Raw genomic sequence first — 144179 nt, 5'->3', positions numbered from 1 at the left:
TATATACAAAATACATACCCTTTAAATTATTTAAGTAGTTTAAAACTTCATATAATTATGTAAGTTATTTTGATATGTATTTTTGATAATGATTTAATATTAAGAATTATATATTTATATCAAATATACTCTAAATTTGTAATAATTAGAAAAATAATGGTGCTAAATGGAGGGACTAAATAAATCATCATTTAGTAAAAGAATGGATAGAAAGAGAAAGTTTATTTTCACTTCTTTAATTCCTAGTTTACACAATGATTATCTTTAATCAATTTCTACTAAACCTACATTCTATTACTCATCTATCCATATTCCTATTCAACTATCTTCAATGTCACTAAGTAATTTATTTTGAATCTTGGCTACATTTTAGCTCTTAATTGGTTTAAGTAAAACTTAAAGAGGGTCTACCAGAATCTTTGATCTAGGGCTGGGTTTCCTTGGATGATAAGGGAAGAGACTATTTCACTTTTTTAAAAGCCATTGCTCTTACTAGTGAAATACTATTTGGATGTTGGGTAGTCCTCTAGACCAGGATGATAATTATGATGTTAAATTAGTTAAGTCAGTATTTCAGAGGTCCCAGGCCACACAATGCAAATGTAATATTTATAACCTCGAATGATTCACATACAATACTAGGCAGCATATGGCATCTTTAAAGATTTTAATGACTGTTTTGCAGAGCCTGCTTTATGGCAGATGGAATGGAGGAGTGGAGAGACAGGTGGCTGGGAACTGTTGGAATGAGGTAGAGTCAGGTGGTTGGCAGGAATTAGGGGTCCTGTGGAAGGAACAGAGGTGAAAAAGAAATAGAGTGAGTTGGCAATATAGTTAAAGGTGCTGTATATCAGAGTCTACAACATGGAGATGTGGGGACTGTTTACATTTTATTTTGGGTCCAATCTATACGAGTTCAACATTTTTTATTGTGGCCTCTTGGAATTGTAACTAAAGTTTAATGCCAACTATTCTGAATGACTAGCCATATCAATGGCAAGGTCGATAAGGAGTAAGATTAATACCTTCAAATATCTGCTTACAGGGCCACTTTGAAAGTGCTTGACCAAACTGAACCTTCTACCCTTTCCCGAGCCCCCTGCAGCTGCCATCATTTCAGAATAGAAAGCCACCCGACGTAACAGAAAAAAACTTCAGCTTATCTTAAAATGAAGAATAACAATAGCAGATAGATTCTAAAGCTATTTTCAATTTTAAAAAATTGCCTTGTATCTGATGTTCAGTGTGTGATCTAAAGACAGGAATACACACACACACACACATACACACACACACACAAACACAGACAAACAAACAGTAGTCTAGTTTGAAAGCTACAAACTAGACTACTGAAACAGAAGCTCCTCAGTGTGGAAACTTGGCGGTCACATTAAAAAAATAAAACAAAAAAACCTTTCATACAACTATTATGAACAGGATAACTGAGAACCACTGATTTGTACACTTTGAAGACTATTCCTAAAAGTAATGGCCTCAAAAAACAAAACAAAATAAAAAGAAGTAGCACAGGTATGGGCAAATTCAGTTTATATGGCTTGAAGCCTATAAATATTGAGGCTCCCCTTATGAAATAAAATAAAAAATTATGAATACAAAATTAGATATAATAACTTCAGAGAAAATCTACTTCTGAGGTCTGAACATTGAGGATAGCTTTATTACCAGCCTGGATGTGTTTCTGGGATGTTCTAAGTTGAGAATAATGACTTCATTCCATTGCCAATTTCAAATGAGTTAAGGCCCTTCTAAAACAGTCAAACACCCACAGCTATGGGAGTATCATCCTCTTCATCTCTGACTACCTAGTGCCTATGCAGTACTGTGAAGTGAATAGAGAAAACTGGTTCAGATTTTGAGATGCTCAATAGGACAAGTATGCATGCTGGCATCTTCTACTTTGCTCCAGCTTTTCCTGAAAAATCCAACATTCTTCCACACACAAGCTTTAATGAATAGTTTTTGAATAAATAACTGAATGATGAATGAATTAATGAGTGGATGGATGAATGAAAGCTGCTATCATAAAGTATTTTGGTTGTATAGAATCTTAGAAGTGACTTACTCTTTTGAGAACTTTAAATTTACTTACTGTATGTTAGGATAAATATGATTAATTAAACTGGATGGAATTTATGGCTAAGGACCTACTAGAGGAAGTGCCTTTTACAGTGCTTTGGAAGGAAGGCATGCAAGTTTATTGGAAAGTAACAACAAGGTTTCTGACTAGAATACTGAGGGCTACAGGGACTCTATAACTTTCCAAAGTTGCAGGATCTTGGATATTACACAAGATGTTGGAAATAAGATTCGAATCTCAAACTCTTTTATTTTACCTGTGTTTTTTAATTGTATAATTTTAAGGATTAAAATACTTTTTTCTATTTTGTAAAATTATGAGTAGACAAGTAACCTCTGTATTTTAATAATTTCCCCTTTGATAATATAATTTTTAATTTTATGCATTGATTTGTAAAATGTTTTACTAAGATCAAAAACGGCTACATTTCCTGAAGTCACAAGATTGTCTAAACCCTATCCTTCCTATTCAGAGTGTGCAAAATACGAGGACCCTAAATTATGCGCATGCGCACCTAATCATGCACACATGCATGCATGCATGCATACATAAATATATATATGTACTTGTACATATACCTAATCATTTTATAAAAAGCAGAGCAATAGCTATAAAAATAGGTTTTAAGTGTCATGTTTAGATGCTTGCCTATTCTACTACTTAAACATATGCAGCCCAGTACATAAAAATTAGCTACAAATTAGGCCAGTTTGTAAAGTGAGCTGAAAACAATTGGGAACATTATGGATACATAGGTTCAATGTGCAATTTATGCCTATTTTGTTTTTGTCATGCCTTCTGATAATTTTAATTAAACATATGTCATGGTTGGGCATGGTGGCTCATGCCTATAATCCCAGCACTTTGGGAGGTCCAGACGGGCAGATCACCTGAGGTCAAGAGTGAGACCAGCCTGGCCAACATGGTGAAACCCTGTCTCTACCAAAAAAAAAATTAGCCAGCATGGTGGCACATGCCTGTAATTCCAGCCACTCAGGAGGGTGGGGCAGAAGAATTGCTGGAACTCGGGAGGTGGAGTTTGCGGTAAGCTGAGGTAATGCCACTGCACTCCAGCCTGGGCAAAAGAATAAGACTCCATCTCAAAAAACAAACAAAAATTAATTAAACATATATCAAAATAAAGAAGGATTTAGTGGAAGTTGCAGGTCAGATAAAGTTAATTTAACAAATAATTATGAGTAGCTTTTTTCCTGTTTTCTGCAGAGCTTCATTATAAACTTGCAGTCCTAAAGAATCTTGTCTTAGAGTTGCTTACATGAACAAATATGCTCTATTGTGTGTTTGTATGTTCCTAAAGGAAAAAAGATATGTCCCCTTTTCTTGACTGGAAAAATCTGAGTTTAAGCCAACCTGATTTTACTCTCTAAATATTTAAATCTCTTTTTCTTTTCTCTAGTCATTTCTGATGATTCCTCTACTTTTTACTGATAGTTTGGTAGAATCTGAAGACACATGTTGTAGATGCAGCTGGTTGGTGACTCTTGCGTGCAATTTAAATTCACAAGACCAACCCTAAATGGAGTAGGCGAGTGGCCAAATTACAAAGTTCTATGCATCTATAGGAATACACAAGATAATTAGGGATTCTAATTAGAAAAGTAATATATTGTTATGGAATGAGCTCCGAGCTTCTGGAAGCTCATTTGAAATGTTAAAATTCTTTGGAAGGTCTTTATGTTTTCTTTTCGTTTGAAGACCCAAATTCCTTTTGCAAAAATCAGTTTTAAGTTATACATTTAACCTAACTGCCCTTAATTAATTTTCAGGGCTCAAGAACTATGAATTTTGGGTTTATTCTATCAATTTAATTCCCAAATCCTGGTAGATGTCCCAAAAAGAAGAGAAGAAAAAGCATAAAACTCCATACTCAAAAGTGCCCATTAGTCAGCTTTCACCATGCCAAGTTGTCAAGCGATATGACAGTTATGATCTTTGAGGCTTTCAAAAAAAAAAAAAAACTGAAGAACTTTGTGTGAAGAACTGGATTTTATGGCTTTTGTCTGTGCCAAAGGGATTGTCCAACAGAAAGTACCCTGGTAAGCCTAATTATTACTCCACATATAGTACGTGGCATTATAAGCTATTTTGAGGTTTTTGGCAAGGGAAAGCTAAGAGTGACAACCACAGCAGGGCGTGCTGAGGAATTTAAACTTCAACTCTATCATCTCCCTGTTGGCAGAGCATAAAACACATAATGTTGTTTTAGTAATCAATCTTTCGTGTATTTATTTTAAGGGGAAATAATTTCATTAAAGCTTACAGAGTGGGAAAAGGAGTGATATAAAAGTCAACATAGTACATTTATATTCAATGAGAATTATTTTAAAAAATATTATGGCTGCAATGTACAAGGGTAGCATTCATTTCATACTTAAAATCACAGCAGCTTTTGTGAAATTTTGTTTAGGAAATAATGAAAAATCTGATTTGGCTTATGACTCAAGTTAAATATTTAAAAACTCTTTAATTCTTGTACATCTAGGTTGTGTAAACAGAATAATGTTGGGAGAATGAACTCAGAACCGTAGAAGCTATCAGTCATTTAGCAGATTTGCCTCTATGCTTCTATTCTATTTGGAAGGGTCTTCAGAAAGAGATGAGAATTTAAAGACATTAAATGAAGAGCACTATTTTATGATTGTGACTTTGATATACAAGTCCAATGAGAACTATTTCTAATTGTGGATATGTCAATATAGCTTAAAATGAAATTCAGGTGTCTCCCATCTCCATTCTGGAAGCATTTTGTACTTCAGCCTTGTCTACTGTGTAGTTACAGAATCTTGCTCAGTGGTCATTATAATGGTGGATGCCACGCCTTAATGTCTGACATGTGTAAAGGTATTTACGTATAATAACCAGTAATTTTACTTATGTTTTCTCCCAAGCTTTGTGGAATCTCAGAAGCCTTAGACTCTACATTTCAAGTCCAGAAAAACTTAGCAGATTCATGATACTATTTTTTTCCTGGCTCTCGATAAAACAAATAAGAATTTTCTTTTCTAGTAAAATAAATGAATTTGCCTCTCTGGTTTTTTTTACTCTAAATACTAAGAAAAAGGCTGGTACAGTATTGTGACTAGGTAGAATAAATAGAATCAAATAATTAATATTCCCCATAGATCTATGTCCATGACCAAGGATAAATGAAAACTATGACATTAGGATTCGAGATAGTGTTTTGTTCTTTTGTAGTTATTTTAGAGTTACTGTTTTAAAGCAAAATCAACTTATTGCCATTTTTAAAATGAGACAAATCAAATCCAGATTTTAATTCAGACTTTATTAATAGTTCCACATCATGTGATTAATAAACCTCTGGGGATATAACTTTTAAATATTATAAGAAGATTAAATGATATTTGACTTTCTGTTTTTCCCTTTGAGGGTGAGAGTTAATGATCTTTAAATCTGACCTCTTTGATGCTATTCCTATTTTTCCCAAAAGGTGGCGCTTGTGTAATCTTTTTCTTTATTAGGGTGCAAAGAACCCGGGGAGCCAGAGGGACCTGAATGAGTTTTCAGAATTGTTTTTCTTCCACAAATTCAAAGTGGCCACATCAGAAATCTGCATTTCTGTAATGGTGGTTTCTTTATGCTCAAAGAACTCTTCAAATAAGAATTAATCTGATTTTGTGAAAGAAAAACATGCTTCCTATGCTTCCCATCTTAGTTTGGTTTAAACTTTGGAGTTCTTTATGCCAAGTTTATTTTATAATGTTTTTCTTCCTTTCTGATTAAAGCTCTATTTTTTTCCTTTGACTAAAGTTCTATTTTCTTTAAGATAACCTTGATTCATGTGGCGTTGTCCTTCCTAATTACAATGCATAAGCAACATGCAAGTATGTCTGGACTCTGTCTAAACAAAGCTCTCTGACAGCACAAATGCAGAAGGATAAATCTGTCAGACAGGAGAAATCTTTTGAACTATGGGCAGATAAGAGGGAGTCAGAAGCACAGAGGGAAAGGAAAACATGTTGGAGAGATTCTGATTATGAAACAGGAATTCACAGATGAGACATAAAATCAAACATGCAGTTTTCTCCTGCAATTCATTTAAATGTGCTTCCAGACTCTAAAGAAAAATTTAAATATGATCTAACGAAGTCCAACCACTTCATTTTACAGATGAGGAAACCAAGTCCCAAAAGATGAAGCCATGCATTTAGTGGAACACAACTGAATTCTGTTTCTGTTTCTGATGAAGGAATATAAGGATCTGTCAGAGAGATGCGTTAAGTCACAAGTTGTAGAAAGCAAGACTTAATAGTTTTGAAACTTGGAGTCTTATAAATCGTGATTCTTTTTTATTTAGGCATCTATTATTTCGGTCACAATGCTGTTTTAGACACTCCTCTGCTCCATGGATGAATATGGTCATTTATTAGCCATTATGTTGTAGATCTGTGCTGTCCAATACAGTAGCCATTGGCTGCATTTTTTATTGAATTTTAAACTAAAATAAATGAAAAATTTAGTTCATCATTGCAGTAGTCATATTTCAAGTGCTTATCAGTTGCATGTAGCTAGTGGCTACTATGTAAACAGGGCACACATACAGGCATAATTGTACTTCACTTTATTGTGTTTTACAGATATTGCATTTTTTACAAATTGAAAGTTTGTGGAAACTCTGCATGGAGCAAGTCTACTGATGCCATTTTCCAACAGCATGTGCTCCCTTCATGTCTCTGTGTCTCGTTTTGGTAATTCTCACAATATTTCAAACTTCTTATTTCTGTTATAGTGAACTGTGGTCAGTGATCGTTGATGTTACTGTTGTAATTGTTTTGGAGTGCCATGAATCACACTCATATAAAACAGTGAATATTGTGTGTGTTTTGATAGCTCCACCACCTGTCCTGTTCCTCCATCTTTCTTCTTCTCCATAATTTCTCTTCCCCTCCTTGGCGCCCCGCCCCATTCTCCGAGACACTACAATATTGAAATTAGGCCAACAAATAACCCTAAGATGGCCTCTAAAGTGATCAAGTGAATGAAAGAGTCACGTCTCTCACTTTTAATCAAGAGCTAGAAATGATTAAGCTTAGTGAGGAGGGCATGTTGAAAGCCAAGACAGACTGAAAACTAGGTCTCTTGTGCTGAATAATTAGCCAAACTGTGAATGCAAAATAAAAGTTCTTAAAGAAGATTAAAAGTCTGACTCCAGTGAACACACAAATGATGAGAAAGTGAATAGCCTTACTGCTAGTACGAAAAGAATTTGAGTGGTCTGGATAGAAGATTAAACCAGCCACATCATTCCCTTAAACAAAAGCCTAATCTAGAGCAAGACCCTAACTCTCTTAGTTCTGTGAAGGCTGAGAGAGGTAAGGAAGTTGCAGAAGAAAAGACTGAGGCTAGCGAGGTTGGCTCACGAAGTTTAAGGGAAAGCCACCATCTCCATAACATAAAAGTGCAAAGTGAAGCCACATTGCTGCAGCAAGTTACCCAGAAGCTCTAACTAAAATAATCCATGAAGGTGGCTACATTAAACAATAGGTTCTTAATGAAGATGAATGTCTTCTATTGGAAGAAATGCTGTATAGGACTTGCATAGCAAGAGAAGAGAAGTCAATGCCTGGTTCAAATCTCTGTTGGACAGGCTTACAGACATTGATCGACTTACGACCTATGCAACTTACGACCACTCAACTTTACGACCACAATATCTAGCCACTACTGCTCCGCGTCTGGCAGCGCAAACGTTGCCATGTTTTGCAACTGGGAAAATGTTTCCTATGGTATTTTTTACACCTGTATTTTGTATTTTTGTATGCACCTATATTTTGTAATTTTGTATGTTTTGCAAATATTAAACCAGTTGTACTGGTAATGCAGTGTTTTACTTAAACCTGACAAATGTAAAAATAAGAAACAAAATGGTGTAGAGATGATACAAATGGCATAAAATGAACAAAGAAAATTATGATATATAACAATAATGAAAGAAAATTATGATAAAATATGACAAAGATTTTTATAACATCATTTCACAGTACTGTACATATAGCCTACTCAACTTATGACCAAATCGTGTTACGACCGGTCTGTTGGAACCAATCGTGGTTGTAAGTTGAGCACTAGCTGTACTCTCATTTGGGGCTAATGCAGCTTGTGATTTTAATTGGAAGCCAATGTTAATTTACCATTCCAAAAATCTTTGGGCCCTTAAGAATTATGTTCAATTGGCTCTGCCTGTGTTCTATAAATTGAACAACACAACCTGGATGACAGTACATCTGTTTACAGTATGGTTTACTGAATATATGTATTTTTAAAGTTAAACTACAGGTTTTATTTTTTAATCTTTTATAACAGAGTAGACTGATATTTGAAGTCTGTAAGCATCAATAATATATTAATAATAACACACATGCTACCAAGACATTAAAGAGTATCATATTTCCTGAAACTCACTTTGAAACTTGGTAATATTTGACTTTTGAATTTGGATCTTGTAGGTTAACATCTACTACACAATTGTGTTCATGTTGGCTCTCTTCAGAGCCAGCAGGCAGGAACATTTAAGTCTGCTGAAGCTGCGCCCACAGCTGCCCCTTCCCCAAGGTGTTCTGTCCCAGGGAGATAAAACTCTTATCTCTAAGCCCCTGACTGGGGCTGCTGCCTTTCTTTCAGAGGTGCTCTGCCCAGAGAGGAGTAATCTAGAGAGGCAGTCTGGTCATCCCACTGTTGAGATATATTGCTCAGTAAAAAGGGATCATTTAAAAATATGACTGTTCATTGACAATGCACCTAGTTACTCAAGAACTCTGATGAAGATGTACAAGGAGATTGATGTTGTTTCTATACCTGCTAACACAACATTCATTCTGTAACTTGTGGATCAAGGAGTAATTTTGATTTTCAAGTTTTTATTTATTTATTTATTTTACTTTAGGTTCATACTGTATCTGGCATTTCTCTCCATATTATCCCTCCCCACCCTTCCCTCCCTCCCCATCCCCCATTGTTTCTCCCCTACCCGTCCCCCCACAACTGTCCCCTGTGTGTGATGCTCCTCTCCCTGAGTCCACGTGTTCTCATTGTTCAACACCCACCTATGAATGAGAACATATGATGCTTGGCTTTCTGTTCTTAAAGAAGGACATTTTGTAAGCAATAGCTGCCATCAACTGATTCCTCTGATGGATCTGGGAAAAGAAAATTGAAAATCTTCTGGAAAGGACTCGTCATTCTAGATACCATTCAGAACATTCATGATTCAAAATGTCAAGATTAACAGGAGTTCAGTCATCCATCTGTCATAGATGACTTTGAAGAGTTCAAGATTTCAGTGGAGGAAGTAACTACAGATATGGTAGAAATAACAAGAGATTTAGGATTAGAAGTGGAGCCTAAAGGTGTGACTGCATTGCTGCATTCTCATAATAAAACTAACAAATAAGAAGTTACCTTTTGCAAATGTTCAAATAAAGTGGTTTTTTGAGATGGAATCTACTCCTGGTGAAGATGGCTATGAATGTTGTACAGACGGTTTGGAATATTACATGAACTTAATTGACAAAATAGCAGCAGGGTTTGAGAGTATTGACTCCAATTTTGAAATAAGTTTTAGTGTGGGTAAAATGCTGTCAAATTGCATCACATGCTAGATAAATCTTTTGGGACAGGAACAGTCAATCAATGGGGCAAACTTTGTTGCTGTCTTATTTTAAGAAATTTCCACAGTATGTCAACCTTCAGCACCCACCACCCTGATTAATTAGCAGCCATCAACATGGAGGCAACACCATCCACTGGCAACTAGATTATGATTGATGAAGGCTCAGATGATTAGCATTTTTCAACAATACAGTATTTTAAAATTAATGTGTATACATTTTTTAGACATAGTGTTACTTCACACTTAATAGACTATAATATAGTGTACAAATAACTTTTTTTTAGATGGAGTTTCACTCTTGTTACCCACACTGGAGTACAATGGCTCAATCTCAGCTCACAGTAACCTCCACATCCTAGGTTCAAGCGATTCTCCCAACTCAGCCTCCTGAGTAGCTGGGATTATAGGCATGTGCCACCATGCCTGGCTAATTTTGTATTTTTAGTAGAAACAGGGTTTCTCCAGGTTGGTCAGGCTGGTTTCAAACTCTTGACTTCAGGTGATCAGCCTGCCTTGGCCTCCCAAAGTGCTGGGATTACAGGCATGAGCCACCATGCCCAGCCACAAATAACCTTTATATGCACTGGAAAAAAAAAATTGTGCATCTTGCTATCCTGTAATATGTGCTTTAGAACAAAAATTACAGTATCTCCAAGGTATGCATGCTTGTAGAACTTCCCATCATTGCTGAAAATTCTCTTGAACAGCAATGTTATAGATTAACCATTAATTGTAGAAAGTACAAAGAGAGTATAACACAAGGTCAGTTATATAATATGATAGATTAATCCAGTGTGTAATAGCTAAAAATATTTGTTTCATAATTTGTTTGGGTTCATAAGAAAATTTAGAACTCCCCGTGAAAAATTATCAGGTTAATGTCTTTTTATGCCCTCTCCCACTCTGTATCTTCCTCTACTTTTGCCTTCTCTAATACTTTTCACTTTTGAGAGTTCAACAAATCTTTTGAGCATCCTATTTATTTCCTCTTGTGTATGTTATACAGTTATACATTGTATACAATTATACAGTTATACACATTTTGCAACGTGTGTGTTAAACACGTACTGTACAACAGGCATTGCACCAGGCAACTAAAAAGGAAGGCACAGAAGATGCTACATAATAATCTAGGCAGGAGCAAACGTATTTTCATAATTCAACCAAGATAGGAATGATCTCCACAGATCATTTGAAGTAGTAAAAGCAAGGTATTATTAGCTTAACTGTGTATATTATGAGATGGAAGTTTATTCTGAGGGGTGAAATGACTTGCCAAAAATAATGCAGAAGGTAGCCGAGCGCCGTGGCTCATACCTATAATCCCAGCACTTTGGGAGGCCAAGGCAGGCAGATCACCTGAGGTCAGGAGTTTGAGACCAGCGTGGCCAACATGGCGAAACCCTGTATCTACTAAAAATACAAAAATTAGCTGGGTGTGGTGGCGGGCGCCTGTAATCTCAGATACTCGGGACGCTGAGGCATGAGAATTGCTTGAACCCAGGAGGCGGAGATTGCGTGAGCCATGATTATGCCACTCACTCCAGCCTGGAGGATAGAATGAGACTTTGTCTTCAAAAACAAAACAACAATAAGAAAATACAGAAGATAAAATACTTACCTTCAAACTGGAATCCATGTTTTTAACTCCAAGTCCAATAAGTTCAGAGCACTTTCTAATCTCTCTATTTACCAACCCCATGGTAGAGATTGGCTTACGCCAAGTTTCCAATTTTTCCCAACATTGTCCAAGGAACTATCAAGTAAGTTGTGCCTTGCATATATCAACATTCTCTTTTTTGTAAGTTCAACTTTTAGAATTTTCTTGAATAAAGACAATTATATTTGTGTTTTTACCAAGATTTCTCTTTGGATCTCTAAACTAAGTTTTAAAAGCCTCCTGGGTTGAATTGATCTGTTCTTCCTGATGTTCTATCAATACATTTAAAATACTTTGAAATATTAGGGATTGTCAGAACTTAAACACAAATGAATTATCTTTCTATATAGAAAGCAATACCATATATCCATACAGAAAGGTAATTCATTTATGTTTAAGATTCATATACATACATGTATATATATATATATATATATATATATATATATATGGATCTAATTCTTGTCCATTGGCAGATGGATAGGATTACACTGTTTGCAGGCAGTCAGAGCAACATCAGTAACCTGCAACTTTTCAGTTTGAGCACTTCCCATGCCCTTCTGTATAATAGCATAACCTGTTTAGGCACACCTAAATCCAGATGTTATCCTAATTCTAGGTCTTCCCTATTTTCTCGTTACAACATACCTTGCTTGGAAATTTGGTGGCACCATTCCATCAGTCAAGTGGCTTTAACAGAACCCTATACCGTTTCTAAATCATGTTATTTGTAAATGTACAACATAAACCATATGTCACTCAGTAGGGTCTCCTAAGAAAGAGTATGGTAGAGAATTCCTCCCACAAGTACACGTCATCAGTCAAATGTTAAGTTTTATGTTTTGATGGGCTACTCTGTGCTACTTGAAATACTTTTAGTTCCAACTTGTATTAAAGTGAGATGATGCTGTATTTACTTACAAAATACACCTAGTTAGAGATTACCCTTATCTTCATCAATAGAAACTTCCAATAATACAGTCATCTTTCTTATCCTAGTCAGCAAATTCACTGTACAAGATTTAATTGACTGTAACGTTTTTGGAAAATTATTTTCAGATCTTCATGAAGCACTGCCTAACTGCATAATCTCACCATTTTTTTTTTTTTTTTTTTTTTTTTTTTTTTTTTTTTTTTTTTTTTTGAGATAGAGTCTCACTCTGTCTCCCAGACTGGAGTGCAGTGGCATGATCTCAGCGCACTGCAACCTCTACCTCCCAGGTTTGAGTGATTCTCCTGCCTTAGCCTCCTGAGTAGCTGGTACTACAGGCATGTGCCACCATTCCTGGCTAATTTTTTGTATTTTTAGTAGAGATGGGGTTTCACTGTGTTAGCCAGGATGGTTTTAATCTCCTGACCTTGTGATTCTCCCACCTCTGCCTCCCAAAGTGCTGGGATTACTAGTGTGAGCCACCATGGCCAGCCCATCATTCTTTTGACTTTGTCAAACTCTCCTGCCAAAGCAAACAATAAACAAACCAACAAAAATCTTCTCTCTTCTACTTTTAGTGACTCATACTCCTTTCCAATCTATCAATTTTGTTTTCTTTTTACTTTTAATTGACAAATAATAATTGTATTTATTTATGGGGTACAATATGATGTTTTGATACATACATTGTGAAATGATCACATGACTAATATATCTATCACCTCAAATATTTCTTTGCAATGGATGCATTTAAAATTATCTTTTAGTTATTTTGAAATACACAATATATTATTATTAATGATAGTCACCTTTGCTGTACAATAGAACACCCCAAAAAATTTATTTCTTCTATCTAACTTTGCACCTGTTGACCAACATATCCCCTTTCCCTGACCACCTCATTCCCCAGCCAGACACGGAAACAACCTAAATATTCATCAAAGGATAAATGAATTTTTTAAAAGGTGATATATATACACAATGGAATACTATTCAGCCTTACAAAAACAGGAAATTGTGTCATTTGCGACAGTATAGGTGAACCTAGAGGACATTATGTGAAATAAGCCAGGCACAAAGAGACAAATAGTGTATTATCTTATATGTAGAATCTTAAAAAGCCAAACTCATAGAAATTAAGTACAATGACTGTTACCAATTCATCAATTTTAGTTTGGAGAACTATGTTCTTTATCTCTACAATTCATTTGTTTTTCTCTTTTAAGGTTTTCCTCTTGCATCTTAGAATTCAAAGGTTCTCATAAACAGGTCTATTCATGCATTTCAAATACACTGTTCTTGTATAACAGAAGTGCATTTATGCATTCAGTTAACATATACTGCCCAGCATAGTGAAACAAATGGACTTCTCCATAGCAAAACATTTCCTAGCTGTGTGGCTTTGGGCAAATGACTTTATCATACTGGACTCTAATGTTTTCATCTGAAAATTTGGTAGAAACTTAAAAAGAAGACTATATTGTTGGTATTCTATTTTTCTCAGTTTTCTTTAAGTAGCTAGTAAGAAAAGCATAGGAGCTTGTAAATTTTTTTTCTATAGGTTATATGACAGAGCTTTGATCAAAACATTACTTGCTATAATATGGTATCACTAGTGAAAACAGTTTTGGAAAAAAAAATATTTTGGTTAAAGATGAAATTTGTCATTTTCTTGAGGATTTTTATGACTGCTAAAAAGGCTGGAGCTGGAAATTTTACAAAATAAATTCTGTTACTAGCTATAAAAATAAGGAAAAATACTTATCTGTTCAGCTGAAGAGTGAATTTATACTATTAAAATGTCTCCCAACTATGTTATATAGCATTAGAAAATACCGCAATATTCTTAAATAATCTTTGCCTGGAAATTGGATGCATAATTAGAAGGGTATTTGTAGTTATTTCAGCTGGAATTATTTGTATTTATTACGTGGCTTAAGAATCTTTCCATAGAGAGAAGGGATACAGAGCAGACTTTCTCCAGACCAAGCTTCCAACTCACAGGTCTCTCTCTCTTTCAAAGCCACATCACATACTTTTAAGTAGCCAATTTCACATTTTTTAAGAAGTATGTTGATCACACTGAGATGCATGGCTCTTGGTATTCAAAGAAAATTGTGTTTACAAGAAAAAATTCTAAATCTGAGTTTTTATTTTTTTATTTTATTTTAATTTTATTGTGTTTTAGGTTTTGGAGTACATGTGAAGAACATGCAAGATCATTGCATAGGTACACACGTGGCAGTGTGATTTGCTGCCTTCCTCCCCATCACCTATATCTGGCATTTCTCCCCATGCTATCTCTCCCCAACTCCCCACCTCCCACTATCCCTCCCCTATTTCCTGCCAACAGACCCCAGTGTGTAGTGCTCCCCTCCCTGTGTCCATGTGTTCTCATTGTTCAACACCCGCCTATGAGTGAGAACATGCGGTGTTTGATCTTCTGCTCTTCTGTCAGTTTGCTGAGAATGATGGTTTCCAGGTTCATCCATGTCCCTACAAAGGACACAAACTCATCATTTTTGATGGCTGCATAATATTCCATGGTGTATATGTGCCACATTTTCCCTGTCCAGTCTATCATCGATGGGCATTTGGGTTTGTTCCAGGTCTTTGCTATTGTAAACAGTGCTGCAATGAACATTCGTGTGCATGTGTCCTTATAATAGAACAATTTATAATCCTTTGGATATATGCCCAGTAATGGGATTGCTGGGTCAAATGGAATTTCTATTTCTAGGTCCTCAAGGAATCGCCACACTGTCTTCCACAATGGTTGAACTAACTTACACTCCCACCAACAGTGTAAAAGTGTTCCTATTTCTCCACATCCTCTCCAGCATCTGTTGTCTCTAGATTTTTTAATGATCGCTATTCTAACTGGTGTGAGATGGTGTCTCAATATAGTTTTGATTTGCATTTCTCTGATGACCAGTGATGATGAGCATTTTTTCATATGTTTGCTGGCCTCATGTATGTCTTCCTTTGTAAAGTATCTGTTCATATCCTTTGCCCACTTTTGAATGGGCTTGTTTTTTTTTTTTTTTTTTTTGTTAATCTTTTTTTTATCTTTTTTAAATTTTGATATCAGCCCTTTGTCAGATGGGTAAACTGCAAAAATTTTTTCCCATTCTGTTGGTTGCCAATTTACTCTAATGACTGTTTCTTTTGCCATGCAGAAGCTGTGAAGTTTGATTAGGTCCCATTTGTCTATTTTGGCTTTTGTTGCCAATGCTTTTGGTGTTTTGGTCATGAAGTCCTTGCCTACACCTATGTCCTGAATGGTTTTGCCTAGATTTTCTTCTAGAGTTTTTGTGGTGTTAGGTCTTATGTTTAAGTCTTTAATCCATCTGGAGTTAATTTTAGTGTAAGGTGTCAGGAAGGGGTCCAGTTTCTGCTTTCTGCACATGGCTAGCCAGTTTTCCCAACACCATTTATTAAACAGGGAATCCTTTCCCCATTGCTTGTTTTTGTCAGGTTGGTCAAAGATCAGATTGTTGTAGATATGTTGTGTTGCCTCTGAGGCCTCTGTTCTGTTCCATTGGTCTATATCTCTGTTTTGGTACCAGTACCATGCTGTTTTGATTACTGTAGCCTTGTAGTATGGTTTGAAGTCTGGTAGTGTGATGCCTCCCGCTTTGTTCTTTTTGCTTATAATTGACCTGGCTATGTGGGCTCTCTTTGGTTCCATATGAAGTTTAAGGTGTTTTTTCCAGTTCTGTGAAGAAGGTCATTTGTAGCTTGATGAGGAAAGCATTGAATCTGTAAATTACTTTGGGCAGTATGACCATGACTTGCTCTTGAATGTTGACTGGATAAACGATGAAATGAAGGCAGAAATAAAGATGTTTTTCTAAACCAACGAGAATGAAGACACAACATACCAGAATCTCTGGGACACATTTAAAGCAGTCTCTAGAGGAAAGTGTATAGCAATAACTGCCCACATGAGAAGCAAGGAGAGATCTAAAATTGACACCCTATCATCAAAATTGAAAGAGCTAGAGGAGCAAGATCAAAAAAAGTCAAAACCTAGCAGAAGACAAGAAATAGCTAAGATCAGAGCAGAACTGAAGGAGATAGAGACACAAAAAAACCCTTCAAAAAATCAATAAATCCAGGAGCTGGTTTTTTGAAAAGATCAACAAAATAGACCACTAGCCAGATTAATAAAAAAGAAAAGAGAGAATAACCAAATTGATGCAATAAAAAATGATAAAGGAGATATCACCACAGATTCCACAGAAATTCAAACCATCATCAGAGATTTTTACAAACAACTCTATGCACATAAACTAGTAAACCTGGAAGAAATGGATAAATTCCTGGACACTTGCCTCCTCCCAAGCCTAAACCAGGAAGAAGCCGAAACCCTGAACAGACCCATAACAAGGTCTGAAGTTGAGGTAGCAATTAAGAGCCTACCACCCAAAAAAAGCCCAGGTCCAGATGGGTTCACAGCCGAATTCTACCAGACATACAAAGAGGAGCTGGTACCATTCCTTCTGAAACTATTCCAAACAATCCAAAAAGAGCGAATCCTTCCCAAATCATTTTATGAGACCAACATCATCCTGATTCCAAAACCCGGCAGAGACTCAACAAGAGAAGAAAACTTCAGGCCAATATCCATGATGAACATAGACGCAAAAATCTTCAATAAAATAGTGGCAAGCCGATTGCAATGGCACATCAAAAAGCTTATCCACCATGATCAAGTAGGCTTCATCCCGGGAGTGCAAGGCTGGTTCAACATACGCAAGTCTGTAAACGTAATTCACCACATAAACAGAACCAAAGACAAAAATCACATGATTATCTCAATTGATGCAGAGAAGGCCTTTGACAAAATTCAACAGCCCTGTATGCTAAAAACCCTCAATAAGCTAGGTATTGATGTAACATATCTCAAGATAATAAAAGCTATTTATGACAAACCAACAGCCAATATCATACTGAATGGGCAAAAACTGGAAGCATTCCCTTTGAAATCTGGCACTAGACAAGGATGCCCTCTCTCACCACTCCTATTCAATATAGTACTGGAAGCTCTAGCCAGAGCAATCAGGCAAGAAAAAGAAATAAAGGGTATTCAAATCGGAAAGGAGGAAGTCAAATTGTCTCTATTTGCAGATGACATGATTGTGTATCTGGAAGACCCCATCGTCTTAGCTCAAAATCTCCTGAAACTGATAAGCAAGTTCAGCAAAGTCTCAGGATACAAAATCAATGTGCAAAAATCACATGCATTCCTATACACCAATAACAGACTTAAAGAGAGCCAAATCAAGAACGAACTGCCATTCACAATTGCCACAAAGAGAATAAAATACCTGGGAATACAACTAACAAGGAACGTAAAGGATCTCTTCAAGGATAACTGAGCTTTTACTTTAAAAATATTTTAGAAACCAAAGTAGTCAAATCATCACTTTAGAGAATTTTTTCCAAAAAATTTTTACTTATGTAGTCTGTATACTGGATAACTCAATATCACTGTGGGATCATCTGAAGTCTCAGATCCATGAAACCTTACTGATTATATGGGCTTACATTAGTTTATGTATACTTATAGCACCTGTTGTTCAGTGTTATAGTACAATTTGTCTCATCATTTATCTCTTTTAAGGTTTCACTCTCTATAGAGAAAATGTGAGATCCCAAGGTGTATGACTTTCTCGTTACATGTCTTTGACATCAGCAAAGCACCAACCAGACTATAAGAATTCTTCCTAAATATAAATGTAATCAAATTATGTTGGACAAAAACTTTGAACAAATTACTCTTGAATGACAACAACAAAATCTGATACATAGAAAATGAAGAACACCTTAACATAAATTATTTGTATTTATTAATTTTTGCCACATGATTTTGCCCTTGGCTGATATGTAATCATTATTTAATGGTGCATCATGAAAAGTATTTTCTTTCTGGCTCCATATTTGGCAAAATGTAATTAATAATTACCACCCATTCTGTGATAGTAGAATATCCATTTAGAACAAAAAACTGTGTGTAGGAATTCATCTTAATTTAAAATGACAACATAGTGTTTACTAACTTAAATTTTTCCATTTACAGATAAATTCTGTTCATCATAGTTATATTACTGAGAGAGGGAACAATCTGCTTTTCCAATATTAGTTAAATTGCAAAGATTTCTAACCTGCCCTCTCTCAAAGTTGTGAGTACAAAGTCAGTATCTTCTGAGGTTTCTTTTCAACAGAAATTGGAAATTAAAGGAGACTGGACTGGGAAACTGTAATTTTGATGTAGGTTGAACTTGTTCAGATTAGAAAAGGGACAAAGTTCTGAACAAACTCTTCTCTAGATAACGTACAGTACTACTCTATGCCAAATACCCTTTTTCTCTGTAAAGTGAGAAAAAAGTGTTGTTTTTTTTTTTAATAAAGAAAACAAAATTATTGAAAAGGATTTATGTTCATTCTGCTGTGACTGTAACCAATTTTACTAATCTCACATTTTTGGTTATCTAGATATCAGGGTTTAAAAAAATTTATTTTCATTTTTATTTTTTAAGCCTCTAATTTACTAACATGACTTATGATTAAAAAACTTCCCAACACAGTCATAAATCTATTAATGGCCAAAAGCCAAGCAAAGTATAGATGGATAAAATGATATTGGCAAATTTTAAAATTTACAAACATTAAAAAATAGAGATATTGTCTTTTATCTATCTGAATTTTTATATCTGCAATATAAAATGAAGTCATGAAGCCATGCCCATCTGTTTATTTTTTAAAATCTGTGGTGTCAACAGTTTAAAAGTTTCCAGTAAAAAGCAAGAATAAAAGCATTCTTGTGGGATGTAGTAAAATCAAGGAATTCTGTCCAGATCTTGAAAACAAACAACATTTTTGGCTTATTTTGCAGAAGAGTTTGGATCATGCTGTAATTTTAATAATGTGTAAATACTTTTACAACCGAATACATATATACCATATATCTGTATATATTTAAATTGGAAGCAAAGTGCTAAGGAGATACTATGTAGGTTAATGGCTGTAAAAATCTTGATGACATAAAGCACAGCTTAGAAGCTGGTGCTAGAAAGGCTACCAGAATGGGAGGAGTATATTGACACTGGGAGGAATCACTTTTATTTGGGTACTATATACTGGGACTTCACTATGAACATGACAGTATAGAATAGCAAAGTGTGCATGGTCTTTCTTTATTCCCTTAGTCTATGCTCCACCATGCTCTGCTCCATCTGGGTTTTGGAAAGCTAATTTCTGCAAACTGCCTCACCATAATTTCTTTGTCAGCTGGTTTCGGCTTCTAACCAGCCAGTGGTCCTAGTGCACTGAGATAGGAAGGTAAGAGGAGAGGAAGTTGTGCATTACCTTGTCCTTGGTAATAAATTTTTTCCTTTTTCCTGCTAGAAAGCAACTTTTTTTGCAATTCTAATCCTCAGTGAATGCTGGTAACACCATTTCTTTCTCATGTCTCTTTGGTCCTATGAGAGGAAGTAACTTTCGACTGTTGCTAGACTCTGCATGCTTTACCATCTCTGATTTACTCCTTTTGCTGTTCTGATACCTCAGAAAGTACAGTACATTAATATTTTGTGTTTTATTTGAACCATCTGAAGTGAGTTCTGTTTCTTGACAGGACTCCAGAAAGTAAAAATAACTGTATTCTTTACAAGTAGATATCCAAATGCAGAATAATAACATTGGATTTTTATCGCACACTAAAGACAAAAATAAACTCAAAATGGATTAGAAAAAGAAATTTAAGACCTAAAATTGTAAAACCACTAGAAGAAAAACATAGGGGAAAAGCTCCACAACATTGTTCAGGGAGATGATTTCTTTGATATTACCCCAAAAGCACAATAGACAAATGAAATTTCATCACACTAAAAAACTTCAGAGCTAAGAAAACAATTAGCAGAGTTAAAAGACAAATGACAGATTGAAAATAAATACTTGCAAAGCACACAGCTGATAAGGGGCAAATATTCAAAATATATGAAACTTAAACAACTCAATAGCAGGAAAACAAATAGCCCGATTAATTAAAACATGGGCTAAAAACTTTGCTATGGTCTGGCTATCCCCCAAAACTCATGTGCTGAAACAAACACCAATGTGATACTACTAAGTGGTGTGGCCTGTAGAAGGTGATTAGTCATGAGACCTTCTCTCTTCTGAAAGGGACTAAGGCCCTTAAAAAGAGGTTTTAAACAGCATTCAGCCCTTTTGCCTTTTCACCTTCTACTATGTGAGGACACAGCAATAACGTGCCATCTTGGAAGCAGAAGGCAGCCCTCACCAGGCACAGAACTTGTTGATTCCTCGATCTTGGACTTTCATAGCTCTAGATCTGTGAAAAACAAATTAATATTATTTATAAATGATCAAGTCTTTAGTATTTTGTTATGTCAGCACAAATGCACTAAGACAAACCTCAGTAGACATGCTTAAATGAAGAAATATAAAAGGTGAATAAATATATGAAAAAATGTTCAACATCTATAATAATAGGGAAATGAAAATCAAACCACACTGGAATATCATGTAACACTTATTAGGATGGCTATTATTAAGAAAATAAAAGATAAATGCTAGTGAGGATGTAAAGAAAAGGGAATCCTGGTAAATGGTTTGTGGGAACGTAACTCAGTACAACCATAATGAAAACCAGGATTTTGAAAATACGGAGAATTCAATTATCATATGGTCCAAGTATCCCACTTCTGGCTATATAGTCAAGGGAATATATGTCAAGAAGATATTTGTACTCCTATGTTCATTGCTACATTGTTTGCAATAGCCAAGGTAGGAAAGTAATCTCTGTGTCTATCAATAGATGAATGATTACAGAAAATATATCATATATGCACAATGGAACACTATACAGCCTTAAAAAAGAAGGAAACTGTCATTTGTTTCAGCACTGATGAACTAGAAAACATTATGCTAAGTGAAATAAGCCAGGCACAGAAAGACAAATACTACACAATCTCACTTACATGTGGGATCTAAAATAGTCAAATTCACAGAAGTAGAGTATAATGGTGGTTACCAGGGGCTGGGGAATGGGGGAGGTAGTGGGAGAATAGGGAAAGGAGAGATGTTGACCGAAAGGTACAAAGCTTCAGTTTGACAGGAGAAGGAAGTTTCAGTGATTTATTGCACAGCATGAGGTCTGTATTTAATAGTGATGTACACTTCAAAATTGCTAAACGAGTAGATTTTAAGTGTTCTCACTATAAATAAAAGATAAATAGGTGAAGTGATAGGTTAGTTAGCCTGATTTAAATGTAATATTCTACAGTATATGCATATACATCAAAATTTCTCATTGTACCCCATAAAAATATAGAATTATGTATATGTCAGTTAAGAATGTTTAAAAAGTGGGTATACATCTGTACAATGTGACAAAGAAAGAGTGGGCTTTGCTTATTATCTCACTGGCCATGGAAATATAGTTAAGTCACTCAGCCAACTAAATATTATGAAAATTGCAAAAAATTAACTTATTACTGTATATCTTCAAAAAACAAATATGAAAGGAAAGAGTAATTAGCATTATTAATTGATTGCAATGTGTTAGCCACATCCCTGTAAATTAGGCACAATCGTTGCCTCCATTTTAAAATATAGAAACTGGCTGGGCACGGTGGCTCATGCTTGTAATCCCAGCACTTTGGGAGGCCAAGGTGGGAGGATCACTTGAGGTCAGTAGTTTGAGACCAGCCTGGCCAACATGGTGAAACCTCATTTCTACTAAAAATACAAAAATTAGCCAGGCATGGTGGCATGTGCCTGTAATCCCAGCTACTCTGGAGTCTGAGACATGAGGATTATTTGAACCCAAGAGGTGGAGGTTGCAGTAAACCTAGATGGTGCCACAGTGCACTCCAACCTGGGTCATACAGGGAGACTCCAACCCACCAAAATAAAAATAAAATAAAAATAAAATATAGAAACTAAGGTACTGAGAAGTTAAATGACTTGCTTAAGGTCACACAGTTACGGAATGGCAGAGGAAGAATTTGAACTCTGGCAGACCAGCACCTATGCCTACACTCTTAACCACTAAATATTACTAACCTCTGAGAAAGAAAGTTAAGGGAAGTAACATGTATTGAATACCTGGATGCTACATGTCTGGAAGTGCATTAGATGCTTTCTCTCATACCATCTCATTTATCGCCCTTTCATGGCACTGAGGCTGATGTCCATTCCCTATTTTAGGAGGTATTTTCCTTTCTGGCTTTCTGGCTTTCTGCGACACCACTTGCCTTTCTGGCTTTCCTACTCTCTCCCAGCCACTTTCTCATTTCCTTTGTTGGCCCTTTCTTAACTTATCAACCTCTAAATGTCTGAGCATTCTGAAATTCCTCCTTGCTTTTATGCTTCCTGGTTTAGTTCAAGTAATTGAGTGGCTTTAAAAGGCCAACTATAGGCCGGGTGTGGTGGCTCACGCCTGTAATCCCATCACTTTGCGAGGCCAAGGCAGGCAGATCACCGGAGGTCAGGAGCTCGAGACCAGCCTGGCCCAACATGGCAAAACCCTGTCTCTACTAAAAGTACAAAAATTAGCTGGGCATGGTGGCAGCTACCTGTAATCCCAGCTACTCAGGAGGCTGAGGCAGGAATGTTGCTTGAACCCGGAAGGCAGCGGTTGCAGTGAGCTGAGATTGCACCACTGCACTCCAGCCTGGGCAATAAGAGCAAGACTCTGTCTCAAAACGAAAAAAAAAGAAAAAAAAAAAGAAAGAAAAAAGCCAACTATATTTGGATGACATCAGTGTTTTATTTCCAATTTGTTCCCCCTCCTAAATGTATGTTCAAGTATCTCCTTGTCAGCTTTGGGTGCCCAGTTATCATCTCAAACTTTGTAGTAATTCATTTCTTCCTCAACTTCCTTTTCTCTTTCACTTCCATTTTATTAAATAACATCATTATCTGTTCAAGTGGATCAAGCTAAAAATTCAGAAATTACCCTGGAACATGCATATATTTCTTTTCCCAGTATCGTATCACCAGTGACTTCTGTCAGCTCTGCATCCAGAACGTGTTCTAGTCTGTCTATGTCTCTTCCTGCTGACTGCCGTCATCTTTGGCCTTAGCCATTGTGGTAGTTTCCTAACTTACCTTCTTCTCTCCAGTCTTGCTGTCTTTCAAGGATTTCTACATATAGAAGCCAAAATAATTACTATAAACATACATGCCACTTGACTGCTTCGAATTTTTTATTAGTTTCTAAATAAAATGCAATCTGAACCCTCCTTTACATGGAGTCTAAACCTTACCTAAACTATTTTCTGTTAAAGGAATGAATGCTGTCATAGGAATGTTTGGTCTTTATAACCATATGCCAAAGTAGAAATAGAGGCGGTGGCGGGGGGGGCGGTGGCTGACTACTTTCTTTCCTCCCTCAGTAAGTCCTGAAATCAGAGTTTTGTGGCCTCGGCTAATGGTAATATACAGTAAGCAGCCAACATTTTCTGAAGTACTTAAAATGTGTTACACATGGTACTATAGTGGGCATTTTTTACGTATTAATAATTACTTATAATGACAATTTGAGGAAGGTGCTATTGACCGTATTTGATATTTGAGAAACAAGGCTCAAAGAATTAAAGTAACTTTCTCAAAGTCACAGTGCTCCTCAGAGGGAAAGTGTTGGCCTGATACCAGGTCAGTAAATCAAAAACCAGTGGTCAACCACATGGCTATACCACTTCCTCAAAAAGACGGTACATACCTTTTTCATTTCTCCGGGTTATACACACACACACCCACATCTATTTATCTCACATTTTTTTAAAAACATATTTTAAATTCAGACATACCTGTTCAGATTTGTTATTTAGGTAAACTCGTGTCATAGGGATTTGTTGTACAGATGATTTCACCACCCAGGTATTAAGCCTAGTACCCATTAGTTATTTTTCCTGATCCTTTCTCTCCTCCCATTTTCCATCCTCTGATAGGCCTTAGTGTGTGCTGTTCCCCTCTAAGTGTCCATGTGTTCTCATTATTTAGCTCTCACTTATAAGTAAGAACGTGGTATTTTGTTTTCTGTTCCTGCATTAGTTTGCTAAGGATAATTGGTATCCGGCACCATCCATGTTCCTGTAAAGGATGTAATCTTGTTTTATTTATGGCTGCATAGTATTCCATGATGTACATGTATCACATTTTCTATATCCAATCTATCACTGCTGATGGACATTTAGGTTGATTCCATGTCCTTGCTATTTTGAATACTGCTACAGTGAATATATGCATGCTTGTGTCTTTGTGGTAGAACAATTTATATTCCTTTGATTATATACACAGTAATGGATGGCTGGGTCAGATGGTATTTCTGCTTTTTAGGTATTTGAGGAATTGTCATACTGTTTTCCACAATGGTTGAACTAATTTACACTCCCACCAACAGTGTATAACGGTTTCTTCTTCTCTGCAATTTCACCAGCATGTATTATATTTTGACTTTTTAATAACAGCCATTCTGACTGGTATTAGATGGCATCTATCTAATTGCGGTTTTGATTTGCATTTCTCTAATGATCGGGGAGGGTTTTCTTTTTTCCATGTATTTGTTTGCCACATGTATTTCTTCTTTTAGAAAGGAAGAAGAATGTTCTTTGTCCACTTTTTAATGGGGCTGTTTGTTTTTTTCTTAAAATTTGAGTAAGTTCCTTATAGATGCTGGATATTAAACCTTTGTCAAATGCGTAATTTGCAAAAACTTTCACCCATTTAATAGGTTGTCTGTTTACTTTGTTGATCATTTATTTGTTGTGCAGAAGCTCTATAGTTTAATTAGATCTCATTTGTCAGTTTTTGCTTTTGTTGTGATTGCTTTTGGCATCTTCATCATAAAATCTTTGCCTGTTCCTATGTCCAGAATGGTATTGCCTAAGTTGTCTTCCGTGGTTTTTATAGTTTGGGTATTGAGCTCAGATATAAGGCTGCACACCTACAATTATCTTATCTTCAACAAAGGTGATAAAAACAAGCAATGGGGAGGGACTTCCTACTCAATAAAGAGTGCTGGGATAACTGGCTAGCCATATGCAGAAGACTAAAACTGGACCCCTTCCTATGCCATATACAAAAATCTACTCAAGGTGAATTAAAGACTTACGTATTTTTCTCTTCTAGGGAATGTTAACTTGTCGGGGATGAATGTTACATAGACTCTATGTTAGTAGATGAAATGCAAAGACAGCAGTTTTATTGAAAACCTAGTACTATTCCATTTCTCCTTGGCTTGTCCGAAAATCATTGCCAAAGAACTCTTAACTGGAAAATGCAAGTCAGAAGGACATCTCATATAAATATTTAAAGGGTATTTATTGAATAAACATTTTACTGACAGCTTGCTAATTTGAGTTTGTGATAATTTTTAATCAGGAAATTTGTACTTAAAGTTTTATCACAAAGACATAATCATTTACACATGAGGTTGTGATCAATGCTGCTTTTGTGAAAGAAGGTAATTTCATATCAAGTAGTTTTGATTCACACTGAGAAGAAAGAACACAAAAATATTATGTTAATAATTAACACAATGATAGATGTACAACATAATATCCAAATATTACTACATTGGGCATCAGAGTGACAAGCATATACAAAGATTTCATCTTGTTCTTGCTGCAAGGGAAGCATATTGTGATTTCTGGTTTGAACAACAACTTTTAAAATTGCCAGAAATTTAGTTTAGTATACAACTTTCTGTTTTAGCAATAGTCAGTACATTAATTAATATGTTGTTTCAAAATATTTTGCAGAATATTTCCTCTTCATACCCAAGGAAATATATTATTCTGTTTATTTCAAAGAAATCATGAATCAAGTTTATTTTTATTTTTTTCTTTTTTGCCCTGTAAAATTCTTGCAACAGACAGCATTACCAGTAAGAAGTTAAACAATTTGGTACTTAAAGCAATTCAAATTAAAAACTCTGTTCAATATTACTTAGACTTTTATTCTGACACTTCAAATTGATTCCTTCACCTTTTTTTTTTTTTACTTGGGTGCACTTTCAACAATAAGTATTTTTATTTATTTGTTTTTTAAAATAGATTGAGATGCTATGGTTAGAATACAAATATGTAGGCAGTCATAATTTTATGAGAACAATTTTTTTTTGCCTTACTTGTAAACTGATCCTACTGAAAATTTTCTGAAAGTGTTTTGAAATGTGTTGAGCACTAACATCACTGTGATATCTGCTATGACTACTGTAAAAGATACACTATTTCCATGCATACATTCTGCTAAAATTATTACTTTTAAAATTATACCCATACTTGATCATTTTGCTTTATGTTCTAAACATGACAGCCATTATAATTCTGACCTACTTTTCTGCATTACTCAAATGTTTCTTTAATGAGATACAACATAATCAGTAATGATTCCAATAGTCATTTGTTTGGATAATTTCCTCTCCCTTCTTCTGATAAACTCTGAAATAAATTTGAGAACATTGAGTAATGGCAGAATTGGATATGGACCAAATCCAATTAGACATTTAAAAATTACACTGCTGCCTATCACATAGGATTAATCTTCTTTTCAGACAGTACACACAACTGAAAATACTCTCAAAATGAAGTTATCTCCTTCATGACACTACAAACATGACTTGGTCTTTATGACTTGGAAACAAATATTACTTGGTTTTACCAACATATCTGGAAGGAATGAAATAGAAACTACTATTAAGCATTACTTTCATAACTCAAATTTAGTTATCAGATTGCTCAATCTGTGAGAACCTGGAGGAAAAGGGGAAAAGAAAAAAAATCTTATTATTCTGTTGGTAATGATGAAAAGAGAAAATGTCTTAGAGAAATGATGAAGCCACACTGGGTGTGCCATAGAGAAGTGGAGTTCTTTTCATTTTTCTCCAGATGAGTGGAGTTCTTATTTCTACATCTGCATCTTCCTTGTCCTTTGCTCTGCTCTCTGTATGATACTTTCCAACCAGGTCATTGGTCTTCACTGTTTACCCTGCCACTTTATTTTACTATGTTCATTACTTATGTTGCCACTTCTAACTTTAAAAAATAATTTATTCTTGTAATTCAATCCTTCTCTTTAGTCTTTTTTTATACTTGAAGTTCTGGGGTACATGTGCAGAATGTGCAGGTTTGTTACACAGGTATACATATGTCATGGTGGTTTGCTGCACCCATCAACCTGTCATCTACATTAGGCATTTGTCCTAATGCTATCTCTACCTCTGGCCCCCACCCACCAACAGGCTCTGGTGTGTGATGTTCCCCTCCCTGTGCCCATGTGTTCTCACTGTTCAACTCTCACTTATGAGTGAGAATATGTGGTGTTTGGTTTTCTGTTCTTGTGTTAGTTTGCTGACAATGATGGTTTCCAGCTTTATCCATGTTAATGTTTGTCCCTACAAACATTAACTCATCCATTTTTATGGCTGCATAGTATTCCATGGTGTATATGTGCCACGTTTTCTTTATCCAGTCTATCATTGATGGACATTGGGTTGGTTCCAAGTCTTTGCTATTGTGAACAGTGCCACAATAAACATATATGTGCACGTGTCTTTGTAACAGAATGATTTACAATCCTTTGGGTATATACCAAGTAATGAGATTGCTGAGTCAAATAGTATTTCTAGTTCTAGATCCTTAAGGAATTGCCACACTGTCTTCTACTCTGATTGAACTAATTTACACTCCCACCAACAATGTAAAAACGTTCCTACAAAGAACTTAAACAAATTTACAAGAAAAAAACAACCCCATCAAAAAGGATATGAACAGACACTTCTCAAAAGAAGACATTCCTGCAGCCAACAGGCGTGAAAAAAATGTGCATCATCACTGATCATTAGAGAAATGCAAAATCAAAACCACAATGAGATACCGTCTCATGCCAGTTAGAATGGCATTCATTCTTCAGTCTTTCATAGAGTGAGTTAGAATTTGTCAGAATTTCAACGGATGTCATCTTTTTCCTTCTTAATAGTGAATCATTAAAAAATCATCAACATTGTGACTTAACTTATAAAGGCACCCTTTGAATGCCATTTCTCTATCTCTTTTGACTCTCCTCTTCTTTCTCTACATTCCCCCTTTGACTCAGGATCTGTTCCTCCTCACCTTCTACATTGATTTCTCTGGTCACTTTAGTTCAAATCACACCAGGCATCTACTTATTTTCTGCAGCCTTTTCCTTAATTACTTCTCTACATAACTCCCTCCATTTCTTCTTTCCTTCCCACTGAATTCTGATAAACTTTCCTCTTCTGTTTGCTCTACTGAGCTAGAGTTCCCATTTCCAAAGAGAGAACTTGCAACCTCCATAATGACTATTTTCCTTCTCCTTTTTGTCTTGCCACCACCAGAAAAAGTCTTAATTTTACTTTTCCCTTCAGAAAGGTTTTCATCCTGTGTCCCTTCCTTTTAATAGTTTTCGGGTCTTCCTTGAATTGTACAGATGTTACATTCAGTTTTTAAAGTTCCCCTTTCATGCTGAGTCCTTGAAGGTGACCCAGCTGCATCTGTCCCTACTCATTTTGATTTATTATTGAGAAGTTTGCTCAACTTTATTCTTCTCTAAGCAAGTTTTGTGCACTGCACTCTGCCTTGGTGTTTTCATAAAAAATTGCCTCTGTGTTCTGTATCCCCTGAACTTTCATCAATTACAAATTCTCTGAAGCTTTTTCCAAACTGTTCTTGGCTATCTCTTACCAGATTTTTTTGTGGGGAACTCCCTTGTCATGTTACTACCTCAAATTATTATGTCCCTGCTATGGTATACATTTTGTGGTCCCCTAAAATTCATATGTTGCAAACCTAGCCCTCAAAGTGATGTGATTAGAAAGTGAGGCCTTTTGGAGGTGATTAGGTCACGGGTACAGAGGCCTCATGAATGAGATTAGGGTCTTTACAAAGGAGGTCCCAGAGAGGCTTCCCCTTACCCTTCCCTTCCATCATTTGAGGCAACAGCTAGGAGGCACCATCTATGAGCCAGAAATTGGGCTCTAGTCAGATGCTGAATCTGCTGGCACCTCAGTATTGGAATTCATAGCCCCCAAATCTATGAGAAATAAATTTCTATTATTTATGAGCTACTTGGTTTATGGCCTTTAAAAAAATAGCAACCTTAATGGAATAGGACACCTCCTATCCAAATTTCAAACCAGTCTCTTGTTGTAAACTCTAGTATGTCACAGTGACTCTGGACTATGTCATAGGGCTGTTCACCTTCATCATCCCTCTAATCCTGTTGGAACAAATAGCTTACCTTGCTATTCAAAGTGTGGTTCCTTGATTTGCATTATTAACATTGCTCTAGTGCTTTTAAAAAATGCACACAGTTAAGCTGAACTGCAGACTTTCTGAATTATAATCTGCATCTTAGTACAATTTCTAGGTAATATTTACACACAGTAAAGTGTAAGAGACACTGGCGAACTGCATATATGCAAACTGGAAGATACATAAAAATCACCTCAGTGAGTTCAACTGTTTTGTGATCTGTGCCTAAATTGTGTTGCCTCAAAACCTTTCAATTTCTCTTGTAGTCATGTATAGCTGTTCTTCTTGAAATACCTGTACATGAACTATTGCAGTTTCTATGTTCTTTCTCCTTATTCAGATTTAGCAAAACACTCTCCTTCTCAGTATGCATTATGGTCATGTAGGTGAATCTCTTCCTATGCCTATGGGCAAAATAAGGCACTTATTTCCCATTTTACTAACAGAAAAACTTAAAAGAGAAATTATATGATTTTCTTAGAGTTACCTAGATAATCACAAATAGAATAAAAACACATATGCAAGGTCCTGAACCCTTGGTTTAAATGTGTTTCATTACTATACTGTGGTTTGTTGAATGAATGTATAATGCTTTACAAATTTATTTGTTGAATTTCAAATATTAAAACACTTCTGAATTATTGTCAAAAAGTAATTCAAAATATAAACACACCAATAGCATTTTATGAAGTATGCTTTGAGAAAAAGTAATAAAAACTGAAGATTCATTAATCATATACAAGAAAGAGTACCATATTTCTTTATAAAGGCATAGAGGTTGATGAAAAACATTCACAAGAGAAAATACATTAGCCCAGATATCTTTTGGGGAATATGACTAGAATAACTCAGTGATACATGTCATCCTCTTTTAACCTTTATCATCTCTATTTCAACCTATCTTGACACTCTGCCCCATAACCTAACCATTAACTTGTTTGCTTTCTCTTCAAATCAATGCAAGTACAATAATTTTCCCCCCTTCCTCCTTATGTCTTAAGTATTTCTAAAATTGAAATTGGAGGAGTGGGTTTAGGAGAAGAAATGGAAGCACATTGAGGGACATTAAAAACTTTATGAAGGTTCGTAAGAATTAAGAACTACTTATTTTTATATTGAGAGTGATAGTCTAATTTTAGAGTCCTAACAACCAGTCTCTTAGTAACTAGATAAGTTTCTTTAAAAAGAAAAAACACTTTTATTTTAAGTTCAGGATATATGTGTAGGTTTGTTATGTAGATAAAGCTGTGTCATGGAGGTTTGTTATACAGAGAATTCCATCACTCAGGTATTGATCTTAGTACCCATTAGTTACTTTTCCTAATCCTTTCCCTCCTCCCACCTTCCACCCTCTGGTAGACCCCAGTGTGTGTTGCTCCCTCCCTGTGTTCATGTATTCTCATTATTTAGCTCCAATTTATAAGTAAAAACATGTGGTATTTGGTTTTCTGTTCCTGTGTTAGTTTGCTAAGGATAATTGGCCTGCAGCTCCATCCATGTCCCTGAAAAGAACATGGGATCATTCTTTTTCATGGCTGCATAGTATTCCATGGTGTATATGTAGCACTTTTTGTTCATCCAGTCTATCAGTGGTGGGTATTTATGTTGATTCCATGTCTCGGCTATTATAAATAGTGCTTCAATGAACAAGTGTATGCATATGTCTTTGTAATAGAATTATTTATATTCCTTTGGGTATAAAAATTCCAATAATGGGATTGCTTGGTCAAATGGTATTTCTGTTTTTAGATCTTTGAGGAATTGCCACCCTGTAATCCACATTGGCGGAACTAATCTATACTTCCACTGACAGTGCATAAGGGTCCTTTTTTCTCCACAGTCTCATCAGCATCTGTTATTTTTGACTTTCTAAGTTTTACAACATAGTGATTTGCAAAAATAAATCTATTAGTAATTGTGTCATGTAGTTGGAATGAAGTCTACAGTTGAAAGCAAACTGTGCAACTAATTCATAATTTAAAATATTGTTAAAATATTTCACTAGACTCTTTGTGTCTTACTCTTAAAAACTGCATTTTATGATGAATAATGTGAAAATTAATGTTACGGGCAAAATAAAAATCAAGGTGGTAGCATGTGGAATAAATATAGAATTTGGGGCATATGTAGGACTGAGTTTGACCTTAGTATCTTCTACTTATCATGTGAACATTGATAAGTAATAGAGTGACCTACTCTGCTGGAATTGCATAGGATATTTTTGGTTTTAAAAGTGAAAGTCCTGCATTTAGGAAACTCTCTTTGTGTCAGGCAAACCAGGAGGGTTGTCCACCTTAATAAGTGGCCTAGATTTTTAAGCATCAGGTCTCTTACCTGAAATTTATACATGTGAGATGAGATTCAAATATATCTCCCCTTCTCTCTCTACATATAGATATATACTCTACTCTCCTACCTATAAATGTTAATTATATAAAAGATATGCACCATGAATGTAATAGATAAATCATAGCTATAGGAGTGGAAGATATAACAAACTGGGCAGCACAATTTCCACTTTGAACACAAATTCACTCATACATGTAGTTTCTCTAAAAACTCCTGGAGTAAATGAAAATTTAAATGTAAAACAAAATGCAATTTGATTTCGTAACAGTAAAAGGAGTCAAAATTTTGAGATATTTTGCAATTTGAAAAGCAAATTTTCAGTTTTTAAGAGTAGACAGTGGTGGCAATACTTTTTGGTCCACAATTGAAATGAAGGAAATCGAGTGTCCTTTTCCACTGAATTTCCACAGAGGCTCATGGGAGGATGTTCTTTAAACAAAGTAAAAGCGGCATCTCCATGATTCATTTTCTGATCTTACATAGTCAAGTTTTAACAACAGGCTTTCAGGAATGTGAAGATTCCTTATTTCTGTAGAAGAACTCCATCGATTCAGTTGTTCTTGCAGTCCTAGAATAAAGGCACACTGAACCCTCCATGCCAGAAAATGAACCTGACATTATGGGTGTATGATTATCATCCCTGTTCTTGAGGAATTCATAACTTGAGGGGGAAGTCAGGTATGTAGTCAGATGGGTAAAGTGAAATCTGATACGTGCTAAATAGAACTCTGAACAGTGCTGTCAAGACAAAAACGAAAACAGCTATTGCCTAAAGGACTTTTCAGAGCTTGTGACACTTGAGTGGAGTCTTAAAGGATGAGTTAGGATTCACTAAGCAGAGCAGAATTAGAAAGTCTTTGCCACAAATGAAACAATGTTCAAAGGCAAAAGAGCATGAGGAAGGCTTCCTTCTTTGGGAGAGAGTAATGCTGGCAGAATGTTGGTTAGAAGATCAGAATGATGAACATAAATGCATTTGGAGAGACTTTCCTAACATTAATATTTTATAACATTAAGGCCTTTAACCTTTTTCTTGTAGGTGTTAAAGAAACATCAAAATTATTTAAAGAGGAATGTGGAAGCTTGGATTCTTATATTTGAAAAAATAACGTTGGCAGAATATGTTGAAAGGGTTAACGTCAAGAGGGAAACTACACATAAAAATCCCAGAGAGAAGTCAACTGTATTATTCGGAAGAAACATAAAAATAGCCAAAGGAAGCTAGTGACCATTGAGAAGGGGCGGAGAGTAGGGTTTAGATTGGGCATTTTTCGGTAGGAATCTTCAAATCATTGATATCATTGATTGTGGAGGAATGCTAGGAGGCAGATTCATTTGGGCAACTGGTTGGATTGAGCTTTTTAGGTGGAATTTCACTAATGTGACCAAATCTTTGTTACATCGGGAGAGTCATAAAAGGAATCTGTGTTTGAACCTTGGGACACTTTGGGGCCATTGCAACTTCAAAAGCATGTGATTTAAAATAAGATTATTTTATGACTTTCTTTGTAATTTTGATCATTTTTGGTTTATAGCTGGTTTTGTCTGAAATAAGAAGAGCAACCCCTGTTCTTTTTTGCTTGATAGATCTTTCTCTACTCTTTTACTTTAAGCCTATGGATGCCCTTGCATGTAAGATGGATCTTTTGACATCATACGGTTGCATCCAACTGTATGTTTCCTTATCCAACTTGCCACTTTGTACCTTCAAAGTGGGACGTTTAACCTATTTACATCAAAGGTTAACATCAATATCTGTGAATTTGATCTTTTCATTGTGTTTTTAGCTGGTTATTGTGTAGACTTGATTATTGTGTATTTGCTTTCTAGTGTCAATAGTCTATGTATTTAAGTGTGTTTTTGTGGTGGCGGGTACTAGTCTTTCATTTCCATGTTTAGCATACTCTAAGGCCTCTTGTAAGGCAGGTCTGATGATAATAAATTCCGTTAGTGTTTCCTTGTCTGAAAAGCATTTTATTTCTCCTTAGCTTATGTAGCTTAGTTTGGCTAGATATTAAGTTTTCAGATGAAACTTTTTTTCCTCGAGGATGCTGAATATAGGCCCCGAATCTCTTCTGGCTTATAGAGTTTCTGCTGAAAAGTCCACTGTTAGCCTAATGGAGTTCCCTTTGTAGGTGAACTTCCCTTTCTGTTTACTTGTCTTTAATATTTTTTCTTTCACATTGACCTTGGAGAATCTGATGGCTATCTGTCTTCGTGATGGTTCAATTCAAAAAGAAGACTGAACAAATCTAAATATATATGCACCAAACACTGAGCACCTGGATTTATAAAACACGTTATTAGATACCTACAAAGGGACTTATATAAGCACACAATAATTTTGGAAGTCTTCAATAACCAACTGATATTATTGAAGAAATCATCAAGGCAGAATACTAACAAAGATATATGGAACTTAAACATAACACTTGAACAAATGAACCTAACAGAAATCTACAGAACACTCGACCTAACAAAAATAGAAAATATATTTATCTCAATTGCACATGGCATATATTCTAAAATTAACTATATACTCAGCAAGAAAGTAATTCTTAACAAATTAAAAAAACCTAAAATCATATGAACCATGCTCTTGGATTACAGCACAATAAAAAAGGTCAACACCAAGAATATCTCTCAAAACCATACAATTAAATGAAAATTACACAATCTCCCCCTGAATGACTTTTGGTTAAACCATGACACTAAGGCAGACATCAATAAATTATTTGAAACTAATGAAAGCAAAGATACAACTTGCTAGAATGCTAGAGCAGTGTTAAGAAAAAAGCATTTATTTTATTTTAAATTCTGGGGTACCTGTGCAGGATGTGCAGCTTTGTCACATCGATAAATGTGTTACATGGTGGGTTGCTGCACTTAACAACCCATCACCTAGAAATTAAGCCCAGCATGTATTAGCTATTTTTTTTTCATGCTCTCCCTCCTCAACCACATGTGACAGGCCCCAGTGTGTGTTGTTCCCCTCCCTGTGTCCATATGTTCTAATTGTTCAGTTCCCACTTCTAAGTGAGAACATGTGATGTTTAGTTTTCTGTTACTGAATTAGTTTGCTGAGAATAATGGCTTCCAGCTCCATCCATGTCCATGCAGAGGACGTGATCTCATTTCTTTTTATGGCTACATAGTATTCCATGGTGTATATGTGCCACATTTTGTTTATCCAGTCTATCATTTATGGATATTTGGGTCAATTTCATGTCTTTGTTATTTTGAATAGTGTTGCAATGAACATATGCATGCATGTATCTTTATAATAGAATGGATATATTCCTTGAGTATATATCCAGAAATGGGACTGCTGGGTCAAATGGTGTTTCTGGTTCTGGATATTTGAGGATTGCCACACTATCTTCCACAATGGTCGAGCTAATTTACATCCCCAACAATAATGTAAAAGAGTTCGTATTTTTACACCACCTCTCCAGGATCTGTCATTTTGCGACTTTTTATTCGCCATTCTGACTGGCATGAGATGGCATCTTATTGTGGTTTTGATTTGTATTTTCCTAATGTTCAGTTATGTTGGCTTCTTTTCATATGTTTGCTGGCCACATGAATGTCTTCTGAGAAGTATCTGTTCATGCCCTTTTCCCACTTTTTAATGGAGTTGTTTCTTCCTTGTATATTTGTTTAAGTTCTTGGTAGATTCTGGACATTAGACCTTTGTTAGGTGAATATATTGCAAAAATTTTCTCCTATTCTGTAGGTTGTCTATTCTTTCTGATGATAGTTTCTTTTGCTGTGCAGAAGCTCTTTAGTTTAATTAGATACCATTTGTCAATTTTTGCTTTTGTTACAATTGCTTTTGGCATATTTGTCATGAAGTCTTTGCTTGTGCCTATGTCCAGAATGGTATTACCTAGGTTTTCTTTTAGAGATTTTATAGTTTTGGGTTTTACATTTAAGTCTTTAATCTATCTTGAGTTAATTTTTGTATAAAGTGTAAGGAAGTGGTCCAGTTTCAATTTACTTCATATAGCTAGCCAATCCTCCCAGAACCATTTGTTAAATAGGGATTCCTCTCCCCATTGCTGTTTTTGTCAGGTTTAAGATCAGGTGGTTGCAGATATGCAGTCTTATTTCTGAGTTCTCTATTCTGTTCCATTGGTCTCTGTGTCTGTTTTTGTATCAGTACAATGCTATTTGGTTTCTGTAGTCCTCTCATATATTTTGAAGTTGGGTAGTGTGATGCCTCCAGCTTAGCTGTTTTTGGTTAGGATATATGAGCTCCTTTGTAGTTCCATGTGAATTTTAAAATAGATTTTTTTGTTTGTTTGTTTGTTTGTTTTTTTTCTAATTCTGTGAAGAATGTCTATTGTAATTTAATGGGAATAGCATTGAATCTGCAAATTACTTTGGGTGGTATGGTCATTTTCATGTTATTGATTCTTCCTATCTATGGTCATGGAATATTTTGTGTCTTCTCTGATTTCCTTGAGCAGTGGTTTGTAGTTGTCTTTGAAGTGATCCTTTGCTTCCCTTGTTAGATGTATTCCTAGGTATTTTATTCTCTTTGTAGCAGTTGTGAATTGGAGTTGATTCATGATTTGACTCTCTGCTTCCCTATTGTTTGTGTATAGGAATGTTTGTGATTTTTGCATATTGATTTTGTATCCTGACACTTTGCCGAAGTTTTTTTTATCAGCTGAAGAAGGTTTTAAGCTGAGATGATAGGGTTTTCCAGATATACAATCATGTTATCTGCAAACAAAGATAATTTGACTTCCTCTTTTCCTTTCTAAATACTCTTATATCTTTATCTTACTCAATCGCCCTGGCTAGAACTTTCAATACTATATTGAATAGGAGTGGTGAGAGAGGGCATCCTTGTCTTGTACTGGATTTCAAGGGGAATGCGAATGCTTCCAGCTTTTGCTCATTCAGAATGATATTGTCATAAACGGCTTTTATTATTTTGAGATACGCTCCTTCAATTCCTAGTTTATTGAGTTTTTATCATGAAATGAGGTTAAATTTTATTGAAGAACTTTTCTACATCTATTGAGATAATCATGTGGTTTTTGACTTTAGTTCTGTTTATGTGATAGATTATGTTTATTTATTTCCATATGTAAACCTGCCTTGCATCTCAGGGATGAAGCCAACTTCATCATTCTGGATTAGTTTTTGATGTGCTGCTGGATTCAGTTTGTCAACATTTTATTGAGGATTTTTGCATTGATATTTATCAGGGACATTGGACTGGAGTTTTTTGTTGTGTCTCTGCTAGGTTTTGGTGTCAGAATGATGCTGGCCTCATAAAATGAGTTAGAGAAGAGTCCCATCTTTTTAATTGTTTGGAATAGTTTCAGAAGAAATGGTACCATGTTTTCTTTGTACCTCTCATAGAATTCACCTGTAAATCCTTTTGGTCTAGGGCTTTTTTTTGGTTGATAGTCTACTTATTACTGTCCCAATTTCAGAACTTGTTTTGGTCTATTCAGGAATTCAACTCTTTCCTGGTTCAGTCTTGGAAGGCTGTTTGTGTCCAGGAATTTATTCATTTCTTCTGGATTTTCTAGTTTATTTGCATAGAGATGTTTATAGTACTCTGATAATTGTTTGTATTTCTTTGGATTCAGTGGTAATATCCCCTTTATTTTTATTTTTATTTTTTTGACTCTTCTCTCTTTTCTTCTTTATTACTTTAGCTAGAAGTCTATCTATTTTATTATTTTTTTCAAAAAACCACCTCCTGGATTTATTGATCTTTTGAAGGGTTTTTCATGTCTCTGTCTCCTTTAGTTCTGCTCTGAGATTGGTCATGTCTTGTCTTCTGCTAGTTCTAGAGTTTGTTTCCTCTTGGTTCTCTAGTTCTTTCAGTTGTGATGTTGGGATGTTGAGTTGAGACCTTTCTAGATTTTGATGTGTGCAGTTAGTGCTATAAATTTCCCTCTTAACACTGCTTAGCTGCATCCTAGAGCTTCTGATACATTGTCTCTTTGTTCTCATTAGTTTCAAAGAACGTCTATTCCCACAAACTAGAAAATTTAAATGAAATGGATAAATTCTTGGAAACATTTCACCTTTTGAGATTGAATCAGGAATAAATTGAAAAGATGAACAGATGAGTAATGAGTTCTGATATTGAATCAATAATAAAAAACCTACTAATAAGAAAAAAAACTCTGGACCAGATGGATTCATAGACAAATTCTACTGGATATATAAAGAGCTGGTACCAATCCTACTGAAATGATTCAAAAACTTGAGGAGGAGAGCTTTCTCTATAACTCATTTTATGAAGCCAGCATCATTGTGATACCAAAACCTGGCACAGACACAATGAGAAAAGAAAACTTGAGACCAATATCCCTGATTAACATAGATGCAAAAATCCTCAATAAAATACTAGCAAACCAAATCAAGCAGTGCATCAAAAAGCCAATCCACCATGGTTAAGTAGGCTTTATTCCTTGGGTGCAAGGGTAGTTCAGTGTACACAATCAATAAATGTAACTCATCCCATAAATAGAACTAAAACAAAAACCACATGATAATCTCAATAGATGCAGAAGATGCTTTTGATAAAATTTAATATTGCTTCATGTTAAAAACTCTCAACAAACTAGCCATTGAAGGTATATACCTCAAAATAGTAAGAGCTATCTATGACAAGCCTGCAACCAGCATCATAGTTAATAGCCAAAGGTGAAAGTATTCTTCTTGAGAACGAGAACATGACAAAGAAGACCACTCTCACCACACCTATTCAGCATAGTACTGGAAGCACTAGCCAGAGTATCAGGCAAGAGAATAAAATAAAAGGCATCCAAATAGGAAGAGAAAAAGTAAAACTATCTGTCTTCACAGATGATATGATACTATACCTAAAAACACCCCATTGTCTCTACCCAAAGGCTCCTAGATCTCACAAACAACTTTAGCTAAGTTTCCGGATACAAAATCAGTGTATAAATAAATCAGTAGCATTTCTAACACAAATAACGTCCAAGTTGAGAGCAAAATCAAGAATGCAATTCCATTAACAAAAGCCACAGAAAATATTTATGGATACAGCTAATAAGGGAAGCGAAAGATCTATACAGTGAGAATTACAAAATACTGCTGTAAGAAATTAAGAGACAACACAAAGGGGAAAACATTCCTTGCATATGGATAGGAAGAACAGTATTGTTAAAATGGCCAAACTGCACAAAGTGATTTACAGATTCAATGCTATTCCTATCAAATTACCAATGACATTTTTCACAGAATGAGAAGAAAAAAATAGAACTCATTTGGAACCAAGAAAAGCCCAAAAAGCTAAAGCAATGCTAAGCAAAAATATAAAAACTGGAGGCATTACAGTACCCAACTTCAAACCATGCTACAGGACTACAGTAACAGACACATAGACCAATGAAAACCGATTAGAGAACCTAGAAATACAGCTGTTGATCTTTGATAAATAAAACCATCTTATCTTCAACAATGCTTACAAAAACAAGCAACAGGGAAAGGAATTCATGTTCAATAAATAGTGCTGGGATAGCTGGCTAGCCATTTGCAGAAGATTGAAACTGGACCGCTACCTTTTGCCATATACAGAAATCAACTTAAGATGGATAAAAGAGTTAAATATAAAACCTAAAACTATAAAGACCCTAGAAGAAAACCCTGGAAATACCGTTCTGGACATAGGAAGTGGCAAAGATTTCATAGTGAAGATGCCGAAAGCAATTGCAACCAAAATTGACAAGTGAGATCTAATTAAACTAAAGAGCTACTGCATAGCAAAACCAACTATCAAAGGAGCAAAACAGACAGTTTACAGAATGTGAGAAAATATTTGAAAACTATTCATCTGACAAAAGTCTAATATCTATAATCTTAAGGAATTCAAGCAGATTAACAAAAAATGAACAACCTCATTAAGATATGGGCAAGGGACATGAACAGCCACTTCTCAAAAGATAACGCACATATGGCCAATAGCATATGAAAAAATATTCAACATCACTAATCATTAGGGAAATGCAAATCAAAACTACAATGAAATACCATCTCCCACCAGTCAGAATGGCTCTTATTGAAAAGTCAAAAAATAATGGATGCTAGTGAAGTGGCATTTTTTTTTTTTTTTTGGTACTAAACAGTTTACTGTAATAAACCAAATATATTTACAATTTATACAAATGTTTAACCTTCAACAAAAATACAAAAAATATTTCACAAGATGCAAAACGAGGAAACAAGTTCATTGGAGATAATACTGCTCTACAAAGGTTGGAAAGTGAGGTGAACTGCAAGGAACAGAAAAGTAATCTCACACTTGGGCAAGGCATGACCCCCAGATCACCCAGCAAGAAAGAATGGGCTGTCACATGAGTCTACAGATTCCATTCCTCAATTCTACACCCCATGGCCCCTCTGTCTGCTTGGCCTTGGTGTTCTATTTTGTCTATGTAGACAAGTGACTTTCTGCTGATGGACTTGAAGTTATAATTTTTCTGTTTCTACAAATTCAAAACATTTTGGCCCAATTCAACTATAAATGTTAAGCCACATAATGTTTTCAGTAGATGACTTCATAGACTGTAGCTTTCTTGTTCCCTGAGCCAGTGACTATGTACTTGTCATCCACAGAGATGTCACAGCTAGGCACTGACAAGGACTCTTTGGACTGGAATATACCGACTCCATAGGGGGCCCGCCAAGCATTGAGGAGGTTATCTTTTCCAGCACTCACAAACCATTTACCACAGAAAGCAAATTTCAGGGACAACACGCAGCTCTCGTGCAGGTGCAGCTGGTACTTGTCGGGCTTGTTCACATGAAGCACCTCCACGTTGCTGCTTTTCATGCCCACCATCAGCCACTCCCCGGTGGGGCAGTACCCCAGGGAGAAGATCTGGGAAGTGAAGTTGTGCTGCTGCAGCTGCCGCCCCTCGCGCAGGTCCCAGGACCTGACCATGTTGTCCAAACCGCCCGTCCAGAGCTTGGTGCCATCATTAGAAATGTCAATACAGCTGGCTCCATCTGTGTGGCCCTGGAATTGCCTCACTAGTGTCTGGTTGTGCAGATCTCACAAAGCAATGTTGATGTCGCTGCAGCATGAGAAGCAGACCTTGGAATCGGGGCTGATGGCCAGGGTGTGGCAGGCGGGGGCCCAGGATGTCAGCTCCACCTTGATGCGCGAGGTCGGAGCTTCCAGGTCCCAAATAGGCAAAGTACTGGCTTCTCCTCCCACTCTAAGAGTGCAGCCATCAGGTAACAATTTACAGGAATGGATATCATTATCTCTATTCAGACAATCAAGCTGGGAGACAGGACTCTTATTGCCAGGGCGGCCGATGTCCCAGACCTTGTCACAGCCCTTCCCGCCCTTGTACACCTGTCTCGTGTGGTTGCTGATGGTCATGGCGCACATCAAGTCCCTGTGGTTGAGGGTGTTGATCTGGCGAGGGTGCCGGGGGATTCCAGGTCCGATGACGGTGTCGGGAGGAAAAGGGACAGGCTGCATCTGACCATCTGTAGTAACGTGGTAGGAGTATGCAGGTTTCCCCCCAGGGATTCCTGCCAGTTTTAGAGGAATGGTAGATACTCTCGTGTGAGGGGGGGATCAAACCCCACCGTGGGGAGCGCCCGTAGGCCACCACGGCAGCCACGGTGGCTGTAGCACTCATCTGGGGCAACATGTTGTGTAAACTGGCGTAGGCAGCACCTGGGCTGGTCAGCTCGCAGTTCATGCCAGCATGGGGGACCATCCCAAAAGAAGCAGGGTAGGCACTGGGCACTGCCAGGGGTGTCCTCAAGCCAGCTGCCGCTTGGTTAATGAGGGGGTCTGTGGCTGGAGGCTTGCCGAGGCCTGGACAGAGGCCTGGAGTGGCGCTGGTGCCTGGCGTTGTCATGTCACTCCGAGGCTTTGGTGTGATAGATTTCAGAACAGGCGTGCTGGCTTTTTCATGCAAAGTCATTTCTTTGGATTTCAAAGAAGTGGAACTTCACGAGGAGGCTGCGGAAGCTGGCCTGCTAGAAGCATCCTTCTTTAGCAGGCGATTTTTGTTGATTCCATTTTCCCTGGGAGAGTGGGCAGAGCTTGCTCATGGAGAAGGAGGGTCCTCATTAGACACATCCACAACTAAGTTGTGGCTTGTCTCACCACCACTGTCATGATGGCTGGAGTCCTTATCATCCACCTTCCTTTTCTTGATGTCATTAGAAAATTCAGGTCCATTTCTGCGTTTATCTGTGCCTCTTAGACTGTCTGGGACCAGGAGGGAATTACTTGTGCCCGGCTGTCTGTCTCTGTCGTGCTCTGCATCGTGGTGCTTCTGTCATCGTTCATTGCCAAGTGAGACTGCCCACTCAGAACACTAGACAGAGCAAGGAGGCTGGCCCTGCCCCCTAGGGGCGGGATTCCAGGAGGCTGCAGTCCCGAAGCGGGAGGGGTAGGGGGAACTGGGGTCCGTGGCCATGAGAAAGATGCTGAGCCTGCAGCTGCTGCTGCCCGATGATGGCAATTTATGCACTGCTGGTGGGAATGTAAATTAGTTTGGCTGCTGTGGAATGCAGTCAGTCTGGAGATTTCTCAAGGGACTTAAATTAGAACTACCATTTGACCTAGCAATGCTGTTACTGGGTATATACTCAAAGGAATATAAATTGTTCTTCCATAAAGACACATTCATGAATATCTTCATTGAAGCACTATTCACAATAGCAAAGACATGTAATTGATGTAAATGCCCATCAGTGGTGGACTAGGTAAAGAAAATGTGGTATAAACACCATGGAATATGACGTGGGTATTACCAAAAAAAAGAGATTCTGATCTTTGCAGCAACATGGATGGAGCTGGAGGGCATAATCTCAAGTGAATTAGCACAGGAACAGAAAACCAAATAGTTCATGTTCTTATAAGTGGAAGCTAAACAGTACACATGGACATAAAGAAGGGAACAATAGAAACCGGGGCCTATTTGAGGATGGAGTGTGGAAGGAAGATTAGGATTTAAAAACTACCTATTGGGAATTATGCAGACTACCTGGGTGACAAAATTATATGTACATCAAATGCCCATGACATGTAACAAATCTGTACATGTACCCCTTTAACACAAAGTAAAAGTTAGAAAGAAAAAAATAGAAAGAAAGTAAGGATATTGCTTTCAGAAAGAGAAAAATGGATGATCTCAGAGCCTGTGTTCTTCTTGAATTCCAAGAGGAAAGCATCTGATCCAGTAACAACAGGATTAGGTTGTCCAGGTGAGCCCAGGGTACGGAAATCTTATGGTGACAGAGTACACTGAAGCGGAATGTGTATTTGAAAGTTCAAACAGGCTGCTTTTAACTTGCAGGTAGGGCCACTGTTTCACAGAGCATCTAATGTTTTCCAGGACCCCAAGCAATATTCAGCATTTATCTTGGGTTAAATCTAGAGTCTTTGTAATTCAATAAAAGGACTGTCTCTTAGAGAATGAAGCCAGCAAATAGTACTATAGAAACTGGAATGCATCAAGAGAAAAGTGTGCCCTTGGGTGCTGGCAAAGCAAAAGGAACCTAGATGAAATATTTAAGTAAACAAAAGTAGAGCAATGAACTACAGCAAATTAACAGCAGTGTTGTAAGTGGAAAGGATTTACCAGAATCCCCTTTTAAACTTGGGCTGCAGAGCCATCTTAACATGTCTTAAATAGTTGTAAGAAGCAAATGCCTATTATAATAAAAGAGAAGCTGGCATGGTTAGATTGGTTTCAGCGGAAGTGAATGAAGTAGACAAGAAACAACTGGTATCAGGAGCTCTAAATCGGTGAAGCTGAAAGAATGAGGTTACATGGAAAAGAAAGGCAAGTGCCATCTATTTGATCCAGGAAGGAAATATTTTTCTTGTTAAATATTCTTAGATTTAAGAAATATAAATGCTTGCTCATTGTAACAAATGAAACAAAGAGGAGGAAAACAAGTTAAAAAAAATTCTCTCCTGCTGACTCCCAGTCTCCTCCACTCCAATACAACTGAGAAGAGATTCATGTCTTTTACAAACCATTATACAGATAAATGGGGCTGTGTGGCAATGTTTTTTACAGAACCAATATACTACCTTTTTTTTTTTTTTTATAATTTTCTATTCTCATTTTGTAATGTATCATGGACAGCCCTTCAGACAAATAGACAAAAAAAATGCTATTAATAATGGGCACTCAGATTGTTCCCAATGTTTGTCATTATAAGCAACGGTGCAGACAAACAAAAATCTTGTATGTATATTTTTCTATATAGTGCTGTCATTTCAGTAGAGTTAAGTAAAGGGCTTATGGAGCTAAAATTATACTAGATAGTGCCAGATTATTTTAAGATAAGTCTTAGCTGTATACTCTCATATGACCAATGTTTCCTCACGTAACCAGACCTGAATATTATAGGCATTTTATATAATTTTGCAAATATGATTAATAAAATATGTTTCTGTTGTTTTTAACTTAGATTTTTCCTGAGTTTTGTGACTTGGAGTGTGGGTGACAGCTTTTAAATAAATGTTTCTATCCATTTTATTGTTTCTCTTGTGAATTGCTGATTCATCTTTTTTTGCCACTTTTTACGATCTTTTTTCCTTTTTCGTTGTTATTCATCATTTGCAGGATGCCTTTATATATTCTGAAGCTTAGGTCATCTCTCAACTTATTTGGACTTTGTTTTATAGTTCATTTCAGGATGAACAGCAGTTAACCTGTGTTACCAATTTTGTCACTAGATATTGGTAATTTTTTTTGCAGTTAGTACATTTTCTTTTTAATTTAGCAGTAGAGTACACCTAAAGAAGTGTTAGAAAATGTAAATAGACAGCTCAATGAATTCGCACCAAGTATTCACCTAGTTAACCACTTCTAGATTAGAAAGTTCACCATTCCCAGCACTGTAAAAAGCCTCCTGCCACCAAAAAGCCATGCCACCTCCAACAGCTACCTCTCCATACTTCCTCAAAGTCACCACTTTCCTAACTTCAAACTCTCCATATATATTTTCTTTTTATGTGATTTTTTTTCTTTTGTTGAACAATATACAGAATGAATAAAACAATGTCTATTATATTGTGTTTAGCTGCCTGGGACGACATTTTGTGTTTTAGATTCATGTATCTCATGAATCTAGTTGCTTTGGGTAGGACTTCTAGTATTATTATGAATAGAAGTGGGGAAAGCAGGCATTCTTCCTTGTCTCTGATTTTAAAGGAAAATCTTTTCAAACTTTCGTCATGTTTGCTGTGAGTTTTTTACATATAATTTTAAATACATTGAGATAGTTTTGTTATGTTCCTATTTTGTTGCGTGTGTTTATCATGAGAGGGTGTTCGATTTTGTCAAATTATTATTTTTTGCATCAAATAAGATGATAGTTTGTCAGGTTCAAACCAGTCTAGTTGTGCTAATTCTGACCACAGGGCCAGAGGTTTTATCATGACTCTATGGCCAATTAAATGCTTTTGGATTTATGGTTTCTTATGAGATTTTCAGAAGCCAACAAACATGCAAATATATTCGACACCCATAGTAATAACAGAGAGGGAAAAACCAATCACAGGTAGTAGCTTGGAATTGCAGAGAGGCAAGTGTCCAGCAGAACTTCTAGCAGCTACTGCCCATAGAAAAGAGGCTTCACAATTCTCCCCCGACCACGGGCTTCTGCAGGCTTCTAGGCCATAGTCAATTTATTTCAAGTTCTTATGATCCTCTGCAGAAGTCATAAAAACTTCCATAGCCATTATCTCATTGCCTTGTTTTCTTGTCAAGCCTTGTGGGGGCCTGGCCACAGCAGATGTTATTTTAGAACCTCAGTCTTCCATACATGTGAATATCACTTTGAGGGGGTCAGTAATTTCACTTTAGGCTGAGTCACTTATCATAAGTGACTCCATTTTGAGAAATTTAGGATCACAAAACATTATCGTATATCAGATGATCATGTGGTTTATTTTCCTTCATTCTGCTGATGTGGTTTATTACGTTGACTGATTTGTATATGTTGAACCATTCTTGCACTAAAAAAATACCACTCGATTATGGTTTATAATCATTTTAATATACTGCTGAGCTCTATTTGCTAGTATTTTTTTGAAAATTTTTGCATCAATGTTCATAAGGTATATCTTTCTATAGTTTTACTTCTTGTATCGTCTTTGGGTTGGTATCAAGGACCATATTGGTCTCGTGAATGAGTTAGGAAGTGTTTCCTCCTCTTCAGTTTTTGATTAATTTTTGAGCAGAATTGGTGTTACTTTTATTTTAATGTTTGGTGAAATTCATATCAGTGAGGCCATGAGGTCCAGGACTTTTGTCAGGACTTTTAAAACATTACTGATTCAATCTTTTTACTAGTTATTGATCTATTTATTTCTTCGTGATTTGGTCTTGGTAGATAGTGTGATTCTAGCAAATTGTTTATTTTGTCTAGGCTGTCCAATTTGTTGGCATATAACTGTTCATAGTACTTACTCTCTTATGATCACTTTTATTTCTGACATTAATAAATTTTTTTCTTTAGTTAATCTAGTTAAAACTTTGCCAATTTTTGTTGACTCTTTTGAAGAGCTGACTTTTGCCTTCATTCATTTTATCCAATGTTTTTCTATTCTCCATTTTATTGCTGTTGTACTGTTTATCATTTCCCTCCTTCTGTTAGCTTTGGGTTTAGTTTCTCCTTTTTTTTTTTTTAATACCTTAAGTTGTCAACTTAGGTTGTTCATTTGACGTCTTTTATGTTTTGTTTTGTCACCCAGGCTAGAGTGTAGTGGTGTGATCTCAGCACACTGCAGCCTCCACCTCCCAGGCTCAAGCAATCCTCCTATCTCAGTCTCACACGTACCTGGGACTACAGGCACGTTCGCACCATCCTGCCTGGCTGATTTTTTTTTTTTTTTTTTTTTTTGTATTTTTGATAGAGACAGCGTTTTGCCATATTGTCCAGGTTGGTCTCAAACTCTTGAGCTCAAGTGATCCACCTGCCTCTTTCTTTTTTAATGTAAATGTTTATAGCTATAAATTTGCTCTTTAGGACTGCTTTTACTATGTCTCATAAATTTTGGTGTATTTTTCGTTTTATGAAATCAGATACATCTTTTTTTTTCTTTTTCTTTTTTAAATTATACTTTAAGTTCTGGGGTACATGTGCAGATGGTACAGGTTTATTACATAGGTATACATGTGCCATGGTGGTTTGCTGCATGCATCCCTCCATCATCTACATTAGATATTTCCACTAACATTATCCCTCACCAATCCCTCCACCCCCTGCTATCCCTCCCCTACCTCCTCCACTCCCTGACAGGCCCTGGTGTGTGATGTTCCCCTCCTTGTGACCATGTGTTCTCATTGTTCAACACCCACTTATGAGTGAGAACATGCAATGTTTAGTTTTCACACATCTCTTTTTAAAATTAATTTTAAATGATTGACACTTTGCAATTGTATTTATTTATGGGGTACAATTTTATGTTTCAATACATATATATGATGTATAATGATCCATTCAGGAGAATGTACCCATCACCTCATGCATGTATTATTTCTTTGTGGCAGAAACATTCAAAAACCTCTCTTCTAGCTATTTTGTAATATACAATATTTTACTGTTAACCATATTCCCTAATTTATTTTCTGATTTCTTCTTTGATATACTGGTTACTTAATTTTAAGAGTACATTTTTCCATTTCTGTGAATTTGTTAATTTTCCAGTTTCTTTGTGTTATTTATTTCTAACTGTATTTTGTTGTGTTTGGAGAAGATACTTTATATGATATCTATTTTTCTAAATATATTAAGAGGTATTTGTGACATAATATATGTTCTATCCTGAAAAATTACCCCGTGCAATTGAGAAGAATGTGTATCCTGTTGTTCTTAATTAGAATATTCTGTATATATCTGTGAGATCTAGTTGGTTTATTGTGTTGTAAAAGTCCTCTATTTTCTTATTTATTTTTTGTCTAGTTGTTTTACCCATTATTGAGAGTGAGGCACTGAAGTTTCCAAATATTACTGTAGAACTACTTCCATTTTACAATTCTGTCCATTTTTGCTTTATATATTTAACAGTCTGTTATTAGTATGTTAATGTTTATAATTGTCTTCTTGCTGTGTTAAATCTTTTATTAACTTATAATATCCTACTTATCTCTTATAGTATTTTTTGATTTCAAGTCTGTTTTGTCTGATGTTAGTTTAGCCACACTTGCTTTCTTTTGGTTACTATTTGCACAGAATTTTTTTTATACTTTCATTTTCAACCTGTTTATGTCTTTGGAAATTAAACAAAATTAATTGCAGTTTACCAAGCAAGCCTCCCCTTGTATGTTGCAAGCCTTCAATAGAATCTAGAGTTCCAAAATTATTATATCAGACAGATTCTATCTATTGACATGATGATATAATTTTTTTCATTTTCAAAGAATTGAATTATTACAAATTTTAAAATGTTAACTAATCTTGAACTTGTATCATTAACATGTTTTGATTGCGTGTTTTTAATGTATTACTGAATGCAGTTTGCTGCTTTTGTGGGAGTGGAATTTTGCTTAGATAGTTATGCATAAGATTGGTTTGTAGTATCATTTCACTTTAATGATGCTGTTAGGTTTTGTTATTATGTTTATGCTGCCCTCATAAAATAAGTTAGGAAATGTTTTTTTCTGTTCTGTGATAAAGATGTTCATTCTCGTTTTCCTTTTTCTTTTGTAGCCCATAGTAGTGTAAGTAACAGGGATTACCTAGCCTGTAAAGGTAATTGTTATGAATTGATTCATGTCCCCCCAAATTTTTACATTTATGCCATAACCCCCAATGTGAGTGTACTTGAAGATAGGCCCTTTGGTGAGACAATTAAGATTAAATGAGGTTATAATGGTGTGGTCCTAATCCAATAGGACTGATGTCCTTATAAGAAGAGGAAGGTACATCAGAGAGGTTTCACCACACATGCAAAGAGTAGAGGCCATTGAAGACAGAGCAAAAAGGTGGACATCTGCAAGCCGGGAAGGGAGGCCTCTCTAAAAACCAAACCTGATGGGATGTTGATCTTTTTTTTAACAGATAATTTTCTATTGTTTAAGGTAAACAATTTGTGTTCCTGTGCTATGGAATCCTGAGCAGACTAACACAGTTATTAAGAAATAAGATATAAAACCAACTGGACCAATAGGTGTCTTTTTGAAAAAAAAGTTTAACTCCTTTTCTGTCCTCTTCCATGTTCATTGATTTATTCAAGTTTTCCACTACCTGAATTAAAAATGGTATATTACATTTTTAGGAAATCAGCCACTTTCTCTAAATCTTAAAATTTATTTTTAGTGTAATGCAGACTTAAAATCTCAATTTTAAGTTTGTAAATTAATTTCTCCATTGATCATTAAATGATGGCACTAATGAAATATTAATTTATATAGCTTGATGATCATTTTGCTGCCCTATGTCCTATTTCAAATAGTCTATTTATTTAAAAACTTTTAGTTTTTACTTTTCACTTATTTTATGTTATTTTCTCTTTTTGACTCAAATGCAGTCAGCCACATCTCTTTTTTTTTCTCACCTCAAAATGACTGATGGTAGAAAATACATGATTTCAAATCTTTTACCTAGCTCAAAGATTGTTTTAACACCCAAATTCTGCCACTTTACTAGGTAGTTTCAATGTTCTCGTGGAAAATGTATTTAATCCCCTGGCTTCCCAGGGGTTTCTTGACCTCATTTTTCAAAGATTTTTTTTTTTCTTTATTACATCTAAGCCACCAATACCCACAATCACACATATCTGCCTACCCCCAGCCTGATCCTCCTCTTCTCTTCCCTGTCTATGGATGGGCATGTTGAGTTTGAAGTGTTTGAGTAAAATTATAATAGAGATCTACGATATGCAGTGAGATTTGAGACCGAAATTCAGAAAAGTTGTATGGAATGGAACTATAAGTTTAAGAAGCATGATTCTAGATAAGATAGCATGGGAATATTGTGTAGAGTGAGACTAGCAGAGGGCCTAGATTTCAACCATGACTAGTTTCAACATTTAAAGGCTAGGCAGAGAAGCGTGCAAGCCAAATTGGCAAAAAAGACAAGGAAAATGTGGCCACAGAGGCAAGAGAATCTAGTGCCATGAAAGTCAACAGAATAAAGTGTTCTGGAAAGAGGCAATTTAATGATGCTGTGTAGTTAAGAGTAGAAAATGTTTAGTAGTTTGAGTGTTGAGGTTTCTGAATCCATATTAAAAACCATTTTAGTAACATAGTTGAATAGAAACCATATTGAAGAGGATGAATAAGAGGAGAGGGAATTTGAAAGTACTTTAACATCCTCTGGTTGTTCTTAGCATAAAAACCAAAATTCCTTATCTAATTTGCAACACCCCCTGTGACGTGTTCCTGCTTTCTTCTCTGACTCATCTCATGACATTTCCCTATTTCGAACTCTAAGTAACACTGTGTTTATTTCAGTTCTCTGAATATGCCAATCTTGTCCACCAGACTGTAAGTTTTATGAGGGATGGAATCAGGTCTGTCTTGCTGAATGAACTTCCTCAGTGTCTAGCAGGGTGCCTTACATGAGGTAGATGTCCAATAACGATTTCTTGAATCTATTAATGACACTTCCTGTGCCTAAATGGAATGTAGGAGTGAGGGGAAGAAGAGGTAAGTGGGGAAAAAAAGAAGAGCTGAAAAGCAGAGGAGAGAATGAGAAGAGAAACAAAAGGAGGGGTAGAAAAAGAAAACATACAAACAGAGGTCGACAATGGCCATTTTTTCTAGATAAAATCCAAAGTCTTTAATTTATCTGTAGCTTACACATGCTTGAACATGCTTTACCGTGATGACACATGATTTATCTCTTGACTAAGAGGTACACATATTTATACAGCTTACACATGATTTACCCCTTGACTACGTTTGAAGCTCTCTTCTGGCCATTGGTCTACAGCCACCCCAACACATTCTTGCACTGCAGCCTACACTTGAGCCCTGAAAATTGCATGCATTAATTGCATAGGAAATAATCTGTATTATTTGTTATATTCTCTCTGACTAGTAGGCCTTTAAATTGCCATTCCTTTTGCCTGGATTATTCCTCCCTTCCCAAAGACCAAACCAGTGTTTGAATTGTTTCCTACTAAACCATGTATCTCAGCTTTTTCATACTACTCTAATGAAGACTAGCATTATAGCAATATATAAATAACATTGTTCTTGGTATATAATGTAAACTCGTTAAAAATAAATATTATTGCTATAATGGTTGTTATATTTTCATAATATTAGAGTGATGGAGGGAAATATGTTTTGTTTATGCCAAAAATTTATTATTGAGCTATGAAGGGGATTCCTGAGTATTTACCAAGTTCTTATTAGTTTTAAGCCACACCTGACTCACAATTAAGGTACACAAATAGTAATTAAGAAATCTGACATTATTTGCTATTTTCTTTTTTAAAATGTTGGCCAACGGTCGTCACACCAGGGATTTGTTATTTATTGAGAGTTTGCAATGATTAACAGGCCCTGTAGCAATACACATATCCCAAGTGCACAGAAAGAGAGAAAAGGTACTTGTGTGCTCTTTTGAGATTACATAGATGTACTGGGGAGTGGGTTACATGGACAGTGATGGTTTGATTACAGTGAGCATCTTCATCTAAGAATCCATGCTTTTCTTGATTTGAGAAGACAACTTCAAAGCAAAATCCCATTTTATGGACTTTAACAAGAAATGCAGTCTTGTGTTCAATTGAATCTGAATAAACAATATCTTAGATAGTCGCTCACACTTCCAGGCTGGAATTATTTCTATAATTATTATGCCTTTAAGTCAATTTTAAAATATTTAATTAATTAAACTATGAATATATATTATACTACACTTTTCAAAAAAGGGGAAATAATTTATTCATCTATATCTACTGTATGTCTACTATGTGGCATATATATATATGTGTATATATATATATATATATACATATACACATTGATATTTCAGTTGCCAAGGATATGGCAGTGAACAAAACAGACAAACATCTCTGTCTTTCTGCAGTTCCAGTCTAATATGGGTGGAGAAATTAATAATACACAAATCATTTGTCAGAGAGTCTTGAGTGGTATGAAAAAAAATGTAACTAAGTAGGGCAGAGGAAGGGGGTAGGAAGAGTTGCTGTTTGAAAAAGAATGTGAGGAAGGCTTGAATGAATTAGATGAGAATTGAAGTGAAGACTATCGCCATCAGATATGAGGAGGAAGAGCATTTCTAAGGGCATAACAGAGCAAGTACAAAGACCCAGAGAGGAGGTCGTGGTTAAGGTGTTCGGAAAATTGCAAAACAGCTAGCGTGAATACGATGATTATTATGGTCTGAGAGAGTGTGAAGGTCCACATGACTGGAGGAGTGCATGTCAGGGAACAAGGAGGTCAGAAAATTGGAAAGGGTGTGGATGTGGATATTGAAATCATATTCATAGGGTATATGTCATATTTGGATACATGCACAGAATATGTAATGATCAAGTCAGAGTATTTAGGATATCCATCACCTTAAGCATTTATCATTTCTTTGTGTTGGGAACATTTAAAGTCCTTTCTTCTAACTATGTTGAAATATACAATGTGTTGTTGCTAATGCTTGTTACCCTACTGTGCTGTTGAACGTCAGAAATTGTTCCTTACATCTGACTGTATGTTTTGTTAGAATGACATTCAATGGAAGGTGTTTTCATGTTGGAGAAAGGGAGTATAGCCAGAAATGAGCAGTTTTTAGAATAGCAGAGAGGACAACTGGTTGGAGAGATGGGGAGAGAAAAGAGTCAGTCTAGGGTTTTGAGGGATGTGGGGAGAAACAGTTATCACTTGAGAAGGCTGCAGGTTAAGAAGTATTCTCAGAGGTATGACCCAATTTCACTAAAGCAATACAATAAAGGCAGAGAGTCAAAGTTACAGGTAGGGGATTTTGCCGAGGACCGAGGACTGACAGTTAATTAGTTACAAAATACTCAATGATTTGTCAGTTTCAAAAAGTGTTTTGTAATTTGGCCTTTAAGATTTAATTTTAAAACCATACCCACTAATCACTTATTTTGTTCAGATTTAGAGGTAGAGACACAATCAGTGCCAAGTTTTTATAACTAGTCTAAATGTGAAATACATAGAACTCTGGCTTTGCTCCAATTATGGGAATAATTATAAATAGCATTTTAACTTCATTTTTCAGAATAGGGGACATAGCAAGCATAAAAGCAACAATTTATCAAGCTGCCTGAGGGAATGATGTGAAAAATGCTCATCAAGAATATCCATCTGGACAGGACAAAAAAATGATGCTGAGAGGAGTTTGGAGAGTTTCTACCCAATTTTCCTAAATTCCAGGAAGTTTTCTTAGTAGAAATGATGATGATTGAAAGCCACTTCATTTCTGGGATACTAGAGACTTCTGGCCTGCATATGTGACTGTAGGAAGAAATAAATAATTCATACTTTGGAAAAATTCTAATTATCTAAAGATGACTCTCATGGAGTAAGAGGGAAATGGGCATTTGTCTTGTTTTCCCAAACTCTTTCAGTATGCAGTGAATAATAATTAAGGTAACAACATGATTTTGGAAGGGCTTTTTATTTGAGCTCTCTTATCTGTGCAAACTTACACTATTGTAATGCGTGACAGGCATTTTCCTTATTTTGTCTTATGCAATGTGTGTGAATAAATTTTTTACAACTTCTTTTATTAAAGGCAGAGAATGTTTCATGCTTACCATTGTATTATCTACATTTTGGAAACAGAACAAATATTCTAGTGTTAAATTAGCTTGAAAAAATGAATATTTCTTATTTTCCAAATTTTCCATTTTTAAATACATGTGATTACCAGTACCAACAAAAGTTTCAGAAGGTAAAAAGAAAAAAAAAAAATTAACTATTTTTGTAGTTTGTCTTTGTCCTTCATTGTCACATCTTTTATTTCTTAGTTTTGCTTGATAGCCGTTATGCAAAAAACAAAAAAAAATTCCAACTCTGAAAAGCAGGCAGTTAATGTTTTTACAGATATGATAAATACCCCAATAACTCTTCCACAAAGAAAATGTCAACCCTCAAATGTAATACACATAAAAACTTATCATTTAGTGCCAATATCACTTTTAGACAATTAACAGCCTGTCATCCAAGGAGTTAAAAGTTATTTGCATCTTTAATGAAGCCTCTCTTGAAGTTACCAGGCAGGGCAAGATGAAGAGTATATTCTTAACACATAGAAAAACTTCTAATAAATAAATTTTTCTTATATGTTTTAGTTTCAAATATCTCCCACAAGTAAATGGCTATCCCAGATCTCTTTCCTCTTTTCTAAACTACGACAAACTCTCCTTTGACCTTTGGTTATGTTGATCTTACACATATTTTTTCCATTGCCATTATTCTATCCCTCGACCTGCTGCAACATCCATTTACATAAAATTGTCCACAAATCTCTTGGCGAGACAGAACCTTCTTTAGCTGAAATGGGAAAACAATGGGCTGTGAAAACTCAAGCTTTTAATATTTTAGCCCTGGCCAAATAAATTTTAGTGGGGGTTGAGCAGAAATGAATGAGAAAGAAAAATCTTTATTCGATCTTCAGTATTTCCTACGTAAAAAAAAAAAAAAAACAGTAAAAAATATTTACATTAAGTCTCTAAAGTGAAAAGATTTTGCTGGATCTCTGCTTTAGTTTAGATTTGAAATAGAAATGAAAGCTTCTCGTGGCTCTCATTCCATATATGGATTAATTTCTTATCCAAATATTCTTTTGCTTTTGCTCTGTGGCTCTTGGTGATGTTCTCACTGTCATGCCCATGGAAGAGAGAAGGGCACTCAAGGAGAAGACTGTAAGAGTGGGCTACATGGAAGGTTGAGAAAAAGGGAACTACCATCTTCCAGAAGGCCTTTTAAAGGGAAACAGAACACGAATCCTCTAATTAGCAAGAGCAGACTCAAGGCAAGCAGGCAGCCTTCTGTTTACCTCAGGACTAGGAAGGAGACCAGCTGGCATTCTCTCAAAGATAGCAAATGCTATTTATTGCTGTGTGAAAGAACCTTGCCAGATTAAGTGTATTTGGGGGGGGAAAAAAATAAAAAACAAGTTTACATGAGTGTTTTTGAAACCACTGAAGAAAATGAATTTTGTATAAGAAGATTCTCTGGAAGTCACGTTAACTCTGCAGTATTCCTTTCCTTCTTCATCTACTATTATAAGGTCAATGTACAAATCTGGCTTTTTGGAAATAAAATTAATAGGAAAGAATTTGACTGTTAGGACTCCCTGGAACATGTGAAGCAATTTAGAAAATAATTGTGCATTAAACAATTATTTAAAAGTTACTTGGATGCAGCACCAGCTTTGAAGCTTCTAGGGTATAGTTTACCTGTATATGTATTATTATAGTGTTTTCTTTAGTATTGTAATAAAAGAGGCAAACTTCTATGAAAAATTAAAAACTAATAAGGTTTACATAATATGAAAAGAAAAAAAAAGGAAGAGAAATAATCAAAACTGGTTCCACAGCATAGCAAACTGTAAGCTGAGAAATCACCAAAATAATAAAGCCATTTATAGTCTTAAAAATTACCTTTTCTATTGAATTAGAGCATAAAGAAAAATTACTTTAGATAAAAGCTTGTGGGATTTACAATTTTATTTTGAAAAGAAAAAATATGCTTTATAACTATTAGTATTGGTCAATATCACCAACAACTTTATTTTGTGAGTTCTTGTCAGTTGGAAGAGGCTATAGCGATGTTCCATTTTTTTTTTTTTTTTCCCTGTGGTAGGGGGTACTCCTGACACTTGAAGTGGGAAAATTCTTCATTGTGCTTTGGACATGTATAGCATTCCCATTCTGAGGGAAACAGACATCAGAAGGTTCTCTTAGTCACGGTGACAAACAAAATTGTCAAAATATTCCTCCAAAAATCCAGCAATTGCTCAGATGGTAGTAAATTCTATTCCACCTTTCCTGGGAAACACTTCATTTTACACATCAGGAATAAGAGTCCCAAGGAAATTAATAGATTTTCCAAAAGCCACAGAATGTTAGACCTGAGACGTACCTTTCCTTCCTGGTACTTTCCACTACCTCATTGGCCTCCTCTCCAAGTTCCCGTAAAGTGAAATTGGAATAACTCTGTAAAGTGACACAACAAAGTTTTAACAGAGATGACCTCTCTAGAGCAGTAATGAGGGCACAGAAGTGAAAGGAATTTCACTTTTCCATATTTGTGTGAATTCTTTGAATAATTCACAATATGTACACATTTGGTTTATAATGTTTAAAACAAAAAACAAAATTCTATTTGGCATCCTTTCTTGCTATTCCTAAGACAGTTTAGAGAAGAATATTTTTGAATACTCTGTGGAGCACTTCTTTCCATTTTCATGCATGGAAAGAAATGACACCAAATGCTGTTCTAGGGGTGTTACTCTTCATGTTTATAACACACCTCTGTTCGTGTTAAATATGAAGAATTATGAATAGGATGTTCCTTCCATTTGATTTTTTAAAAATTTTTACTGTTTTTGTCTTTTCTCCTCCTCCCATCTCACTAGGTAATGTCAATGAAGTATTTCCCCACGTCATATATTGGTGCCCCTACACTAAAATACATCAAAATCATAGCAAGGATAAAATGAATGGGACCATTGAAAACACATTTGACAACATACACTTTTTCTAAGTATAATATTTACAAATGTGATTTTTCAACAGAGCAAAAGGCATACCAGATTAAGTCATTTCCAGTGCTAGCAAAGAAAACACCTATTTTGAAAACAGAGTATCATTTACCAACGTGGGACCACTAGTTTTACCAAATTTGGACCCCCTCATCAATGGTGTATATATTACATTCTTTAGAGCAATATTCCTTTTTTTACATGTTTTCTTCACCAGCCTTTCATCACATGTAAATTCAGATGGGAATTAAGTTGAAATAAAAAGAGACTCAATGTTCTACCAAATCATTTCCTCCCAAACTGGGACAACTTTTCTCTTCCTCTTCCTCTGCATTCACATTTGCTTGGATTTAGCATCCCCTTTGAATTTCTTGTTGTCATAGAAACATGTGTTCCTCATTGACCTTTTGTTTTTCAAGGGGAAAGATAAACATGCCACCCACTGTGGGGGCTCAACTTCTACTGTTCCCAGAGGGCTGCACCTTCCCAGCTGCAGAGTGCAGCGTGCTCAGGAGAGTGGCCATCTCCCAGCCCTGCTGGCAGCAACAGGCAGAGGATGGACGCCAGCTGTACTAGGGCTGGAGCTTCATGAACCCTTTCCTATTAGGCCACATCCTGTCTGCCTGTTAGGAGTGAAGGAATGTTTCAGGTCAAATAAACAGCAGCCTTATGCAATATAACCCCCAGGATTAATCTTTTGAAAATAATAGCAGGCAGGTCACCTGAGGTGAAGGGTAAGAAATAAAGTAGCTCCAACTGGACATAGTGGAATTATGCTATATGTTATAGATTAGAATGCATGAAAAGAGGAAAATTCTAATGTTGATAAGTCCTAGAGACTGTAAATGGAGTTTAGGTTTGAAAAATACTTTGAATATTGAGGCAAAATTTGGACCCTAATTATGGCAGCGCTGCATCTAGCATGTCCTGAATCTTTGTGTGGTGTTTGTTTGATTGATTGATTGATTGATTGATTGATCTGAGATAGAGTTTCAATCTCTTTGCCCAGGCTGGAGTGCAGTGGCGTGATCTCGGCTCACCGCAACCTCTGCCTCCTGAGTTCAAGAGATTTTACTGCCTCAGTCTCCTGAGTAGCTGGGATTACAGGCATGCGCCACCACACTCGGCTAATTTTGTATTTTTATTAGAGACAGGGTTTCTCCATGTTAGGCTGGTCTCGAACTCCCAACCTCAGGTAATCCACCTGCCTTGGCCTCCCAAAGTGCTGGAATTACAGGTGTGAGCCCCCAGGATGATGCTGGGTGTCCCTGTGTTATGAGTTGGCTGCATGAGTATATGAGCAAGCCCTGCATGAATATCTGTCTGTATGCTTGACATCTTGAGGTAAATGTTCCAGAAACATCTTCAGGCTTGACACAGAATTCTTGCTTTCTTCTACAAACATTTTTCTCCTCCATACCTTTTCCCATTTAAGTAAATGGTAGCTATGTACATGTACTTGTTTAAGGCAAAATTCTTGTGGTTATTTTAGAGCTCTCCCCTACCCCTGGTGACCTCTTGGCCCATTTGCCCCACATAAGCTTCCAGAAAGTCTCTCACTCATCTTCAAAGTATTATACTTCTGGAATAAACCTCATTTTTCTCTGCCACTCCTAATCCAAACCACCATCACCTCTCACCGAGCCTCCAGCAGTATCCTCTAGTTAATATCCTTGTTACCATGTGTTCGGCTATCATTTCCCATTCTCTACACAGCAACCAAAGTGTTCTTTTACAAAGCCAATCATGCTAAGTCATTTCCCAACTACAATCCTTAAGTGTCTTCCAAATAATCTAAGAATTAAACTCATCCCCTTTATCAACACCCAAAAGGTCACGCGTGGTCTAACCCCTGCCTACTTCTCTATGCCCACCTTCATGCAACACCACTACCTGGGGCAGCTTTCCCTTCTCTCAAATATGCCCAAGTGTTTTCTACTCAGAGCTCTGTATTTGCCAAATCTCTGCCTGAATTGTTCTTTTCCTAGGACTTTCACATGACATGAAACTTATCTTCATTCAGCACTGTACTCTCATAGCACCTCACTGGAAAGGCTTTCCCTGACAACTCTCTTTATAATGAAGATAAAATTCTATTAGCTAAAACATTAAAAACAAGAAAACCCTTTCCTACTTACTATTGCATCACTCATTTTATTTTCTCTGTAATAGTTACCGCAGTCTAAGGTTATCTTAGTTGTTTCTCCGTTTACCAGCTTTCTCACCATACTAGAAGGTTGGGGTTTTGACTGGGACTGAAACATTGTTTGGCAACATGGTGAGAACATTAAATAAATAAACACGTACTTTTTTTTCTTTTAATTCTTTTAATTAATAAAATTGCCATGGAAAACATGGGATGCTTACTAGTCTTTGAAGAATAGATTTCTTTTCTTTTTCTTTTTATACTTTAAGTTCTGGGGTAAATGTGCAGAACATGCAGATTCGTTACATAGGTATACACAAAACAGATACTTTTTTTAAAAGTAAGAATTCTTCTAAAATAATGAGAAGACCAGTATGTTTAATCTCTGTCATCTTGGGACACATTTTTTCTTTACTATCCTATATTAGTCCCCTAATTTCTTCTAGAATTGAGCAGAAGCACAACTTAGACTTCATGCAAAGGGGGGAAATGCACAGCTAGTTTTTTTGTGTGTGGTTCTTGGGTGATAATCTAAAACCTAGATCACCATTCCACATGGATTTTTCCCAAGGAAGCACTTTGATTTGTTGCCTTAAAGGAGATTTAGAAACATCTTGCCCTCCTTGGTTTGGCACAGAAGAGCAAATAAACATGCTTGGACTCTGCATGCTTCGGGCAAATGTGTATAGATTAGGATACCACACTCCAAAAACTTATTTTTCCTAGAAAATGCACACATATCATCTAAACAGAACACACGCTTTGCTGAATCCAAATAGCTCCTGGGTGGTCTGGCACTAGAATTGTCACAATCTTTGCTCACTGTATTGTTCATAGTGTTCAAAGTGTCCTGAATCAAAAGAAATCATTATATTATTACATGGTTATCAATAAAAACTACTGTTTCTATTATAATTACCATACTTTTTATTATAAAAGAAAAATATATTTATGACTGTACTTGTAATTGTTTTTCCATAACCAATGAAAATAAACTTTCCAGAGTTCTATCTTGGTTTTTAACAATAAATAATGTCATGCCTTTTCTCATTATCTTCAGAGCAGTCCTTACCTCAATCTGAATAATTTATGTCTAAAAATGTCTTTATTCCCAAAACTATGTATTTTATGTTTTCTTCTTAGTCTCTATCTATAAAATATATATATATATATATATATATATATATATATGTGGAGAGAGAGAGAGAGAGAGAGAGAGAGAGAGACAGAGAGAGTGTATTTGCTCACCCTTTCCCCTTTATATCACAGTATAGGTGAAGTGACCTGAGAGTCCTCGATCTAGCCCGTTTAGAAAGCAAACATATATTAGTGTGATTCCTCCATCATGTCTCTTTCTAAGGCAAGCTCTCATTCTTGCTATGGTATTTCATTTTTTTCTTTATAACACAGTGTTTTATGAACTTTAGTTCTCCAAATTCTTAGAAGTTTCAAGGTAAAATGTCTAAATTTATGTATGGTGAAGAGCGGACCCAGAGGTCAAGGCTGTGAGAGTCCCTGCCCCCCTTTCCACCAGAGAAGATTCTCTTGTTCTGTTTTAAGTACTGGAATCCTTAATATGATTTATTTTGAAGAAATTATGTCCACTTCAGAAAAAGTAGAAAATAGTTATTTGACCTATGACTTGTGTATCTCTGGGCAACATGAAACAAGGACCAGGCTAAGGCAGGCTTAGCGCACCTGTTACACCTAAGAAGCTGGAGGTCTGCAAAGAATCAACAGATTTTCACTTCCCAGAGGCATTGTAATAATTTTTTCAGATCTCAAGCTGTGGGAGACACCAGGTCCTCCCATGTGTGTGCCTGTGAACTCTCTTTATTCTAAAAATAATAGGACCATTGATTGTGTTTAAAGTGGACCATGTTTGTTCGTAATTCATTAGGGTTGAGCAGTAGTCTATATTTTTGTCCTTTTAGTTTTTAGTTCCTCTTCTTCGCTTTTGATTATATTGTCCCTTAAGTCTAGCATCCCCCAGTGGAAATAAGACTTCTTTCATTCCACATTGCACTACCAAAAATCCTATTCATCCTTCCAGACTTAGTTAAAAATGTACCTTTTCCATGAAGCCCTCTATGATACCATTAGTGAAAAATGATTGTTCCTTCTTCTGTATTGCAAAGCTTGTGCTTTGATTTAGCCCTAAAATCATCCTGCTCAGTTCACAGTTGTTTTATGCTGCTTGCCCCTGGAGGACAGGCCTGTGGCTTACATTTTGGTATTCACCCCTGCCCCATCCCTTCACTCAAGCACATGGCATAGTTTCTTGCATTCAGTGAATATCAGTAGATTAAGGTTTTGGATTTGTTAGATAGGTAGATGGCTAGTCAAAGTTCTTAATTTTAAGCATCATGACCCAACCTAGGCTAATGTATGCAGGAAAGAACTGTATCCTAGAATACTTAGACAACTTGCATTTAGAGGCCACACCATCAGAAACGATCTCTAAAATGATGTCACATAATTGAGTCCATACAAATCCCTATGCGGCCACCACTGGGCACAGGCACAGCTGCTATACCCTGCAAACCATGGATGCTGGAAGTTAGCCTGGCAGAATCATCATCACTGCCTCTTCTGGAATTTGTTGCAGCTTCACTTGCTGCTCTACTCTTGCAAGAATGGATTTCCGACTAGTACGGCTTCTTTGTATTAAAGACCTTTGAGTCGAAGAGTCAGATCCTGGTGAGGTAGCATCTTACTAATAGAACCAGTGTTCCAGTTGCAAGGGAGGCCAGGAAGAAAAGAGTTTTTCACTTCTGTGGAAGTCAGTCTCTGCCCTCACCAAGACCCACAAGGTAAAGAAATAACCACAAATAGGAAGGGGTTTTAGAGCATAAGTATACAAAATAAATATTATTACAGGTGTTTTTTAAGTTTCATATTTTAAAATTTATATTCTATTATCCAAATCCTTAATTTCTGGACTTTAAGGGAAAAAAGTTCTTAATTTCTATTTGCTTATATAATATATGATTTGGTTATTTTCAGTCCTATCAAATTCTACCAAAATTCAGTTGGAATTTACTCCCAAAGGTGACACTTTTATAATACAAAATAAAAGGCCTTCCACTTAACTGGTTTTGTGTATAACCCTTTAACAATATCTATAGGATTTCTTAAGTCAGTCCCTGTTTCCACCAAAATTGTTCACTATCAGTTGATTAAAACAATAACTGGAATCTGTGTTACAGGCATCATCTTCTCCTTAGAGCAAATCTCTTCCTGTACTTTGTTTCTGGCTCAAACCCTAAATCCATCTGCAATTTTTCCTGTAGCTGTTGATATGTTGATATGTTTTTACCAGGACACTCCTTAGCCTTCATGCACTGTTACCTTACTGAAAATGAGCAACAAAGGCCTATATGATTGATCTATTTATAGCAGAAATCCTAATCCTTTTGTATAGCCTTTCATATAAATCCATGATTTCCCATCAACTGAAGCTTACATAAAGGCTTCCCTGGAAGCTTACATAAAATATTCACTGGTCCATATAGATGGTCTTTGGTTCAATTATATGACACAATAATCAAGGTCCCTGTATAAACATTTACTGGATAGTTTATTTCCTTCCTTTACTAAGTGGAGTAGATTCCTATAACCTATCTTCTTCTAAAGAAATCTTGAATGCATTGAATTGAATTGATTTCAACATATGTTACTAAGATGAAATATGGATCAAACTATTATAGGTGCTGGGAATAGAAACTAGATAAGAAATTCTCTACCTTCAAGAAGATTGTGGAGTAGCAGGGAGGAAAGACAGTGCACAAAAACTGCAATATTATGTGAAAAGTACTAGAAGTAGGTTTTAGATACAGTGATAATACAGTTAGGGGGAAGTGAACAAAGATCACATGTCTGGATGAGTTTAGCTGGGTTTTGAAAGATGCATTGAAGTTTTCTAAGGTTGAAAAGAAAAAGAAAAGGGGTTCCTATTTTGTTTTTTTTTGTTTTTTTCTAGGAGGAATTGCATGCATAAAACTCATAAGTGCTTGAAGCAGTTTCTTTAAGTGTTTGGATAATTTTCAGGAGTTTATTTAATACATTAGATGTGGCTGGACAGGTATGTAGGAACCAAAGCATGTAAGTTCTTGTATGCCTGCCAGAAATGTTAAGCAACAATGTAGTTTCAATCCTTTAGGTACAGGAAGCTGTTAGGGAATTCTGAATGGGAAATAACATGATCAGACTTACATTTTACACTCGTTAGAAAGATTTCTCTTGGCAGCTTGTGAAGGAAAGAATGGAGGAAGGTAAAACTTAAACTAAAAGACCAGTTGAATAAGAAGCTATAGCAGTAGAACATGCAAGCAATGATACACGCTTAGTAACTGAAGATAGGTAATGAGCAATAGATGCTTATTTGATTCCTAAATTTCTTGCTTGAGAGATTAAATGCTCCTCATTGAGACAGAAAATGAGAGACAGAAGTTCAGTCATGAGAGGAAACAACACACCTTCCAATGAGATATTAAAAGCAATGGCAAAAACTGCAGTTACATTTGCATCAACCTAATATTAGACTGCAATTACCTAGTAGGCATTAGGTTGTATGGGTCAGGCACTTTGCAGGAAAGTCTAAAGTGAGACACAGAGTTGAAAACTATTAGCATGTAAGTTTTTGAAATTCAAGAGATCTAGATTCAGAAACAGAAATTTAAATAGGCAAAATATTTTCAGCAAATCAGACATGTAAGAAGAAAACAGCAACAAAAAAGAAACTAAGGGCATAGAACAAAAAATTAAAAAATTAAATGTAATAATAGGCCAATTCCTTTAGAGTTAGCCATCAGATCATTTATCATCCCTGCCAATGTTGCTTCAGTAATGTTATAAGAGTGGAAGAAATAGAGGAAGACTTTTTTTTCCCGAAAAATGCTAGCTAGAAAGAAGTATAGTGTATTGGGAAAAGTTCTTAAAACTGGAGATTAAGCATATATTTAAGTTGAAGGAAAGTATCCTGTAGAAAATAAAAGTTGAAAGGAAAATGGATAAATGGAGATCTAGACATGAGGTGAAAAGAACAGATGAGGGTTTTATCCTCAAGATGTGGGGAACTTTTCTTTAGAAACTTAAGAGATGAGACACAAGATTCTCGTGGAAGGTACTATTATAATTGGAAATGTAGAATGTTGAGTCTTTGGTCTCCAGTGGTCTCACATTTCTATTAGAATAAACTATTTGCTTCAAATGGGCAACTCCTGAATTGAATGGGCTTTAAGGAGGTGGTACAGATTTGGAATATTTAATGAAAAAAATGTTGAAAAAAAAGTTTATCAGTGATGAGTAGAGAAAACATTCTTTTCAAATTCATTATAAATTTTTCTTTTTGTTATTATTTTATCCCTATGTTTCACAGAAGTATATTTAAATAACTGAGTAGTCTCTTGTTTGTCATTTTCTTTCTTAATTCGTTTCTTTGTTTTCCTCTGTTCTTTTCCACACTGCCCCAAATGTTAGGACTTCCTGCTTGCCCTCTTGTTCAAACTTCAACAGTTGACATTCAATAAGTCCTTAATTGGGGTCAAATGGGAATACTTAAGCCTGAGAATGGCCAGACAACAGTTGTAACTTCCTCTTTTGTTCTTAGTACATTTTTTCCCCTCTTCTATTACATCTGGATGACCTATATATACATTGATCATCCAGTACTCTGCCTTTTCATCTCCCTTTTTTTTTTTCTGAAATTCTGGTTTAAAATGCATAGTCATCCAATTTACACTTACACTTCTTTCCTCGTGCTTGGTCACCATAATGGAATTTTACCAGCTTAAAACAAAATACTTGAAGGAGTTAACCATGCAGACATAGGAGAGTTATGTCCCCATGCTGGCCTCTGAGGCTTTATTTACTGGCTTTTGCAAGGATTTCATGTGTAGCGTAGCAACTCTGATCAGGACAACCACTTTGTTGAGCTTTAAGTAGACCATGGTCATTCTTTTTTTTTTTTTTTTTTTTTTTTTGAGACGGAGTTTCACTCGTTACCCAGGCTGGAGTGCAATGGCGCGATCTCGGCTCACCGCAACCTCCGCCTCCTGGGTTCAGGCAATTCTCCTGCCTCAGCCTCCTGAGTAGCTGGGATTACAGGCACGCACCACCATGCCCAGCTAATTTTTTGTATTTTTAGTAGAGACGGGGTTTCACCACGTTGACCAGGATGGTCTCGATCTGTTGACCTCGTGATTCACCCGCCTCGGCCTCCCAAAGTGCTGGGATTACAGGCTTGAGCCACCACGCCCGGCCATGGTCATTCTTAAAGGCCTGTTCACCTCAGGTTTGCTTGGTAGAAAAATGGCATACAGAAGTTCCAAGCTTCACCTCCAAATACCATACCAACTAGAGAAAGGCTTTCTTTCCCAAATTAGTACTAGCTCTGAGTTTCAATCTAATTTGAACAAATGAATCTAGAAGCTGGTCTTTACCCTGTTTGGCTTAGACTTGGGTTATTGCTTATCTCACTGAGGTGATGAAGATAAGATAATATGAATTGGTTTATATCAAGTAGGATCCATTTAGATCTGAAGAAGAGGTCAATTCCACTTCAACCAAAAATGGATCCTATACAATACAGATGGGCTAGGATGAAAGCTAGGGCACCAATGAGAAGCTTGCTACCATAGGCTCAATTGTGCTCATCCTTATTTTATCTTCAGAGAAGAATCCCCCATGCAGGGCTGGTTTTATGGACATGTGATTTAGCTAGGCACATACAATTATCATAACATCACACAGGGTATATATGTTATATAATGTACAAAATACATTAAAATTATAATTAATGACATCTTTCTTCCCCAGCCCGAATCTTATGAAAAAGGGTATAATTGTATGTTTTTCTAATCTCAAGGACAGATGAAACTACACACTGTCATCCACTTTGTCAGGATAGAACATTCTTTTGTTTTCTTTCTTTATCTCTCCATGATGACATAACTTGACCTCCAGTTAACATCAGAGAAGCTGCTTTTGTGGTTCAGCATATGATCTTAAGTAATTCACTTGATTTTTAAAATGATAAATGGAAATGATAATAGTAATAATTTCTCTATGTCACTGGCATGTTTTGAAGCCTGGACCCTTTCTGTTTTTATTTATTATTGCTTGTTTAATTTTGTTTGTGTTCTGTTTGTTGAAGATTACAATAGTAATGTTTTGAAAACTCCTTATGAGTTTTAAATATTTACATCTAACAAATTAACACTTTATAGTTCATAAACGTTACAATATTGGGATATATTACCTCATCTGAATTTATCAAAATTTTAAATTTCAGACTTTAAAATGTGAGAATGAGGCAAATGTTCTCACTGTTTTCTGTATAAGAGGCTCTGACTACACCATGATTGTAGGTAACAAAATTGCAGGGCTCTTACATGTAATTGTGCAGGCAGGGCACTGCAAACCATAGGGAGTGCCAAGTACATCATGGTCCTTTTCCTGTGACTGGTGCTTCATGAAGTGGTGCAGAGCCAGAAGTGGTAGACATGAGCAAATATCCATATTTGTTAAATGAATTTATTTAAATACCTTGTCTTGATTTTTATAAATTGACTAGCATCCATACTTTTTTAATAGGAAAAAAATAAGCAATCACATAAGTGAGAAATTGATATACTTTAGGAGGATATAAACTAATATTATAAATAGAATATGCTTTTATCCTTTTAAGTTATCAAAAACTATTTTAAAAATTATTTCTTAAACTTATATGCTCTATTGACAAACTGGACAAATGTCAGAACCTCCTGGCCTTCTGTCTGTACTTTTCTCCATCGTTTTTATATAAGTTTAAGTATCTATCACAGGGCCTATTCCAAATTAGGCTCTTAGTGTTTTTTGATTTACACTGGGATAGTTATTATGCTTTTGTTTGTATGTTTTCCATTTCTTATTTGTCTGAAAAGGGAACCATGGTCATTCACCTGGGTGTCTATACATCAGTCTAAGAAAAATATCTTGAGTGGATATAATACCTGGAAATCTGGAACCTCATTGCACACCCCCCTCCCCCCATTGCAGAGGTGACATACAGAGACCAGGTAATGAAGGATGGAGTCTTGATAAACTCCAGATTTCAGTACGACCACCGGGTTTATTTTCCGGTTACTTAATGGATAATTGAGATTGCCATGCTTGACAATTAAAGTTACTTCACATTGGGTCTCAGGCTTTCCAAATAAGAGCTATGATAGCAAGCAAAGCCATGTGAAAGTCCACACAAAATTATTCAATTAAAAATATATAGATATGTCTCAGGGTAGAAATGATAAGGAGATTATGCTATCCTTGAAGATCTAAAAAGGTACAGTGGTGATGTTCCTCATTGTATATTCATTTAATTTGCTATTCTTGTCTCTGCAAAAATCTGAACAAGTCCCGAAGAACAACTGTGGTCTGCTGAAAGTCCAACAAAGTAGTTGCCCCGATCAGAGTTGCTATACTAGACATGTAATCCTTGCAAAAGCCAGTAAATAAAGACTTGGGTATATAGTACATGGTCATTTATTTGGCAAATGCATTCTTTTCTATATCAATTAATAAAGAACAACAGAGACTGTTCATAGTCATGTGAAACAAATAATGATATTCATTTACAATTTTGCCCCAGAGCTATGTTAATTCTCCCAACCTGTCATAATGTAGGCCAAAAATATTCAGACTATCTGGATATTCCACAGCACATCACACTGATTTATTATATTGATAACATTTTGCTGTTTAATTAACATGAGCAAGAGTTTATGAAGATTCTGGAGGCTTTGATAAGACCCAAGTACTCCAGAAGGAGTGAGATGAACTCTATGAAGATTCAAGAAAATTCAGTAACATTTAAAGGGACTAGTGGTCAGGGACAGGCTGATACAACTATGGAGTAAAATATAATTTTTTATATTTTGATACCTTACCACAGAGAAGGAAACAATGCTTGGAAGGGCTGTTGGGTTCCAGAGGCAACAGATTTGACCCCAAGGTTTACTTCTCTGACTGATATATCAGATGACGTGAAAGGCCACAACCTCCCAGTAGATCCAAGACAAGTAAAGGCGCTGAATTGAATTTAGTTTGCAGTGCAAATGGCTCTGCCGTTTGGGTCACGTAATCCAGCACAGTTGAATTTGAAGAGTCGTCAGAAGAGATGCAGTGTGGTCTTATGACAAGCCCCAGTGGAAGAATCATAACAGAGACCCCTGGGGTTCTGGACCATGGCATGCCATCAGCAGAGAATTACACTCATTTTGAGAAATAGCTCCTGGGAAATTACTGGGCCCTGGATGACATAGAACAATTGACCACAGGGTACCAACTGACTGTGTCTCTGCAACTCCTCATTATAGGCTGAGTTCTGCTTGACTTGCCACATATATTTTCAGAAGGGCCAAGTAGCTGTTCACTGTCTGAAGAAGATGGAATTGAGCTTGAACAGAATAAGAGGGCCTGAGTAACCTTTATGGGCAGGCAGCCCAGATCCCCATGGTATCTGCCAGAGTTGCATCAGTGACCTTCTTTCAGTTTCCATTTCACCTATGACCATGTAAGTGTCAGTGTACATCCAGAGGAAAGCAGAGGAAAAAGCATAAGCTTGTTTTATGTAGAGGTTATCATGGTTTATGGTGCAGGCGAAAAATAAATGGGGCTACAGCATGGGTACACTGAAAGGTAAAGAACCAGGAGACCAGAGATGTCTGGAGTGGAGTCATGTGAATGCGCACAGGGGAATCGGCATGAAGTGTGAAAGTTTTTGTCATGTTACTATCTATCAAAAATTATCCACGCTAGAGGAAGCACCGAGCAACTGAATAGAAAAAAATGGTTCAGCCAACCTTTGTCTTCAGCTAACTTAGAACTGGCACAATGGGCACAGGAAAAGAATAGTCATGGCAAAGGTAGAAACTCAGTGGACTACCATTTATTAAGATTACAGATAACACTAATCACCCAAACTGCCAGCCAGATTTAATGCTGAGACTTTGGTATGGCACTATTCCTTCAAGAGACCAACTGGCTACTGGCAGCTAGTCCTCTACTTTGGTCTTCCTTTATTCTAGAAAAGCCAGTGATGATTTTTACAGGAATAAAATCATTTCCTAGATATGTATTTGCATTATCTCCCAGGAGAACCTCAACCCGCATGACTATCCAGAAGCTCATGTAGCCAGATCTACAAACAGGGAATTTCACATTGAATGACATCTGACCGATAGGCTCTCTTCATAGCAAAATAGATGCAAGAGTATCTATGGGATTAACATAGTGTGCATTGTATCACATACTACTCCAATACTGTGTAGAAGCAGCTAGTCTGACAGAGCATTGAAACTGATGAGTAAAGACACAATTAAAGCACCAACTTGAAGGAAATACCCTGTGAAGACAGGGTGCCATTTTCTAGATAAGATACAATATACACACTAGAGTCTCATGTGTGGTATTACGTTTCCATTAGGAAAATATATGTTCAGGAACAAAGGGAGAAAATAGAGGAACCCCACTTAATATTCTTCCCAGTGACCAACTGGGGAACTTTGTGTACCCTGTCTTCAAAACTCTTGACTCTGCAGAGTTATAATTCTTGGTTCTCAATGGTGGCATATTTTTTATTTGTGCAAATTTATGAGGTACATGGGAAATTTTTTACATGTATATAATATGTCGTGATTAAGTCAAGGTATTTAGGGCATCCATCACCCAAGTACAATTCATTTTTTTTGAAGTATAGCCATCATATTCTGCTATCAGTCTCTGTTATCTATTTGTCCCCTCTAATTCCGTGTGTTCAAATTTTTTAGCTCCCACATATGAATGAGAACATGTGATGTTTGTCTTTTTGTGCCTATGTTATTTCACTTAACATAATGACCTTCTGATCTATCCACATTACTGCAAATGACTTGATTTCATTTTTTTATGGCTGAATAGTATTCCATTATGTATATGTGCCACATTTTCTTTATCCATTCATCTGTTGATAGGCATTTAGTTTATTCTACGTCTTTGCTACTGTGAATAATGCTGTAATAAACAAGCAAGTACAGCTATCCCCTTGATGCGTTGATTTATTTTAAGGTTCTATATTTTACCAAGGCACACAACACTTCCCCACTGAATTATAAGCCATTGCTGCCCCTTGTGCACTTTCAACTCCTTGTGTTCAGGGTCCAGTAGGTGAAAAGAGGGGGTACCATCTTGGCCAGGTAATTGATTCACAGGAGGAGTTAAGTCTGCTTTCATATAGTGAGGGCAGAGAGGAATGTGTGTGGAACTCAGATGATTTGCTTGCATACCCCTTTATGATCCATGTCTAATTGTAACTATGAATGTCCACTTGCAGTAATACTAGTTTGAGATTACCAGAGGCTCAGTCTCCTTAGGAATTAGGGTTTAGTTCACAACGCCAGGAATTCACTAAGACTTACTCAGGCAACAGCTGAGGTGGAGGGAAATTTAGAATGAAGAGTGGAGGAGGGAAATTATGATACATATAAGTTACAACCCTGAGACTGCTGCAGCAATAGATGTTGTGGTTTGAGAAAACTGAGAGCACCATGGAGGATCTACTCCCAATTACATGCAGGGAAGATTTGTGTCAAGTGAAAGTATACTGGGGCAGCTCTGTAGGTGACGAACCTGCTAAAAGTATAGTTAGTTGGTTGTTTTAGGGGCTGAACGTTAGTGATAAGTAACAAGGATCATACCAAAGTAATAGTCTACTTGGCTTATGTCAATAATAATGTCAGATGCTGGGCCATTTCTAACCCATGCAGCATTCTGCTAATGGAAAATCATTGCTTTGGGACTTCCTATCAGCATGGCTGAGACTTTCTTGGGTCCATACTCTAATCTGGAGCCCTTTCTACTCTCTCCTTTTTCAAGTGTCAGGCCTATTCTACCTGCCTACTCCTGCTCTATCTACCCTTTATCATTCTCAAGTGTTTTCCTCAAAAAATCTCTTGCACTTCTGTCTTGGCATCTTCTCCCTGGAGGACCTGAATTGACCCAAAAGGCAAATCTAAAATCTGTCCTCATCCATTGAGCAAGTGGAAATTGAATGAGTTTTGCAGGAAAGCTGAAAACTATTAACCAAATTCAGGGAATATTACAGGTACTTATTCCCATCTCATGACTCCCCATGACTCCTTGATCTTTCTCCAAATATGGGATAGAATACCAAGATACCATCCTGTAGGCATGAATTCAAACCCCCTAAGTAAACAGGCTTTCAGTTACACAATGGATCCCTTAGTTTTTAGTCTTTCCATAGAAAGCAATGCCAGATGAGTCTGATTCTGAAATCTTTTGCTGGCCTTTTCTGGACAAAAAAATAATGAATAAAAGTCAGATTTAGGAAATTAAATTCTTGAACAAAATCCTCCTTTAATTTCCTCTCAGACAAAATCTTTTGTGTAGTTTTGGCCAAAGCATAGACATGAAAATTTATATATTCACTAAAAATTGTCTCTGACAATTAAAAAATAATCTTCAACCTTTTAATGAGAATATATTTAAATCCCTACACTCAGCATTCCTTAAATTTTCTTTTCTTTTTGGGTAACTTATTAAGATGGATATCAGGAGCCAGAAGATTTGAGTATGATTTTATCTGAGTTACTAATAAAAAGGTTTAAGGCTTTGCTTAGGAAATTAATGTTTATTTTCAAATTACTGATCATTCCAACTCATCGTAATGCTGGAATATTTACAGTCCATTTCTAATGCAACATTAAAGAGTTAATCCTGATAATGAAAATATGGTTGAATATGTATTTTGTTCTTTCCTTTCCACTTGTATTCTTTTGTGGTCAGGATTTCAGTTCCTTATTCTGAGTTTATTACTAAAGATATTTTCTAGTTTAAAAAACTTCCTAATTACAAGTGGACAATTTGTTACTTCATTGTTACTCCATCAATTCTAGCTATAACTTTTCTTACCTCTGAACAGGGTTTTAGAGCAACATGGCCTTCTCACAAGTTTACCCAACATGCAACAGCTGAACTGATCAATGCTGTTACAGCTCATGATCTGCCTCTGCCCACAGCTAACAAATTAGCCAAACTGAATCACTCGGCATACCTGCAGCAAAGCCCCTGTTCCTCAGGCATGGGAAGCCTTCTTGTTAACTTTACTCTTCAGAAATCTTTTCCCTCCTCTCAGGGATTGCTCCTAAAGAGCATGTAGTAAGAAAAGAAAACCTCAGCTGTAACCAAGGGACTTGAATGTTAATTCCAGTTTCCCCATAACAATTATGCACATTTGGACAGGTTTTCACTCTCTCTGACTCAATTTTCTCATCTGCATAATGAGAAGGCATAAACCAGATCAGAAGTTTTCATAATGTGGTCCTTAACTAGCAGCATCAGCATCACTTGTGTACTTATTAGACATGCAAATTCTCAAGGCTTATGCCAGCCTTACTAAAGCAGGAATTCTGGAGATGGGACCAAGAAGTCTGTGTTTGAACAAACCTTCTCTATGGTATCTTTTTTTCTTAGTTCCTTATATGGAATTTCATACTCCTCTTACTACATACATCACCTATTTCATGTTAGAATTATTTTTGGCATGTCCTCTTCATTTCGTACTAGATCTTGTCTTGAAGATTAGAATTTTATCTTAGTTATCTTTCTATCCTGGACAATGTGTAACGCAGATCCATACACATATTAGATGGTTAGGAAATCTTTGCCAAATTAGATTCTTCATTAATTTTAATGTTCATTTAACCCCCAAAATATTAGAAAAAATCATTAAAATTAACGTAAGTAATCACAGAGTAAAAGTGAGAAAATAAGGAGAAGATTCAGACTCAAACCTTGGGTAGAGAGTAGAAAGACATAACTGCTGGGGTGAACTCACTGACCTTATACTCTCCTAGCAGGATAACACGTGGAGAAAAGAGAGCTTCAAAATTGGTTAATTGCAAACAACTGTTACACTTCCAGATATTCAACTGATAAAGATTCAACTTGGAAAGAGATGCTTATGTCCTGATAATATGCAACAAAACAGAGATTTAAGGGGTAAGCATAGTACAAGCTGACCCCAGATGTAAAGTACATGTATGCTGGGATATCTGTGAGAAAGAATCTGGAGAAGAGAAGATTGTTCAAGCTTCTCAGGACAGGATTCTAAGGAAAAGGATACATTAAAGAACATAAAGAACAGAAGGCATAGACTGTCAGAAAAACTGCTTTATTTCAGGGAATCAAAAGACAGAAAGAAATCCCTAAGGCAGCTACTGCGAAATAGCCTGATGATAGACATGATATAGGTAGAGAAGGCTGCTCTATTTATGAAGTTGGAAGCAATGCAGTATTATGTGGGTCATTTTAGGTTAAACACACCTGAAAGCAATAACGAACATACCCTTAGAACGACCCTGTATAGTAGACACATCTGAAAGTGTGTTCTGAGCTAGGGAATCTGGGAATGGCCAACTTGGAGATTTGTTCCTTGTCTGTGAGGAATATTGGAACCCCTGACTTTTCCCATGGAACATAGGCTGTACAGTGGATTGAGACCCTGAGGTTTGGGGGGGTAAATGAAGGTTACCAGGTGGAGATCGTCAAGGGGAAGGTGCTAAGCAGAAAGGCTGTATAAACTGCATGCTGTTTGAAAGTGGTTACAATTTTCCTGCTTAACTTGCTGCCACTGAATTGTAGGAAGTCTGATGTCTTGACCAGCCTGCTGCCACTGGGCCGTTTCTGTATGTAAGGCAGTTCTCCTATCTGGCCTGTCACCACTGGACTCTGTCCTGTGTGTAAATCTTTGATAAAATCCCATGTATGGTTTACTGACTCTGGGTCTCTTTTCCAGCCTGTTGAACCTGGTGCCTTTCCTATTAAGGTTTATAGGAGTTTGACACAACTGTCATTGGTCAGACTCTGAAATCGTGAGAAAATAGGGCAGGCGATGTTCTTAGCTGAAATTCCTCCTTCTCCCTTAACTGTCATTTGGAGGTCTGTATCTTTTTCTTTGGTGATTAATGACTGTAGGAAAGAATACTCATGGTTTGTAAGTGGAATAATACGAGTATAAAGTATCATCTTCTGCTCGATATTGCGTATCCTCATGCTCTTTCAAACATCTTAGCAACTAGTTTTTGTAGACTGTAAGATGTCATTCGTCTTCTCTTCACCTGCTTTATGTGGTTTCAGCTCAGCCTCTGTTGACGTCCTGAAGGTTTGGCTCTGTTCTCCTTCTTTCTTATGCTTCTTTTCAGATGAAAGGTGTTAGAAATCAACATTCAGGTCAGGGTGCTTCACCTCAAGAGGAAACACTGTCTTTCTTGCTGTGCCCCATCCTGTTACAGAGGCAATGATATTCTATACATCTGATGTCCAGTAAGGAATGTTAGCAAAAGAGCTTTTGGTAATTTCGGTCACTCATCCACCTCATCTTGCTCTAGAAATAAGATTCTTCAGAACACCAAAAAAACCTATTACAAAAGTTGGTGTTACTGAAGCATCCTTAGTCAAGGTTAATACCTGATACAGGGCTTAATTTCCTTGTCTTTTAAGTTTCTCTTCTGGGCAAAGTGGACCTATAAAATATTTTTAAATTCATATATAATAGAGTAGGGGTAGTGAAAAATTTGACTTTTTAATGATCTTGCCTCTAGTTCCTTATACATTTGCTTCCACCAATTTTATTTTTTGATTAAAGGGAACATATACTGAAAGTAAGATATATGTTTTGACTAAAATTCATAAAAAATAATGTTGTAAATCCATACTATTTTTTAACCAATTTAAAAAGCTGCTTTTAAATTTACAAACATACAATTCACCAATTTTCAGTACACAGTTCAATGAGATTGGGCAGATATCTGCATTCATGTAATGACCTCCACTGTCATGACGTAGAACGTTTGCATCTCCTCAAAAAAGTTCCCTTGTGCCCTTTGTTGGTCAATCTCCCTTCCCCACCTCTGGGCCCTAGGAACAATGACCTGCCTTCTTTCTGTAATGGTTTTGTCATTTGCAGGATTTCATATAAATAGGATAATACAGAATGTAGTCTTTTCTGGTAGACATTTATTATTTAGCATAATGCATTTGAGCTTTATCTGTTATTGCATATCTGTAGCTCATTTATTTTTATTGGTAGGTACTATTCCTTTCTATGGATATGCAACATTTTGTTTGTCTGTTTACCAGTTAGTAGATATATGGGTTGCTTCCAATTTTTGTCTGTTATAAATAAAATGCTCTAAACATTTAAGTACAAGTCACTGTAATGTCTTTTCATAACTCTTAGGTAAACTCTTAAGTGTGGACTGCTAAAAAATTGACAAATTGGACTTTATAAAAACTAGCTATCTTTTGTGCTTCAAAAGATACTCAAGGAAATGAAAAGGCACACTGCAAACTGGGAGATATGGCAAAATATACATCTGATAAAGAACTGTTTAGAATATATGAAGAACTCTTGAAATTCAGTAAAAAGCCTGATCTTTTTTAGAAAGGGCAAAATAATTTGACAGATACATAATCAAAGGAGTCATGAGGGAGGAAAATAAATTATGAATACATTATAAATAAGTTATAAAATATCATCAGGAAAATACAAATTAAAATATGATATGAAATATGACACATCTATTAGAAGGGCTAAGTTTATAAAGCTAATAGGACTAATTTTAAAAAGCTAATGATAGCAAGTGTTGGCAAGAACTTGGAATAACTGAAACTCTCATGCAGTGCTGGTGGGGATGCAAGTTGCTAGAGTCCCTGAGAAAACAAGTTTTGTGTTGTTTTGTAAAAGTGAACATAGTTTTGCTGTTTTCCTTTTTAAATTTAGGGAAATTTTCATATTCCCCAAATTCCTGTAATCAGATATATATTATTCATTCCTATTAATTATTTATAGAATGTCATAAATTCTACTATTAATACAATTAAAAACAATTATGAATACAAACATTATAAACTTGAGACTAGGGGCCCAATTCCTAATTTATAAGGCCTAATTTATAAATCTTCTAAATGAAAGAATAATAAGCAAAATTAATACTAATCCTCATAGGTACAGTTTCAAAACTTCAGAAAGCAAGTGGCTCTTGGTAACAGATCCATTTTATGTCTGATAGTTTAAAATTTTTGCTTTAAACAATATTGAGAAAATTCCTATTTAAGCTGCTGATTCATTAAAAATATTTGATGGAGGCCTATTACACAACTTTTGGCATACTAAACCAAAAGAAATTTTAAGAATTGGTACTTTTCTTCTAGAATATTCTTTCCATTCACACATATATGTTTATGTAAAATGATTTATAAGCTTTAACCTCATGAAAATAATTTAAAAAACAGGAATAAAGTTAATGTTGTAACCTGCTTTATTCAAATAACAGTATTCATTAAAAATAGAAAAAATAATTCTCATATATTACATTCATTTAGTCACATATTTCTGTAGTTTTATCTGTTGGTAATAATACACATTACAATGTTAATGCTAGACAAAATATTTTAACAGTTAGAGCCATATGATTCCAGGAAATTGGAAAAGTAAGTTAAATTTATGTAATTTATTTATATCATTAATATAAATTATACAGTTACACAATTATATTACATATATATCAAAGTATATGTGTGTATTAAATTATATGTTTAAATTATATTTTGTTTATATAATCTGTATAAATATTTTTGTCACTAAATGATGTTAGGACAATCAACAAAATATTTTCATGGGCTAAAGTGCATTAGAATTAAAATGGAAAGATAAGTTCAAGGATTAATGTGCAAAAATCACAAGCATTCCTATACACCAGTAATAGACAAACAGAGAGCCAAATCAAGAGTGAACTCCCATTCACAATTGATACAAGAAGAATAAAATGCCTAGGAATACAATTAACAAAGGAGGTAAAGGACCTCTTCAAGGAGAACTACAAACCACTACTCAAGGAAATAAGAGAAGACATGAACAGATGGAAAAACATTCCATGCTCATGGTTAAGAAGAATCAAATTTTGAAAATGGTCATGCTATCCAAAGTAATTTATAGATTTAACTCTATCCCCATTAAACTACCAATGACCTTCTTCACAGAACTGGAAAAAAAACACTTTAAACTTCATATGGAACCAAAAAAGAGCCTGCATAGCCAAGATAATCCTAAGCAAAAAGAGCAAAGTTGGCAGCATCATGCTCCTGGACTTCAAGCTATACTACAAGGCAACAGTAATCGAAACAGTATGGTACTGGTATCAAAACAGAGATACAGACCAACCGAACAGAACAGAGGCCTCTGGAGCAACACCACGCATCCACAACCATCTGATCTTTGACAAACCTGACAGAAACAAGCAATGGGGAAAGGATCCCATGTTTAATAAATAGTCTTAGGGAAATTGGCTAGCAATGTGCAGAAAGCAGAAACTGAACCCCTTCCTGACACCTTACACTAAAATTAACTCCAGATGGATTAAGGACTTAAACATAAGACCTAACACCATAAAAACCCTAGAAGAAAACCTAGGCAAAACATTCAGGATATAGGCTTAGGCAAGGACTTCATGACTAAAACACCAAAAGCAATGGCAACAAGAGCTAAAATAGACAAATGGGATCTAATCAAACTTCAGAGCTTCTGTACAGCAAAAGAAACAATCATTAGAGCAAACCAGCAACCAACAGGATGGGAAAAAAATTTTTCAATCTACCCATCTGACAAAGGCTATTAGCCAGAAAGAACTGAAACAGATTTACAGGAGAAAAACAAACAGATCCATCCAAAAGTGGGTGAAGGATATGAATAGACACTTTTCAAAAGAAGACATATATGAAGCCAACAAACATATGAAAAAATGCTCATCATCACTGGTCATTAGAGAAATGCAAATCAAAACAACATTGAGATACCGTCTCACACTAGCTAGAATGGCGATCATTAAAAAACCTGGAGACAACAGATGCTGGAGAGGATGTGGAGAAATAGAATCAGTTTTACACTGTTGGTGGGAGTGTAAATTAGTTCAACCATTGTGGAAGACAGTGTAGCAATTCCTCAAGGATCTAGAAATAGAAATTCCATTTGACCCAGCAATCCTATTACTGGGTGGATACCCAAAGGACTATAAATCATTCTATTATAAAGACACATGCACATGCATGTTCATTGCAACACTGTTTACAATAGCAAAGACCTGGAACCAACCCAAATGCCCATCAGTGATAGACTGGACAAAGAAAATGTGGCACATATACACCATGGAATACTGTGCAGCCATACAAAACAATGAGTTTGTGTTCTTTGTAGGGACATGGATGAACCTGGAAACCATCATTCTCAGCAAACTGACAGAAGAATAGAAAATCAAACACTGCATGTTCTCACTCATAGGCGGGTGTTGAACAATGAGAACACTTGGACATAAAGAGGGGAGCACTACACTCTGGGGTCTGTTGGGGGGCTATGGAAGGGATAGTGGGAGGGAGGGTGGAGGAGGAATAACGTGGGGAGAAATGTCAGGTATAGGTGATGGGGGGATGGTGCCAACAAACTGCCTTGCCATGAATGTACACATGCAACAGTCTTGCATGATCTACACATGTACCCCAGAATCTAAAGTACAAAAAAAAATGATGGGCAATTTCTGCCTTCTAAAGAAGAGCTTTTTTACATACATTTTAATAAATGATTGTGATATGGACTTGCTTTGCAGTTTAAATTCAGGGGAATATTTAAAAGAGATATACAATATTTTTATTTTTTCTTAAAGTTATCTTATGCTAAAAATGAAATCTTTTGGAACTGTACACAGTCATCCCTCAATAGCTGTGCAGGATTGTTTCCAGGACTCCCTAGGGACACCAAAATCCAAAGATGATCAAGTCTCTGGTATAAAATAATGTAGTATTTTCATATAGCCTGCACACATCTTCCTGTATGCTTTAAATCACCTCTACATTACTTATAGTTCCTAATGCTATGTAAATGCTATACAGTTTTTATTCTGTATTGTTTATGGAATAATTACAAGAAAAAGGTCTGCATGTGTTCCATAGAGATACAACTATTCATTTTTATCTTCTAAATATTTTTTTTTTTTTTTTGAGACGGAGTTTCACTCTTGTTACCCAGGCTGGAATGCAATGGCGTGATCTCGGCTCACCGCAACCTCCACCTCCTGGGTTCAGGCAATTCTCCTGCCTCAACCTCCTGAGTAGCTGGGATTACAGGCACGCGCCACCATGCCCAGCTAATGTTTTTGCATTTTTAGTAGAGACGGGGTTTCACCATGTTGACCAGGATGGTCTCAATCTCTTGACCTCGTGATCCACCCGCCTCGGCCTCCCAAAGTGCTGGGATTACAGGCTTGAGCCACCGCGCCCGGCCTCTTCTAAATATTTTACATCATTTAGTTAAACTCATGCATGCAAAACTGACTGATATGAAATGAAGACTCCATGTTACCGATAAAAAAATTACATATGAAAATTGAAATATGTGAGGTTGTACATTATTTTTAAAACATTTTTTAAAGGGCTATTAAAAAAAAAAGAATACTGAAGATTGCTTTAACCACTCAAACTGGATAAGATGTGCCCTCTTGTAGATCTTGTGATTCCCTCTATCAGAGAATTTGTTAGAAATTTTTTGTAACAGTCTGTTTACTTATTTGCATCCTCCACTAAATAGGAATCTCTTGCTGCCAGAAACTATGTTTTGTATAAGAAGTCACTATGTTTTGTGTAAGAAGTCTTGAGACTGAGATTGTTAATGAATGCTTTTCTGGCTGAAGGCACAAATAAACTGAGCTGGTTTTGGATACACATTTTTCAGTGTTTTTTGCTTTCATGTCTCAACATGTAGGCTTATATTCCTTCTTTTTAATTTTAAGATCTTCATGAAGGGAATCAACATTACTTTATAGAAAGAAAAACATGCTAAGGGTTTACACAACAAAATAATCATATAGCGGAGGCAAGTCATAACTTTTTAGGACAAAATCTCATTATTTGCAAAATCAGGGATGAATTCTTAGGTCCTTACTTCCTCAAATCTATTTTACTTTCCTTATTTCCTAAACAACTAAAAGTGCCTTATTTTATAAGTTGCTTGTTTGCTGTCTAGCCCACAAGTGAGAATGCACAGAGCTGGCTGCTGCCTCATTGCCTTAGTGGTAAAGTTCTAGACACACAGAAAAAAGATAAGTGATAGTTATGATTATTTTTCTACCATTTAGTACTGGGATGCAACATATCAAGCTGGTACTAGAAATTTTTCCTTAATACCATATATAACTGCCAAGAACAGATTCTTAAAAATTATGTCTACCTATTTAACTTTTGGTGTTGAAATTTTACTAAATATCTTGGAAATGGTATTGAAGCTTCTAATATAAAAATATCTATCTCCTTCTATCTAAGAATTAATCTATCTCTTACTTACCTATCAATCATAAAGAAAAATTTGTTGTGTATTGTGTGATAATATCTGTGGCAAGCACTGGAAATTCATACAGTAATAAATAGATCCAGTAAGTTGAGATTTTGAGTAAAAGATTCTAAGTGTATGAACCAATTTCTGCAAGAACTATACCTCGTGGAGCAACAGTACAATTAAGTAATTGCCTTTGACTTGAATAGACATTTCTCCATAAAAGACAGACAAATGGCCAACAGGTTTATGAAAAAATGCACAATGTCATTAATCCTCAGGAAAATGCAAATTAAAACCACCATGAATTATCACCTCATACCTGTTAGAATGGCTACTATATAAATTGAAAAAAACAACAGTGTTGACAAAGATGTGAAGAAATTGAAATCCTTGTAATAGGGAATGCAAAATGGTGACACCATTATGGAAAACAGTATGAAAGTTCCTAAAAAAATAAATAGCAATGATGTATGTTCCAGCAATTCCACTTCTGGGTATTTATCCAAAAGAAATGAAATCAGGATCTTGAAGAGATATTAGCACACCTATAGTCATAGCAATATTATTTGTAATAGCTAAAATGTGGATCTAAATGTCCATAGACAGATAAATGAATAAAGGAATATGTTATATGCATACAATGGAATACCATTTGGCCTTTTAAAAAAGTAAATTCTGTAATGTGCAGCAACATGTATGAACCTTTAGGACCATTATGCTAGGTGAAATAGGTCATCCACAAAAAGACAAATACTGCATGATTCTACTTATATGAGTAATCTAAAATAGTAACAGAATTAAAGAGTGGAATTGTGGTTGTAAAGGGTTGAGGGAAAGGGAAAATGGAGAGTGACTAATCAATGGTTAAAGTTTCAGTTAATCATAAAGAGTAAGTTGTAAATATCTGTTATACAATATCAACAATAATAGCCTATACAATTCAAAATTGTCAAGTGAGTAGGTCTCATGTAAGTGTTCTTACTACAATAAAAGAATTAATAAAGTTAAACAAATGCCGTTGTAACTCAAGATTCCTGTATCTCTTGTCTTTCTTTATATTAAATTGCCCTGCCTTGTATATCAAGTATGTTGTAATAAAAATCGTTATTTCAGACTTTCTCTTACATGATGAGAAAACCTTTCTACATGGAACTGAAGTTGACTTAACCCATTTAAAACAGATCTTAGAACATGTTATCTATCTGAATGGATTAAAAAGGAGATGAGAGCACAACAAGACTGAGCATGAAAGAAAATCAAAATTTCAAAGTGCACTGTGCTCAAAACAGCTCACATTTTGTAATCAGAGCTGTCCCAGATGTTCTCAAAGAGTCCCAGGACAATCATGTGAAAAATAAGGATATGAGGCAATGAGAGAACTATATTTCCTGGGGATTTGTTTCTTTATAGCGAAACTCCTTTAAAGCAATTTATCAAAGTCACCCGAGAACTGAAGACATTTACCATGGTTGTAAAACCTCAAACTTAGTGCTCTCTTTTTGGAAATTGAAATCGCTGCAGGCTTTTTTTTGATTGGTCAATTCTTTAAAAAGTCAGTTTGTCATTTACCATAAATATGGGTAAGAGAAGATGAAAAGAAAATGTTGCCGGAAGCCAACAGTGGAATGGAAGTTGGATGCTGCTAATAAAGTTTATCCTTAAGGTCATTTGTCGAAAACATAGCATAATGTGTATAAGTAAATAGTGCACTGAATATAAGAGCAAAGTCTGTGTCCATTTTTGAACAAACAGCACATTCTGTAGATTTTAGGTCCATAAACATCAGGAACTAATCTTTTACATAAGCCATTTCTATTATCTTCTCCAAAGCTGAGGTCATACACTAGGGAGAGAGGGGTGAACTTTTTATTTCACACACACCCATTACTGGCTGGCTATAGCATGTAAGAAATCTGTTACCCTACTAATTATATGAGCTGAAAACAATTCTTGTTCATATGAGTCAGAAGAATATAACTCTCTTTATAATAAGTAAAGATAGAGATTACTTTATTTTGGAGTATTTTGTAAAAACACAGTTGGGACAGAGGTTGCTGCCAACCGTACAACTGCTTTTAATTAAAACCTTGTTCAACATGCTTACAGCTGAGTTTTCTTATTTTCCTATTATATAAAGATTAACTGATTCAGCAATTATTTAACCCTGCACACGCTATAAAACTTTCTTCCGAGACTATTTAGCCAAAAAAATCAGCTGTGATTCATTAAGTAATAACACTATCAGGAAGAATGTGCTCTATGTTATCCCTTAGTAATGTTTTTTGTGGCTGTGGAACCCACAGGCCTGAACTAAAAAAAAAAAAAAAAAAAAAAAAAAAGAAAAAAGAAAAGAAAACTTCTCATTTTAAATTTAGTAGAAATATCTATAATGAAATGGTAAAGGTAGAAAGGTAGACCTATATATAAGGCCAATGGACCCATTAAACAGAATATAAAAGTTAGATAAACTGGGTTCCATTCATAACTTCGATTGCTTCACTATATGCCATAGTAAAACTACTATTACTTAATACTTAGCACATTAAGTCAAGCCAGCTTTGTCTGTTAAGGAATGTTGTGCAATTTTCACATAATATGTTCATGTTATAGAGGACTAGAGGGACTACCCAGAACTTAATTCTTCAGCATTTTCTTGGACTCCAGGAAACCTCCAAACACTCTCCCCCTCATCAAGATTTACTATTTCTTCCAACTTCAAAATTTTGCATGTGACTTTGTCACTATGTGGAATATATCAAGTTTCTGTTACTTTCTCACTCTTATTTTCTGAGAAGGACATTGCAACAGTGAAAGAAAAACTTTCAAGATCACATTCTAGTAAGTTTTCTGATTTTGAAGTAATTTAAAATAGTATCTAAGTGATCTTCATAAAATGATAAAAGCACAATGATAATTGGGAAGTTCAAAAACCTTCTATCAACCTTGATAGAACTGCTAGGTAAAAACAAAATCAGCAAAAATATAGAAGTTCTGAACAACATTATCAACTATAAAAATATAGCATCTATAGGACACTTCACTAAACAATAGCTAAATATACATTTTTTTCAAGCATGCATGGAACATTCTTCAAGATATATCAAGTCATAGCTATAAAACAAATCTCAACAACTTTAAAAAATTGAAATTATGAGGAATAATGTTCTCTAATCATAATGTGATTAAACTAAAAACTAATAGCAAGAAGAAGAAAATCTCTGTACTTTGAAAATTAAACAATACATTTCTAAGTAATCCAAGATTCAGGGGGGATATCAGAGGAAAGAAAAATGCATAGAACTGAATGAAAATAAAAAATACAACATACCAAAATATGTGAGATGTAGATAAAGCTGTTATGAAAGGGAAATTTATAGCACAAAATGCTTATTTAGGAAAAAAAAAGTAAAGGTCTTAAATTATTACCTCTGTTCTAAATTTAGGAAAATAAAAAATCAAGAGTAAATAAATACAAGGCAGGTAAAATGTAAATTAATAAGTAAACAAGCAGAAAACAATGTAATTGGAAATCAGAAAACAATAGAAAAGAATCGACAAACCAAAAATTGGTTCCTTGGAAAAAATAATAAAATTGATGAGCTTCTAGCATGACTGGCCAAAATTTAAAAAGAGAGAACACAAGGCTCAAATATCAGCCATTTAAAGACTAAGATGCAGTACTATGAACAGCTTATACTCATAAATTCAAACTAGACTGATGAATCAATTCATTGAAATCCACAAACTATAAAATCTCAACCAAAGAAAAATGTATCATTTGATTAGTTGTATAACTATGAAAGAAATTAAATTCATAATTAGAAGTCTTCCAAAGAAAATAATTACATGTCCAGATGGTTCCCGTAAAGAATTCTAACAACCATTTAAAGAATACCAATTTTATGCAAACTTTTTCAGAAAAAAAAGGAGAGAAAACTTCTTAATTTAAATTATGAGGTCAGAATTACTCTGACACCAAAATAACAAAATTATTATGTGTTGAAGAAATTCAAATTAAAATGACAATAAGACATTACTACAGGGCTATCAGAATGAATAAAATGAAAAATAATTACAACACCAAATGCTGGTCAGGAGACATACAAATTAGATAACTCATACATTGCTGCTGGGAATTTGAGATATACAATCATTCTCAGTAGCAGTTTAGCAGTTGCTTATAAAATTAAATACATATAGTTACTTTATGACCCAGCAATTGAATCCTTGGGTGTATATCCTACCAAAATGAAGAATAATGCTCACAAGAAATACGTATATGAATGTTCACAGTAGTTTTATTTATAGTCGCCTAAAAACTGGAAATAATTCAGATGTTCTTCAACTGGTGAATAGTTAAACAAGCTTGATACAATCATGGCATGAAACATGACTCAGCAATAAAAAGACAAAATAAAAAGACAAAAAATTATTGATATACACAACAACTCAGAAAAATCTCAAGGAAATTGTGCTCCATGAGAAAAGCCAATGTTGAAAGGCTACATAATATATGAATCCACTGATACAGCATTCTTGAATTGACAAAATGGTAGAGACAAAGAATAGATTAGTGGATGCCAGGTGTTGTGAATGGGGAGATGGGTAGAGGAAGGTAGATATTGCTATAAAGGTACAATCAAGTATCCTTGCAAGTGATAATTTATAAATTATAAATGTTTATAATATTAAAAATATTAAAAGAAACAAGTAAAATTGCAGTTCTTTTTTACATATTTTTAAATATACTCTAAGTTCTGGGATACATGTGCAGAACATGAAGGTTTGTTACATAGGTATATACACGCCGTGGTGATTTGCTCACCCATCAACACATCATCTACATTAGGTATTTCTCCTAATGCTATCTCTCCCCTAGCCCACCATCCACTGACAGGCCCAGGTGTGTGATGTTTCTCTCCCCGTGTCCATGTGCTCTCATTGTTCAACTCCTGCTTATGAGTGAGAACATGCAGTGTTTTGTTTTCTGTTCCTGTGTTAGTTTGCTGAGAATTATGGTTTCCAGCTTCATCCATGTCCTAAAAAGGACATGAACTCATCCATTTTTATGGCTGCATAGTATTCCATGGTGTATATGGGCCATATTTTCTTTATCCAGCCTGTCATTGATGGGCATTTGGGTTGATTCTTTGCTATTGTGAATAGTGCTGCAATAAACATATGTGTGCATGTGTCTTTATAGTAGAATGATTTATAATTCTTTGGGTATATACCCAGTAATGGGATTGCTAAGTCAAATAGCATTTCTGGTTCTAGATCCTTGAGGAGTTGCCACACTGTCTTCCACAATGGTTGAATAAATTTACACTCCTACCAACAGTGTAAAAGTGTTCCTATTTCTCCACATCCCCTCCAGTATTTGTAGTCTCCTGACTTTTTAATGATCAACATTGTAACTGTCACGAGAATGTATCTCATTGCGGTTTTGATTTGCATTTCTCTAATGACTGGTGATAATGAGCTTTTCTTTATATGTTTGTTGGCCACATAAATGTCTTCTTTTGAGAAGTGTCTGTTCATATCCTTCACCCACTTTTTGATGGTGTTTTTTTCTTGTAAATTTGTTTAAGTTCCTTGTAGATTCTGAAGATTAGCCCTTTGTCAGATGGAGATATTGCAAAAATTTTCTTCCATTCTGTAGGTTACCTGTTCACTGACCATAATTTCTTTTGCCTGGCAGAAGCTCTTTAGTGTAATTTGATGTCATTTGTCAGTTTTTGTTTTTGTTGCCATCGCTTTTGGCTTTTGGTGTTTTAGTCATGAAGTCTTTTCCCATGCCTATGTTCTAAGTTTTCTTCTAAAGCTTTTACAGTTTTAGGTCTTAAGTTAATTTTAGTTAACTAAGTTAATTAACTAAAATTAATTAGTTAATTTTTGTATAAGATGTAACAAAGGGGTCCAGTTTCAGTTTTCTGCATATAGCTAGCCAGTTTTCCCAACACCATTTATTAAATAGGGAATCGTTTCCCCATTGCTTGTTTTTGTCAGTTTTGTCAAAGATGAGATGGTTGTATATGTGTGGTGTTATTTCTGAGGCCTCTGTTCTGTTCCACTGGTCTGTATATCTGTTTTGGTACCAGTATCATGCTATTTTTGTTACTGTAGCCTTGTAGTGTAGCTAGAAGTCAGGTAAGCATTATGCCTCCAGCTTTGTTCTTTTTGCTTAGGATTGTCTTGGCTATATGGGCTCTTTTTTGGTTCCATATGAAATTTAAAGTAGTGTTTGCTAATTCTGTGAAGAAAGTCAGTGGTAGCTTGATGGGGATAGCATTGAATCTGTATATTACTTTGGGCAGTATGGCCATTTTCATGATATTGATTCTTCCTATCCATGAGCATGGAGAATTTTCCATTTGTTTGTATCCTCTCCTTTTACGTTGAGCAGTGGTTTGTAGTTCTCCTTGAAGAGGTCCTTCACATCCCCTGTAAGCTGTATTCCTAGGTATTTTATTCTCTTTGTAGCAATTGTGAATGGGAGTTCATTCATGATTTGGCTCTGTGCCTATTACTGATGTATAGGAATGCTTGCGATTTTTTTCACATTGATTTTGTATCCTAAGACTTTGCTGAAGTTGCGTATCAGCTTAAGGAGATTTGGGGCTGAAAGGCTGGGGTTTTCCAAATATATAATCATGTCAGCTGCAAGCAGACAAATTTTGGCATCCTCTCTTCCTATCTGAATACACTTTATTTCTTTCTCTTGCCTGATTGCCGTGGCCAGATCTTCCAAAACTATGTTGAATAGGAATGGTGAGAGAGGACCTCCTTGTCTTGTGCCACTTTTTTCAAAAAGAATCCTTCCAGCTTTTGCCCATTCAGTATGATATTGTCTGTGGGTTTGTCAAAATAGCTCTTATTGTTTTGAGATACATTCCATCAATACCTACTTTATTGAGAGTTTTTAGCATGAAGCATTGTTTAATTTTATCAAAGGCCTTTTCTGCATCTATTGAGATAATCATGTGGTTTTTGTCATTGGTTCTGTTTGTGTAATAGATTACATTTATGGATTTGTGTATGTTGAACCAGCCTTGCAACCCAGGGATGAAGCCAATTTGATTATGTTGGATAAACTTTTTGATGTACTGCTGAATTTGGTTTGCCAGTACTTTATTGAGGATTTCTGCATTGATGTTCATCAGGGATATTGGTCTGAAATTTTCTTTTGTTGTTGTGTCTCTGCCAGGTTTTGTTATCAGGATGATGCTGGCCTCATACAATGAGTTAGGAAAGAGTTCCTCTTTTTCTATTGTTTGGAATAGTTTCAGAAGGAATGATACCAGCTTTTCTTTGTACCTTTGGTAGAATTTGGCTGTGAATCCATCTGGTCCTGGGCTTTTTTTGTTTGGAAGGCTATTAATTACTGCCTCAATATCAGAACTTGTTATTGGTCTATTCAGGGTTTCGACTTCTTCCTGGCTTAGTCTTGGGGGGGTGTATGTGTCCAGGAATTTATCCATTTCTTCTAGATTTTCTAGTTTATTTGTGTAGTGATGTTTATGATACTCTCTGATGGTAGTTTGTATTTCTATGGTATCAGTGGTGACATCTCCTTTATCATTTTTTATTGTGTATTCGATACTTCTCTCATCTCTTCTTTATTAGGCTGGCTAGCAGTCTATTTTGTTAACCTTTTTTTAAAAAAACACCTCCTGGATCCTTTGATTTTTTTTTAAAGCTTTTTCGTGTCTCTATCTCCTTCAGTTCTACTCTGATCTTAGTTATTTCTTGTCTTCTGCTGGCTTTTAAATTTATTGGCTCTTGCTTCTCTAGTTCTGCTAATTGTGATGTTAGGGTGTCGATTTTAGATCTTTCCCCCTTTCTCCAGTGGGCATTTAGTGCTATAAATTTGCATCTAAACACTCGTTTAGCTGTGTCCCAGAGGTTATGTAATGTCCTTCTTTGTCTTTTTTGATCTTTGTTGGTTAAAAGTCTGTTTTATTATAGAAAAGGATTGCAATCCCTGCTTTTTTTTCTTTCCATTTGCTTGTTAAATATTCCCCCATCCCTTTATTTTGAGCCTATATGTGTCTTTGCATGTGAGATGGGTCTCCTGAATACAGCACACCAATGGGTCTTTACTCTTTGTCAAATTTGCCAGTCTGTGTCTTTTAATTGGGTAATTTGCCCGATTTGCATTTAAGGTTAGTATCATTATGTATAACTTTGATTCTGTCATTATGATGCTAGCTGGTTATTTTGCATGCTAGTTGATGCAGTTTCTTCATAGTGTCGATGGTCTTTACAATTTGTTATGTTTTGCAGTGGCTGGTAACAGTTTTTCCTTTCCAAATTTATTGCTTCTTTCAGGAGCTCTTGTAAGGCAGACCTGGTGGTGACAAAATCTCTCAGCATTTTCTTGTCTGAAAGGATTTTCTCCTTTGCTTATGAAACTTAGTTTGGCTGGATATGAAATTCTGGTTTGAAAGTTATTTAAGAATGTTGAGTATTGGTTTCCACTCTCATCTGGCTCGTAGGATTTCTGCAGAGAGATCCGCTGTTAGTCTGATGGGCTTCCCTTTGTGGGTAACCCGACCTTTCTCTCTGGCTGCCCTTAGCATTTTTCTTTCATCTCAACCTTGGTGAATTTATTGATTATGTGCCTTGGGGTTGCTCTCTCAAGGAGTATCTTAGAGGTGTTCTCTGTATTTTCTGAATTTGAATGTTAACCTGTCTTGCTATGTTGGGGAAGTTCTTCTGGATAATATCTTGAAGAGTGTTTTCCAACTTGGTTCCATTCTCCTCATCACTTCCAGGTACACCAATCAAACATATATTTGGTCTTTTCACATAGTCCCATAATTCTTGGAAGATTTGTTCATCCCTTTTCATTTTTTTTCTCTAATCTTGTCTTCATGCTTTACTTCATTTAAGTTGACCTTAATTCTCTGATATATTTTCTTCCACTTGATTGATTCGGCTATTCATACTTGTGTATGCTTCACTAAGTTTTTGTGCTGTGTTTTCCAGCTCCATCGGGTCATTTATGTTCTTCTCTAAACTGGTTATTCTAGTTAGCAATCGCTCCATCCTTTTTCATGGCTTTTAATGTCCTTGCATTGGGTTAGATCATGCTCCTTTAGCTCAGAGGAGTTTGTTATTACCCATCTTCTGAAGCCTACTTCTATCAATTTGTCAAGCTTATTCTTTGTCTAGTTTTGTTCCCTTGCTAGCAAGGACTTGTGGTCTTTTGGAGGAGAAGAAGTGTTCTGGTTTTTGGAATTTTCAGCCTTTTTGTGCTAGATTATCCTCATCTTCATGGATTTATCTACTTTTGGTCTTTGATGCTGGTAACCTTTAGAAGGGTTTTTGTGTGGATGTTCTTTTTGTTGAGGCTGGTGCTATTCCTTTCTGCTTGTTAGTTTTCCTTCTAACAGTGAGGCTCCTCTGCTGTAGGTCTGCTGGAGTTTGCTGGAGGTCCACTCCAGGTCCTGTTTGTCTGGATATCACCAGTGGAGGCTGCAGAACAGCAAAGATTACTGCCTGTTCCTTCTTCTGGAAACTTCACCCCAAAGGGTCACCTGCCAGATGCCAGCTGGAGCTCCTTTTTTATGAGGTGTCTGTCAACCCCTGCTGGGAGGTGCCTCATAGTCAGGAGTCACAGGGGTCAGGGACCCACTCGAGGAGGCAGTCTGCTTTTAGCTGAGCTTGAGTGCTGTGCTGGGAGATTCGCTGCTGTCTTCAGAGCTGGCAGGCTGGAATGTTTAAGTTTGCTGAAGCTGTGCTCACAGCTTTCCCCTTCCCCCAGGTGCTCAGTCCCAGGGAGATGGGAATTTATCTATAAGCCCCTAACTGGGGATGCTGCCTTTCTTTAAAATATGCCCTGCCCAGAGAGGAGGAATCTATCTGGAGAGGCAGTCTGGCTCCAACAGCTTTGCAGAGCTGTGGTGGGCTCTGCCCAGTTTGAACTTCCAGGTGGCTTTATTTACACTTTGAGGGGAAAACCACCTACTCAAATCTCAGTGATGGCAGATGTACCTCCTCCACCAAGCTCGAGTGTCCCAGGTTGACCTCAGACTGTTGTGCTGGCAGTGAGAATTTCAAGACAGTGGATCTTAGCTTGGTGGGCTCTGCGGGGGTGGGATCCACTGAACTAGATCATGTGGTTCCTTGGCTTTCCAGTGCAGTGAACAGTTCTGTCTTGCTGGTGCCACTGGGGTATGAAAAAAACTGCTGTAGCTAGCTTGGTTTCTGCTCAAACAGCTGCCCAGTTTTGTGCTTTAAACCCTGGGCCCTGGTCGTATAGGCACCTGAGAAATCTCTGGGTCTGTGGCTTGTGAAGACCATGAGAATAGCATAGTATCTGGGCTGAAATGCACCATTCCTCATGTCACAGTCCCTCACAGCTTCCCTTGGCTATGGGAGGGAGTTCTTCAACCCCTTGCACTTCCTGGGTGAAGTGACACCCCACCCTGCTTCAGCTTGCTTTACGTGGGCTGCACCCACTGTCTAACCAGTCCCAATGAGATAAGCCAGGTACCTCAGTTGGAAGTGCAGAAATTACCCGTCTTCTGCATTGATCTTGCTGAAAGCTGCAGACCAGAGCTGTTCCTATTCAGCATCTTGCCAGCCAGTCTAAATGGCAATTCTTAAGACTATTGCTGAGGCAAGTAGTTGAAGAAATGTGAAAGCAAACAGCATATCCTATAAAACATCAATAGGACTTTGAATTAATATAAAACAGTAAATACCACTACAATCATAAATAGCAAGATGGATGTTTAATAATATACAAAGCATGTTACCCCCTGGAAAGAGAAATTATCAGATATGATACTCATATTTTCAGAAAATATTAATCAGAGATTCTTACTCTGGGAATGTTTCATGTAGTTACGCAAAAACATTGAATACATGGCTACAGACTTTGTCACAAAAGTCAATCTATTCTTGGCACCATAATTTCAGAGGAATAGGTAACATTTCAGAGGATTTAAAAAAGCCTCAGATTATATTAAAGAGTTGGAGAAAAATATCTGTTTAAGTGAAAGCTGGAAGAATCAGCATGGTTTGAGAAGGAGAATGAATGAGAGGAAGAGGCTTTAAGTTTTGTCAAAAGTTGTTAGCCAAAAGTAGGAATTGGCTATTGTCTGTTTATACAGAAGACGAAACAAGGTGACACAGGTCGCAATAATAAAATGACTTCAGTGAGTACATGTTAAGAACTTAACTTTATTTAACTCTTACATTATTAGACAGGAACTTTCCTGCCGTTTACAAAGGATACATTAAGGCTCGACAAGATTTTTTACATTTTGCCTAAAACTATACAATAAATGATGGAATTTAAGTTCTAATAAAAAATGGCTAATTTCAATCTTTAGGTTTCTAACCAATGTGCCAGATCAGAGGTTGGCAAACTACAACTTAAGAAAAAATATAACCTTCGCCTTTTATTGTATGACCTATGTGCTGAGAATGATTGTAATATATTTAGGCTCTTAAAGGTTAAAAAAATTAAAAGTAATGTTTGATGACATGTGAAAGTTGCATGAAATTCAAATAGTTGACTAGTGCCAACTGAGACTGTATGAGGTAACAAACCCTGAAATACTTCTTACAGAAAAAGATTACTAATCCCTGTACTATGGTATTTTATGTGGTACCGAACTGTATAAAGATATGTTTGACCTTGTAATGTTCTTTTCTGGAAAGTAAAGGAATCTTCTATGATGAATTGTAAACCAATATATATGCTCCTGTATCAGGAACAGATGAATTTAAAGATTGCTTGAAGGTAGAAAAGCAAACTAGAGAGCTTCAGAAAAAAAATCTAAAGCAATTATTCTTTGTACTTGGAAGCACTGGAAAATATATAAGGAAATTGGAATGGAAACCTGATGTTTCTCAAAGCACAGCACAATGGAAACATCAGCCCATATCACATTTAAGCTGAGTAGAACATATGGTCTGGATCAGTGGTGCCCAAGTCATGTAGCTTACATTTTATGTTATATAATGTTAAGCTTTAAACTCATTTTGAAAAAAAAAAATCAAAGAATAATATAAATCTCATGATGATATTTCTGAAAAGATTCCAAACAAATAACTATGCTGATATGCTATGCTGTAATGCTATCTGCCCATTATTCTAAAAATAAAACTTAAAAATCGAAGGTTTCTACAAAAGAGTTGAGTGGAAAAAATAACAGTTCATATGTCTAAGCCTCTTTTTTACAGAGCACAATAATACTGCTTAGTTGAGTCTCCGTAACATCAAGAGATAATCCCTGAAAACTATTCAGCATCTCTTCAAGCAATGAAGCAGAGGATTTGTAAAGAGATGGATGGGAAAGCAATTACTCTTTGCTTTCTTTGCCCTTTCCTTCATTTCAGAGATACTGATGGTTTTCCTTCAGCGTAATCCTCTCTTCCTAGAAGGATCCTTTTTTTTTTTTTTTTTTTTTTTTTTTTTTAGTTTATATATGAGTAAATTATTTTGCATTAGCTGTTGTACAGATTATCACTTTTATTAATCAAACTGGTTTTTGAGAATCACTGTGTTAGAACAAACATTTAATCTTTGAAAAACTCCTGTGACTCTAGTAAACATAGTGCAATACTTGTCCAAACAGTTATTGCCTTTTGTCTTCATTTCAGTTTTTTTCCATTCATAAAATAAACAATCTCTAGCTCTTGCATTTTCACTCTCAAATGACCAAAAAACTTTGGAGGTTAAGAAAGATAAACACAATAAAAGACATTGGCCTTTTAAAAAAGAATTCATTCTATTCAGTCAATTAAGCATCATTCTATTTCAATATAGTTTTGGCTTAAATAGCTTAGTAGACAGAAAATAGACATTTTTAGGAGTATCAGCCATTTTATTCTGGCAACAAAACTGATTTCATGTCTTCTGTTAGGCATCCTATAAATCCAGATGTTGGCATAATATTATTTAAAGTGTGATAAGTAAAGAAAAGAAAATGAATTTTGATTGGGCAGGGACTGGGAGCGCTAGTTTATTTGTGGTTTCAATAGTTGATGTTAAAAAGGACCAAAAAGTTCTGTTTTTCTGTGACTAACAGTGGATGTCTTGAGAGGTTCAGAAAAAGTTCACATTGCCCTTGCACAAATATGTTTTCCACAGCTCATTGCCAGAATGGAGAGAAACAGAAGGGCAAGAAATTAGTAAAAAATTCTGATCTCATTTTGTGTTTCTGGACTTCCCTAGAGTGGGAAGTACCAAAAAAATCACACTGGAGAGACTAATGCTTTTTTTCCCATTGTTTTTGCCAGGAGCAAAAAGTATTTTACATAGCTCTACTCTATGCCTAAACTAACAGGCTCTAAAATTTTAAATTTCTTTAAACTCTCAATAACTGACGTGTTTTCATTTATCCAGTTTAAAGCCTCAAATATTAAAAAAGGCAAAAATTATAGTATAATTCAGATTTTATTTATATAGGGGTTAGCATAATTTCTTTTCCGTCAAGATAAATGATGACCTAAAGGTGTGTGTATATATATATGTATATATATATATGGATTTAGATTTAAAAATGTAACCCTTTCCTTGGTCATTAAACAATACTTGATTTGCTCTAACATGTGTAAATGGTTCTATTAAAAATTTTTTAAAATTGACTTACCATAGAATAAAGTTATTTGAAAATGAGACAACCCATGTGAAACTAAGCTGGAAGATGTTGAGACATTTGAACAATATCTACATTTCAGTATTTGGTTGTTCATTCATTTATTCTTTCATTATTTCATCCACTCATTTATAACAGATCATATATTTGCCAGATAATATTATTTTGAGATTGAATATCTACAGGACATTATCATTCATAGTATTTACAAGGTACATAATTTGTTACTCCATTACACTAGACATTTTTTTATGTTGTCAGGACACAAAGGAAATGGTATAATTGCTATGGTTTAAGATATAAGTACATCCAGAATCTATAAGGAACTTAAACAAATTTACAAGAAAAAATCAACCCCATCAAAAAGTGGGCAAAGGATATGAAAAGACACTTCTCAAAAGAAGACATTTATGTGACCAACAAACATATAAAAAGAGGCTGATCATAACTGATCATCAGAGAAATGCAAATCAAAACCACAAACCATCTGCCAGCAGTCAGAATGGTGATTATTAAAAAGTCAGGAAATAATAGATGCAGGCAAGGCTGTGAAGAAATAGGACCACTTGTACACTGCTGATGGGAATGTAAATTAGTTCAACTGTTGTGGAAGAGAGTGTGGGGATTCCTCAAGGATCTAGAACCAGAAATACCATTTGACCCAGCAATCCCATTATTGAGTATATAACAAAAGGAATATAAATCATTCTGCTATAAAGTCACAGGCACATGTAAATTTATTGCAGCACTATTTACAATAGCAAAGTCATGGAACCAACCCGAATGCCCATCAATGATAGACTGGATAAAGAAAATGTGCTACATATCTACCATGGAATACTGTGCAGCCATAAAAAGGAATGAGATCATGTCCTTTACAGGGACATGAATGAAGCTGGAAGCTGTCATCCTCAGCAAACTAACACAGGAACAGAAAACCAAACACCACATGTTCTTACTCATAAGTGAGAGTTGAACAGTGAGAACTCATGGACACAGGGAGGGAAACAACACATACCAGGGCTGGTCAGAGGGTGAGGGGAAAGGAGAGCTAGAGCATTAGGACAAACACCTAATGCATGCAGGGCTTAAAACCTAGATGACAGGTTGAGAGGTGCACCATGGCTCATGTATACCTATGTAACAAACCTTCACATTCTGCACATGTATCCCAGAATTTAAATTAAAAACAAAACAAAACAAAACAAAAAAACCCTGAAACAACTCCAATAGAGAAAGGCTAAGGATATTAACAAATAACTCCACTGGAAAATGTCAAAATGGCTGATAGCATATTTTAAGACTTTTCAGCTTCCTCATAAGCAAAGAGGTCCAATCAAAACAACATATTCTATTTTGCTTATTTTAATTGTAAAATAAAAATAGAAATGTAAAAAGCAAAAAAAAAAATACAAGTGAAAAAATAATACTGACTGGATTTCAAATTCTAGCTTTATCACTATAGCTGATAGATTTTGGCAAGGTACTTGTCTTCTGATCCTATTTTCTCATCATGAATATGGAATAGTTATATACATCTTCCTTAGCCATTACAGCTATTAAGTGAAATAAACTGTAAAGTACTAAGCATAGCTTCAGGCCCTAGGTATTTAATACATAAAAAGTGGTTCCCCTTTTTTTTCCCTGTTTTTTTTTTCCTTTGCTACATCACCTTTATTCTTGAGCTTTAAAACCAGTAGTAATAATCATGATTGTTCCATATGCCTATTATGCCTATATTGGAGAGTGATGTGGTTTGGATTTGTGTCCTCACTCAAATCTCATGTCAAATTGGAGGAGGGGCCTGTTGAGAGGTGATTGCATTAAAGGGGTTGATTTCTGCCTTTCTCTTGTCGAGATAGTGAATGAGTTCTCATGAAATCTGATGGTTTAAACATGTGTGGCACTTCCCCCTCCCTCTCTCTCTTCCACCCCACGTGAGGAAGGTGCTTGCTTCCCCTTTTTCCTTCTGCCATGATTGTAAGTTTCCTGAGGCCTCCCATCCATGTTTCCTGTTAAGCCTGCAGAACTTGAGTCCATTAAACCTCTCTTCTTCATAAATTACCCAGTCTCCAGTAGTTCGTTATAGCAGTGTGAGAATGGGCTAACACAGAGGAATCCTAGCTTTCATTTTCATAACAGCTACTACATTGTTAAGGTTTAGTAAAAGTTTGCAAAAAGAATGTTTAATATTTGTTATTTGTGGGGACAGCTCAAAAGTTCAATGTCCAAACAAGCATATATTGTTCTAAATACATTAGGTTCTTCTTTGCTATGTCAGTATGTCATCGTTTTTGGTTGGACTCATGGTTCTTAAATGTTCTTATGTGTGCTCAAAATTGTACTTTATTATTGATAAGCTACACGTTTTGGGTGAACTTCACAAGGTCAGAAACAATGTCTATTTTGTTCAGTAATATATCCCAAAACTTTTAATGGAGAATTGCGAAGTAGTTGTTTAATCAATGATAAAATGAATAATATTAATTAATGATTAAATGAAGAGCCAAAGTACACTATGGCTATTTGATTTTCACAGTCTATATACAGTCTGCTACATTATTTTACTAGAAGCTTTGCTTTAACTTTTGGTTACATTTTTGCCTTACTTTTTGGAGGTTACTTGAAAGTTCCCCTACTCACTACTCTCAGGAAATACATAATCTCGTAGGTTTGTGCTAAAATGCTCTCAACTGACAAAATCTTACACTGACTAATCAGTGTTCAAGTTTGCCATGTACCTCCAGTAAAACTCCAAGGCCATATCAATGGAAATATAAAAGTACTAAACATATTACCTATTGAAGGCCCATGTCTCAGTCCTGTCTAAGAGATCAGACAACTTTCTGCAATAAAGCATAAATTTTAGAAAATCCGCGATTAGCTAACGGTTATTTATCATCTACCATAAGGCAGCAACTAGCTACGTGTGTTTCTTATATTCTTTTATTCAGGCTTTTCAACAAAATGTGCAAGGTAGGCTTCCAGTCACCAATAATTATCTAACTACCATTAAAGAAAATACATATTAAATTTTGAGGCTGCAGTGTCAAGCTCTCAACCCTATGAGAACATTTTGAACTGGGTCAAATATTTTTTCTGGTTGGTAATGAAATAATGATTGGTGGTAACAGTGGTTGGTAACTATATTGTTAATTATAACCTTAGCCTGTTGGTTGGATTCTCCTTGAGCAGCCTACTATAAAATCTAATTTTCCAGCTTTATCAACAGGTGTACAAAAGAGTCTATGACCAATAAATGTGTATTTCTGATTAGGAATTTTACATACTTGTAGAAAAGGTAGAAAATAAAGGAGAAAACAAACAGAAAAATACAGTAATATGGTCACTGATGACTACTAGCTATAGGACATTCACTTTAACATTTAAAACTTTTTCTGTAATTACACACATGCCCCCACACCCACTTATATATAAAAGTAACATTGTACTGTATATGTGGCTTTGGATCTTAGTTTGCTCAATTTAACGTCATAGAGTAACAACATTTTCCTGTGTTATTAAAACTTTTATAAAATATTTTTATCAGCCATCTAATTTTTTTAACTTTTATTTTAAGTTCAGGGGTACAAGTGCAGGTTTGTTACATCCATTAACTTGTGTCAAGGAGGTTTGTTGTTGTACTGTATAGATTTATTATAATTTACCTAACCCAACCCTGCTATTGAAAATGTATGTTGTTTCCAATTTCTATCTGTTAAATATTGTAAATGGCATCATGGCTAACTTTGAATTGAACATCTTCTCTGTATTTGCATTAAGTGTTGTCTGCCTATATGAATTATGTATTTCCTAGATGACTTTTTTCAGGTTGTTTAATGATACCCACCTTCTCCTGAGATACATTTATGCCAGCAAACTTATTTTGTGGGACCCTTGATGAAACATAAAATAATACTATATAAAAGAGCTATTGGAATAGCATTTCTATTATAAATTGTACTTTATGCTACTGGTATTGATAAATAAAATGAGTAAAATATTATGCATTTTGAATTATGCAAGGTAATAAGTGATTAGTACCAAACAAATGACAATCTATAGAGTTCAGGAGAGCAAGAGACCATTGAGTGTCAGATTTTAATATTTTTTTCATTTTTATTATTTCAGTTCCCATCTCTTTAGATACATTATTATTTTTTTTCCCGTTTATTTATTTTATTGCATTTTAGGTTTTGGAGTACATGTGAAGAACATGCAAGATTGTTGCATAGGTACGAGATACATTATTTAATTATCTCTGCTGTTTATTTGATATATGATAGCAAACACACATACGAGTTTTATCATAGAACAAAAATGGATAAAGTAACTTACTTGATTTACATATTTTATTACATCATTCTATAATTGAATGCAATAATTTTGTCAGTACAAATTAAAACATCAATAATTTATTTTCAAAAATTTGACTAAGCTCCAGCCTTTCTCCAGAGTATTATGCATTTCCCTCTACAGACAAGAATGAGGCTTTCCTATAGTAATGTTTCACTGATAACATTGTTTCTTTAATGATGAGTTCACTTTGATATATTATTGCAGATATTGCTTCTTGTAGCTCACAAGTTCAACAAAACTATTAAATTATCTTCCACGTCATGAATTTTTCATTTAAAATAAATTATTAAAACATTATTATGTGGAACAGTTGAGTTTGACCAATGATAATCAACATTTTATTTCCTCATTTTACAAGTTTGTCTCAAAATGTTTTTTCATTCCATAGAGCTAATTCAAATAAAACTATGAGTTTCGACTGTGAGGACACATTTGGATCGATATTCTTTTTAACTTTATAATTGATAGTGGAAAACATTCTGAGGATAGTAGTATTTTTTTTATTCATCTTTTCAATACTCTTTGATAAAATTTTCTGGTACTTTTAATTATTTTAAGTGCTTTATTTTGTAAGACTGTTTTATAATTAAAAAAAAAAAAAATTTCCCCACCAATGATTAAAGTTTTCTTTATTTTCCCTAAGAGCTATCATTCCGGTTAAATTGGTGCATACCTATGGTTAATAGCTCTTCTATATGGTATTATTTTATGTTTCATCATTTTCACTCCTAACAATGGGAGTACAAGGTATCATTGTATCTAACACTTTTGGCACTGACATTAAAGAGTCACCCATTAATTTTGTTTGTTTAAGTAATTGAAAGTTCTGTGTTATCTGGTAAATACAAATAATGTGTACATAATCTTGTACTAATTTGTGCATAGTATCAAATGATATTTCAAGCTGTTTTCATTTTTTGTACAAAATCAGAAAATGTGCCAGGCTGAAGTTTCTCATTAATTTTTCTGTGTTCCCCTGCAGATCAGAAAATTAATTCTTATTAAACTTTAAAAGTAGGTTAAGAAATTTATAAAAACATTTTGCCTCTCTATTCTGTTTTTTTTTTTTTTTTAGTGTTTCTTTATTTTCACATTTTATTTTAGATACAGGGGATATATGTGCAGATTTGTTACATGGGAATATGGAGTAATGCTAATGCTTAGTGTGTGAATCCTGTCACCCAGGTAGTGAGCATAGCACCTCCCACCCTCTGGTATTCTGCAGTGTCTCTTGTTCCCATATTTATGTCCATGTCCATGTATGCTCAATGTTTAGCTCTCACTTGTAAGTGAGAACATGTAGTATTTGCTTTTCTGTTCCTGTGTTAGTTTGCTTAGGATTATGCCCACTAGCTCATCTGTGTTACTACAAAGGATATGATTTCATTCTTTTTTATAGCTGTGTAGTATTCCATGTGTACCAGATTTTCTTTATGCAGTCCACCATTGAAGGACATTTGGGTTGATTACACATCTTTGCTATTGTGAATAAGAGCCATCCTGATGATGTGAGATGGTATTTCATTGTGGTTTTGATTTGTATTTATCTGATGATTAGTGATGCTGAGCATTTTTTCATAGGCTTGTTAGCCACTTTTATGTCTTCTTTTGAGAGCTAAACTCATTAATAACAGATTAGTACACATTTTCTACTTAAGGAAGAGTTAGAAAATACTAACTGTAAACTATGAAGGAGTAGGAACTACTTCATATGTCCAGGGAATAATAATGAAAGAGTAACTGTTCCAAAGCCAGAATATTTCATGTGTAGGATGACCAAATCATTTATCATTCAAAGTAGGACACTCTTGAGTGTGAAAGTGGATACTATTAATAATTATTACAGGACAATTTGCATGATCAGGACTGCCTCTGGCAAAGCAGGATAGGTGTTGTATCTGCTGTAAAGAATGCACACCATAGCAGCACTGTCTACCTTTACATGGGACAAATTGGAAGATCATGGTATTTGATCTTCTTACGAAAATTCAGGATATTTAGTCTGAACTCATTAGTTAATACTAAAATTTATAATAACAATTATTCTACTCTATATTAATTAGAAATAAGTATTTTTGATTTTACCAATAAGTTCAGCATGGAGACACATACTGTTATTGTATCTGATGTGACACTTTCTCCATAAATTGAACATTAAGAAATATCATATGTCATGTTTCCCTTCAAATCACAGTAAATCTGACATTGATTCTCTATCTCTTAGAGATGGCAAAAAATTAAGTTTTAGTTATTAGCTTATTTCTCTCTTTCCACTCAGATTATTCAAGATCAAAGGGCCCTTTGTCCATGCTGAGTTACCATGTAGACTTCAATTGTCCAAGATCTCGAGGTTTCTTGCTGCCCAAAAGTTTTTCTATGTCTTCCTGAGAAAAGAGACACTTGATAGGGCTGGGACTTTCAGTGCCAACATAGAATCTTCCTTGATCTGTTTTCTGTTTATTTCTCTGGGTACTTCATAGCTTTTGATCTGCGCCACTTACAGAACCAATGAACCTCTAGCTTCTACTTTGGATTGAGGCAAAATTACAAAATTATCTCCCCTCTGTCTGGATGCCTTTTCCTCTTGTTTTGTTTTTTCTTTTCTTCTTTTTTTTTTTTTAATTTTTTATGCCCACCATATTATTTTGAAATAACTTAGATTCCAAAAAGAAAGTCAGAAAAAGAAATTTGGAACAGAATACACTACACAGCCTTTTCCTAAGTATGAAGTATCTGCCTAACTTCTTCAAATGGAGTGGATATTGAACAAGGAGAAAACACAGATTACTATCTCAGCAGGATGGATGACTCTACTATAATCCTCATGAGTAAATGAGGCCTACATAGAGTGTCCTACCAAATGCCAAACCTTTTCCTGGATTTACACACAACACACACACACACACACACACACACACACACACACACACACACACACAGAGAGTAAGCCTACAATTACTCAAACTAAAATGGATTAAATATGTGATCTTGTTACCCTCTTTATTAATAGAGTAAAATGAAAGGAGAGGGTGAGAGGGAGTCTTGAGGTACAGAACAAAGAAAGGAAAGACATTAGCAACCTCTCTAACCCACTGCCCTTGATGTGGAAGGCACTGTCACAGGAAAGGCAGAATCTTCTTTTTTCTCCCACATGTCTATAACCAAAGTGGCATTTCTACATCATTTTGAACTTAAACCTCTACTTAGCAAAGCTTAGTATATGTTGTTTGGATTGAACCAAACCCCAATAATGTATACTTATGCCAGGGTCAATAGCAACTTTATCTTCCCAAAAAAAAAAACAAAACAAAACAAAAAGAAAGACAAACAAAATGGATCAAATCTGTAGCTGGAGATAGATGTTGGCTTGTTGAGTTCCACTAACCCAGTGTTAGTGGGAAAAGTCTATTTTGGGCACAAAATTTTAATGTCTCCCTCATCCCATTGATACATTTGTATCAACAGTTTGGACATCTATAAGATACAATAAATGGATGTTATAATTAAATATTAAATCTTCAAATGGATGTTATAATTAAAACTTTATGTAGCTCTTTAGTGATATAACATTTCCATTGAAATACTAAATTATATGTTTTCATCTCATTCTGTGTATATTTATCAAATACTCCTTCAAAAATATGCTATTTTTATCAGAAAAAAATAGTATATGTTATATCAGAGACTTTTTGTATATTTATATTTATTCATTTGGATGTATAGTTTTCCTTCATAAATGTAATCCTATCTAGTCATGTTTACAGAAGAAATTGGACAAAAGTTTAGCTAGCTTAATAACTGATAAAGAGACACAAGTCTTGTACCAAGTCATGATATCATCATTTTCTCATATTTAGTTCACATCTATAAGACATTTGGATATATATGTGTGTGTGTATATATATATATATATATGTATCAGTGCTACATTATTTTAAGATAATTAAAATAGATATAATTTCTTTCCTTAAACAGGTGATACTGTGATAGATTAAAGAAGCCTATTGAGTACAAATATATCAGATATGTCTGTATGCATTTGTATCTTAGATTATATGATTAATTGCATAATACATTTGGCCTAACTGGGTCAAATTGAATGAATTCAGATGGAATGTTTGGTAGGTAGTTTTACATGTTTATACAAAATTAGGAAACACCTACTTAACCAGATAAAATTTTATTAATACTTAAGGGGAAAGAAAAAGAAGCAGTGATTTGAGACCCAATGCAGTATATACCAAAAGTAATTAAAAGAGTTTATCAGTGATGAAGGGAAATCAGTATTACAAACCGAACAAGGCGAATGCACGAGGAAAACAGTCTACAGTTATGAATCTAATATGAAAAGGCTAGTTAGGTTGGGTGAAGTCAAGGTGATAAAATAATAATAACACAAAGGATACGATAAAAATATTTGGGGTTACTCAATTCCTCAAATTAAATAGTTATGAGGTATTATGTTAAGAGACCTATTAGACATTAAACCTTAAAGTGACAAAGAAGCTTTCAGAAGAGAAAAGGGAACACAGAATCTGAGATGCCAGTGTTTTCACAGTAAATCTTAGGGAAGAGGGAATTTGAGAATGAAGATTTCACAACTCTCAGTTACCTCTGAACATTGTATATCATGAAAATGCTGGAAAAGTAACGTAGAACCTTCTCAAATGTTGAACAGAGCTTCCTACTGTGAATCTATGAGCCATTGTTTATAGAACTTGACTAAGTTTTAGTTATAACAGGTAAATTTCCCAAAAGAGAATTATTACGTAACTCTGAGTAAGTGGTTCCAGGGCCAGTTTGTAATCACTTCAGTCCAACCAATTTCCCCTTTGTCCATCTGGGCAAAGCTATGACCACAGTTTTGCAGACAGCAGGTGCCCCTGTGGTATGGCTGAGAGCCTTTCCTGGCTCCTGTGTCACTAATCCTCTTTAGAGGAATTTGGATGAAGACAAAAAAGTAAAATCTTTTAAGCTTCATGCTTTTCCCCTCAAAGACAAGAAACCGGGAAACAAGTACTGAATCATGTATTAAGCAAGTTTTTATTGACTCCCTTGCTTAGTCTAATGTTAATGGTAGCCTCCATTACATTTTTAACTTTTTTTCAAGCTAACCTTTTGACTTATAACTAACTGTCTCATTCTTCATCTTCATGACTTCAAGGATCAAGTTGACCATTGAAGGTGGCCATTCTGATCAAATCTCAGACCAATTTAAAATTCTTCCAAGATTCCCCACTAGATGTACCCTGAAGTTCAGATTGCCTAGGATATTACATGAAGCCTCCCTGACCTGGCCTCTGTGTTCTTCTCTAATCTAGTCTCTAACCACACTCTCTTTCTCCTGTAATTTCGTTTTTCCAGCATATAGAAGTAGTATAAGTGCTGATGGTTAAATGGACACTAGACTGGCTCCATTACCTTTGTTTAAGCACCCTTAAAAACTACATGTCTGCTTATAAACTTTTCAATCATTTTTCTCCATCTAGTAAAATTCTATTCAGCCCAGTGTTTATAATAGTCTGATGAATACTAACTAGTTAACATGTGTTGAATGACTAAATTTAAACTTCTCCCAAGTCAAATTCTACTTTCTTCATATGGTATGTCCTCATCTTCATCTAACAGTAATTTATCCCTTGTTGAGTCCCACAAATATTTGTTTTCAAGAAGATTTGTATGGCAACATTGTGTATCTTCTCTATATTTGTTAGCAAATATTTAAATATTTTATTTTGTTTTATTTTAATAAAAACTGTATCTTGTTTTCTCAGACTATAAGATTTAAAATTCTTCATAATATTAAGTACGTTTTTTCTTTGCCTCTTTCACAGATTGTCAGTGTTCAATAATTGTGATTTGAATGGCATTATACAGAAGATAAACAAATTCCTTCTCAAGTAATGTGACAGTGAGGGTATAAGAGGTTGAACCAAACATGACTTCGTTAAGCTATAGAACAATTATTAAGGACAAGAAGAATAAATATCAGTTAATATGTAGAAATCTGTTCATAAAGTGCTGTAGGCATGCAAAACATTGAATTTTTAGAGAAGTCATGAAGACTTAGAGTTTTCTATGAGGTATGGGTTTGAACATTCTCTTGAATCAGGATTACTGGAAAACTATGAAGAGGGAATTCCATGATGGTTTATAGCACTAAGGTACGAATTACCGGGAGAGTTATAAGGAAGAACAAGCAAAGTTGTTTGGCGTGATGAGAGGAGTCATGTTGAAAGTTAGAAAATATGGGGTCATCAAGATATAAATGAGCATTCAATAGAACATTTTTTGATGTAGGTGAGGGGGAGGAAAGCAGCAAATCACACTGCCACGTGTGTACCTATGCAACAATCTTGCATGTTCTTCACATGTACCCTAAAACCTAAAATGCAATTAAAAAAAATAAAAGTAATAGTTTCATTGCCCCCCCAAAAATGATATAAACATGCTGATAAAAAAAATTCTAGTAGAGAGAGAGAGAGAAGGAGAGAGAGAGAGTTATACTTATTTTGCAATAGAGAATTCTATTCCAGTGACTAAACCATGACTGAGGTTTCAGAAGGCTCTGGAACTTTCTTCAAGTCTGTTATAATCTTAACTGCTGCATCAGGATTTAAGTGATTGCAACACTAGGATCTTGGGTGTGGCATGGCTAATGTGATTTGGTGAGGTGGAATGAAAAAGCATGCAATCAAATAAACATAATACTTTTAAACATTGCCCTTAATCTTTTGCAAGCAGTTCCATAGTCAGGAGTCTGGAGTCTTAAGCTGTCTTTCAGTTATTGGAAGATAACAGAGAAGAGTTTTTCACTCCTCTTAGATAGATTGTTATAAACATGCTTTAGTAAATTAATCTGCACTAGTGATGTTTCTATTTGCTCTGAATCTTGTCTGATATATAAAAAATACATATAAGCAATGTGTGTCCCTCCAAAGGAGAAAAAATATATTCCATAGGATAATGATAAGAACCCAGCAAGGAAAAGATATTGCACCAAAACAATGATTGGTTTGCATAATTTCATTATTACTTTGAACAGCTACCAGAAATTAATGACTTCTATTCAAAGCACAATATAATTTTCGTGGAGTGAATATGGTACGTTAAGATGTTAACGTCTCATTCTGCTTGTGAAAGAAAAATCAGATCTTTGCCAAATAGCTTTGGTTTGGGGGACACCCATCTCAGTCCACATCTACTTGAGTAGCTATTTATATGAGATGGAAAATGAAACCTTAGCAACCTCATTTAGTGACTATGTGCACAGACTGTGAATATTCAGTGAAAGTTAAAAACCATCAGGACTGAAAAAAAATTAGGCTGACAACGTTTAACAAATGTGTGTATTTAGTAATATAAGGAGTCCACCAAAAACAACCACTTGGTGTATGTAAAAGTCAATCAAGTCTTTGTAGTATGTAAGGAGGGGAGAGATCCTGTCAACTATTTTGTGGCAATGCCCTGGAACACCCTGACTTCTTAAATTAAACTCAAAAATATCAGTCAGGAATTTTGTTCTGTATCCCAGATGTGACCAGATGTGAAGTCCCTAACTGAAAACAATGTACAAACAAAACACAAAATAAACGAAAAAAAGAAAAAGAAAGAAAGACATGAACAATTCTAAATAAATGTGTTTTACTCCCAAAACAGGAGTCAAAGAAAGCCTATATGGCATATTCATTCCACAGGACTTTGCTTGCTAAGCCAGAGAAAATGAACTGTCAAACTTAAAGTAATGGCATGTAGAAAGGACAGCTACAAATGCACAGAAAGCTTCCCTTTCACAGGCCATTTATTAATATGGAATCTTAATTATCCATGCAATTGATATTATCTTTCCAGCACATTCTCTCTATCATTCATCTGATTTAATGTGTGCCTTATTTTTTAATATAAAATAAAACATTATAGATAAAGATGCCATACTCTATGAATCTTTCTAGTGCCTTTCCAGTTCTATCTATTGCCTTCTTCTCTGAGGGTACATTCATTACCATGAATTTAATACCTCTTTCCTATTCCATTAAAATGTTTTTGCATATATACATATATATTCATGAATGTTGCACTGTTAATAGCATGATAATATATGTTTTCTGCCACTTTATTTTTACTCAAATTATATTTTAAAAATCTAGGCTTTGTCTTTTAACTGCTGGGCTGCATTAAACCAAATAAGTATAGTATATATTAGTAATCCATTTCCCTGTGAGAGAATTGGGGTTATTTTCATTTTTTCCACATTGCAAATAGCATGGCAGACATCCCAGGACATATCCTATGCAAACATGCAAGTGAAACGTTGATTGTTTTTCGAGCACTTTGCTGCATAATCTGGCTTAATCCTCACACAAAGCCTATGAGCACTGTTGCTTTATTGATGTCTTAAAAATTTATATATCAAAAAGGTTAAAAAACATCAAGTTCACTCAACTGCTAAAAGGGAGCTGAGATTGCATTTTCACCTACTGCTAATTGAAATCTTGTTTATTTGTTCACATGCTTATTTTCTGCCACACCCACCAGAATATAAACCTCATGAAGACAAAAGTCTTTGATATCTGCCTTATCTCCATTATATTATCTGCACCTGGCATAGAAGAGGTACTGGATAAGCACTTGTTAGATGAATAAAAGAATGGATGAATAAACACAATTATTATCCCATATGTTGGAGAATCCAGGAGAGTAAAAGACCTGTAAGCTGTCCTGGGGTCCCTGCATGAATTAGTTTCAATTTTAGGCAATTCCATGTTCTGAAGGACCCAGAAGGGCTGTCCTGGGTTTGGCTTCCCATCAAATATCTGTGTTTGCAACTGAGAATTTGGGAATGTGTATACTTGGCAGGCAACCTTTGGATCATTTCAGTTGACATACGGAGTGTTTTGCGGTTCTGAAGAAAAAATCTGGAAAGTCAAAGTCAGTAATGTTCAGTGGCTTTGTATATTTTCGCTCATTTTGTAAACTCTGGAGAAAAAATAAGTCTGCAAAGTTACAGCCACAGATTTCATGACACATCATGTTCTTAAAAGTGAGTAATTAGAATAATATGAATGGCTGATGACTTATAACACAAGAATAGTCGGGAAAAAGACATGTCAGTAATACACTGTCTTTAAAATTGTTGGCAAAACTTTTTCCATTCCTTTGTTCTATACCATAAACAATAGATGATACATGAGGAAAACTCTGTTACTGTTGTCAGTGTTCAGATTATCAGCATTGGATTTGTGTGAGTCAGGTATTTTCTTCTACAGTATTGTTATCTGAAACTAATTGAGTAACCCTAATTCATGGAGGATAATTAGTTCTGTTTATTAAAGTTTTTAGTTGGTTAAAATATACACAAACCTCTTTTTTTCTTTTTATCCTTGTTCTAGCAACTTTCTAAAATGCATTAACATTATTTGTGGCCTTGGTATAATTTAGTGTAGCTAAAAGCCCAAGCTTTCTTTAGAGATGAAGAACCTTAGAACCATCTAACTTGCAATAAGCTATCGGAAGTTTTTGTAAGTGGTTGTGCCAAATCTGTAGACATCACAAGACATATCCTGTAGTTTACTTTTCAATGAATATGTCTTTTCTTTGATCTGATTGGGTTCATTCTATTCTTGCCCAGGTAGGGTCCCAATTAGGTAATTCTGTTGGATAAATCTTTTAGAGGCTTAAGCATAAAATAAACCAATGTGAGATATTAAAAAATCACACATGTTCATATACTAAGCTTTATATAAATAATACTATTAACAGTATTGAAATTCCACTATTAAGAGTATTGAAATTTTCACCAACAGTATTGAAAAAAACAAAAATAACTTTCTATAAATGTAGAAATTGTAACTTTATAGCATACAGTTTTCTTAGAATACCTTCTGCTTTCTTAATGCTGGAACAATTGCGCAGGTTTTAAATTGGTAAATATTTTTAATCTGTACTTATTTTCCTCAAAAATATATTATGCTGTGTTACCTCTATGTTATAAATTATAATAGCATACTAAATTAGAAATGAGCTTTTTCTACTTATATCTTAATTTTTTCTATGGATTTTTTTTTGGAAAATTTCAAAGATAAAAGTTGAGACTAGCATAGCATAATGAACTCATGAAACTGACCCAGGGCAGCATACAGTAAATCTTGTTTCATCTCTATCTGTCCACATATTTAATGCTATGCATTTATAGTAGGAACATCAGAAACACCACGGAACAGAGGCAGAAAGTCTGAGTCTGAGTCTTTGCTACAATCTGTAGAAACCCTTTAATTTAGTCATAACTCAGTTATATCCCTTACGACACGGGGCATGTGTTACCAAATATCTTCAATCTCTCTTTGTCATCTTGTTTTACACACTAAGTAGTAGTAGTATATTATGGTTCAGTGTAGTCCAGTGAAAACACCCTGTCTCTTCACTGACCTTGCTCTTTATAAATAGACACTTGGGTATAATCTACCTACACCACAAAAGCAAAATTATAACCAACTTAAAAAAGAAAATAGAACTTGCAATGGAATAGTTCTACTAGCCACAATTATGCTACCATTATAATGGTGTCAACATTTTAAAAATGCTGATGCACAAAAAAAAGGTACATGCTAGATTTAAATTGATCATATATTTCATATAGATATAAGATCAATGAAAAACAAAACTTCTAAACTGTACCTGTGCTGTAAAAAGAAAACATTCTAAAATAGGCTGATGGCATTTCAAAAGCAGCCTAAAAATATTTTAAAAAATTGTTTTATCTTGGTAGTAAAACAAAATACTCTGAAATTTATTTTCATATGATGAATTTTCAATAAATCTAACAATTAAAATAGATTACACATGTAGAATCCATGCAAAAATTAGGTCAGTGAAATAGAATCACTCTTGTGTCATGGGTTGTCATATTTGCATGTCATCAATTGTAATGGCACAGTCTCCTCTGCCTTGTCCATTGCTGCATTCCCAGCACCTAGTAGATTATATAGCACACACACATAAATTTCTGAATTTCAGATCAGTGTATGCTATGAACAAAACATAAATGCCACAAATTTGAATCATGCCTACATAGTTATTTTGTTTAGACATATTGATATGGTTTTCACAAATGTTCAAATACATTTTTGATGCTGATTATATTATACCTACATCTGTCTTTCCATTTACATATGAGTAAAGGCTTAGATGCATTTAGCAATAATTTTGGTAAGGCTAAGTCAATTGAAAATAATGGAAAGTTGTAAAGAAGAACAAATATGCCTGTGGACAATATCTCCGTGCAAAAAAAAAAAAATACAAAAAATCCCAATAAACTGAGATGGGATGTGTTACAAGGTGAAACTGATTAAGGATAAATATGACACCTTTGCTCACATACAGCCAACTGAATTTACTGTCACAAAATAAAGGGGCCATATCTTAGCAGCTTTTTTGGTTATGAGTACATTCAATATCATATGATTTCATGACCAAAAGGATATGATTTCCATAGTACCACAGGTAAAACTAGGGCAGGACAGTCCAACTCTGTACTGATTAGTAAATTCTTGGACTATTTCTTACAGTTCTGAGTGCCTTTATTTAGAAGAATTTAGATGGATTAAAATTTATTTACAAAAGAATAACACAAAATCGCATATGAGAAATGTTTAAAGGAAGATAAATATTTAACCTAGAGATGTGGAATTTTGTTAAGAGGGTATAAAAGTTATAAAAATGTGTCTGTGGATGTCATCCAAAGGAATTTCTGTCTGTTTAAATTAACCAATATATTTTACATTAATCCTTCTCTCTCCAAGCTACTGTCATGACCTGTCTGGGTTTCAAAGTAGGTAACAACTTGTCTTCTCATATCAGCTCTTACACTCAAGAGCTGATATGAGAAGTTGATACTGTCAACTTAGCAGGTAGAGAAATTCTTCTAAAGGGACATGTAATGATGTGAGCAGAAATGACAACAGAGCTTACATTTGATCCTCACAGCATCCGCATGAAATAAACATCATTGGCCCAACTTTTTTGAGATAAAGAAATAGATTGCTCAAAACTGCCTACTGACCTGACCTGCTCAAAGACACGTGATTAGAAAGTTGTCAATCTGTAACTAGGAATTAGGTCTATTTCATTTCAGACTTCATGTTTTATGAGACACCAAGTTGTCTGTGGGTCCTGAGACTAGCAGCAATATGAGTTTGGGAATTGGCAGGAAATCGTCTGAAGTAGAGCTCCTAAATTAGTCATCTATTTCTGTGTCACAAATTACCCAAGACTTAGTGGGAAGAAGTCATGCTATGCCAGTGTTGGCCTAAAGGTTAAGAAAGACGGGAAATTCTGCTGTGGCACTCTAGGGAAAGCTATCCACCACATAAGGCTTTGAAATATCCTGAAACCACCATGCTGTGATAAAGTAACCCTAGCCCCATAAAGCAATCATGTGAGTGAGGCCATCTGGGAAATATATATTCCATTGCTTCCCCCACCACAAAATGAGCCACCCTGAATAGCATCATTGCCAGCAGAGAGAAATTGCATAACTAAGTAGCATAACACTGCAAATATGTATTATCTTTCACAGTTTCTGTAAAATATGTTTTATTCACTAATGTATTTCATGTGCCTAGTGCATGACACAAAACAAGTGTTCAATTGTAACGAAAATAAGTATCAAATGAATTAAAGAATAAATAAGTATATGCATGATTATATGAATGTATAAAGTATCATGGAGATGAACAATAGTTTTGTATGGTCTCTTCTTAATATGATTACTTCTCTACATATTTTCTTTTCCAAATATGTATTGAAATGTTGGGTAAAGGAATGAGTAAATTATATGAAAAATAAGAAAAAGGTTAGTTGATTAAAGAAGAAAAAAATAAATACATGACTGACATAAGACAATTAAAAATTTGCCATGTTGAAGAGAAAAGCTTGGATAAATTCAGGTGAGAGATTTCTGAGAACTATGGGACGTCACAGGGAAGACAGGAGGCTGTCAAAGGCCACCAGAAAAATGGTGGCCTAGTCAAAGGAAAAATAAGAATTCTATAAAAGAAAACGAAACACTTAATGTCTTCAGGGAATGAATCTCTGTAGAATAAAACCATGCAGAACAAAATCACAAAACTTACTGTTGTGAATAATCATCATTTATAAAAACGTTGACAAGTTTTTGAGTAAGAAGCTATCATTAGTATTAATAAATTTAGAAAGAAAGGCTTCAATCAGAAAAAAAGCAGGAAGGAGAAATTCTATCTCTTATGTAGACATCAGTTTTTATAAATTAGTATTCCATAAAAGAAGGAATTATTTATTGGCTAGTGCTATTTAAAAAAAATGTAGGATTATAAGTTTTTAGAGATACCTGTTATACAGAAAAAGACATGTGCCATTCTAGAGTCAAACATACAATCCCCAAGCCCGAGCAGGGTCTTGCTAGAAAAACTCAAGTTTCAAACATAACAGGTCATACAATAAAGTAATTAAACATATATTTGAGCCTCTACCCAAAATTGTTTATATGCCTGAAACTTGGATAAATGTCCAGAAATCCAAAATTAGTTATGAAGTAATCTATTACACAATTGTTTAATTCCATTTGATAGTTGAATTTCATTAAAATGCAGGGAAAAATAAGAGTACTAAATATGCTCAAACTACATTTTGTTTTGTAGCAATGTTTTCTAACATGTAAGAGACCTAGATAACTGGTAGCATTGGAACAGTAAAGGAGACTAAATTTGCTTCTTTGGGTACTGTAATGGTATAAGCCTGAACTCCTGATTTGCATAAATGGTTAAAACAGTATAAGCTCATTAAATCATTTCTTTAACAAATGTGTATTGAAACTATTATATGTGCCAAGTCCTATTCTAGGTATTCAGGACAAATCCTTGAAGGAATAATAACTACTATCTGACTGGGGTTTGCATTTTGATAGGAAAGATAGAAAATACATAATGAAAATAGATGTGCATTTTATAGTATGTGAGGAGATAAGTGCTATGGAAATAAAGGTAGAGCATAGAGAGGGGTATTAAGTATCAAGGTGGAAGGGAGGGATAGGATGCAGTGTTAAACTGGGTGGTCATGTTAGGCCTTCTGTACAGGTAACAGAAAGAACAACTGCACAATGTAAGGGAAAAGTATTTCAGTCAAAGAGAATCACTAATGCAAAGAGGCACAGGAATACCTGGCTTGTTTGAGCAACACCAAGGAAGTAACTATGGCAGGAGGGGAATAAGTGTGGAAGAAGGACAAAATAAGCCAGAGCAGTTATAGTTGTGTGATGGTGTTGGAGAATGTTCTTGAAGACCTCATAAGGCTCTTTAGAATTTTGACTGTTTTTTAAATTTTTCTTTTATTTATTTATTTATTTTTTAAATGAAAATCAGGAGCTGTTGCCAGTTTGTGCAGAGGAGTACTATGTTGAACATTAGATTTCAACGTTCAGATTGCTGTACTAAGAACAGCAGAGCATGGGTTAACTCTGCTCTCCTCCATCACGCAAGTCTAAAGTCCTTGCCTCTGTCTTCTAATTTCTTTCTTAGTCATCATACTATGCAACTGCTCACATGATTCGAACAAGTTCTTTGGAACACGTTGCCTTTATTGGCTCTCTGTTTTTTAATGCTGTGTAAATTATTCATAAACACAGTGCTTTGTCCATGCCAATAATAAGACAGGGTAAAAAAATTTCTTTTTACCCCAACTTTTATGTTTGTGGTCTCTCCATTAGTAAATCCCAAATATTAGAAATATTAATTCGTTAACCAAATGTTTATTGCATTTCTGGTATGTGACAGGCACTGTTGTATTACTTAGAGATTCAGCAGTAAACAAAATAAAGCAGGGCCCTGTCTTCACGAAGTTCATATTAAAATTCAAATAGTATATACAACATAAACTGTACATGTTGATGGCCAATCCTAATGCACATAATTTAGATTTCATTTCAAAAATGAAATTTTGTCCCATAAATGGGACAAATCTGAGAGGCTGAGGTGGGTGGATCATGAGGTCAGGAGTTTAAGACCAGACTGGCCAAGATGGTGAAACCCTGTCTCTACTAAAAATACAGAAATTAGCCAGGTGTGGTGGCAGGCACCTGTAATCCCAGCGACTTGGGAGGCTGAGGTAGAGAATTGCTTGAACCCAGGAGGTGGAGGTTGCAGTGAGCCAAGATTGTGCCACTGCACTCCAGCCTGGGCAACAAAGTGAGACTCCGTCAAAAAAAAAAAAAAGGAGGGGGACGAATCCTGCTTTAGTATATCACCCTCTTTCATAGATGCTGTAGCATTTGGGTCAAAGATATTTTCAGATCCAATTTTGTGCCTTTGAAAAGCGAGGACATTGTTCTTGTATTTAGCACACTCGTTCCTCCTTGTTCTTGGTAATAGTAATTCTACTTTTATTCTAGTATTTTCTCTTCTCTGTGGAGCTCATATAAATGTGTGGTAGATAATTCTGTTTTGGGTATGTCTTAAAAGAACTAATGCAATCGGCACAACCTGTATTTCTGGCTTCAGGGACGAGAACATGACCCACATCAGGCCAACGTGATGGGAGGAGATGTTTTCTGAGGGCTTGTGAGAAATAGCTTTCTTATTCTCCCAATATAACTCCTTAGGGAAAAAAAAATTCTCCTGCTTACAATAAATAAGAAGTCTTTTGATCACTGGCAGATGAGGGCGGCTGTCTTGTAACCCCAAGAGGAAGAAGCCTTAGATTGAAAGAGCACTGAGAAAGGAGCCAAGAAGACTTGAAAAGGAATGGAGTCTTTTGTGATGTCATCTAGACATTGGGTTACATCTTGCCTAAAATCTGACGTGCCTGTGGTCTTCAGTTACTTGCTCTGTTAAGTTCTGTGAAGACTGAGAATGAATCAAGCATTACATTATTTTTACTGAAGATTCCTAAGGGATTCACCTACTATATGTCTGGTGGTAGCCATAACAAAGGAGTAACACAGAGTCTGTAAAATCAAAGAATTTACATGTTAGTGGCAGAGACAAAATACAAATAAAATAATAAAAAGGAGATGAATTTTATGATATGGGAAGGAGAAGGATCCACCTAGCAAGAACTGAGCCTATTAATAAGAAGTTTCTAAAGGCAAATGTCTTGGAAGGAAATAATACTTGAGGTGTTGTTTTTAAATGAGTGTGGCAAAGAAAGAGAAGAGCAGACAGTCAAAAGAAATAATTATAATACTCAATATTTATTGTGTTTACATCTTTGCTGTGCTGAAATATTTGCAGATATTGTGTCATTTAACCTCTAAAACAATTTTATGAACTACTTATAAATGGGAAAATTTATTTATTTATTTTTTATTGCATTTTAGGTTTTGGGGTACATGTGAAGAACATGTAAGATTGTTGCATAGGTACACACGTGGCAGTGTGATTTGCTACCTTCCTCCCCTTCACCTATATCTGGCAATTCTCCCCATGCTCTCTCTCCCTACCTCCCCACCCCATGTGGTACATATACAAAATAGGAAAATTTAGGCTGATGAAAGTGAAATAGCTTACCAAATTTCAAATATCAAAGTTGCAAATCAGGGAACTCAAAACAAGCTCTGAGTACAGGACCCAGATTCAAACCTACTGATCACTTTGGCATCTAGAACTTAGAAATTAAAGCAAACATACTGTAAGTGGAGATTATTAAGTATTTCTTTTTGTCTGGAGCCTTTGATATGAGGAGGGGTGGAAATAAATGAAGGTAGAGAGGAAATCATGGGCTACATTGCAGAAGTGTTTTATGCTCAAAAATTTTATGTCTGAAAATTCAATTTCTTTCAAAGTGGAATCCTAAGTGCTCTATTTCTTGAATCTCTCTAAGACATATCTGATCATGAGAAAATATTCATACCAAGTACAGGCAAAGTACAGAGATTAAATAATAAAAACATGATTTATGATTATCTCAAAAGTGTAGAAATTCAGAGACTCGCCAAAAATATACATAATTTACAGTCATATAAATATATATGAATGCATTAAGCATTATCAGATTTAGGTAAGTATTCTTAAAGGAGCTTATGCAAAAACATTCACGTGTAAATGGAATATCTGAGGGATGGTGAAGTCTGCAAAACAACAAAAGGAGACATATATCAAATGATTTTTTCTTGTATAAACAAGAATTTCTGTAACATGAAGTAAATATAATTGATGTTTATTAAACTATCATACTCAGAAGCTACTTTGAATGACTTTATTTAGAGTGTATGCCTTAAAATGAAAATGTGTTTACAGAAATTTGCATTCATTGCTGGTGGAAATACAGAAGGATATGTCAACTTCATAAGACAGTTTGACAGTCTCTTACAAAATGAAGCACAAGCTTAACACGCAATCCAGCAATCATGCTTCTATGTACTTACCCAAGGGTAAGATTTTATGTCCAACACCCACCTATGAGTGAGAACATGCCAGATGTAGGTGATGGGGAGGAAGGCAGCAAATGACACTGCCACGTGTGTACCTATGCAACAATCTTGCATGTTCTTCACATGTACCCCAAAACCTAAAATGCAATAAAATTAATAAATGGGGGGGAAAAAAAACAAGAAAAAAACAAACAAACAAAAAAGATTTTATGTCTACACAAAAACCTGCCTATAATTTGTAAATAAGTTTTTTTCATAATTGGTAAATATTGGAAGCAATCAAATGTCCTTCAGTAGGGTAATGGATACACAAAATATCATATATTCATACAATTGAATATTATTCAACAATAAAAAGAAATGAGCTATCAGCCACGAAAAGAAATGGAAGAACCTTATACGTATATTGTGAAGAGAGATAAATCAGCCTGAAAAGGCTGTATACCAAATGATTCCAACTCTACGGCACTCTGTAATAGACAAAACTACAGAGATGGTAAAAACAGCAGTGATGTCCAAAGATTCAGGGAGAGGGAAACAGGAACGAATAGGTGGAGATGGCTTTATCTATGCACAGGGCACTTTTAGGATTTTCAAATTATTCTGTATGATACTGTAATGGTGGATGCATGGTGTTATGCATTACTCAAGACTCTTGTTAATAATAGGAGAAACTATGTGGGAAGACGATATACAGTAATATGTACAGAATATATTTCCCGTACTCTATACAAAATTTTTCTGTAACCTGCGACTTTTCTAAAAAAATGATGTTCAAATATTGTCTCCCATTGTGTAGGTTGTCTACTTACTCTGACAAAGAACTAATATTCAGAAACTACAAGTTATGCAAGCAAATCAACAAGAAAAAAAAATAAAAACTGGGCAGAGGACATGAACAGTCATTTCTCAAAATAAAAGCAGCCAACAAAACACGAACAATGCTCAGCACCACTAATCATCAGATACATGCAAATTAAAACCACACTGAGATATTATCTTATGCCAGTCAGAATGACTATTATTAAAAAGGCAGAAAACAAAAGATGTTGGTGTGGATGTGGAGAAAAGAGAACACTTATACACTGTTGTTAGGCATGTAAATTAGTTCATCCACCATGAAAAAGAGTATGGAGATATCTCAAAGAACTAAATATAAAACTACTGTTTAACCCAATAATTCCACTACTGGATATTTACCCAAAGGAAAATAAATCATTATGTAAAAAGGTACTGGTGCTCATATGTTTATAAAAGCATTATTCATAGTAGTAAAGTCATGGAACCAACCTAAGTGCTCACCAGTGATTGTTTAGATAAAGAAAATGTGGTATATTTACACCATGGACACTACGCAGCCATAAAAAAGAATGAAATCCTGTCCTTTGAAGGAACATGGATAGAACTGAAGACCATTACTCTACGTAAACTAACTCAGAAGCAGAAGATAAAATACTGCACTATATGTTCTCACCTATAAGTGAGAGCTAAACAATTAGTACACATGGACATAAGATGGAGATGATAGACTCTGAGAACTCCAAAACAGAGAAAGGTTGGAGGAGGGTTGATTGTTGAAAAATGACCTATTGAATACAATGTTCAATATTTGGGTAGTAGATACACTAGAAGCCCAATTTCCACCATTATGCATGTAATATCCATATAACAAACAAGTACATGAACCTCCTGGCTCTATAGTACATTTTTAAAAATATGAAGTCCACTAAAATTTAAACAAATTATTTGTATCCTTTTTGTGTTAACATAAGCCAAGGATAATTGAATTTTAAAATTATAATAGTAAGTCCCAACACATTTCAGAATTTAAAGTGCCCCTTGAAGATTCTTCATACATGTCTTGTTTCATTTTAGAAGCCTAAAAGGCCATAAAGCTGAGTGATGGCCCCATGGCCACAAAGCACACAAGTGGAAGAATGTAGATTTAACTAAGTTCATTTGGCTCATGGTTTATCACTTTTCACTACGCCAATTCACTGATCTGCTGATATAAGAGTCAGTGATGCAGAATCACCAAGCGTGAGGTTTGTTGAACAATGGTGAAAATATAAATTGGTATTTCCTAAATGTTTTTAGTCTTGCCACTAATCATCCATATTTTGAAAATATGCACACAAACAAAAAATATGCTCATATATCCAAATACCTTCTCTCAGGAGTTTTGATATTTTTCATATGAAAAATAAAGATGAATTCTTAGAGCAAGGTATAATCTGCTTATTTTGTATGTCATTAAAGAATATTTCTTTCAGTTGCTGGATTGCTTTCTTGGAGGGGACAGGGAGTGGCATTTACTTAACAATTCATAACTTGTATAAATCCCTTCTTTTTAAAATCTAGCATCTGTGTAAAATTTTGTAATTTGGCAGATCCTGTATCTGGACATGACAAATTTCAGCTGGAAAAATATGCTGTGAAAAATCTTTCAGATGTCATATTCCAAGTGGGGCCTCTGCTAAGCCCCAAAATGCAGCTGGACCTTATTATTACATAGCTATTTTATTTGCATTCCTGAAGCCCAAGAAGTAAGTAGATTTCCACCTGGTATATTATATCAGTTTTCTCCTATGGTGAGGGTAAAACATTGACAAAAATTATACTAATGGCATAACACCATTTACTGTTATCAATCAAATTATTTGAAATAATAACATTCTTTACTGACTTAGCAAGGAGCTGTAAAACCATATCTCAAAAAAGAAATGTATGAATATCATAGTTAAGTAAATTTCAGAGTTAAAAATGAAAGAAAAATGTATTTTATTCAACACACTTTTTTAACAAATATATCTTCTAGTGCTATGCATCTTGTTCAAAGCCTCAAAGCTATTCTACAGATAAGTCATGACCAAAACCCCAGGTCTTCCCTGAGATAAAAGACAGCAGGGTATATGTTGCCAGAAAAAGAAAGAAAGAGAAAGAGAGAGAAAATAGAATGAGCATACCGAATAAATTTTAAAGAGAGAGAAAATAGAATGAGCATACCAAATAAAATTTAACTTACATAAAAATTATTATATGTTATGCAATTTTATCTCTAGATTAGGCAGAGTATTAGTATTATAATGTTACCAGTGAAAGCATGATCACTCAAAGAAGTGAAATGTACTCTCTGAACTATCAAGTATTTAATTTAAAAATCTACTTCAATCTTCCAAATTATATCTAACTGTCTCTAAAGCAATGAAGAAGAGATGTTATGAAAATGTGTTTTCTGTTTAATCACATACCAGGACACTATACTATTCCATCTGAAATACTTAGGTAGATGAAACAATATAAATGTATGAACCATTTCACATAAAAGGAGATCCTAAATAAAATTTGCTGATACAGAGGGAAACAGTAGACTAATATTTTATATTTCATAAATGTATTCTATTCAAAGTTTTCCATTAAAGATCCCAAAAAAGAGATTAAATACTACTTGTATTCCCAAAAATATGTCTTTGGGGGAGACTGAAGAGAGGAAAATGTGGTGATGATTTGGATGCTGGTCTCAGAGTTGCTGGTATCGGAAATGACCCAAGAGAATCACACAGATAGGCCTATGCCTTGTCTTTACATCAAAGCACATTTGCCTATGGTTTTCCACTGTCAGGCCAGGCTGAGAAGGTTTTCAGTACAGGGAAACTGTGTAGACCTGTGATCTTAAGGCCCTTGACTTCAAAGAATAGTTCCATATGGTTGAGAGAGAGTCCTGGTGTCCCAAGAAATGCGGCTGAATGGAGGTGACAGCTGCGTCCTGGACAGGATAGAGTAGGTGGTCTGAATCCACGCATGGGGAGATGTGAGACCTCAGGAGGAAACTGCTAAATCCAAAACCATGCCGGCTATTCTCTCCTTGCCCCTTCTGATCATTTCATTCTAGTGTCTGTCTTGCCCTGTGCCCTGAGGGCTGTCCTCTCTGGATTTCCTCAGGGTGCTTTCTTAGTCTCTGGCTTCCACTGGATCTAAAAAATGGGAGGCACTGTGAAGAATCCTCTTCCCACCAACTGTGATTGTTACCAGCACTTACTCAGTGACAGCACCCACCTCAAATATTACAGCTTTCCCTGAATTCTGATAACACTTGTCTCTTCCCTTTTTCCCTGCAGAGATGTTCACTGTTTGCCACTGTTGCAGGTTTCTGGATGATCAACAACTTCCCCTTGATTTGTTTTCTTTTTCCACAGATGAAGTCTTGTTCTGTTGCCCAGTCTGGAGTGCACCAGCACAATCATAGCTCACTGCAGCCTCCAATTCCTAGGCTTAAGCAATCCTCCCCTCTCAGCCTCCCAAAACACTGGAACTATAGGCACACTCCACCATGCCCAGCTAACCTGGTTTCTTTACCGTTTGGCCACACCATTGTATAGTCTCTTCATTAATCTTTTAAATTTAATACTTTGAATGTACAGTTTCTGTTCCAATCCCAACAAATGCAATGTAATAATAATAGCTAATAAGTATTGCCATATGCCAAGTATTGTTAAGAAATTAAAATGAATTTTCTTACACAAAATTTATGGAAACTGTCTGAGGTTGATACACACTATTTACAGATTAATATTCTGAATTTTAGAGAAGTTGAAAGACTTCCCCAGGGCTTTGCATCTCATATGGATGCAACTAAGACTCAAGCTCAGATTTTTTGACTCCAGAGCCTAAACCCTTGATCATTACACCATCCTAAATCAAAAATGACAGCAGCCTTGAGCAGATATCAAAGAAACTTAAGTACGAAAGAACGTAGAAAAATTTGATTTGAGAAAATCAAACCAGGGCCGGGTTTTCAAGTTGTTTTTCCAAAAGGGTAAAATTTCCACATTATGCTTAGCTCTTACCACATAAGATGATACAGCAGGTATTCATACTTCTTCAACTAGCAGTGTATATTTCTGCATGTGGCAATTCTGGTTTTAACATTATCTACGTGGTAGTGCGATGTCTATATAAATTTGCCCAACACCAAAAGGGTAAATGATACAACATCTGTCACTGTTTTTTTCTCAAAAACACCAATAGATATGCCAACTAATCCCTTGGCAGAAGGCTGATCTCATCCTACATTTGCTATTCTGAGAAATATCTACTGATCTGTAAAACTTACCACCAGATCCAAGAGAGAAAAAGTGCCATTCATTCCTAAGTGTTAGTAGCTAGCTTTTCCAAGGAACCCTACTAATACTGGAGATTTATCCTGTCTGCTAATATATATTTTTTAAAAACAGTAAAAATTTACCCTAACCTTGGCCACTTATTATTATAGAGGATGTAATAATTAGATGCTGTCTGTTAGAGTCTTGTCATTATGTTATTGTTCTAAGATATAAGGATGAATTTGTGTTGGGAACAATAGAGTAAAAATCATGGCTACAAAGCTGGGGTTTTAAAAAATTGTATTATAGATTTCAGGCAGTTTCATCTCCTTTGCTTATGTTATTCTGTATTGGGGTAAAGAAAAAGGAAACTTGAGTTTTGAGAGATACAGGGCACAGTTGAATTTCATTCTTCTATGTTGTTCATTTTAAAACATGAACACCATACTCAAAATCAAATTAACTCTTATTCATTTTACCTTGTTTTTTCTCTAAAATAAAAATTACTGTACATATGAATGAAGGAAACAATAAAATGAACAAACAAATCACCTATTAAACTAACAATTATTTTGCCCTGCACATTGAGAGCTAATTAATTGAACAATTACATTTTATAATTGGTTAAAATCTCTAGTTTACTTGCTCCTCCCCCCATTCATAGGACAGTGTGAGGGAATTCACAGTTATTGAACATCTATTACTTGCGAGACGCTGGCTCATAAAATGATTTATGCCTTAAGATAATTTAATAATTGTATAGCATGAAGGTGAAGATTATTAACAGTTAAAAATAAGGCCTCTGGTGTCAGGCTTGTGTCTGAGTCCCAGCTGGTGACTAGAGAGTGAATCCAGACTTGCTGTGTAGAAGGCATGCTAACGTTTTAGGAGATCACAAATTAACCTCATCTTAAATATAGAAAATAAAGTGATGGAACATACATGTCAGATTTATTGCCAATTAAACCTGGATTGAAAGCTGTGGCTTAGGTGAATGGCCAGCTGGGTTTGACGATATTCTATTTGTTATATCCATTCCTATTCTCACTTTAGGTAATAGAAGGGCCCACTCAAGAAGAAGTTTGAAATCTGTAGAGGGCAAACCATTTACCAATGATTACCGCCTCCTCCTGCTCTGAGATAAAGAGGGAAGGAAATAGGATGAAATAAATAGAGAAGCACTCCCAGTGCCTATGTACCTAAAATACTCGAATTCCTTCTAACTGTGCACAATTCCAGGAACACATTTAATATGTGGCAGTTACTATTACTACAAAGCACAGATGGTCTAATTTTTCTATTCAGAAAACTATATCTTCAATAGATAATGAGATTTGTCCAAGTAGTAGATAAGTAACGATTCAAATCTGAATCAGACTCTGTGGTAGGCACACAAATGGCCTCCCCAAAGATGCCTATACTCTAATCCCTGGAAACTATGAATGTATTACATTACATGGCAAAGGGGAAAGAAGGTAGCAGATGAAATTAAGTTTGCTAATTAGCTGACTTCAAAAAGGAAGCATATGTAGGTGGACTCAGTGTAATCTCAAGGGTTCTGTAGTGTGGAAGAAGGGGGCACAAGAATCAATGCCACAGCAATGCGCAGTGAGAAAGACTACATCAGCTGTCACTGGCTTTGAAAAAGGGTGAGGGCTAAGAGCCACAGACTGTGGGTAGCCTATAGAAGCTGGAAGTGGCAAGAAGACAGATTCTACTTTAGTCTCCAGAAAGGAATGCAGCCCTGCCTACATCTTCATTTTAGACCAGGGACAGATTTCTGACCTCTAGGACCATAAGATACTAAATTTGTATTGTTTCAAGCTACTAAATGTGTGGGGATTTCTTACAGCAGAAATAGAAAACTAATACAAACTTCAAAGACAAACACTTCTTCCCCAAACACCACACTGTGTCCCTGTATCCAAATGGACAAAGATTGAATCAAAGGCTCAGATCTAAGGGCTGGATAGAAAGTGGGGAGGTGGCAGAAATTCTAGATGAAATTCTAGATGCAGGAATGGAAGGTAATTTGCCACCAGATATACTTTGAAAAATATAACACAGGAGACTTTGAAGACAGAAGTATGAATGCGTGAACCCTCTTACCTCAGTGAAATGCCTGCTTTAGGAGAAATTGAATACAATGTCAAAGAAAGAACATTTCTATAACTTTCTTTTTCATGAACACATTGTGCTTTATAGGCAACCTTAAACCACACAGTCATTCTGTAGCTGCCTCAGTAAAAACTGGTTACAAAAATACAGATTACTCCAAAGCAGAAGAACTCCAAAACAATGTATCATGTCCATTTAACTCTACCTTTTAATCTAACACTAAACCAAATGATTTTGTGAAAAAAAAAATCTAAAATTAAGACTAACTTGTTCTATTTTAGAAACTAGTAAAAATGGCTATTAGTAGTTTAATTATAGCCTTTGGGACAGAAGCTGTCCTTCTGAATTGGAGGACCTTATGAATGCCTATTTCATTTTGTATTAGATTAGATTAAGTTGGTGCAAAAGTGATTGTGGTTTTTGCTATTACTTTTAATATAAATTGGGCCTTTTATTTGGGATCTACCTGGCAAGGGAACCAGTACCAACCAGAGGATGTGAAGTTCCATGGATTTCAGGTGGGGGAGCATTAGGATATTGTAAATAATTTTGATCAGCCTTTGTTTTCTTCATGGTAATATATAGCAATGTATTCTAAGTAATACATATTTTTTAAATTACTTTTTAAGAACAAGTTTGTGGAAGATGCTGTGCTATGCTTTGACCCAGAATTCTGGATCCTCAGACACATCTTGTCTGCTCACTTACTCACATCTGACCACCTTTGTCTCTCCTTTATGTCTGAGGCTAGAACTTAAGCAGAATTCAAAAGAGCTTCTGCCTCCTAACCATTGCCTTCAGTTATGACATGAAGTCCTGAGGTGGCAATTTAAGAGTCTGATATTTGTTTCCTTACCAATGTTTCTAAGAGAAGCAATTTATAAAACACATCTGGAACACACTTTTCTATGAAATGCAAATTCTCTGAAGTGAGTGCATGTGATCAGCAATGAATATTTTCTTATGTATTCACTCACTGAGTTGCTTGAAAAAATTTAAGTAATCATCCAGGAAAAACACATGCAGAATAAATAAAAGTGGTAGTAATAAATAGTAAAGTTGTTTTCACAAAATTACATCTATTTCTGAAGAACTGAAATTTAAATATGGCCTCCTTGCTCCAGGAAAGTCTTACTCAGACCAGGCACATGGGTATTTTAAGGTTTTTTAACATGGGCTTTGTATTTTAAAATCTTTAACTTGCAGATTTCCTTCTATGTAAATGAAATCTCATTTCATATAGGCAAAGGGCTTTTTCTCCAACATTAATCACTAACTCTACTGGCAATAAACCCTCTGTTCTGGTATTGCCCAGTTTCAGAAAACATACCTTTTTAGCACCATTACACAAGCTCTTACAGATTTTTTTAAAAAAATAATTCAAGTAAATGAAGAATGCTGAGAGACATTTGTCTCAGAATCAAATTTTATTTTATTTTAATAATAACATAATACCCTAATTTTGCCTAGACTTACCTAAAAAAAAAAAATCACCTTTTTTGTCTTTATAGTACAGCAATAAGTTTCTTTATGAGCAGCAGTAATATCACTTTCAGTACCAGCACAAGGCTTTGTGAAGGGAGCTTTGGTAGGAAATCAAAAGGAGTTCATTTTAAGCAGGTGAATTGGAGAAAAAAAAATTACCCTGTGGGCAAATAAAGGCAGATAAAGGTAGGATTTCAGCCATTACTCTCACCCATATGTAGACTCCCTGAGCCAGCACCTAAACTGTCCAAATGTAACTAGAAGCTTTGCTAAGTGAACCCCCAATAAGTATTTTATTTGCTTCACTTCTTAAAAGGACTTTTGAGAAGCACTTGCTTTGTTCTTTTGTCATGCAAACTAAAGTTGTTACATGCTTGTAACCCTCTGCCTCAAAGAAAGGCAATAATATGTAAAGTATTATGCAAATAAGAGAGTACTAACACTTTACTTAGAGATAAGTGTTAGTAGCCTTGGTGAACCATAGGGGCCTACTAAAAGTGCTATGGAAGAACACCAATAATCAATTACTCCTGTGGAGCACGTTATCATTTATAAAAACCTTTCCCTCTGAAGTCATTATTTCACTAGGTGTTTCTAACAATTGTAGGAAGGAGTGGTTGCTTTTTCATTTCTTCAAGTGCAGACTCTAAGACACAAACTACGCACACTTGTAATAGTATATACACCATGTTGAAAATATAAAAATGATAGTAGCGTAAAGTCAAAGGCAAAGTTCAGGCATTGCAAATTGACGGACTTTGTGGTATATGTTCCTAGTGTTATGTTTTGTTTAGGCTTTCAACTGTACCCCAATAATTCTAAGCAAATATTTTAAGTTGGTAAATTGTATATAAAAATTCAGATTTTTATCTTTGTTATTTTAAAATAGTGCCAGAGTGTTGGATGTGAGTAGTAGCAACTCTTTTAGAAAAGATATGTCTCTTTCAGGTGGCCAGTCTCTGCAATTAACTCAACATAGGCAAATGCGTTTACATAGCCATCTTCAAACAAAAAGACGGTTTCACCAGTCCCCTTTTCTCTAATTCTAAAAATTAAAATGTTCTTTGATTCACTTACCCAATGTGTATATGTATATTGAGTGTCTATTATGTACATCATTTTGAGCCTGGGATAGAGCAATAAACAAGGCAGAAAATGTTTCTGCCATCATGGAGAGTACATTCTAGTTTATGGAGACTTTGGTGAGGCTTAATAGATTTTTCTATTCTATTTCACTGTAAAGGCTACATGCAATCAGATTGAAATATATTCATTCATTTAATATACCGTTGTGTTTGGGACTATTAATGAATTATGATATTTCAGGTGCTAGACACACCTATCTAAAAGTGAAAGCCCAACAATAACTCTCTGGGATGGGAGTATTAGTTTCTTTACTTTAAGCATAATTTTACAAACCAAATCTCAGAAAGGAAAACTTGCTAATAGTTTCTTAGCTGTGAAGAAGTAAAACTATGATTCATATTCAAGTCTGATTAAAATAAAAACCATCTTTCTTGTAGTAACTCATCATAACCTGCATAAAGCCGTTAGCTCTTGCTTCAACATTTTGCCTCGAAGTCAACTTCTCAAATCTGTAAGTTCATGGGGTCCATTTATTATCTTCCAATTTATAGCAGTACATTTTTATTATAAATGGGTAACATAGTTTACCATTTTTCTAGATTCCTGTATTATTATCCCTTCCATTTTTGATCCTTTTAAAAAATCTGTTTTCATGCGCACCACTATTTAGTCCCAAATTCAATACTCAATATTTTAGGTATTTCTTATAACAATAATGTATGTCCAAGTCCTGCCTCCTCCAATAAAGAATTTACCTTAATAATTACTGCTTTATCACAAAAACTTTCCCTCGTTAGCCATGTAAAGCCAATGTACACATATCTGCAGTGGTGAAAAGAGAGTAAGGAAACAGATACAAAATCAGATTTAATAATCTTGAATGATTAATGAACATTACCCTCATTGATAATGTTAACCATGCCATGTAGAATATGTAGCTGTCAACAGATTTTGCTTTAAATGCATGAATGTGAGAATAATTAGGCCCTAAAGAAATTAATTTCCAAAACAGTAAACTTAATTATCTGGCAGAGTTATTTTATGACTATTGTAATTTCTTATGTTCATAAATGGAAATTCTCTTAAAACAAATGAATTACTTTCTGCAAGTTATATTTTTTCCTTAAGAATAAAAATTACTTCTGAATGCTAATCTTCATCCACACTATAAATCAAGGAATTTTGTGTTTTCTTGTCAACCGAAAAAAAGCAACTTGAGTAATATTTACAGTTATCTTTGGGGTGTAATTTAATACAAGTGAAAACATGCAGTAATGCATTCCTCTAAATACATAAATTATGTGTCTTTATGATTCATAGCTCTATATTCCATGCAATATTATAGGAAAATTAATTTATTTTAGGGAACAACCAGGTTTTACCAATAATTACATACAAAAAACAATGAGGGTTTAAAAGGCAATCAAATGATAAGAAATTTTGGAAATCTTAGATTAACAACGACAACTGTTCAAATCGCTATTATGAAATATCTGAACCCACCTATTCTTATATTTTCTCGCTAAAAACCTATAAAAGTTTCAGAAAATAAAAATTATACATGTGCTTAGGTAGTTACATTCCTTTTCCTCTATATTTCCATATATGATAATCAAGGTCTACCATGGAGGCAAGGTGTGGTAGGACCACTTAACACTGGATTCAACATTCACGGTTTCCCAAATCTCAACTTTTACATCTCCAAATGATCTCTCATACATATAGTTACAGAGACACACTGGTGAAATTTAAAAGAACTATGATCACACTTCTATATCTACACAACTAATTTCAAATTCTATTTTTATACATCCTATAAAAGGAAAGAGAGATTGTTTTCTATCAAACTTTTAGAAACTCTGATAATGTGGCTCTTATTTAATGGAGTTATTTTAGAATAGATATTGGTGAGATCATGTAACCAATTTTTAAGTTGATTAGCATCATAGGACCAACTGTCTATGTGTTGGCTTATTCCGCATATACTTATTGAATACTTACAGAGTACCCACCACTGTGCTAGGTAACAAAGGTAATAGTACACTATCTTGATTCTTGAGAAATGCATTCAGTGCACTGTCTTGTAATGAGAGAGAGACCATTGAATGTCATAGTTGATTTGAGATAATTCTGTGTTACGTACCTGATGGTATAAATGACAAAAAGGAGTAACAGCTATTTGTAAAGATCAAGATGACAAATATCAAGTTAGTCTTTACAGAGAAGTCATTTAAAAATGAGTATTAAAAGCTAAATGAATTTCATTAATTGATGGAAGAGAAAAACAAGAGCTAAGAGAAAGTATGAAACTGTAATGCATTTGGGACTTTGGGATATTTCAGGTGGTTCACTATGACCAGTGAATTATTTAGGACATGGAAGAACATATTAAAAGGTGAGTCTAAAGACCTAGCAAACTCTAATATTAATTTCATATTCCAAGTAATGTGGCTTGTTTCACTATTGTCCAATAAGATAACCACTAGCCACATTTTTTTTTTTTTTTGAGATGGAGTTTCGCTTTTGTTACCCAGGCTGGAGTGCAATGGTGCAATCTCAGCTCACCACAACCTCCACTTCCTGGGTTCATCAATTCTCCTGCCTCAGCCTCCTGAGTAGCTGGGACTACAGGCATGCACCACCATACCCAGCTAATTTTTGTATGTTTAGTAGAGACTGGGCTTCACCATGTTGACCAGGATGGTCTCGATCTCTTGACCTCATGATCCACCCACCTCGGCCTCCCAAAATGCTGGGATTATAGGTGTGAGCCACTGCACGCCTGGCCCACTAGCCACATTTATCCACTGAATTTTAAATGTTAATTAAAATTAAATATAACAAAATACTTAATTTTGCAGCCAACTTAATCACATTTTAAGTGCTTGATAGCAACATGTGGCAGATGACTACATTTGGGGCAATAAAATATCAATCACTTTGAATGCTGGAGAAAGTTTTATTGGATAGCACTGAATCATATGAGAATCCGAAATCAATGAGAATCAGAAATTATAGTGCTTACAGAGATCAGATGAGTAATAAAAATGATATTTTAAAGAGTAGGAACATTTTTAGGCAAATAAACATATAACTATTGGGTCATTGTGAGATCTTCTAATTGCTAAAAAAAAAAAAAAATCAGATGAATGGACAATCCAAGATGGCCGAATAGGAATAGCTCTGGAGTGCATGCAGAGGGTAAGTGATCACCTTTCCAAACAAGTATTTACTGCCCACAGACCAGGAGATTCTCGGGCAGAAAAATGCCATGAGTCTCCAGCATGGCGCAGTGGGTCTCCGCACAAAAACTCACACAATTCTGGGCGGCCGTTTCAACTGGCACCTGAAACGCCTGGGAGACAGAGTTGCCCATTCAACTGAAGAAAAGGGGGCTGAAACAGGGAGCCAGGTGATCTGGCTCAGCAGGTCCCACCCCAACAAACACCAGCAATCTGAAACGCTCTGGATTGAGGGTTTTACAGCAAGAACAGCTTGACCTGGGATGATCCAGCTCTGTGGGGGGTGGAGGGGAGGGGCATTCAGCATTACAGAGGTAGTCCACCACTACCAAGGCAGTCTGTCACTACTGAGGCAGTCCACCATTGCTGAGGTAGTCCACCATTACTGAGGCAATTCGCCATTACCGAGGTAGTCTGCCATTACAGAAACAGTCCCCCATTACTGAGGCAGACCGCCATTATGGAGGCAGTTCTAACTATACCTCTATAAACAAAACTGCAAGGAAGTTTACACAGCAGCTGGGCAGAGCCAATGGCAGCTCAGCAACACCTCTGCCACACATCTACAACCATATGATCTTTGACAAACCTGACAAAAACAAGCAATGGGGAAAGGATTCCATGTTTAATAAATGGTGTTGGGAAAACTGGCTAGCCATGTACAGAAAGCAGAAACTGGACCCCCTTCCTGAAACCTTACGTTAAAATTAACTCCAGATGGATTAAAGACTTAAACATGAGACCTAACACCATAAAAATCTTAGAAGAAAACCTAGACAAAACCATTCAGGACATAGGCATAGGCAAGGACTTCATGACTAAAACACCAAAAGCATTGGCAACAAAAGCTAAAATAGACAAATGGGACCTAATTAATCTCCAGAGCTTTGGCACAGCAAAAGAAACAATCAGTAGAGTGAACTGGCAACCAACAGAATGGGAACAAATTTTTGCAATCTACCCATCTGACAAAGGGCTAATATTCAGAATCTACAAAGAACTAAAACAGATTTACAGGAAAAAAACAAACAAGCCCATTCAAAAGTGGGCAAAAGATATGAACAGACACTTCTCAAAAGAAGACATCTATGAGTCCAATAAACATGTGAAAAAATGCCCATCATCATTGGTCATTAGAGAAATGCAAATCAAAACCACATTGAGATACCATCTCATGCCAGGTAGAATGGCGATCATTAAAAAATCTGGAGACAACAGATGCTGGACAGGATGTGGCGAAATAGAAACACTTTTACACTGTTGGTGGGAGTGTAACTTAATTCAACCATTGTGGAAGACGGTGTGGTGATTCCTCAAGGATCTAGAAATAGAATTTCCATTTGACCAAGCCATCCCATTACTGGGTATATACCCAAAGGAGTATAAATTATTCTATCATAAAATACATATGCACACGTATGTTCACTATGGCACTGTTTACAATAGCAAAGACTGGAACCAACTCAAATGCCCATCAGTGATAGACTGGACAAGGAAAATGTGGCACATATACACCATGGAATACTATGCAGCCATAAAAAGCAATGAGTTCATGTCCGTTGTAGGGACATGGATGAATCTGGAAACCTTCATTCTCAGCAAACTGACACAAGATCAGAAAATCAAACACCACATGTTCTCACTCAAAGGCAGGTGTTGAACAATGAGAACACATGAACACAGGGAGGGGGAGCATCACACACGGGTCTGTTTGGGGTACTAGGGGAGGGACAGCTGGGGGTAGGGAGTTGGGGAGAGATAACATGGTGAGAAATGCCAGATATAGGTGACGGGGTTGGAGGCAGCAAACCACATTGCCATGTATGTACCTATGCAACAATCCTGCATATTCTACACATGTACCCTAGAACCTAAAGTGCAATAAAATATATATTTTAAAAAATCAGATGAATTAAAATAATTGATCCAAAGGTTACAGCCAAAGTTTAGCCTCAAGTTATGATATTTATGCAGTATTTGAAGAGTTTTAAGGAACAAATATCACTGTAATAAAAACGAATATCTGCGATGGGCTCATCAGTAGAGTAGATATATCTCAGGAAAGAATCAGTGAATTTGAAAATGGGTCTACAGAAAATTCCTAACTTGCAATTCAATGACAAAAAACAATGGAGAAGAAAAACAAGTGAGTTTTGAAATACGGACAATCTTTAAAGGTGTAACACACCCATGATTGGAGTACCAGAAGAAGAAAGAAATATAGTTGAAGTGATAATGCCTGAGAACTTTCTAAAATTAATGACAGACACCAAATCATGGATTCAGGAAGCTTCAAGAATACTAGAGAAGACAGATACCAAAACAAAGCAAAAAATAAATCTAGACAAATCATATTCAACTTTTGAACCCTACTTCCCCATATAAAAGACAGAGAAGAAAACATATTAATTCAAAGGAAAATGCTGTATCCTACCTACAGAGGAGCAATAGTACAGTGGACTTCTTGTCACAAAGCAGGTGATATAGTTTGGCTGTGCCCTCCTGCCCCCAAATCTCACCTTGAGTTGTAATAATCCCCACATGCCAAGGGCAGCGCCAGGTGGAGATAGCTGAATCATAGGGGCAGTTTCCCCCATACTGTTCCCATGGTAGTAAATAAGCCTCATGAGAGCTGATGGTTTTATAAGTGGGAGTTTCCTGGCACAGCCTCTTTTGCCTGCCATGTAAGATGTCCCATTGCTTTTCCTTGGTCTTCCACCACGATTTTGAGGCTTCCCCAGCCATGTAGAACTGTGAGTCCAATAAACCACTTTCCTTTATAAAATTGTCCATTTTCAGGTATGTCTTTGTTAGCAGCATGAGCACGCACTAATTCAGCAGGCAAGGAGGAATGTAGTGGGATAAATATTTAAAGTGTTGAAAGAAAAAAAAAGCTCAGATAATAATTCTATATCTAGCACAATTGTCCTTCAAAGTGAATGATAGATAAACACATTCTCAAAGTCTTAAAGAATCCATTGTCAGCACAACTGCATGCTAAAATTTTTATTTAGGCAGCTATAAAATAATATATGTCACAAGCTTTGATTACATACACAAAAGAAGAACCTCAAAGATCATAAATAAATAAATATAAAAATATTTTATTTTTCTTAGTTTTATTTGATCTAAAATTAACCATTCCTTTATAATAATTATAGGCACAAGTTATTGTGATTATAGGATATGGGTAAGTGAAGTGAATGATATGAATATCATAGGGAGAGGAAGAGGAGTCTGAAATAGTCTGTTATAAGGAAACTGTACTACAAGTGAAGCATCATAGTGTTATTGAATGAAAATTAGATTAGTGAAAACGCATGTTGGAAACCCTAAGGAAACCATTAATTTAAATACATATATATAATATATATATTATAAGACAGGAGATTGAATGGAATCATCTAAGATGCTCACTTAAAACCAGAGAAAGTGAGAAAGGAAAAAAAGAAAAACAATGCAACATCAACAAAGCTACAGGCATGTTAGATCTTAACCCAACTATATTAATAATAATTCTCAATGTGAATGGTCAAAACACCACTTAAAATACAGATTATCAGAGTAGATAAAAAAGCAAGGCCTAACTTTTTGTTGACTAATATAAACCAACTTTAAAAATAAATAGATCAGTTCAAAGTGTAGGCATTGATGATGATATATCAGTGCTAACAACAATCATAAGAAAGCTAAGGTAGCTGTATTAATTTCTAACAAAGTGTACTTCAGAACAAAAATTTATCTTGGATAAACAAGCATATTACATAATGATATAATCCATTTTAGTTTTTTCTAAATGTGTATATACCCCAAAACAGTGTCAAAAAACGTGAGGCAAAAGTTGACAAAACTGAAAGGAGAAATAAACAAATCTACTATTATAGCAGAAAAGTTCAACACCTCTCTCTCAATAACTGATAGGTCATCAGGAAGAAAATCAGAATATGTTTAAGGTGAACATCAGTGTCAATCAACTTGGGCTAATTGAGATTTATAGAATACTCCAATCAGCAACAGCAGAGTATAAATTCTTCTCAAGCTCACATGGAACATTAATCAAGACTGACCACATTCTGGAACATAAAATAGGCTTTAACATGTTTAAAAGATTAGATGACATGCAAAGTATTTTCTCATACCCAATGGAATTAAAATAGAAATAAAACAGAATGATAGTTGACAAATTTTCAAATATTTGAATTAGACAACATACTCCTGAATAACATTTGGGTCAGAGAAGACATCTAAAGAGAAAATTTAATAATTATTGGAAGTATTGAAATGCAAATGAAAATACAGCATATCAAAATCTGTGGGATGCAATGAAAGTGATGCTAAGATGGAAATTTGTAGTGTTAAAGGCTTAATGACAAAGGAGGAAATATCTAAATTCAATAGCTTTAATTTTGCTTTAGGAAACTGGTCAAATATTGTTTCTTTAATTTGCCTAAGACCTGAATAAAAATAAATTGACATGATATATGTAATTTCATACATTTTTGTTTATATATTATATATTAGATTGTATCCCTTCCTTTAGAGCTGTTTGTAATTGTGAGAAATTCATATATGCTTTCTTCATAGGCATACCATAAAATGACTGATGAGAACTATTATATTTTTATACAGTAGTAGGAGGTTTGAGTAACAATCAGCCATGTTTTCCCTCAACCCTCAGAGGGTAGCATGTTTGAAAACCCCTACAAAATATTACAATTAATTATATTTTGTTAAAAAATGCTATAATACAGCCCATTTGGCCTTTATATCCTATGAACAGTATATAAACAGTTGGGTATAAATCTGTTAGCCAAGTCTCTTATTTCAATATACTATCAATACAATGTAATTTGATAGTATATTCAGTATAATATGTGTTCCACTTTGAGATGAGTTCACTTCCAGATCAAAAGGTAGAACTGACCAACTGTGAGATGAGAAAGCACCACATATTTCTTTTTGTCCAGGCCTCCCATCTGAGCTTTGGGAGTCTTTTTACTACCTCCGGCTAGTTCTGAATATTTGTTTTGGATCTTCTCACCCTCAGAGCAGTGCTCCTCTAAGGGCTACTCCAATTTGTACACAAACTTTGTCATTTTGCAACTTGGATGGACCAGGCAATGCAGAGGGAAGTGGGATGGTTGGGGATGGGGTGGGGCGAGCACCAGAAGTTTTGTTTTCTTTCAGTTAATATTATTTTCATTATAGATCATAATTCTATACATTTTGTGGTATGATGTGATGTTTTTAGTCTGAATAAAATGTGAATGATTGAATCAAGTGAATTTACTCTCTTAGCTATTTGCAAAATATGATATATTATTGACTATAGTCACACTGCTGTGCAATATAGCTCAAAAACGTACTCCTCAGCTGTAATTTTGTACCATTTAATCAACATCCCTCCATTGCCTGCTCCCCACAACCTGCACCCCAGCTTCTGATAGCCACAGTTGTACCTTCTACTTCTATGAATTCAACATTTTTCTATTCCACATACAAATGAAACTATGCTGTATTTGTCTTTCTGTGTCTGGAGCATTTCACTTACCATAATGTCTTGCAGGCTCATGCAGTCACAATGACAAGATTTTCTTCTTTTTATAAGGTTGAATAGTACTTCCTTATGTATATACACCATTTTCTTTATCTAGTCATCTGTTGATGAACAATTAGGTTGATTCCATATCTTCCTTACTTACAGTGTTGCAATGAACACAAGAATACAGACATTTCTTTGACACACTGATTTCAATTCCTTTGGGTATATTCCCATAAATGAGATTGCTGGATTATATAGTAGCTCCATTTATTTTATTTTTTATTTTTATATCACTTTTATTTTTGTATTGTTACTTTTTATTGTTTTATTTTTTTAATTTTTATTTTTTCCCCATTTATTTATTTTATTGCATTTAAGGCTTTGGGGTACATGTGAAGAACATGGCAGTGTGATTTGCTGCCTTCCTCCCCATCACCTACATCTGGCATTTCTCCCCCTGCTATCTCTCCCCAGCTCCCCACCCCCCACCGTCCCTCCCCTATTTCCCCCCAACAGACCCCAGTGAGTAGTACTCCCCTCCCTGTGTCCATGTGTTCTCATTGTTCAACACCCGCCTATGAGTGAGAACATGTGGTGTTTGATCTTCTGCTCTTCTGTCAGTTTGCTGAGAATGATGGTTTCCAGGTTCATCCATGTCCCTACGAAGGACCCAAACTCATCATTTTTGATGGCTGCATAATATTCCATGGTGTATATGTGCCACATTTTCCCTGTCCAGTCTATCATCGATGGGCATTTGGGTTGGTTCCAGGTCTTTGCTATTGTAAACAGTGCTGCAATGAACATTCGTGTGCACGTGTCCTTATAGTAGAACAATTTATAATCCTTTGGATATATACCCAGTAATGGGATTGCTGGGTCAAATGGAATTTCTATTTCTAGGTCCTTGAGGAATCGCCACACTGTCTTCCACAATGGTTGAACTAATTTACACTCCCACCAACAGTGCAAAAGTGTTCCTATTTCTCCACATCCTCTCCAGCGTCTGTTGTCTCCAGATTTTTTAATGATCGCCATTCTAACTGGCGTGAGATGGTATCTCAATGTTGTTTTGATTTGCATTTCTCTGATGACCAGTGATGATGAGCATTTTTTCATATGTTTGTTGGCCTCATGTATATCTTCTTTTGTAAAGTGTCTGTTCATATCCTTTGCCCACTTTTGAATGGGCTTGTTAGTTTTTTTCTTGTAAATCTGTTTTAGTTGTTTGTAAATTCTGGATATCAGCCCTTTGTCAGATGGGTAAACTGCAAAAATTTTTTCCCATTCTGTTGGTTGCCGATTCACTCTAATGATTGTTTCTTTTGCTGTGCAGAAGCTGTGGAGTTTGATTAGGTCCCATTTGTCTATTTTGGCTTTTGTTGCCAATGCTTTTGGTGTTTTGGTCATGAAGTCCTTGCCTACACCTATGTCCTGAATGGTTTTGCCTAGATTTTCTTCTAGGGTTTTTATGGTGTTAGGTCTTATGTTTAAGTCTTTAATCCATCTGGAGTTAATTTTAGTGTAAGGTGTCAGGAAGGGGTCCAGTTTCTGCTTTCTGCACATGGCTAGCCAGCTTTCCCAACACCATTTATTGAACAGGGAATCCTTTCCCCATTGCTTGTTTTTGTCTGGTTTGTCAAAGATCAGATGGTTGTAGATATGTTGTGTTGCTCCCAAGACCTCTGTTTTGTTCCATTGGTCTATATCTCTGTTTTGGTACCAGTACCATGCTGTTTTGATTACTGTAGCCTTGTAGTATAGTTTGAAGTCCGGTAGTGTGATGCCTCCTGCTTTGTTCTTTTTGCTTAGAATTGACTTGACTATGTGGGCTCTCTTTTGGTTCCATATGAAGTTTAAGGTGGTTTTTTCCAGTTTTGCGAAGAAGTTCATTGGTAGCTTGATGGGGATAGCACTGAATCTGTAAATTACTTTGGGCAGTATGGCCATTTTTACGATATTGATTCTTCCTAACCATGAACATGGAATGTTTCTCCATCTGTTTGTGTCCTCCCTTATGTCGTTGAGCAGTGGCTTGTAGTTCTCCTTGAAGAGATCCTTTACGTTCCTTCTTAGTTGTATTCCCAGGTATTTTATTCTCTTTGTGGCAATTGTGAATGGAAGTTTGTTCTTGATTTGGCTCTCTTTAGGTCTGTTATTGGTGTATAGGAATGCATGTGATTTTTGCACATTGATTTTGTATCCTGAGACGTTGCTGAACTTGCTTATCAGTTTCAGGAGATTTGGAGCTGAGATGATGGGGTCTTCTAGATATACAATCATGTCGTCTGCAAATAGAGACAATTTGACTTCCTCCTTTCCTATTTGAATGCCCTTTATTTCTTTTTCTTGCCTGATTGCTCTGGCTAGAACTTCTAATACTATATTGAATAGCAGTGGTGAGAGGGGGCATCCTTGTCTGGTGCCACATTTCAAGGGGAATGCTTCCAGTTTTTGCCCATTCAGTATGATATTGGCTGTTGGTTTGTCATAAATAGCTTTTATTATTTTGAGATACATTCCATCAATACCTAGCTTATTGAGGGTTTTTAGCCTAAAGCGCTGTTGAATTTTGTCAAAGGCCTTCTCTGAATCAATTGAGATAATCATGTGATTTTTGTCTTTGGTTCTGTTTATGTGGTGAATTACATTTATAGACTTGCGTACGTTGAACCAGCCTTGCATCCCCGGGATGAATCCTACTTGATCATGGTGGATAAGCTTTTTGATGTGCTGTTGCAATCGGCTTGTCATATTTTATTGAAGGTTTTTGCATCTATGTTCATCATGGATACTGGCCTGAAGCTTTCTTTTCTTGTTGAGTCTCTGCCGGGTTTTGGAATCAGGATGATGTTGGTCTCATAAAATGATTCGGGAAGAATTCCCTCTTTTTGTATTGTTTGGAATAGTTTCAGAAGGAATGGTACCAGCTCCTCTTTGTATGTCTGGTAGAATTCGGCTGTGAACCCGTCTGGACCTGGCCTTTTTTTGGGTGGTAAGCTCTTAATTGCTGCCTCAACTTCAGACCTTGTTATGGATCTGTTCAGGGTTTCGGCTTCTTCCTGGTTTAGGCTTGGGAGGAGGCAAGTGTCCAGGAATTTATCCATTTCTTCCACGTTTATTAGTTTATGTGCATAGAGTTGTTTGTAATAATCTCTGATGATGGTTTGAATTTCTGTGGAATCTGTGGTGATATCCCCTTGATCATTTTTTATTGCATCAATTTGGTTATTCTCTCTTTTCTTTTTTATTAATCTGGCTAGTGGTCTGTCTATTTTGTTGATCTTTTCAAAAAACCAGCTCCTGGATTTATTGATTTTTTGAAGGTTTTTTTTGTGTCTCTATCTCCTTCAGTTCTGCTCTTATCTTAGCTATTTCTTGTCTTCTGCTAGACTTTGAGGTTTTTTGATCTTGCTCCTCTAGCTCTTTCAGTTTTGACGATAGGGTGTCAATTTTTGATCTCTCCTTGCTTCTCATGTGGGCACTTATTGCTATATATTTTCCTCTAGAGACTGCTTTAAATGTGTCCCAGAGATTCTGGTATGTTGTGTCTTCATTCTCATTGGTTTCGAAGAACATCTTTATTTCTGTCTTCATTTCATTGTTTATCCAGTCAACATTCAAGAGCAAGTGGTTCAGTGTCCATGAAGCTTGCGGTTCTGGGTTAGTTTTTGAATTCTGAGTTCTAACTTGATTGCACTGTGGTCTGAGAGACTGTTTGTTACGATTTCCATTCTTTTGCATTTGCTGAGGAGTGATTTACTCCCAATTATGTGGTCAATTTTAGAGTAGGTGTGATGTGGTGCTGAGAAGAATGTATATTCTGTGGATTTGGGGTGGAGAGTTCTGTAAATGTCTATTAGGTTTGCTTGGTCCAGGTCTGAGTTCAAGTCCTGGACATCCTTGTTAATCTTCTGTCTGGTTGATCTGTCTAATATTGACAATGGGGTGTTAAAATCTCCCACTATAATTTTGTGGGAGTCCAAGTCTCTTTGTAAGTCATTAAGAACTTGCCTTATGTATCTGGGTGCTCCTGTATTGGGTGCGTATATATTTTGGATCGTTAGCTTTTCTTGTTGCATTGATCCTTTTACCATTATGTAATGTCCTTCTTTGTTTCTTTTGATCTTTGTTGCTTTAAAGTCTAATTTATCAGAGATGAGAATTGCAACTCCTGCTTTTTTTTGCTCTCCATTTGCTTGGTAAATCTTCCTCCATCCCTTTAGTTTGAGCCTTTGTGTATCCTTGCATGTGAGATGGGTTTCCTGAATACAGCACACCAATGGGTTTTGGCTTTTTATCCAATTTGCCAGTCTGTGTCTTTTGATTGGGGCATTTAGTCCATTTACATTTAGGGTTAATATTGTTATGTGTGAATTGATACTGCCATTTTGGTGCTAGCTGGATGTTTTGCCCTTTAGTTGAGCTGGTACTTGTTGTTCCTTTATATGTGCAGACCCTCTTTCAGGAGCTCTTGTAGAGCTGGCCTGGTGGTGATGAAATCTCTGAGTACTTGCATGTTCCCAAAGGATTTTATTTTTCCTTCACTTATGAAGATTAGTTTGGCTGGACAGGAGATTCTGGGTTGAAAGTTCTTTTCTTTAAGGATGTTGAATATTGGCCCCCACTCTCTTCTGGCTTGTAGGGTTTTTGCTGAGAGATCTGCTGTGAGTCTGATGGGCTTCCCTTTGTGGGTAACCCGACTTTCCTCTCTGGCTGCCCTTAGTATTTTCTCCTTCATTTCAACCCTGGTGAATCTGAAGATTACGTGCCTTGGGGTTGCTCTTCTTGACGAATATCTTTGTGGTGTTCTCTGTATTTCCTGGACTTGAATGTTTGCCTGCCTTGCTAGGTTGGGGAAGTTTTCCTGAATAATATCCTGAAGAGTATTTTCCAGCTTGGATTCATTCTCTTTGTCGCATTCGGTACGCCTATCAAATGTAGATTAGGTCTTTTCACATAGTCCCACATTTCTTGGAGATTTTGTTCATTCCTTTTTACCCTTTCTTCTCCAGTCTTGCCTTCCCATTTTATTTCATTGAGTTGATCTTCGACCTCTGGTATCCTTTCTTCTGCTTGGTCAATTCGGCTGTTGATACTTGTGCACACTTCGCGAAGTTCTCGTGTTGCGTTTTTCAGCTCCATCAATTCACTTATATTCCTTTCTATTTTGTCCATTCTCGTTAGCATTTCATCAAATCTTTTTTCAAGGTTCTTAGTTTATTTGCCTTTGGTTAGAACATGTTCTTTAAGTTCACAGAAGTTTCTTACTACCCACCTTCTGAAGTCCGATTCTGTCATTTCATCACACTCGTTCTCCCTCCAACCTTGTTCCCTTGCTGGTGAGGAGGTGTGGTCCCTTGTAGGAGGAGAGGTGTTCTGGTTTCAGGTGTTTTCATCCTTTTTGCGCTGGTTTCTTCCCATCTTTAAGGATTTATCCACCTGTCGACTTTGTAGTTGCTGGCTTTCAGATTGGGTCTCAAATCTTTCAGTTTGATGTTCTGTTTGTTGATGATGAGGTTATTTATGTTTCTTGGTTTTCCTTCTGACAGTCTGGCCCCTCTGCTGTAGGTCTGCTGTGGTTCACTCCAGGCCCTGCTAGCCTAGGGTTCACCTGCAGCAGCTGCTGAACAGTAAGGGTTGTTACCAGTTTTCTTCTTCTGCTATCTTTGTCCCAGAAGGATACCCACCTAGTGTCAATCTGATCTCTCCTTTATGAGGTGGCTCTTTGGATATATAGGGGTCAGGGAGCTGCTTGAGGAGATGGTCTCTTCTTTATAGGAGCTCAAATGTTGAGCTGTGAGCTCTGTTGTTCATTCAGAGCTGCTGGGCAGGTACGTTTAGGTCTGCTGCAGCAGAACTCATAAACTGCTTTTTGTTCCCAGGTGCTCTGTCCCAGGGATTTAGGGCTTTATGAGTTTCGGTTATGCTGCTGCCTTCTCTTTTTTTTTTTTCCTTCAGAGCTGCCCTGCCCAGCAAGGAGGCAGCCTAGTCACTGTCGGCTTATAGCAGCTTTGCTGAGCTGCTGTGGGCTCTGCCCAGCTGCCGAGTGAACTTCCCTGCAGTCCTGTTTATATGGGTGCAGTTAGAACTGCTTTGGTGATGGTGGCCCGCCTCTGTTGAGGCGGAGTCTCTCTGCTGTGGCGGGTTGCCTTGGCAACGGCGGGCTGCCTCAGCATTGGTTGACTATCTCCGTCGTGGCGGGCTGCCTCGGTAATGGCGGATGCCCCTCCCCCACAGAGCTGGACCGTCCCGGGTTCAGCTGCACTTGCTGTGAAACTCTCAATCCAGAGTTTCTGGTTGCTGTTCTTTTGTGGGGGTGGGACCAGCCGAGCCTGATCGCCTGGCTCCCTGCCTCAGAGCCTTTTTTAAGTTTGTGTTCCAGTCGCCTGTTGAAGAGGCGCCGGGGTCTGTTTGTTTTCCCCTGCTGCCACTCACTGTACTGGCTTAAACAGCGGCACTGAGGTTTGTGGCGCTTTTTTTTTTTTTTTTTTTGCCCTGGAATCTACTGTCCTGGTTCCCTGCTCAGTCCCCTTTTTAAACAGACGAATGGGTGACTTCCCGTGGCTCCAATCACCAGCCAAAAGGGCTCCCAGACCGGTGTATTTTGTACAGAGAACCGCTGCTCCAGGGCGCCGACAAAGCAGCCGTGTGGGGCAAAGCAGCAGCCCCGGCCGGCACAGCTGCACTGGCCGAAACAGCCGCACTGGTAACCTGTGGAGCTCCTCCACCTGGGAATTTCCTAGTCTGTGGGCAATAAAAATGCGGCGTCCACTCATCCTCTGCGCTTTCACTGGGAGCTGCAATCCTGAGCTGTTCCTAAACGGCCATCTTGGATCCTCCTCTCTAGTAGTTCTATTTTTAGTTTTTTGATAAACCTTTATATCTGTAAGTGGGATTGCTGGATTATATAGTAGTTCTATTTTTAGTTTTTTGATAAACTTTTATACCATTTTGAGAAGTTTGAAGGTTCGGGGCCCATATGTAGTAGAAATAACACATAAAATATAAGATTAGTGTAACTTTTAGATGGCTGTTTGTATTAGGCTATTATTGAATTGCTACAAAGAAATACTCAAGACTGGGCAATTTATAAAGAAAAGAGGTTTAATTGGCTTGTGGTTCTGTAGCCTTTCCACAAAGTGTAAAGCTGAAATCTTCTTGGCTCCTGAGGAGGCCTCAAGAAGCTTAAAATCACACAATCACACAATCACGGCAGGAGACAAAGAGGGAGCAAGCACTTTACATGGCTGGAGTAGGAGCAAGAATGAGAGAGAGGTGGTGGTGGCAGGGGAGATGTCATACAGTTTTAAGTGGCTAGACTGCAAAAGAACTCATTCACTATGGTAAAGACAGAACCAGTTCACAGCTCCTACCAAGCTCCACCTCCAGATCAGGGATTACATTTCAACATAAAATTTGGGTGGGGACAAATATCTAAACTATATTACTGTTACTGGGAATTATTTGTGACATTAAATACAGAGGATTGAATGATGTTACAAGGTTGGAGAACTAAGAATATGTGTCTGATGTCATCTCAACAAACTAAACTGGTTTTCGGATGGAAACCTTCCAAATATCTCTATGCCTAATGTCTTTTAGGAATTAATTGTTACCAATGTTAAGTTAAATACAAAGTGTTGGAATTTGGTTTTAAGAGTATCAGATTAGGAGTTATTAAATATTTTTCAAAAAAAGTAAAATCTATACAATTGGTAGTAGGTACCCGAATTTAGATGATACATGGATAGTTTCATTATAATAATTACATACATATCTTAACATATCACATAAAATATCACTACTTTATAATGATATGATTTTGCAGATTTTATCATCATTTATAATAATAATCATTAGGCAAATAACAGATAAATAGAAAAAAAAATTACAAAGTTGTTAATCGACTGACTGCATTTTGAGGATTACCCAGTTATGGGGAAGTACTGCAGCTGGCAAAAGGCTTGAGATACAGAAATAAAAGTGGAGAGGCAATAGGAATTACAGACAAGTAGGGTTTTGCAATTTAATTTGTGGGTGCCTGGGGGATCATTTGTGAGACTTTGAGTGCAGCCAACTGGGATGGTGAAATCTGAACTCTGGAATCTGGCAAGGCACTGGATGGACTGAGATATCAAAAATTACCATTTTGAAGGGATATTCACAGCTTGAGTAGAGCTTGGATTTGAACAGTGCCAAGTTAACAGGCTTTTCCCAGCAAAGACAGATTCTTCTAGCTGCTTAAAGGGATGTAACAAGGAAAAATTGAATGTATATGCCTTGGGATTTGAAGAATCTTGACCCCCACAGGGCTAGTAGTCAAAAACTCTTTCATTAGGTTTACCATGTGCCATGCCTGTTTTAGCATGGAAAATACAAAAGTGAACGAAAGTGACAATATCCTTGCTTTTATGGAGCTTGCATTCTGGGAGTCACATCTAAGATGTCTTAGCATGATTTAACTATGGGGTGAGCTAAATTATGGTTTTTAAACTGCAAATGAAAGTAACCTTAGGCAACTTTTGTCTGGTACTGATTTTTTTTTCAAAAATTCTTTTCATAATATTTAAATTATTTCTGTTGTTTAAATTTAGACATTTAAGTCATTTGTTTTTTTTAATTTCAAAGTACTCAGTATTTAAAAAATAAAAAAAACATTGTACAGGAATAGATTTTGTTATTTTAGGAAGATATTGATTAAGTTCTTCTATAAAAATAGCTGTTTTTTGGGGGAAAATATTTCTCATAAGACCAAGATTAAAGCTTTTATTTGACTATGCCAAGTTAGTTAAACTGGATTTTATAATCACAAGATATATCCTCTTCTTTTTTCATAAAACTGCCATGACAAGACAGGTATGTTACTGAAGTCCTGTTGTCAATACTGATTAGAGAATTTAAAATATGGCCTGTTAATAGGGAGTCACTACCATCCCTCCAGATACCTTAGCTGGTCTCCAAATTATGTCCCCAGTGGGTATTTTGTAAACATTTGGTGACATTAAAGCTTCTTTGACAAATTATTTTCTACAGAAAAGCTATACATTTTAATTGTTATGTTCCTGTTTGGTACTGATTTTAATAAAAAAAATGTTAAGCCTCTCCAAATTGCACCTTTGAAGAAACAGCAAATTTCCATTGCTTATTGACTGAAGCCAGGACTGTCTCCCTAGTAGTCTCTCCCTTGAAGTCTCATAGTGCTGGCTCCTTCCTTGCCTCTGATAGTTTCTTCCCATTCCACTCACCTCCCACTTAAATTTGAAAAGGAAATCTAGCACAAAACAAAGAAACAAATACAGAAAGCTTTTATTTTTCTAAATTAAAAACATATAATTTCACTTATATGGGATGCCTGAAATGGGCAAATTTATAAAGACAGTAAGCAGAATAGAGGTTGTAAGTGATTGGGGGTGGGGACAAAGGAAATCTAGGGTTATTGTTTCATTGGTGCAGAGCCTTTGTTTGGGATGTAGTGAAAGTTTTGGAAATAGATAGCGGTGATAGTTGCATGATGTTGTAAAAATATACTTAATGTCATGAATATAAGCACTTAAATGTAAAACGGTAAAATTCATGTTTTGTATACTTTTACCACAATGAAAAACATACATACACAAAGGAGTCCTTTAAACCATCACATTTGCAATGGCATCATTAAACACTAGTTAATGTAACTTTGGTACTACCACATTTTAATTGTCAGCTGGCAACAGTCAAGATTTGTAACTATGTGGAATTGAATACAAAAAACCTTCACAGTATTTCCTGTAATCTCTCAGCAGCTTTCCCTATGTGGTTTTACTTTCCAGTGACAGGCACGTAATGTTCTTATCATTCAAAGGGTTAACAAATCACCTATTTAGAGAGTGTTTTGATAGCACAAACTTCTATGGTTCTTGGCTCATTGAAAGAATTTGGAGAGGCTTAAATACTCTGTTTCTAGTTGGATTTTGAATTGTCTTAGACGATG

At 35.8% G+C, this 144179-nt stretch overlaps 1 pseudogene; it reads right to left on the bottom strand.

The window, feature by feature from the left end:
- Positions 1 to 40543: 40543 nt before the first annotated feature.
- Positions 40544 to 140985, bottom strand: LOC116554869 (annotated as a pseudogene).
- Between the last annotated feature and the right edge of the window lie 3194 nt (positions 140986 to 144179).

The sequence above is a fragment of the Sapajus apella genome, unplaced genomic scaffold (genome assembly GCF_009761245.1).
Source record: "Sapajus apella isolate SASKATOON/1434 unplaced genomic scaffold, GSC_monkey_1.0 scaffold2, whole genome shotgun sequence".
In the NCBI taxonomy this organism is placed as follows: Eukaryota; Metazoa; Chordata; class Mammalia; order Primates; family Cebidae; genus Sapajus; species Sapajus apella.
This window is presented reverse-complemented; position numbering and strand designations above follow the sequence as displayed.